The sequence below is a fragment of the Oncorhynchus mykiss genome, chromosome 12 (assembly GCF_013265735.2).
Source record: "Oncorhynchus mykiss isolate Arlee chromosome 12, USDA_OmykA_1.1, whole genome shotgun sequence".
NCBI lineage: Eukaryota > Metazoa > Chordata > Actinopteri > Salmoniformes > Salmonidae > Oncorhynchus > Oncorhynchus mykiss.
Genome location: NC_048576.1, coordinates 67,647,164 through 67,781,774, shown reverse-complemented (window position 1 = coordinate 67,781,774; position 134,611 = coordinate 67,647,164). Strand labels below are relative to the sequence as shown.

At 41.7% G+C, this 134,611-nt stretch overlaps 4 protein-coding genes across 7 annotated transcripts; 1 reads left to right on the top strand and 3 right to left on the bottom strand.

Moving 5' to 3' along the window:
* The first annotated feature begins 12,319 nt into the window (after positions 1 to 12,319).
* LOC110538102 (nuclear receptor subfamily 1 group D member 1) lies at positions 12,320 to 20,756 on the top strand. The gene is made up of 7 exons (XM_021624694.2): positions 12,320 to 12,900; positions 16,461 to 16,739; positions 16,851 to 17,084; positions 17,206 to 17,861; positions 17,983 to 18,168; positions 18,308 to 18,518; positions 19,785 to 20,756. The coding sequence occupies exons 1-7, from the start codon at positions 12,840 to 12,842 to the stop codon at positions 19,979 to 19,981; spliced, it is 1,824 nt and encodes a 607-aa protein (XP_021480369.2). The 5' UTR covers positions 12,320 to 12,839; the 3' UTR covers positions 19,982 to 20,756.
* Positions 20,757 to 23,976: 3,220 nt separating this feature from the next.
* LOC110538101 lies at positions 23,977 to 29,077 on the bottom strand. Of its 2 annotated transcripts, none has more exons than XM_021624693.2 (9): positions 28,934 to 29,077; positions 28,603 to 28,699; positions 28,341 to 28,464; positions 28,077 to 28,234; positions 27,720 to 27,862; positions 27,232 to 27,406; positions 26,647 to 26,786; positions 25,858 to 26,020; positions 23,977 to 25,569 (listed from the first exon to the last, which is right to left on the bottom strand). In XM_021624693.2, the coding sequence occupies exons 1-9, from the start codon at positions 28,954 to 28,956 to the stop codon at positions 25,504 to 25,506; spliced, it is 1,089 nt and encodes a 362-aa protein (XP_021480368.2). In that variant the 5' UTR covers positions 28,957 to 29,077; the 3' UTR covers positions 23,977 to 25,503. The 2 variants fall into 2 exon arrangements, with proteins under 2 accessions (XP_021480368.2, XP_021480367.2); XM_021624692.2 differs by having other exon boundaries at positions 28,835 to 28,954.
* A 3,979-nt stretch (positions 29,078 to 33,056) lies between these two features.
* LOC110538100 (insulin-like growth factor 2 mRNA-binding protein 1) lies at positions 33,057 to 92,791 on the bottom strand. Of its 3 annotated transcripts, none has more exons than XM_021624690.2 (15): positions 92,064 to 92,791; positions 90,761 to 90,821; positions 46,293 to 46,341; positions 45,240 to 45,291; positions 44,431 to 44,485; positions 43,006 to 43,293; positions 42,555 to 42,689; positions 42,225 to 42,347; positions 41,252 to 41,387; positions 40,917 to 41,033; positions 40,575 to 40,691; positions 39,903 to 39,977; positions 39,464 to 39,595; positions 39,145 to 39,258; positions 33,057 to 38,971 (listed from the first exon to the last, which is right to left on the bottom strand). In XM_021624690.2, the coding sequence occupies exons 1-15, from the start codon at positions 92,236 to 92,238 to the stop codon at positions 38,807 to 38,809; spliced, it is 1,794 nt and encodes a 597-aa protein (XP_021480365.2). In that variant the 5' UTR covers positions 92,239 to 92,791; the 3' UTR covers positions 33,057 to 38,806. The 3 variants fall into 3 exon arrangements, with proteins under 3 accessions (XP_021480365.2, XP_021480363.2, XP_021480364.2); XM_021624688.2 differs by having other exon boundaries at positions 44,431 to 44,494; positions 92,064 to 92,790; XM_021624689.2 differs by having other exon boundaries at positions 40,917 to 41,027; positions 44,431 to 44,494; positions 92,064 to 92,790.
* Positions 92,792 to 109,680: 16,889 nt separating this feature from the next.
* LOC110538099 (ubiquitin-conjugating enzyme E2 Z) lies at positions 109,681 to 133,822 on the bottom strand. Its single transcript, XM_021624687.2, has 7 exons — positions 133,021 to 133,822; positions 132,075 to 132,147; positions 131,316 to 131,503; positions 127,006 to 127,117; positions 126,517 to 126,629; positions 123,273 to 123,363; positions 109,681 to 113,397 (listed from the first exon to the last, which is right to left on the bottom strand). Exons 1-7 carry the CDS (start codon positions 133,455 to 133,457, stop codon positions 113,221 to 113,223), a joined length of 1,191 nt encoding a protein of 396 aa, XP_021480362.2. The 5' UTR covers positions 133,458 to 133,822; the 3' UTR covers positions 109,681 to 113,220.
* Positions 133,823 to 134,611: the final 789 nt, after the last annotated feature.

Below are 134,611 nucleotides of genomic sequence, written 5' to 3'. Positions count from 1 at the left end.
TGAAGTCGGGTGATTGTGGAGGCCAGGTCATCTGATGCAGCACTCCATCACTCTACTTCTTGGTCAAATAGTCCTTACACAGCCTTGAGGTGTGCTGTGTCATTGTCCTGTTGGAAAACAAATGATAGTCCCACTAAGCACAAACCAGATGGGATGGCCTATCGCTACAGAATGCTGTGGTAGCCATGCTGGTTAAGTGTGGTTTGAATTCTACATAAATCCTGACAGAGTCCCAAGCAAAGCACCCTCACACCACCTCACCTCCTCCTCCATGCTTCATGGTGGGAACCACACATGCAGAGATCATCCGTTTACCTACTCTGCGTCTCACAAAGGCACGGACTCATCAGACCAAAGGACAGATTTCCACCGGTCTAATGTATTTTGCTTGTGTTTCTTGGCCCAAGCAATCTCTTCTTATTATTAGTGTCCTTTACTAGTGGTTTCTTTGCAGCATTTCGACCATGAAGGCCTGATTCACGCAGTCTCCTCTGAACAGTTGATGTTGAGATCTGTCTGTTACTTGACCTCTGTGAAGCATTTATTTGGGCTGCAATTTCTGAGGCTGGTAACTAAGGAACTTATCCTCAGCAAAAGAGGTAACTCTGGGTCTTCGTTTCCTGTGGCGGTCCTCATGAGAGCCAGTTTCATCACAGCGCTTGATGGTTTTTGCGACTGCACTGACATTTTCTGGCTTGACTGACCTTCATGTCTTATAGTAATGATGGCTGTTGTTTCTCTTTGCTTACTTGAGCTGTTCTTGCCATAATATGGACTTGGTCTTTTACCAAATAGAACTATCTTCTGTGACCACCCGTACCTTGTCACAACACAACTGATTGGCTCAAACGCATTAAGAAGGAAAGAAATTCCACAAATGTACTTTTAACAAGGCACACATGTTAATTGAAATGCATTCCAGGTGACTACCTCATGAAGCTGGTTGAGAGAATGCCAAGAGCATGCAAAGCTGTCATTAAGGCAAAGGGTGGCTACTTTGAAGAATCTCAAATCTCAAATATATTTTGATTTATTTAACACTTTTTTGGTTACTACATGATTCCACATGTCTAATTTAATAATTTTGATGTCTTCACTATTATTCTAGTCAAAATAAATAGTCAAAATAAAGAAAAACCCTTGAATAAGTAGGTGTGTCCAAACTTTTGACTGGTACTGTATATAGCTACTCATGCGCAAACATTCATCTCTCATAAGTAGGTGTGGTTAGTTACAAGATATGGGCATATTGGCCCTCCTCATTCACAAGGTGTAGGCTGTATGCCAAGTCTCTCTCTCTCAAACCTACTGGAAGGTAGCTCTCCAGGAAGAGTGTCGGAACCATTCTATACATACATAAACCGACAGATAGACAAGACAGAGACAGGCAGACACAGTTGATACATCAAAAGAAATAGTCCATGCACTTGACCATGCATAAGCTATAACAACTTTTTTGTATAACTTGACCACTGACATATTTAGCATGGGAGGTCGATGTTAGGTCACTGTTACATTTTGTAGTTCTGCAACACAGCAACATAACACTACACTACAAAAAACAACAGCAATTGAATGGGCTACCGAAACAGTGGTTAGGTGTGTGACCTGAGAATTGAAAAGGTAAATTGGTAGCATGTTGAAAAGTATAGCCTGAATTATTAAAATAAAAATTAAATTAAAAAAATTAAGGTAGGCTGAATTCTCAACCTCATCAAGCTAAAAATTGACATTTTGAATGTGCAATTCCCAATACAGTGTCTAAATTAAGGCTGTCCAAAGTCATAATTTGAAGTGCCTCATAAAAGCCTGTATGGCAAGGTTCTCAAATGAATCAAATCGTGAAGAAACCTTTTTCATTTATGGTCTCAAAAGTCGCCATGGTGTGCTGACAGTGTTTTTTTTCTCAAATGTCATTCATTCAAGGCGAGCCGGTGATCAACAGAGACGGAAACACTGAACTGCTGCAGCATGCATGCGCGTGCATGGCACACAAGAATTTCTTCACAAGGATGGACACTGGCACCGCTGGTGGCACATCTGATTACCAGAGCATGGCTCGGGGATGGGTCGACACAAACAACTCTTGATTACTAAAGGCACGAGATATGATACGCTCTTTATTCGTTTGACCCTTGAGGTGATGCTCTGCCCTAGACTCAAAACAGATATGGCAACATCAATCAAATTGATTTATAAAGCCCTTCTTACATCAGCTGATGTCACAAAGTGCTGTATAGAAACCCAGCCTAAAAACCCAAACGGCAAGCAATTCAGGTGTAGAAGCACGGTGGCTAGGAAAAACTCCCTAGAAAGGCCAGAACCTAGGACAAAACCTAGAGAGGAACCAGGCTATGAGGGGTAGCCAGTCCTCTTCTGGCTGTGCCGGGTGGAGATTATAACAGAACATGGCCAAGATGTTCAAATGTTCATAGATGACCAGCAGGGTCAAATAATAATAATCACAGCGGTGATTTACTCCTCAGGAGTAAATGTCAGTTGGCTTTTCATAGGCGATCATTCAGAGTATCTCTACCCCTCCTGCTGTCTTTAGAGAGTTGAAAACAGCAGTATGCTGAACAAATAGAACAAGTAGCCAGTTAAAACCTATAAACCAATCCGTGTGATACTTGTGTGCCTTATAAAGGGAATAATAACCTATTAGTAGCTTATGATTCTTAAAATTATTTCACTTATAGCAATAGAACTTGGAGCACAAAACGTGCATCTCCGGATCATCCCCAAATATGGAGTTTGGCAACATGCACTGGGTTTCTTCATCTTATCTCTGGGACAGATCTTATGGAGCTGCTGGCTGTAGTACAGACCTTTACTGAACACCAAACTTTCCAACCCCAATAGATGAGATAGGCTTTTCAGGTCATGCTGTCTGGGAAACTAGCTGATGGTGACATTGGCTCTCCAGGCCAAGGTCACCCCTGCCCAAATAGGCAGACAGTGACAGGTAGTAAGAGATGGCTTAGATGATAAGGAGGTCACAATTAAAGAGACACATAGCATTACGAATATAGGCCACCTATCTCCCTGTGCTTATTTATGGTCACACATGTGCTCATTATGCACACGTAAAAGACATGACCAACATTCCTGTTTAGGTCTATTTTTGATAATGTGTGTTCTCTTATGTTAATCAATTTAGTCAATACATAACTAATGTTGGTTTGGGGTATTTATGGTGGATTGTGTTTTTTAAGCAAACCTTTTGTATTTGATTTCCAGTTGTTACACTCAAATGTTATACATTTATTTAAGTGATAATGCCCGAGAAACCGGTGTTTGGAGGATATATTTCTGCTTCGAGGGCATTATCAAATTATACAACGGGTTACCAACATATTCAAATGATGATTATTTTTATGAATTTATTCATACTATTTCATCCTTCCACAATATATAATCTTGACACAAATCTGGGGTTACTAAGCAAACCGGCTGGTCACGAGTCGTTCAGTCTTTTTGATTTGTGTCTATGGACACGACCCAGTCGTTCGTTCTAAATGTTCCAATTGCCATACTTGCTGGCAACATTCTTATCCCTTGCTTGCTAGCTAGCCAGATATGGCTAACTTACAGTCACGTCACAAAGTGCAGCAAGAATAACAGCAAAGTAGCCGCATTTGCATTTGTTTAAGCTGTTTTCTAGTGACACTTATTTGGATAGGTCCATAGCAATTAGCTAATGAATCGCGATTTCGCCTGGCATAGAAAATGTGGTCACTCATCAGGACACTGTCGTTCAGAGGAGCTAGCCAACAACACAGCTAACACAATCACTTCAAACTGAAGCTGGAAAAACTACAGTAGCTGCGATTCGTTTCGTTTTACAATTTTTCAATTGACATTTCTTTGTATATATCCATAAAAATTGTGCCACCTGATTCATGATTTAGACTGGCTGAGAAAAGCTGCCTGCCTCTCTGTCTCTTCCCAACTCGTTCATTACTATGGGACAGCTGGAGGTCGAATTTGAACATTGAAACAATGTTGCAAATGTCAGAAAGATAAATATCTGCTGTTGAAAACTAAATGTTAGTCTAAAAGTAATGTGAGCTAATGTCTTGATGCTTTTTATAGTGGAGATCAAGTTTATAAAATGCCTGGCTGGGCTGATGAGACAGTGGATTGTGCAGTCAGATGGAACAGAGTAAATAAACATTTTAACTTCATAGATTTAGCCGGTGGTAATTTGTGGAATAGACACCGGCTGGAATGCGGTTTTAACAAATCAGCATTCAGGATTAGACCCACTCTGTTGTATAATGAATCATAATGCACTGTCAAGACTTATGTAGGGCTTAATCGTGTGTCTGATATACAGTCTCCAAAGGGATCATCATCAATCTATAGAAAATAATTAATTTAAGGCCAATTATTTAGGCCTACCCTAATTTACAGAGTTGTGGACTCGAGTTACATGACATGGACTCAAGTCACAAATTTGATGATTTGAGAGTGGACTTGATAGAAAATAAAATAACTTGAGACTTGGAGACTCAAGATTCGGGAATCGACATTGACTTCAAACTGATGGCTTGAAATTATTTTGCCAGGTTTTGTAACATTTTGTCACTCATGTTGTTGCACAAAGTCTCCATGGATTACTCTCCACGCAGCATCATCCTTGTCCATCAACACAGGACAGGTGAGTTTGCGAGCAGATTGCTGATTTGTAAAGCCATAGGATCCGTTGCAGCACAAACGTCAAATTGTAGGGAGAGAGGATTGCCATAATAACTCACCAGAGAGCGTTTTGCTTGTTTAAAAGTTTGTGGTTGCTTTCACAAGTAAAATAAATGCATATGTGGTAAATCTATATTCCATCTAATCCTACAATAATTGTTAGCGTTTCATCATTCCATCCCGGTAACTTTTATTTCAACACGTTTCATGTTTGATTCCATACATGTTCATTTAGCCTACCGTTACTTACCCTCTGAGTGGGCGCGATGTTTATTGTGCACGTGAACATTAGCAAGACCCACGAGGTAGAAGTTCAGTTTATTTCAATTCAATGTATGGTTTCCTTTGTTCATATTTCATGGGCTATGCCAGAATTCCGTGTGTCTGTGTCCTACTTCTGTCATTCTGGTTGTGCGTAATAGGAGTATGTGGGCATAGAAATAGGCTACGTGGGCTGCACGCCATGCTTTGGAGTCAGTACGTTGAATTAGATAAAATCATTGTTCCATGCATGAATGGTGATGAAATATCATTAGTAATCATAATTATAATGTAACAATGGATGTGGAATATGCATTTTACATTGTAGAACTAGTGTATTGGGTAATTGTGTGGTCCTGGGAGGGGCCAAGTCCCTATACAGTGTATTCGGAAAGTATTCAGACCCCTTGACATTTTCCACATTTTGTTACGTTACAGACTTCTTTTAAAAAATCCCCTCATCTATCTACACACAATACCTCATAATGACAAAGTAAAAACAGGCTATTAGACGTTATTGAAAATGTATAAAAAATCAACTGAAATATCAAATTTACATAGGTATTCAGAACCTTTACTCAGTACTTTGTTGAAGCACCTTTGGCAGCAATTACAGCCTCGGGTTTTCTTGGGTATGACACTACAAGCTTTAATGAACTTCCACAATAATCACTAATATGATACATGAAGTCGAATGACTCACTTGGTTATATGGATGTTAAGGCTATGTCTCATGCCTCCACAGATGCAAAATGAACTAACATTTACATTTGACAATGAGTGACTGCTTTGTAAGTACGCCTACGCCTTAACAATTTACAGTTAGAAGTGAGCTCGACAGGTTTGCACGCACACATAATCAAGTTATTCCTCCCCTTGCTTGGTAATGCCTATTTCAAATCACATTTCTCTCGGACACGTGTACAGCGAAGTTAAAGCTGGAATCCTTATATAGTTGCTACATACATTTTTGGACTTATAAATGAATTATATATACCCATTATTTCTTGAAGAATTTAACTTATAAATGCATCATGAGCTTAGTTCAACTATCGTACCCAAAATACAAGCTTGTTTTAAATGTCAACAAAACATGGTTAAATACAGGTTAAATAAACATCACATGGTTAAATCTATAGGCTTGATTTTGGTATGTCCTTGCATCCATAGCTCTGTCTATGAATTTGAGAGTGGTTACATTTGTTCAGGCCCACGGCTAAGCTTTCTACCAAAACACATTGTTGTTGTTTCAATTAAGGATTCTAGCTTTGAAAATTAATGATAGTCTACTGAACATGAATAACCGCTTTCGGCTTATTTTCTCTCCTGCGCTATATGCAGCAGCAGCACAGCGGGTAGCCTAGGCCTCCTCCTTTTGGGTTTTAAATACTTTTATCACGGGGAGTGCATTTACTAGATGCGTGAAGGTAGCCTAACTGCAGGTGGCAACAGCCTGAGCAGTGCCCTTGATAAAGATTCCAGAACAGTCCCCAGCTAGTACATAACGTTCTGAGAACCATGTGTTTTTTTTTTAGCTTGGTGAGAGCTGGTTGTCCTATGGTTATTTTGCATACTACCTTCCCACAACTTTTGGGGAATGGTGCAAGACAGTTACTTAGCTTTAGCACATTCTCAGCCCATTTAAGGAACCTGATTTTTTTATTATTTGAATTTCATAACATTAGCAGAGCATGGCTTGACATTGGAAATGCTCTCAAATAGTTCAGACAACATTAAGAAACAACATTCTTCTGTGGAAATTTCAGTGCTTCAGCATAACGTTTTCTACAGGTATCCTTATGGTTCTATTTAAAGTCAAATATATTTCCATGTGTCCTATCTGTGCTTGGAGTATAACATTTTTTGATCCAAAACAAGCTATAGATGTGTTATAAATAGCTTAATGAAATATTGCATGAAACATTTAACCCTTTAAACCCCAATATAATTCTAGAACGCTGCTGTAGATTACTGAGAACTTTCAAGATAAATCAACATTTCTCACACATGTCAAACAAACAGATAGCTCAAAAACAAAGAACAAATGACAACTACAACTTAACTTACTTTTAAAGAGCACAACCTCTTCCTTAATATAACACCACATTCATGTCGATAGGAATAACACTCATTTTGTCTTCCATTGTTTAAAGACACTATCAAAAAAACAATTAACACTCAACACAACAAAGAACTAGAGTATTCAAATTATAATACATTTGACCTAATTACTCACTCAAAAATGTAGCAAGTATATTATACTGAACAAAAATATAAACGCAACATGTAAAGTGTTGGTCTCATGTTTCATGAGCTGAAATAAAAGATCCAATAAATTTTCCATATGCACATGAAGCTTATTTCTCTCAAAATTGTTTGCATTCCAGTTAGTGAGCATTTCTCCTTTGCCAAGATAATCCATCCACCTGACAGGTGTGGCATATCAAGAAGCTGATTAAACTGCATGATCATTACACCGGTGCTCCTTGTGCTGGGGACAATAAATGCGGTTTTGTCAGGCAACACAATGCCACAGATGTCTCAAATTTTGAGGGAGCGTGCTATTGGCATGCAGGAATGTCCACCAGAGCTGTTGCCAGATAATTTGATGTTAATGTCTCTACCATAAGCCACCTCCAGAGTCATTTTAGAGAATTTGGCAGTACATCCAACCTGCCTCACAACCGCAGATCACATGTAAATCAAATCAAATCAAATTTTATTTGTGACATACACATGGCTAGCAGATGTTAATGCGAGTGTAGCAAAATGCTTGTGCTTCTAGTTCCGACAATGCAGTAATAACCAACGAGTAATCTAACCTAACAATTTCACAACAGCTACCTTATACACACAAGTGTAAAGGGATGAAGAATATGTACATAAAGATATATGAATGAGTGATGGTACAGAACAGCATAGGCAAGATGCGGTAGATGGTATCGAGTACAGTATATACATATGAGATGAGTAATGTAGGGTATGTAAACATTATATTAAGTGGCATTGTTTAAAGTGGCTAGTGATACATGTTTTACATGTATGGCAGCAGCCACTCAATGTTAGTGGTGGCTGTTTAACAGTCTGATAGCCTTGAGATAGAAGCTGTTTTTCAGTCTCTCGGTCCCTGCTTTGATGCACCTGTACTGACCTCGCCTTCTGGATGATAGTGGGGGGAACAGGCAGTGGCTCGGGTGGTTGTTGTCCTTGATGATCTTTATGGCCTTCCTGTGACATCGGGTGGTGTAGGTGTCCTGGAGGGCAGGTAGTTTGCCCCCGGTGATGCGTTGTGCAGACCTCACTACCCTCTGGAGAGCCTTACGGTTGTGGGTGGAGAGGTTGCCGTACCAGGTGGTGATACAGCCCGACAGGATATATAGTAACCACGTCAGCCCAGGACCTCTACACCCTGCTTCTTTACCTGTGGGATTGTCTGAGGAGGGGGTACTGATTAGTATTTCTGTCTATAATCAAGCCCTTTTGTGGGGAAAAACGCATTCCGATTGGCTGGACCTGGCTCCCCAGTGCGCCCCTGCCCAGTCATGTTAAATCCATAGATTAGGTCCTGATTTATTTATTTCAGTTGACTGATTTCCTTCTATGAACTGTAACTAAGTCAAATCTTTGAAATTGTTGCATGCTGTGTTTATATTTTTTTTCAGTATATACTTAAATATTATTTACATATAAATACAAAAATATCCAAAATGTGACCAGAGGACAAAATTCAGAAAGTATTTCAAAACCCACACAAAGTAGGCTATTTGATTGACAAGGATTATTACTTCTGCAACAATGTAAAAATTCAAACAACCATTCAGGAACTATTTCAAAATGTAGGTAACCTGTCTCAATAAGATTTAGTACAGACCAGGCTTGACACAAAATGTAGAAATAGTAGCCTACTTCGACAACAATTCAGTGAATGCAACAAGTATTAGATAGAGATAAAGAGAGAATATACAAAACATAACTTTTCAGAGACAATCAAATATTTGTAGGACAAATTCAATTTTTACACTGTCACTTTAATGTTTGCATTTAGCCTACAACATATCATGGAACTTCTGGAAGCACGGCCCCATCCTGCAAAATGGCACAGAACATGTAGAGCACCCAAAGGAGGTTTCTACATATCTCTCACTCTTTGCCCTGCATCCACTCCAGATGCACACCCTCTCTTGCGCCCTTCAGACTTCCCCTGCTTTCAAATGAGTTACAACTCGGTCCACACTGCACTCTTGGCTCCCCTCCTGCTGCCACTGCAGCCATATCACAAAGTGAATGCACAAGCTGCTTTTTGAATGCCTTTAGGGACCAGCACCTGCGGTTTCTGGGAAGGGGCCTTTGCAGGGTCCCCCACATAATTATGATGGCAATGTTGAGCATCCCCCAAAGCACATACTTACACCATTTTCTGCCTGTGTGTCCAACATTGCAATAAGTCCTCAGTCAAGATGGTCAACCCCGCCCATTTTCTTGTTGTAATCCATTACAAGCTCTGGAAAATATATAAATTCCTACTACTTTTAAAAACAACTGTGTGGTACACATGTGAATGGTGGGAGTTGGGGTTGACACAATGCATGGAAACGTAGGCTCCACTCTCAGGTGTGCTCTCCCTCTTCCCCTCCCTCCTCCTCTCCCTCTGCTTTGTACTCTCCCTCTACTTCGTCCTCTCCCTCCTCCTCTCCTCTCCCTCCACTCTACTCTCCCTCCTTGCTCCACATCTCTATCCCTCCAATCATCTCTAACTCCTATTCCTCCCTGCCTTTTGCTGCTGAGCCCTGACTCTCCACATCACTTACCTCACTTTCACTGACCTAGAGGAACATGGGGTATTGTGTGGAGATTGATGAAGGAAAACACTATTTAATCAATTTTAGAAAAAGTCCGTAATGCAACAAAATGTGGAAAAGGTAACTTTATCTGCACCTAGCAAACATATAACCTAAGCCCAACAGATAAAAACAAATGACTCTATCCTTGATTTCAGCCTAGATGTTGGAACATTGCTTCGGGGACTTGCTTCCATTCAGCCACAAGAGCGTTAGTGAGGTTGGGGGCTGATGTTGAGCGATTAGGCCTGGCTCGCAGTCTGTGTTCCAATTCAACCCAAAGGTGTCCAATGGGGTTGAGGTCAGGGCTTTGTACAGGCCAATTAAGTTCTTCCACACCAATCTCGGCAAACCATTTCTATATGGACCTCACTTAGTGCACGGTATTGGCGCAGTGTAGGGGGCTCCTGATTGGCGCAGCGGTCTAAGGCACTGCATCTCAATGCTAGAGGCGTTACTACGGACCCTGGTTTGATTTCAGGCTGTATCACAACCGGCCGTGTTTGGGAGTCCCATAGGGCGGTGCACAATTGGCCCAGCATCATCTTGGTTGGGGTTTGATCGGGGTAGGCCATCATTATAAATAAAAATGTGTTCTTAACTGACTTCCCTAGTTAAATAAATAAGAAATTGGAATGCCATAACAGGACAGGGCTTTCCCCAAATTGTTGCCACAAAGTTGGAAGCACAGAATAGTCTAGAAAGTCATTGTATGTTGTAGAGTTAAAATGTCCACTGGAACGAAGGGGCCTAGCCTGAACCATGAAAAACAGCCCCAGACCATTATTCCTCCTCCACCAAACCTTACAGTTGGCACTATGCATTCGGGCAAGTAGCGTTCTCCTGGCATCCGCCAAACTCAGATTCGTCCATCAGACTTCCAGATGGTGAAGTGTGATGGCCAGAGAACGAGTTTCCACTGCTCCGGAGTCCAATGGTGGCGAGCTTTACACCACACCAGCCGAGGCTTGGCATTACGCATGGGGATCTTAGGCTTGTGTGCGCGGGTGCTCAGTCATGGAAACCCATTTCATGAAGTGCCTGATTTAAAAAAAAGTCACTGTGCTAATGTTGCTTCCAGAAGCAGCTTGCAACTCGGTAATGAGTGTTGCACCCGAGGACAGGCGATTTTTACGTGCTACGTGCTTCAGCACTCGGCGGTTCCATTCTGTGAGCTTGTGGGGCCTACCATTTTTTGGCTGAGCCGTTGTTGCTCCTAGACGTTTCCACTTCACAATAACAGCACTTACGGTTGACCGGGGCAGCTCTAGCAGTGCAGAAATTATACAAATTGACTTGTTGGAAAGGTGGCATCCTATGAGTCACTGAGCTCTTCAGTAAGGGCATTCTACTGCCAATGTTTGTCTATGAAGATTGCATGGCTGTGTGCTCGATTTTATACACCTGTCAGCAAAAGGTGCGGCTGAAATAGCCGAAACTACCAATTTGAAGGGGTGTTCGCATACTTTTGTATATATAGTGTATTATTGTTAGAAAAACAAGGGCATTCGCATCCGTTATAGTAATTTAAAGAAAGGCAGTTGACGGCTGCTATGGGTTCTAAAGAGTTTTAAGGAAGTTATTTAAAAAACTCTAAATAACCAATCATTTCCATTCTCAGATGTTAATAAAACCTCCCAGACAAACTTTCAAGAAACCAGAGCAAAACGTTCTCAGAACCTCCCTGCAACCTAAAAATAAGTTCACAGAATATGTCCTGAACATTCAATTTTACCAGGCAGGAAACGTATGGGTTCGTTCACAGAACCAATTGGAAACCACAAACATACGTTCTCACAACTTCCAATGAACCAAATGTGCTACTGTAGCTGCGTATAATGGGAAATAAATTAGATCTTCAGGGGAAGTCGCAGAATTGGGCTAGGTGATCTTTACATGTACCCACAGCAGCACAATGTGGGGGCATGAGGACAATGTACACAGAGTAGAATAGAGTGGGGCGCTGTAAACAGTCTGGTAGAAATGGTGCGCATTATATGCAGGCATATCATGTTCCTTTTGATCCTGCAGAGTTTTCCTATTACAAAAACACGGGTTATAAAATGGTAATAAGTAAGGTGTTATGATGCTGTCTGCAATTATTCTTGGACAGTTTTATTTTTGTATTCTATACCACCATCACCCCATTCCCATCGCGTGCAATGCTGACAGAAAAGCTGAATAAAAGCTAATCGTTGTTATTGATCATATTACGATGTTTGAAATGCAATGTTCCTCGCTTCACAAAAGGTTGCATTATTCTTTTCGTTGTATCAAGTGAATGTCTGTGGTCACGTCCACATTCCCACCAGACATGAAAAGGGGCGCCCTTTGTGAGCCAGTATGTAATGACACGTCCAATTAGATCCAAATTAGACGCTATTTGAATGATCGATGGAACTTGTGCCATGGCTTTGCGCATTTGGTTATATTAAATATTGTGCATATGTCTGTCCTATCCTCTTTAGTTAAAAATGGTAGCGTTAAAATATTATTTCCCCACATTTTTCGTAGCCATTTTAGTAGGAGTTACCATCTCCATGTGCGCAGGGGGTTTAAAAGAAAAGCTGATGTGTTCGGAGAAAAAGTGTGTCACTGGGACACGAGGCACTCCCCGGGGGTCACATGGTCCCGTTTTCAGCCCCGTGAGAGCAGGCATGCAGTGCGTCCTCGTTCCTTTCCTAAGGACGAGGGAAACTGAGAAAAATCAGACCGGCTTGGGAACTGCGGTCAGACCTACACGGATAAAGCCAGTGACAGCATAGACGCTTTTCGTAATTGTTTTCGCTGGCAGTGCTTACAGAGAAGTGTTTCACATTACGCGGGAACTTGCTCGATAGCAGCTGCATCCTTTGGTAGTTTATTAACCTTGGTTCTTAAGTATTGTAATGAGTATTCGAACTCAAATAGAGCTTTTATTATAAAGAGGAACATAATGACATCGTTATAACAGAGAAGAGGACCTTCTTTTTGCCAAGAACATAGCCAGAAGGGAATTTATCCTTTCCTAAACTGTTTTCTATTTTCACCGATATCTATATGAATGTTTTGGAGCTCAGGATGGCAACAACAGCAATGGACACAAATAACAACAATACAGGTAGATATTCAGGATTATCATGTTGTGCGTGTGTAATGGGGTTATGTGTTTTACGCATATTGTTTTGGCTACCTGGCTTGTTGGCAGTCTGTTGAAGCTCTTTACATTTAGTTGTTTATCAGTCCGTAATACTTAAATCAATGATGAGTTGAATTGTATTGATGTACACCTGTCGATTAAGTAGAGACACTTGTGTATATGGAACTTACGTGGCTGATGGAATCATCCTTGTGATGCAACACTAGATGGGGGAAAGTTCAATGGGTCTCTGTACAGTTCTCCTCATGCCAAACCTCAGTCCATGGCTGATGAGGCTTGAAGTAGGCCTATTCCTCATAGTGTTTATTTTTAATTCTCTGATGATTGTGTGTTATCATTACTGTAGCCTATATATTTTACCCCAACCGTTCTTCATAATTGTCATTGTCAAGGTCGAATTACTGTCCACAGTAAAAGCAAAATTAAGAAATGTTGTATCGTGGAGTTTGTAATAGCCTATAAGTTATCTGTACATTTCATTAAATAAATATTTAAAGTACTATACATTGTTTGATGGTGTACGTGTGGTAGGTAGAACATCATGGTTTGAGACACAGTGCTCTAAAATAGTTCGGGGGGAAGTAGGTCATGTAAGGTGGACGGACATCCCTTTGATGCAGACATCCGCGCCTGTTTTTTCCCAATTCACATGGCCCGCCAAGCTAGCCATGTGCGTTTTGTTTTCATTCACCGTTCTCCACCAATCTCCATCCGTATAGAGAGCAAGCTCATTGCATAATTTCTCGTCGGAGTCCCATGGGTGAAGCGGTCTTGGATGCCATGTGTGCACTGCTATTGGATAGCTGGCGGGTGTAATTATTGCGATTCGATCAGGACATCATTCAGTCACGTGTTAGATTGAAACGTGGGACACGAACATTTATGTAAGGCATCATATCACAACTTATTGTTGCTGACATAATTACACAGGCATAACCAAATACTTGCAGGGTGATTGGGACATTCCCTCTCGATATCTAAGATGTCCAAAATAATGAGCTTACCTTTATTATATTATTATTAGGGCAATGCGATAGTAGGTCTAATAAAGCATTTATAGGTTCATTCATTTGAATATAGGTTCAGAGAAAATACATTTTCAATACATACAATTATATTGTACAGCTACAACATAGCAAAGTGAAAACATAGATAGATGCCAAGCTTTTCAGCTATATTCAGCAAGTATGTTGTAAATTACATTAGATTATCTAAGGAGTATATTGTGGGAATTGACTGTCTATCAGGTACCATGGATAGCGCCAGGCGGGAGGGAACGTGAGGCTGTCCTAGAAACAGTTGGCGTGTTCCATGGGGGGTGTATTGCACAGCCAGCCAGTTTGCCAGCCTCGTTGAATAACCTGCTGTTGGAGGAGCGCACGTTGAGTAAGGGCGTGACTAGAATGTATTCCAGCCAGCCTACACTAGTGCTGCTCCTCAAGCAACGCAAGTCTGCAGTCCAACCCGTTTTCATTCCATGGCTATCCCATGCATAGCTTTCGATGAACTATTAAATTTCTTTCAAATACCTCACTCTGAATGTACGTTTACTCACTAAGACTAGTTCAATATTCAGAGCTATATCTATTGATGTGTTTTCTTCATTTCACGTTGACTTTACAAGTGTTGGTTTAACATGGCAAGTTATTGATTTTGATAGAAAAGCAATCTTATCTTCCACTCACTGATTGGTTATTGTGGGTAATACATTATTTGGGGATAGAAAGTCAGGAGGTGGAAGACAGAGCAAAGGGAGTGAAAACATGCAGTGGAGAGAGAGGGAGGAGCATTAATACTATAGCACCAGGCAGGACAAGGAAGTGCACGTGTTGTGGTGACACCTGACCCAGTGACCCTATAAGACCTTATGTTCCATTCCACAGTGAATTATGTTTCTCCTCCAGGGCTGCCTGGCTGGCTGGATTCTGAGATTGGAATGTCTCAAAAGGAACAGAACAGACAAACATTCTCTCACTGTTTGTTCAATCAGGATATTGGAATTCATCCAGTTTTAAATGTCAGGCTTGCAAAACAGAAGTATAGAGTTTGGTTTTGTTAAGCACAAAACAATGATCCCATCCTTCAATAGGCCACACCCAAACATAGAGTAGGTGGGCGGCTTGCCATCAATGCAGGGAAATTAAATCACAAAGATGGTTTAAGGGCATCATCAATTAAAGCCTCAACAACACAATAAAATGTCCTGCTAATGACTCCTTAAAACAACACATTATCTCCTCACAAAAACACATAATCTCCTAACAACAACACATTATCCCCTAACAACACAATACAGTTGATCTGGTATTAGAGCACAGGTTAATTGGAGTCAACAGGAAGTGCAGAAAGTCTTGGGCACATGCTTTGTAGGTTCAGGTTTCGGCAGGGACGCTGTGTGTGGAAAAGGGTGGGGCACACCATTTGGCATTTAAAAAGCGATTAGCCATTCCTGGTAGCCATGTGCATGGCACCCCCCGGCGACCGGGCACGAGTTGGTGTGTGGGTGGCCAGCTGTGGTGAAACGTGATCCTTGAACGGAACTTGTGAGAATTAGCCTTCACAGCTGGAGAAACTGAGACCGCTGGATTAGAACAAGCAGGAGGGAGAAAAATAATGAAAGAGGGAGAAGAGAAACAGAGTATGAGCAAAAAAGAGGGCAGGGGCTGTGGAGAGAGAAAAACAGAGTTTCAAGGAGAGTGTAAAGGGAGAGTTGGAGAGAAAGGGAAGTAGGGCAAGTAAAAGTTGTCAGGAGAGTTCCAACAAAGAGAGAGAGAGAGAGAGAGAGCAAGAGCGCAAGATAATCTAAATCCACTCGTGTGGGTGGCTATGTCTGGCCAATGAGACTGCACAACAGCAATAGCACTGACTGTGCAATTGGGCAGGATCCAAAAAGAACGTGATCATTCTCCATGCGGCAATGGCTTCTTCCATAATGTCAAGAATGTTCTGTAGGTGATGCTTGCTCACGTGGTACAACCCACACAGGAAAATCTTGCCCTTATGGCTTCCTGTAAAATGTACTCAAGGCCTCTGTTTTGGAAAGAGTGGTGACCACCTCTGAACTAGAAAAATAAACGGAAAGCCAGCCTTTCCTGCCAACATTTCCTGGAAAGCAGTGTTTTTTTCCCAGCCACTTGTCTTCTTGGACTCTCCGCAGTCACTCTGTTGCTATGGTTATCATAACACTGCCACGGTTTCCTTCCATAATTGTCCTGGGTAGCTAAGGGAACATTTGGAATGTATAGAATTATACAAAGTTGCAGCCGCTCCCACGTTTTTTGTCAATGAACATGAATGGGCGCAATATCAATGAACATGAGTGGGCGTCCTCTCTTGAACCCTCTTCCTCTTTACCTCCTCTGTTTTAGTTTCCATCGGTCCTCACTGGCAGTTGACTGATGTCCAATGGTTAGAGTGTCAAAGAACAGAGCACTAAATGTGACCAATGAAATTATCTCACTGTTTTTAAACCACGCATCCATTCTAACAAGCAGTCCTCTCGCTCTTTCTTTTGTCGCTAGGGGGCGTAATCTCCTACATCGGCTCCAGTGGCTGCTCACCGAACCGCACCAGCCCAGTGTCTATGTACAGCGAGAACTCCTTCGGAGCCTCCTTCCCTCCCTCCCCCAACGGCTCCCAGGGCTTCTCCAATGCCTACTCCAGCAGTGGCAGCTCCAGCTCCTCCAATGGTGATGATGGAAACTCCTCTTCCGGCTCCGGAGGGTCCCCAAGGCTTAGGGGTCGTAATGACAGCAGCATTTCTCGCTGCTCCCCCAGCAAGTCCGTGGCAAGCCTTACCAGTGAGTAGACCCCCATACCAGAACCCCAATACTTTATATGAATCCAGATTGTGCACCCCTATCTGTCATTCCTGGAACTACAGCCTTAAGTCCTCTTTATGCTTGTAACAGAACTGAATGGGATGGTGCTGCTGTGTAAAGTGTGTGGAGACGTCGCCTCAGGCTTCCACTATGGGGTCCATGCCTGTGAGGGCTGCAAGGGATTCTTCCGACGCAGTATCCAGCAGAACATCCAGTACAAAAAGTGCCTGAAGAACGAGACCTGCACCATCATGAGGATTAACCGCAACCGCTGCCAGCAGTGCCGCTTCAAAAAGTGTCTGTCCGTGGGCATGTCCCGCGATGGTACGTACAGCTTCATATGCTAAAACATGACACATGCAGCCACAAAAAGGTTTAATAGTTCTACTACACTCTCATCCCTGTTAGGGCTGTTGACTCAACATGTCTCTTTCTCTCTCCCCAGCTGTTCGCTTTGGCAGAATACCCAAGCGTGAGAAGCAGCGCATGCTGGCAGAGATGCAGAGCACCATGAACAGCATGAACAACATGCAAAACGAGTTCCAGCTGGCCAGCCTGACTCACAACTCTCCCCCTTCTCCCACTTCCTCTTCTCCCTGCCCGGGTCTGACTGTGGCACTCCAGCCCCAGGCCCTGCCTTTTGCCCCTTCCCCCTCTCCTCCAGTACAAGCCCCTGCTTCCCCTCTGCCCCCACCATCCAACCAAAGCCCGCCACTGTTGGCCAGCTCTCCACCCCTATGCCCCAGCCCTGGGGTGGACTGCACCATAACGGCCATTGCCCGGGCGCACCGTGAGACCTTTGTTTACGCCCACGACAAGCTGGGCAATTCTGTGAGATTGCATAACGGAGAGGTGGACAACTGGGGCTCAAATTATTGTCCTGCTGGCTACCACCAGAACAGCATCAACACAATCTACCACCACAACAACAACGTGGCCCTCCAGAACCATGGCTTCCTGGCCATGTCTGACAGACATCACCAGAACAACGGCAAGCAGTTCCACAACAGCAACCTGTTCAGGAGCCACCAAAGCATTGAGACTAGCAGCGTCCCCCAGGGCCAGAACTTCCCATGGAAAAACCACAAGGACATTGTGCTGGTGAGTCACTGAACAGAACAGCAACATAGAAAAGATCTTGATGTCAAAGATTGTCAATAATAGTGGCAAGTAGTCATAGCATATAGGAAAATGCTGATTACGGTTCTCCTCGGTCCTCCAGGCATGTCCAATGAACATGTTCCCCCAAGCCGAACCAAGCAAGACCCCCCAGGAGATCTGGGAGGACTTCTCGCTCAGCTTCACGCCGGCTGTGCGTGAGGTGGTGGAGTTCGCAAAGCACATTCCAGGGTTCAGTGCACTCTCCGAGAACGACCAAGTCACCCTGCTCAAGGCCGGCACCTTTGAGGTAGGCATCCGTGAAAAGTGTGCAAACAGATATGCAAAGAAACTTCATACAGTGATAACCAAAAATACTCACAGCTGTACTGTATTGAGAAGATACAATGACTCAACACCCACTCACTTTTCCCTTGCTTCTGTTACAGGTCTTGATGGTGCGCTTTGCCTCCCTCTTCAACGTGAAGGAGCAGACTGTCACCTTCATCTCGGGTACCACCTACAGCCTGGAGGCACTGAAGGGAATGGGCATGGGAGGCCTGCTAGACACCATGTTTGAATTCAGCGAGAAGCTCAACTCCCTAGAGCTCACGGCCGAGGAGCTGGGTCTCTTCACCGCTGTAGTGCTAGTGTCTGCAGGTAAGAACAATGAGAATTCTTATTATTTACTTTAACAACCTATTTAAGCAGTTAGAGCTCAAGTACTGTACTTGTCCTGCCAGTAAATCACCATGACCAATGTTCCCACGGGACTGCCGCACAGAAGAAATAACAGCCCGGGCAGAGAAGCGTGAGATTGAACTTCACTCAACTTTCTAGAGTTTCCCCCCTTAGTTAACACCATCAACGTTTCCATTTACTGTGGGAATTGTGATGGAATCAAAGAAATATTAGCCATTATAAATGCAACATACCGAAACTAAACAAACTATGCAAGACTTAGTATGCAAAATTAACTATGCAAGAGATTTTGTTGTAGGCAGAACGCATCGGAGTAGGATTCTATTGCATTGACATGCACAACTCAGCCCATACTCTACACAGACCGGTGTGGCATAACCAATCAGAAATGCAGTAGGCCTATATGCAAATAGACCATTGCCATATATGGATCTGTGCCATTCACTTTGAACTGGACTGTGTTAACAGCATGAGCGGTCAAGAGTAGATGCGCTTGTTTTGAGAGCTGCATGCAAGAGCAAGAGCTGCATGCAGCCACGTGTGTACATTTGTTCATATCCTTTGATAGTTTAGGAGTTATTAGCCCAGTTATAGATATGTATTCAGCAATGGGGGAGTGAATGCTTCCTACAAGAGCACAAACCATGTACATTTCTAGACATCTTTAAAGAGGGAGTTGGATAAATAACTTTTTTTTGTCTTAAAGGAGCAGTGTTGTATTTTGAGAGAGTCTTAAATAAGCTAAGTAGCCTATAGGCAGTAGCATCATTTGTCTGATTCTCTGTAATATTTTGGAAAGTGGTTTCATCAAACAACACCACAACATTTTCAGTTGGCCTACATTGAACACCACACATAGGCTGCTACTTTAGGCTGAATGATAGAACAGCCATTTCCATGTTAAAATGTTATGGAATGCATTTTTCCATTGTTTTTGATGGGAGGCCATTCTCGTAGGCCTACATTATGATCAAATAGCCATAGTAGCCTACTTGACCACTGTCTGACACTGTTACTTAAAGCGGATACAGCCTCAGTGTTCCCAGTAAATGCGAGCTGGAAGTTGCACAGAATTTTCACAATGTTGAAATTTGCTCAGCGCCGAGAAAAAGTATGGGGAACATTGAATCTTCAAAAATCACTCACTGTTATGGCATAGTAATGGTCTGTACTAAAGTGTAAAGTAGTCTAACGGTGCTCTCTTTCTTCTCTGTCCTCTTTCAGATCGCTCAGGCATCGAGAACCTCAACTCCGTGGAGCTGCTTCAGGAGTCTCTGATCAGAGTGCTGCGTACCCTGGTCAGCAAGAGCAACCCCTGCGATGCCTCTCGCTTCACCAAGCTGCTGCTCAAGATGTCCGACCTGCGCACACTCAACAACATGCACTCCGAGAAGCTGCTGTCCTTCCGCATCGACGTATAAGACCGTCACCACTGATGACAAGAAAACCCGTCTGGACTCGTCGCCCATCTCCACCTCACGGACAGTGGTGGTTGGGCGGCTAAGGGGCGGGGCAAGTTGGGGGAGGTGACAGGGGATCTGATTCCATCTGCTCGCTTGCTCCCTTCAGGGACACCCGCCTCCGAGTTGACTGATGTGCGCATCAGCCAATGACATGACCGAAAGACAGTGATTGACAACTGATAGGGGTAAGGCCAATAGACCCATGGAGATTAGGGAGACAAAGCCCTCTACATAAATTATTTTTGGAGGTTGGGGTGGTCACAGCTCAAAACTGCCCAGAACAAGTGCCCCCTCTACACCAGCCGGTCTGAGGGGGCCAGAGACAATTGGTCGGTTGAGCTGAACCAAAAATCAGCAATTGGGCTTTACTACTATGTCCAATTAGGCCTGGTTCCTTCCAAGAGTCTGTTAGATGCATTTTAAAGCCATCTGCTCTGTTTTATCATGGCTGTAAATGATTAGTTAAATATGTGCAGTGTTGTAAACTTAATCATATTCCAAACTGAGTTTGTACAAATTTGTATATATCTAGCTACAAACGTCAATAAGCTTACTTGAAATGTTTGAAAAATGTGTATAATATATATATTTTTTTGTTAAGATGAAATTCTCTAATGCTCATAGTTATAAATGTGTGGGTACAAATGTGTAAAATACAAATTGAGTGTATGCATACAAAAAATAATATCCAGAACTGTATTTCAAAAATGTTTTATGTAATGAAGGCATTATACAAAAAAAATACTTATTTGAATTCCTTTGTGTGATCTTTTTCTGTAGTACCGATTTTGTTATTCTACATCTGTCTGTGACTGGGTTGGAGAGACCTAGCTCACCTAGCTATTAGAGGGCTGTGCTATGTAATCAGTAAGCCACAGGTCACAACACTCACTGAGGATGCTGACACAACACTAAAGTGGGAATAACAGTTCGTACTGACCAATGACCAAGGCTGTACATTTGCTTGGATTAGGTCTTAATTATAGAATACATTTCAAATTTGAGTAACCCAGTGCACTTTGACCTTGAGATGAATTTATTTGAAACGACATGCTGACAGTCATTTTTTTTATTTCACCTTTATATAACCAGGTAGGCCAGTTGAGAACAAGTTCTCATGTACAACTGCGACCTGGCCAAGATAAAGCAGTAGCCCCATCAATAGTAACAGATTATTGCTGTACCTCAAGGTCTTGTCTATAAGTATTTCACAGAACACACTACAAGCAGGTGTAAATCTTCCACTCAAAACATTTCTCATGTTCCTGTTTTGTTTCCGCATCCCGTCATGACCACAACCACAAAGTAGTGTTCTGCATTGTAGCCAATATTCAAATATACTGTAGCTAACCAAAATGCAGAATTGTTGAGCACTATCTGCCCGGTAATTGTTACCAAGTAAAGGTATGACACTAGTGCTCGGATGAAAAATAATTTGGTTAGCAAAAGTCAATGAGCTACAGTCCTGCAGACAAATCGTAGGTTAGAAGCTGGATTATGTAATAATTATGTATGGGTAAGAACATTTCCATGGACAAGGTTCTCATTAATGAGAGCAATTAATGAGACCCCTTGACTTTTTCCACATTTTTTGTTACAGCCTTAATCAAAATCTACACACAATACCACAATGACAAAGCAAAAACAGGTTGAGATTTTTAGCAATATTTTTTATTTGTAAACCTGGAAATATCACATTTACATAAGAATTCAGACCCTTTACGCAGTACTTTCTTGAAGCACCTTTGGCAGCGATTACAGCCTCTTTGGTATGTTTCTACACGCTAAGCACACCTGTATTTGGGGAGATTCTCCCATTCTTCTCTGAAGATCCTATCAAGCTCTGTCATGTTGGATGGGGAGCAGCGCTGCACAGCTATTTTCAGGTCTCTCCAGAGATGTTAGACCAGGTTCAGGTTCAAGTCCGGGCTTTGACTGGGTCTCAAGGACATTGGGACTTGTTCCGAAGCCACTCCTGCGTTGTCTTGGCTGTGTGCTTACGTCGTTGTCCTGTTGGGAAGTGAACATTCGCCCTAGTCTGAGGTCCGGAGCGCTCTGGAGCAGGTTTTCATTCAAGGATCTCTGTACTTTGCTCTGTTCATCTTTACCTCAATTCTGACAAGTGTCCCAGACCCTGCAGCTGAAAAAGATCCCCACAGCATGATGCTGCCACCACCATGCTTCACCGTAGGGATGGTGGCACGTTTCCTCCAGACATGAAGCTTGGCATTCAGGCCAAAGAGTTCAATCTTGGTTTCATCAGACCAGAGTATATTTTTTCCATGGTCAGAGTCCTTTGGGTGCCTTTAGGCAAACTCCAAGTGGGCTGTCGTGTGCCTTGTACTGAGGATTGGTTTCCGTCTGGCCACTCTACCATGAAGGCCTCATTGGTGGAGTGCTGCAGAAATGGTTGTCCTTCTGGAAGGTTCTCCCATCTCCACAGAGGAACTCCGGAGGCCTGTCAGAGTGACCATCGGGTTCTTGGACACCTCCCTGACCAAGCCCCTTCTCCCCCGATTGCTCAGTTTGGCCGGGCGGCCAGTTCTAGGAAGTCTTTGTGGTTCCAAATTTCTTCCATTTAAGAATGATGTAGGCCACTGTGTTCTTTGGGACCTTCAATGCTGCAGACATTTTTCGGTTTTTGCTCTGACATGCACTGTCAACTGTGGGACCTTATATAGACAAGCATGTGCCTTTCCAAATCATGTCAAATCAACTGAATATACCAATGGTGGACTCCAATCAAGTTGTAGAAACATCAAGGATGATCAATGGAAACAGGATGCACCTGAGCTCAATTTTGAGTCTCATAGCAAAGGGTCTGAATACTAATGTAAGTAAGGTGTCGTTTTTTTTATTTTTTATACATTTGCAAAAATGTCTAAAGACCTGTTTTTCCTTTGTCATTAAGGGGTATTGTGTAGATTGATTAAGAACATGTTTGTTTATCCATTTTAGAATAAGGCTGTAACGTAACAATTTGGAAAAAGTCAAGGTCTGAATACTATCCGAATGCACTATAACTGTTAAACACCTCTATAACATAAACAAGTAATTTTCTGTTTAAAACTGCCCTAGGGAAAGCTAGAGAGCTCCCAGTGACTAGACACAGGTATTACTGGGGACAAAAACAAAGTACAACTGATGCTGATTGATGAGACTACTGTATCACATTGAAGACAGAAAAACAAGATCCCTTTCACTTGCGTCCACAGTGGAGTGGAATCTGATCTATGAAGAGGATTATCAAACCACCCAACCCCAAAGTGAGGAGAACGTAACCTAATAACTGCAGAAGCTGCTGCACACTTGGATCAGAAGTGGGTCAAACCGTTCACATAACCAACTATTCACAGCTGACATTGGCCCCACCTGCTGCATCCCAGGGAGCCAATTGATAGTCAGCAGGTGAGGAATGAGGAGCGAAGCATGAAGCAGGGAGGTTAACTCTGACAGTGTGAAAAACGAGGGAGAGCAGGCTCTCAAGTTGAAGTGCCAAGTAGCTCAGACAAACCACCAAAGGGCATGTCTTTTCAAGAATACGAGAGCAGGTTGTCAACAGCTTGTACGTTAAGTTACAAAGTCAGGTGGAAAGAAATAGAACATTGCTTGTGGAAGCCATTGAAGACCCATCTCAGATCTCAGGCCATTTCTCTTCAGGCTTTTGACAGCTTTCAGGGTTGACTTTATCCAGAGCCATAGGCTCTGTCTGTCAACCCATAGATTATCTAACCACATGCTGTCAGACTACGGGGAGCAAAATAATTCAGAGGCCCAGCCACAGGATCTATGCAGTGTACATAGTTACTTCTCTAGTAGTTATAGGGGTGCTGATGACTAGAAGAGCATCAACTTTGATAAAGAAATAAAAGTTGCACTCTTCATTCGTCACAATGTGATTGATTTATTTTTCACCTTTTCTTTAAGTCTAAATATGAAGAAAACCAAAAACATTTTCACCAAAATGGTATGTTATTTATTTACATGCGAGTCGTAATATTGTTACAACAATACATAGACAAGACAACAGATACAGCTAGAAGACAAAACAGAGCAACATTAGAGTCATGAGATATTTACTAGGGATGTGCAGCTCTCCCTTCATGAATGATTCGATACGCATCTAGATAGCTACATGGGCTATGATATGATACAGGAACGATATATTTAAGTCTTAAATGAATCGGTTTGATTAGGGGAATGAATTGATGCGATTTGTTTCTATTTAGTATTTTTTGTCGTTGCATGAACACATTAATTTTCAATTTTAAAATAATATCTGCTAATGATTAGAGCTCAGGAGCTGGGCCTATCTGAGCTGGATCTGTCTGAGATTACTTCTATAAGCTGAGAGTTCCTCTGTTAGTAATTGTGTGTCAATATCAATGATATAGGCACATGAGCTGAGCCATAGGGCCGACTGAGCATCTACCACCCCACTATCATCAGATTAGGGCAATTTATGCTTTTTGTCCCCCCAGTCTTTAAAAACAAATCTGCAATTACCATCACCCACTCATTAACTTGTCATTTTTGCAGATAAAACGTGTTGAGCTTGTACTATGTCAATATTTATCTTCACAAATTAGCATGGCATTTAATATAATGTAGCATTGGATTTTTAACAGTTTCAAAAGCAAATGGTTTAGACCGTTTGGAATTTTATGGAGCTTATCCTGCTCTGACCAATGTATGTGACCATGCGCAGCTCTCAAAAATGATTAAGGTCCTTTATGAAATTACCCCATTCATGTAGAAATGACCAAATATACTGACTGTTTAAAAAAAAAAAAAAACTACACAAACTATTATGGTGACCTGAACAATCTAAAAATCGGAATGATTGAAAACTCCAATCAGCAGTTCGATGCCAGGTGTCCAATCCGGTAGACTACACAACTCCAGTAAAAAAACTATTATACATAGCATTTGGTAACAATGTTCCAGCAAATTACATTGGTTGTCACTCAACTAATAAACCCTAGGATGACATTGTGAAAGCCATTTTCAAAGCATCTGAATGCTGAAGGTGCCGCGCTGATGTACGAACAGCCTATTAGAACAGGGATAGGCCTACCTCTAGTTGGCGCATGGAGCTGTCTCTACCTGCACTGTGCTCACAATTATCTGACAGTCATACGCAGTTAAATACATAAAAGTTCAATAGCCTACTGAACTAAAGGAGGACACATTAACTCAGTCATAACACATAAGAGGTATTTTTGGAATAAAACAATGAGTGAAAAACAGTGAACTGACGATTGTAACATTTGAATCAGTTCTGACCGACGCACACTTCATTTGGATTGGTTTGGGCTCCTGCAGACCCATGCACTAGTATCTTAAAACATTTGAACCAGGACCGATGTATCAGTAAATTGTTACATTCCTAATATTTACATATTACAGAGGCAAGAGCGCCATTTAGTGATCATGGAGAGAAACAGCCACTTCCTCTGTGTAGACTAGAGAGAGGATGGTCAGACGTTCGGACTGGAGGAGAGGAACTCCAGCCACTCTGTCAGAGAGAGGGTCTTCTGGGGAGGCTGCAAATTCAAACAACATGTCTCACATTGTAACGGAATGGAATGTAAAAATCAATATCACTTACATGGTTGTTTGTAGCTGTGGATTTCCAATTTTAAGGGGATCTCCAAAAAAATACTGACCCCAGAGGGTAAATAATAACTTCAAGAACAAAATAATTAATATTTAAGGGTAGATAACTAGAAGGGCAAGGACAGTGCTCCATCTTTGCTAAAAAGGTGTTTGCTAATACCATTTCAATGGGACTCAATACATCAATAAACAGGTAATGGCGATGGACGTTTTACCTGTAGGACAGCATTGTCGACCAGTTCTCCATCCCTGCGTACAGAGATTAGTGTAGCTGTGCCTCTGGAGGGGTAGCCCTCCTCCACCCTCAGATTACACACACTAGAGGCAGTCTTCAGGAACACGAGCAGTCTCTGGCCTGGACGCCAGTCTATAGCAAACCTACACACAGGAGAAATACTCACCATGTCAAACACAGGTGTTAAAGAATGAAAACATCATCATGTGTCATTGTGTTTGGAATATGAAAATGTCCACAGATACGAATAAGCTCTCACAGACTAATTCTTGCTTAGAAGCGTTGGAGTATAAGCAATATTATGAACATAAAGTGTTCTAGTGTGATTGAGAATGCATTGGAAAAGGTACTCAATACTGGCTGGCAACTTATACTCACCTTCAGTAGAACTGAGTAGTTCAGAATACTGAAGATATTCTGTCAGGGGTCATTAAAAACCATCTTTGTTGGGTTCGTAGCTGAGCAAGTTATGGTTGTTGAGTGCTACTCCACGTTTTAGTTTGCAGAAATTGCTAAGTTTGAGTGTGTTGATCTGATCGACTGTATACAACTGTTTTACATTGGTTTTTGTAAGTGTGTGTGTCTCAATGATCCCTCTCCAAGAGAGAGGCAGTGGGATATAGTCTAATGGCTGCTTTTAATGCTTCAGATAATGTGGTAATGCCATTCAAACAGCAACAGGATTCGATCTCAGAAAGAAACATCATTCCACATCAAGGGTCTCACTTCTATCATCACTGACTGATCTTTGTAGGCACTGTGTGCGTACCTGGAATGCAGGGCCTGAATCTCAGCCAGCATCTCTCCCTGGCTGGTGTAGCACTGCATGACCTCCAGCAAGGCAGCACTGAGATGAGAAAGGCAACCCTTCATTGACACCTCTAACAGCCCTGCAGTACCCTGATACACCTAGAGGGAGGGAGAGAGGGACAAAGTGGGGGTTGTGACTAATGGTGGCAAAAACATGTTATTTTCTCAATAGGTCCCAAAAACAGAGAAATAATGTAGACAGATATCTTACTTGACTAAATCTAACAATGATTCCCATCTAGAACACAAGGAATACAAAGGGGCTCAGGGGGAGCTAAGGAGAAGAGGTGTAGGAACTAGGATGGAACCGGACCAGGAGCTATGGAAAATATGTGTAAGGACCAGAAACCAAACCAGGAGTGTATTAATTTGTCGCACAGCGTAGCAAAATGTTTTGCAACGGAATCCAATTACTCGAAAATGAAAACTTTAAGCAACTAAAACAAGAGTTTGTATTGGACAAATTCAAGAAGGTCCCTCCCTATACATTTTGTTTGGTTCCTAATGAATACCACCCAGGTCGGAGGTCAGCTGTATTGTTTACCTGGAGGTGGAAGTGGTCATCAGGGCTCCAAGTGACAGTCAGTCTGAGGGGCTCCAGCTGGCCAGAGGTGGACCCACAGGAGCGGGGCCTCAGTTCCACACACAGCTCTGAGGACCCCACCGACAGCAGCCTACACTGCATCACTCCCTGCGTCTCCTCCACATAGCCCTGCAGGCTGGTTGACAGGAGACAGAGGTGAGTATGGACTGGAGCAGGGCAGTCAGGTGCCCACCCTCGTTTGGAATTACCAAGGGACTAGGTTAGGGTTTCTGGTTTGATTTTAGACTGGGGAAAATCTAAATGTTTGTCTTTCTCACATTCATTATGAAATGGGACATTGAATGAGAGTTCTAATACCGGAGTGAACAATATGGAAGTGTGTTAGCTCAAGACTAAAGTCAAAGCAAATTAGTGGAGGTGGGAGAGTAGAAATAGGACGTCTCTGCAAGGATGTATAATGATTGGTGGATAGCGTGGATGTCACTCACGCGTCTCTCAGGTGCTGCCAGTCAGCCGAGCGGTCCAGTGTGGCGTCGGTCTCCGCCCTCAGCTGGGCCAGCTGCCCCTCACACACACGCAAGGCATTGTAGGCTGTCTGGAGAGACTCCCCCATCTGCCGGCTGAGATCTTTCTATGGGAGAGATGTGGAAAGACATCACATATCCAAAACATGGCAAAGGACTGATACAAAGTAACCATACAAAAGACCATACAGAAGACCATGTCTGTCGAAAGTCTGCAAATTGTGATAGGACCGTTGCTCTCTTTTTAAAAATTGGAAGGTCGCCATACAGACTAAAGGGTGTGTGTGTGTCCGTGAGAACGCATCATTAGTGCACGTATACCTTATTTTCTAGTGCTGTGACCAGGTTTGTCAGTCGGTCCCGTTTGTGGTGCAGTTTGTCCATCATGTCCCGTAAGGTGCTAATGAGTGCCTCCACCTCCTGGACACCCTCTTTATATTCACTCTTCAGGACCTTCCAGCGGCTGTGAGCCTCATTGCCTGTACACAGAAGACCAGTCATTTCCAAAAGTACTACAAAAGGGGATCTCCCCGACCCCTCGGAATACTATTAAGTGGTACTAAGAGGTGTGTATCTATGTGTTACCGGGGTTTGGGGGGCATGGTTCATTAAACAGCTGGTCAGTTGTCTCCAGTCTCTCCAGAAGCTGCATCATGTCATCAAGCACAAACAACTGTCTGCCCAAAATCTTCTGTTTACTACGACTCTCCTGAACAACACAGACAGTACTTATAAATGTAATTAACGCAATGCATATATTTTTCTTTGACCAACTCCAACATTTTGACGAGTTGTTTGGCCAAGCATTTCAAAGTGTCTAAAGTAGGTGAGGTGTTAACCTACTCACAGATAGGTAGGGCACCATCAACTCCGCTTCCCCACCCTCCTGATGCTCTGCCCCATCGTACAAATCCAAATGTACATGGTCGCATCTTTCAAGCAACCTGAAAACGATGGTTCAGAGTCAAACTAAGAAAAGCTAGTTAACGTTAGCAGCTAGCTTGCTTGTCTAGATACTCACATATTGACAGATATTTTTAGGGATTTACAATTAACTAGGCTATTATAAGAAGCCTTACCGCGATTCATAATTTGACGAAAGGCACGATATTACGGAATAGGGTTGAAATACATCGCATAACATTATTCCATTTGAGAAAAATGCTTAAGGAACTTACGCTTGAACAGCCTCAGTAGCCATTCTGGTTTTCAAAATTCAGCGACGGCTGTTCAACGTGGAATGTGATTGGATAGATTATTGTCCAATTAGGTTGAAAGTATGTCTTGCGTCATGAAAAAGGGAGCGGCTTCTTTCATAGCCATAAAAGGCAACATTTATAAGAAAATCTATGTAAAAGCATAGAAATGGTCTGCTTTTTCATTGTCCTATATTTTTTTTCAAATGTATTTATTATCAGCACAGGCTCCTGACTACCGAACTCAACAGTACTTTAGACATAAATACACGCCACAGTGCTGGTCTTAAACAGGTGTGATTTGTGACATTTCAATCAGGACACTACCAAGCTAGCACATTTGGTTCCTTGGAAGTTGTGGGAATGGAAGTGTTTAGTTTCACATTGGTTCTGGGAACGAATTCATTCGTTTCCTGACCGGTAAAACTGAAAGGTTTTAAACGTTCTGAGAACAGAAGTGAACATTTAGCTTGTTCTGAGAACGTTCATTTTTAGGTTGCAGGCAGGTTCTGACAATGTTTTTCTATGGTTTCTGAAAGTTTTCCTGGGAAGATTTACTAACGTTCTGAGGCTGGAAATTATAGGTTATAGAATAACTTAACTTTCACTTGATATTTTAATAAGACTTCTAATAACACTCAGTTTGGGTTAACTGTTTTGAACTCCAAGCACAGATAGGTCACATGGAAATTATTTTGCTTAGGCATCAACCATGCAAAAACATATATTTTTTAAATTGTGGCATGGAGTCAGTGATGCTCAAACCTATGATATTCTGTTCTCTGTCCATCAAATTAGTCCACAGCGCCACCAGGATGGAGCTAGCATGGTGTGTGTATTTTAAGAGACCCCATTTAAAAGGAAACAAGCACTCATTAAGATCAGGTGTTGCCAATTAGTGTGCTCGGCTAACGCACAGAAACACACTTAGTAAGACAGATGATAGAGACTTTTGTTGGAACTGAGAACATAATGTACATGTTCTTAGAACGTTACCAATCTTTTCTTTTTTTTCTTTTTATATTTTTTTTCTTAATGTTCTGAGAACATTAACTTTAAATAGGACTATGAGTAAACGTGCAGAAAAAAGTTATGCTGAAGTACTGAAATTCTCACTTAAGAAACTTATGGTTCTCAGAATGTTATGTGGGTATCTTGTGCCCAGAAAATTGTGGGAAGGTTGTATGCAAAATAACCATAGAACAACCATGCTCTCACAAAGCTCTAAGAAACATGGTTCTCAGAATGTTATGTGCTAGTTATTCTTTTTAATAAGAGGAGGGGGTACTGCTAAATTCATAGACTGTAAAAAATACATTTCAGGACCTTGACCTAGCCAAGTGTGTACCCATGATATAATTATTCTATGTGTCAGAGGAACACATTGCCTCAGAAAGTAAAGCATTTTGGTAAACTCTGCTGAGAGTCTATAGGCCTAAATAAGTATTTGTTAATACCAGTGTTTTAGGTTGCTTCTAAGTTATTCCAGGAAAGTTCAATAGCATAGGGTTCCTAGACTCTTCATTGATATCTTTGATTGGAATTTCAAACTCTAGATCGAGACATGATACATGGTGCTCCATCAATGCTCCTTACAGGACACATCACTGCACTCTATACTCCTCTGTAAACTGGTAATCTCTGTATACCCGTCACAAGACCCACTGGTTGATGATTATTTATTAAACCCTCTTCGGCCTCACTTCCCCCTATCTGAGATACAGTTGAAGTCAGAAGTTTACATACACCTTAGCCAAATATATTTAAACTCAGTTTTTCACAATTCCTGACATTTAATCCTAGTAAAAATTCCCTGTCTTAGGTCAGTAAGGAACAGCCCTTTATTTTAAGAATGTGAAATGTCAGAATAATAGGAGAGAATGATTTATTTCAGCTTTTATTTCTTTCATCACATTCCCAGTGGGTCAGAAGTTTACATACACTCAATTAGTATTTGGTAGCATTGCCTTAAATTGTTTAACTTGGGTCAAACGTTTCAGGTAGCCTTCCACAAGCTTCCCACAATAAGTTGGGTGAATTTTGGCTCATTCCTCCTGACAGAGCTGGTGTAACTGAATCAGGTTTGTATGCCTCCTTGCGCACACACTTTTTCAGTTCTGCCCACAAATATTGAGGTCAGGCCTTGAGGTCAGGGCTTTGTGATGACCAATCCAATACCTTGACTTTGTTGTCCTTAAGACATTTTAGCACAACTTTGGAAGTATGCTTGGAGTCATTGTCCATTTGGAAGACCCATTTGCTACCAAGCTTTAACTTCTTGACTGATGTCTTGAGATGTTGCTTATATATATCCACATAATTTTCCTACCTCATGATGCCATCTATTTTGTGAAGTGCACCAGTCCCTCCTGCAGCAAAGCACCCCCACAACATGATGCTGCCACCCCCGTGCTTCACGGTTGAGATGGTGTTCTTCGGCTTGCAAGCCTCCCCCTTTTTCCTTCAAACATAACGATGGTCATTATGGCCAAACAGTTCTATTTTTGTTTCATCAGACCAGAGGGTATTTTCTCCAAAAAGTACGATCTTTGACCCCATGTGCAGTTGCCGTAGTCTGGCTTTTTTTATGGGGGTTTTGGAGCAGTGGCTTCTTCCTTGCTGAGCGACCTTTCAGGTTATGTCGATATAGGACTCTTTTTACTATGGATATAGATACTTTTGTACTGGTTTCCTTCAGCATCTTCACAAGGTCCTTTGCTGTTGTTCTGGGATTGACTTGAACTTTTCACACCAAAGTACGTTCATCTCTAGGAGGCATCTCCTTCCTGAGCGGTATGAGGACTGCGTGGTCCCATTCAGGCATTTGGAAATTGCTCCCAAGGATGAACCAGACTTGTGGAGGTCTACAATTTTTTTTGAGGTCTTGGCTGATTTCTTTTGATTTTCCAATGATGTCAAGCAAAGAGGCACTGAGTTTGAAGGTAGGCCTTGAAATACACCCACAGATACACCTCCAATTGACTCAAATGATGACCATTAGCCTATCAGAAGCTTCTAAAGCCATGACTTCATTTTCTGGAATTTTCCAAGCTGTTTAAAGGCACAGTCAACTTAGTGTATATAAACTTATAACCTACTGGAATTGTGATACAGTGAATTATAAGTGAATTCATCTGTCTGTAAACAATTGTTGGAAAAATGACTTGTGTCATGCACAAAGTAGATGTCCTAACCGACTTGCTAAAAACTATAGATTGTTAACAAGAAATGTGTGGTGTGGTTGAAAAACAAGTTTTAATGATTCCAACCTAAGTGTATGTAAACTTCCGACTTCAGCTGTATCTACTGCAGCCCTCATCCTCCACATACAACGCCTGTTCTGCAAGTCACATTCTGTTAAAGGTCCCCAAAGCACACACATCCCTGGGTCGCTCCTATTTTCAGTTTGCTGCAGCTAGCGACTGGAACGAGCTGTAACAAACACTCAAACTGGACAGTTTTATCTCAATCTCTTCATTCAAAGACTCAATCATGGACAATCTTACTGACAGTTGTGGCTGCTTTGTGTGATGTATTGTTGTCTCTACCTTTTTGCTCTTTGTGCTGTTGTCTGTGCCCAGTAATGCTTGTACCATGTTTTGTACTGCTACCATGTTGTGTTGCTACCATGTTCTTATGTTGTGTTGCTACCATGCTGTGTTGTCATGTGTTGCTGCCTTACTATGTTGTTGTCTTAGGTCTCTCTTTATGTAGTTGTGTTGGCCTGGGTTTAAAAATAAAACAAATACAATATAAATATAGGACAAAACACAAATCACAACGAGACAACACAACACATGATTTGTGTTTTGTCCTATATTTACATTGTATTAATTTTTTATTTTTAAACCCAGGCCCCGTCCCCGCAGGAGGCCTTTTGGCATTGTAAATGAGAATTTGTTCTAAACTGACTCGCCTAGTTAAATAAAGGTGAAATAAATAAAAAAAAACAGTGTTCCACTCATAGAAATATAATGAGTTATTCTAGTTCTGTGGTTAAATTGTATTTTTTCTGTAAAGACCACAGTGGGGGAAGAAGGCAGTGGTGGAGGTACTGTATAGATGAAAAAAAGACAACACAGCAAACACACAAGACAGAAGCGGGTTCCGGTTTTCTCATCTTTTAATAACACATTCATATCTATGCTCTGTTTTGTTTACAAGGAGTTTAAAACAAGTCTTGATGAGAACTAAAGAAATCAGGCGGGCAGAAGTTGAAAGGCCAAGGCCCCAGAGGTGGAGGAAGGCTGGCAGCAGAGCAGAGCCCGATAGATGGGCCTCTCTCTCTCCATGTCCTCCTCCTCCAGCTACTCCGGAGACTGACCAGCTAAACAGGTCCTTTCTTTTCAAATGAATCATTCAAAATAAAAATACAAAATCTAATTGTTTAGACATCATGCTGCTCTGAAAAGGTTTTACTGAGTGTTATTATGTTGCAGTTCACAGAGAGAGAATCCTAATGCATTCAAACACAAGAAATACAATCCTATGTCATTTGAAAAAGCAATCAGAAAATAAATCAAACAAAAAAAGAGAAAGAATGTTGAGGCTAAAACGCACATCTAATGAAGAACAAAAATGCAATTGGATAATTAAATCTTGTTTATCTTGTTTTTTGAGAAAAACAAATACTTAAGTTCAATTTTAAGTTCAACTTTCAAAACAGCTTCTAACAACAGAGAAAACAAAATCATCTTTGGAAGAAGTAAAAGTTTTTATTTTCCTTTAATAGACTATGAACTACAGTATATGGAGATGCAGCTACCCAGTTATTTATTCATTTACTTAATTTTTATTTGAGCATTTTCAAATGTTAAACTTTTTCGTGTCCTTTTTTAATTTGACCTTTTACCAATTTTTTTCCTAAGAGGTAGATCAACAAAGAATTTACATGGTTACAGGTATCGTTCCCCTTGATTGAGGAAGTGAAAACAAAGGGAGAGATGGAAGAGGGGCAGAGCTGGAGGAGGACTGTGGGAGGAGGAGGGTGGGACACTGGGCCTCAGGACCCCAAGGTGAGGGCCTATGGGAGAGCTGGTTATCTGAAGGGGTCAAGGAGAAATGTGGAACAGGCACAGAGTGTGGTGAATCTAATGAGGGATAGAAGCAATTTCAGGGCCCTTGGGCTCTCATTTAAGAGAGACCGAACAACCCTGCTACACCAAAAGAGCCACAAGGGTTTAGTTTCCCATGTATTCACTTTGTTCCAATCCTCAGTGCCCCCTTATCACTCAAACCAACATGTCCCAGGCCTACTAGAGGATGCCCATAATAAACCCAGTCACTCCCCACACATAGTCCTCTCCTGCCCTGCTCCTGCACCCCACTTCACTCTCTGTATCTATTGTTATTTTTACAGTCTCAACTCAAAGCTGTAGAGGTAAAAATTCAAATTAAAAAATAAATTAAAGTGAATGAAAGAAAATACTGTAACATGCACTGTTTGCTCTTGTCTGGTTGATAAAAAACAATCTTATGGCTAAGTCTTGAGGTAGCGTTCCCAGTTATGTGTGAGGTTTGTCTAATCTTTGTAGCACACATCTATGATGTTTCGTTTAAGTGAAGACCAGAGTCTACCAATGAGGAAAAAAACATTGTGGTGTGCATCTTTGTTTCAATAATCATAGCCGTCATTACGAAAGCTTGAATCTGTCGTCAATATGCGAAGCTACAAGCTTTGATGGGTAGTTTCAAAATAGTTTTGTCATATTGTTGTGGGTTTGTTTTATACGTGGATAATCAACTGTCCACATGCCAAATGTTGACCATGAATATAGCTTGTCGACATATCACTCAAATTGCATAAAAAAGGACTTCAGTTTAGAGATTTAGAAAATTTCGTTTGTGGACACAATAGTGAGCCATTCGCTTTGCCACAGACAACGAGCATGGATTTCATGTTATAGTGCTTCAAAGTGTGAGGGCTAAAGACTGAGCCACTCAGTGAACAGACCAGGTGTCATCCATTACAGATAAAACCAAATTCTTATTCTTTCTCTTTTTGAGTACTAAAACTTGTTTGGCACAGTTATTACTTACATCATGTAATGCGTTACATGTTAGTATTTTGTCTTTATTTAGTAGCTGTTTATGAGATCTGTGCATTAAAAACATGATCAGAAGAAAAAAAGGTAATCAACTATTTTTCCAAACTAAAGCAACGGAAACAAATTGAAAAAAGTATATGTAATAAAACTAGAAACATCTGAACAGAAGTGAGAAAACAAACACAATCGAGGCCAGCGTAAGAGAGGGTGGAGGACTCCGTAGTTCCCCTCAACTCCCAAATATGAAATTATTTTTTAAAAAAGGTCCTCCTAGTCCTGTGGAGTACAGAAAAGTACAAATAAAATCCTGGTAGTAAGAGAGTGTGAGTAGAAGGATCTTAAACCAGGGTGGTGAGATAGTGAAAGAAGACTAGAGGGGAGGAGGCTACGTGTGTGACGTTAAGTCCACTTTGACTGGACTATATGGTGTACAGTTGCATTTCCAGTGACCTAACATAAATAGGCAATTCTTGTACATCAAACAAGGGTACGCTATTTGTCTGTCAGTCTCTGACATAGTAGATAATAGTCCCTCCCCCGCTTTCCACAAACGATTGGCCCATCTCCCGTCACTCTTCTACACCTCCCTTACTAAATTGCATCAAGTTTAAAAAGTCCTGGAGGTTCTCGGTCATTTCAATATTTAGTTGTTTACGTTATTCAATTAGTGTAACAGTATTTAACCAGATGTCATGTCCAAATAAAGCTTGCTGTATACAAAAAATAAAATAAAAAACTAAAAATGGCTGCAGTCTGAATAATCCAAAATAGTGTGTCTTGGTGTTTGTGAACAGAGCTCTATGGGTCGGAAAGAGACGGAAACTTCTGAGGAGCATTTACCCCACATGATGATGGAGTCATATGCTCCTTTCATATGCTCATTGCCAAGGAGACCTCTAAACATGTCAAGTCAGCTCTTGCCATGGCGAAACAAGAAGTTGCCGTCTCTTGAAAAAAAAATGGAAGCATAAACAGTAGAATAGACTTTCACCTGTCAATGGTGAGAAAGTATGTTTCAAAGCCGCTGGCCAGTCTACTGGATGTGTTCAGTGAATAGCTCAGGCTGTGGAAATGATGCTATCTGGCAGTGTCAATCAGTGACCTGGCACGTTTTACTCTTCGACTTTTCCATCATTTCTCATCATTTTCCCCCCATAGTTATTTCAAAAATACAAAAGTCTGGTGATCGGTTTCCTTTTACATCTAATGAACAGGTTGAATCTATTTATTTGATGCATTTTTTTCAACTTCCTTGCTTTCTGCTCCCATTTTTAAAAGGTTTTTGAACACTCCTCTGTCTGTTGAAAGACAAACCGAGTCCATAGGTTCTCTTTCTACTTTTTTCTGCTTTTTTTTTACACCCCACCACTTCCCCCGCAAAAAAAAATGTAACACTTAAAACCAAGAAACAAAAAAAATCACTAACACACCCAAACCCACACGCGATCACACTCACAGATTGTGAGTGTGGGGAGGGCTGAGGCTTATTGGTCAGTGCACAGAGCTAATAAATATTCACATTCAGTGTTTTCAGAGCAAGGGGACAGATTGAATGCCCTTCAGTCTTCCATCAACATTTATCTGGCACAGCACTAAAGATGGACTGCAACATGTAAGTAAACATTCTGCGCATTAAGATGATGTCATCATGAAACAGACAAGAGGGCCTCGGATACACAGTGGTCAAAGTCATATCATGGGAATTCTGCCTCAAAAACCTATCCTGTCATGCTGTCAGTATTCTAGTTCAGCAGTATAACAAATTATAGCTTGTATGACAAACATATATAATCATAAATAACCGTTTGACCATGTCAAAAACATAATTACCGGGACCTGATCATAACCCACCCCCATGGTGTGGTATGGACCAACATGTGCCCAGAGACCCTCTTGACTAACAGCGCCATTCCCCATTGGCCAATACTCTGATTTTAAAGACCGAATGCTCCAATCATACTTCAGAAGAGCCAGAGGCTGCCCCCAAAGCAGGCATGACAACACATGACATGGTCCTCTATCACCTAGCCATTGTTGGCTAATTTCACTTTCTCTTCTGGGGCATCACCTCCGGGTCATTCTGATTTTCAAAATAAAAGTCACACAAAAAAAAACAGAAAAAAATAACCAAAGCAACAAGACAAAACCTAAAAAATGTATTTATTTTTTCTTAAAAAAATAAAAAATATTCAGGACTATCAGCTTTATATAAAACACCAGCAAGCAAAAAAAAAGTTAGGAATACTGAGGTAACAATACCCTGAGGTAGGTTTTTATTTTTAATTTCATTTTATCTAATCTTTTCTAGTAACGGTGAGAGCGCCCCATGCTTCTACCCCTCCTTCATTAGGTGGGGTCTGGAAGCGTCACCAGCAGGCCTTCAGCGGAGGGGGGAGAGAGAGAGAGGAAGCCATCCCCACTAACTGTTATTACCTTTCCATCTAAAGGCAAGGACTGTGGATCAACTCACCTGACCCATGCAGTCGTGGTCCTCAAAGACTGCTGTGTGTACTGTTTTTGATTCCATCTAGTCTCCTAACTCGTTTGTGACCTCAGTACGTGTGGGCCCAATCCTGCTTGGTATCAAATTAAACAATGGATTTCGTTTTTGATGTTTTCGTATATCCAATAAAACGAAATCCAGAACACACAGGGGTTTCCAAAGAACCGGATTGGGTCTAAATTGGGTCTGAGCATGAAAAAGGCAACGAGCAAAATCAAATAAGACCTCTTGCCTGTCAGTCATTGCAGGACTGCTACACAGTATTTCTCCTTGCCCTCAATTCATTCTCCCGAGGGACTTGGGTTAACTCACATATCATATATATATAATATATATAAAATATGCCGTTTAGGCGTGGGCCGCTCGCCAGCGAGCATGGCTAGCTAGTTTACGGTCGTTCTCGTTCCGCGTCTCGGAGCTAAGCCTCTGCAATAGAACTGCAGGACTAGCCGCGGCCTCCACGCTCTTACTGATCTCTCACTGCTCCGACCGCCAGACGCCTATCGGGACCTCAGGAACAAACCGTGTCTCGGAAACGAGGCAGACCTGAGTTTCGAGGCGACCCCAAAAGGCAAGGCGATTGAGCGCAGCATTTCATTACATTTCATGAAGATTCTATTTACAACCTCATATTTTATTTTGTTCTTCTTAGATTTCTATTAAGGAGTCAAAGAGCAGTGTTAACAACTGCGGCCCCTCTGCTGAACTTTCATTGGCTGACGAAGGGTCACTTAATCCATGACCCCGCCCCCACTGCAATGGCTTCCCCGCCCCCTCTCCCGGCTCCTGATCACTGCATTCTATTAATAATACCTCTGAATAAACATTTCTATACATATATCTTTATCTTTAAAAAAACCACCCTTAAAATATAGGACTGGCTGGAGATGGTTAAGAGCTCAGTATGGGTTTAGTATCAAGTAGGCTGGCCTATCCAAGTGTGATCAGGGAAAGTAGTCGCTCTCCATATGAGGAGAACCAAATGACCCCCATTGGTGTGTGAGAGAGACCCTCTCTGAAACACACAAGGACGCCTCTACCTACCACCTCCTCCAAACAACTCACCATTCCCAGTCAGTCGCTCTGGCCTGGCATCTGGTCTCTGTTTTCTCTAAGTTTACTTTGCCTCTCTTTTTTTCCTCTCTAAACTTTGTCCTCTCTCAGGTGTTTCCTCTCTCTGACTCAGTTTGACTCGCGTCTCTCCTGTCTATCGCTGGGTCCGTGTGTCGCTCTCTTTTATACGTCCATTCATCTATCCGCCGTTCGTTTTTCTGTCTGTCTGTCCGGTAAGGTCCCTCTGCCCCATCACTTTCTCTGGGGCCGGGGCTCCTGTGCCAGTCCCTGGGAGGGCCCCATCTCAGACAAGACCTGTGGGTGTGGCCCCTGGCGCTCCCCCTGGCGCTCCCCTATGCCTCCCTTCTGCTGCTGCCTGACCTGCGTAAGAATGTCCCTGATCTTCCTTTGGGCCAACTGCAGGAGAAAACAACATATGAGTGAGCACGTGAGAAGACTGAAAAGTACTGGAGAAACTGTTGACGGAAATGATGAGGAGAGGTTGGGGCCTCTTCAAATCTTGGTAGGTTCTATATAGCCAATTCCTATAGGCAGCTTATGAACGAGAATGAGGACTAGGAGATCCTCACCTGGCTTGCGTAGAAGTGGCCGATGATCTTGACAATAACCTGGTCATTCTCGTCTGGGGTCTGTTCGCGAGGGACCACCACCTCAGCTGCAGTGAGGTTCTGTAGCTCATTCACCTGAGGAATAAAGAAGGTTATGTTAGTGATTTGCACTTAGATAAAACTAACATGACTGTTTATCGTGATTAGTGGTCCTATGCTCGGTTATTCCAACTCAGGAGAGGATGGCCACAAAGGACATAGAGGAACAGAATTGATTGTAACACAAGGTACAAAAAGAGAAAGGGATGAAAAGGACCTAGAGAAGACCCTCTACACTCACCGTCTTTCCGCCTTTCCCGATGACTCGGCCGGCAGCGGCAGCAGCTACCTTGATGTGCGTCTCCAGCTTCACTTCCTCCTTTGGCCCAAAGAAGTTTTCCTCCTTCAGTTTGCCATAAATCCTGCCCTGAGCCTGAGGTGGCAACAAAGAGAGTTTGACATCAAAAAGTAACTATACCCATGGCTTGACGTGTGACTTCAACAGGGATTTGGAGGGAAAAAAGAGAGTACGAAGGAGAGGAAGAGTGTAAGGCTAAAAGTAGGGAAACACAGGTTGGAGGAGAGGAAACGGATGAAGGATGAGAAGGCAGGACAGGCAAGCAGAGACCACACACACAACAAAAGATGCAAACACCAAGAAGAGGGCTCCCAGTTCTGAACATGATGAAAAACAGAGGCTGAAAAAGAGATTGTCTTGTCATGCTCCCATTCTACTGTACCTTGAACTGGGCCTCAGGTGGGCCGGTTACAATGACCATTCGCATCTTGGAGTCTGGAGCCTCAGCTGGGGCAATCTGTCAGGGGAAAATATATGAAGGTCAACTTAAACCACATAGATAGAGGTCTGTAGCACATGGGAATATGCAAAACTGACTCCTCAGCCTGAAGTCTCCCCACTTGTGCCAGCGAATAGCGAGCTTTTCGCATGGCGCCGACTGGCAAGATGCTTCAGGAGGGCGGTCACGTGTGCTAGCAAGGCAGAGGTCCTGAGTTTGAGCCAGGTTTGGGCTGAATCAGAAGGAAGTGTTACCCGCTAAACAAGCAGTGTAACGTCCTTTATAGAGACATGATAAGTACAAGTATCGGTGTCTCAAAAAGTCATTGTTTTTTCAAATCAGTTTCAGAGCGGTGATGAAATGCAGCTTGGTGTATTATCTTTCCTCACTGACATTCACTCCTTGTGTGAGCACATTTTTTATTTTACCTTTATTTAAAGGGCAAGTCAGTTAAGAAAAAAATATTATTTTCAATGACGGCCTAGGAACAGGGGCAGAACGACAGATTTGTACCTTGTCAGCTCGGGGGTTTGAACTCGCAACCTTCCGGTTACTAGTCCAACGCTCTAACCACTAGGCTACCCTGCCACCTGTGTATCCTAGTAAATTTCTCACCTTGATTGATGCTCCAGCGAAACGGCTTAGCTGTTTTATATGCTGTCCCTTCTTGCCAATAATAGCTCCTACTGCCTGGGCCGGGATGTACACATGAACTGTCTCCTGCTCAGGGGCCTGTAGGGTGACATGAAACAGTTACAACTATATCACAACATGACCACAGCCCAACCAATATCTGACCCCGCTGATCTAGAGGTTATTACCACACCATAACCCAACCCTGAGACAGACAGAAGTAATGTTTGTGAGAGCTAGCATCAGCGTTTGCAAGCACAGCAAACTGAGCTAAAGCTCAATGACTGGAACCCAACTAGCTTAGATAGAAGCCTGTGAACTTACCCCAAAAGAGCCGTAGGGGGATGCAGAGTTGCCTGGTGGGGGAGGGGGCATGGAACCGGAAGGGGGGAAAAGTCCAAGCGCTCCAAGGTTTAATCCGGGAATCAGATGAGTCTGTTGCTGGAGACAAGAAGCAGGTAAGTGCCAAAGGAACTGAACTGAGAGTGCATGATAGTTTGAGTGCATGTGACAATGACTGTATGTGCATTTCTCGCTATTAAAGTCAACAAATACAGGTGGAAACCTAAAGTGCCAGGGCCAGGGGAAAGATCTATGTGAGAGACCATTGTGTTTTGAAGAGAATTGGAGGCCAGTAACTTTACTGAGCATTGACTCACATTCATGGCGGCCATGTCATTGTCATAGGCCTCACGCACTTTCTTCATGATCTCTGTCTCGGCCAGACAACAGGCCTCAATGGGTCCCTTCACTGTGATGGTCCTCTCTGGGTTGTACACGGTCAGGTCCTGGAGTCTGCACAGGTGCGGAGGGAAGGAAGAGAGGGTGGGAGAAGTGAAAGAGAAGGAAAAGAGGAAAGAGGGACAGGTCAGGTGGAAAAGGAGGAAGATAAGAAACAGGAAGAGTGGGTAGAATAAGAAAGAAGAAGGGGAGAGGAGCAGAGGGAGAAAAAGAACAAGGAACGCTGTTAATCAACCATAGGTGATCATTGGAGACTACACTAATGAAGAAACCACTCAGTACATATAGTTCTATTTTTTTTACCCCTTTTTTTCTCCTCAATTGGTAGTTACAGTCTAGTCCCATCACTGTAACTCCCATACAGACTCTGGGAGAGGCAACGGTCGAGAGCCATGCATCCTCCAACACACAACCCCACCAAGCTATTTTTGACACACTGCTCACTTAACTCGGGAAGCCAGCCGCAACAATGTGTCGGAAGAAACACTGTACACCTGGCGACCGTGTCAGCGCCCTGCACGCCACAGGAGTCACTAGAGCGTGATGGGACAAGGACATCCCTGCCAGCCAAACCCTCCCTTACCCCGGACGAGGCTGGGCCAATTGTGCACCGCTTCATGGGTCTCCCGGTCACGGCCGGCTGCGACACAGATTTGTAGTGACACAGCTAGCACTGTGGAGCAGTGCCTTAGACCGCTGCGCCACTCGGGAGGCCCGTACAACTGTACAATTAATCAGTCTCAGTCATTAGATATAGTCATAGGTTTCAATCACATGGTGCATGATCTTTCCTAATTGACCATGGCAGCTCTGCGTAAACATAACCAGGGACCTGTGTGTTTCATGATGTGTGTAGATGTGTGTGTATGTTTTTAGATGTGTGTGACTAACGGGGAGATGGTAATCTTGGTGTCGGTGTCCTGCTCCACTTTTTTCAGGTTGCGCCCCTCCTTGCCGATCAGTCGGCCTACAAAGTTATTGTGAGCCAGGATCTTCAGGGGTACTTCTTCAGCACTGAGAGGATGAGGAGAACACAGTATGAGATTAAACACAGGATAAAATCCAAATATACCGTTTCCTAACTGTATTTATAAACGTCCACCCCTAGCACAATCGGAGATACCGTTTTTTAATGGGAAAAGTTACAAAATAGCTGGAGGGTCACTTTAAAGTTGTCACACTGTGCAGGGTTGACAGCTGCTTCATGGACACTGCACTCACGTCTTGGTGTCCTTAGCCTCCTGTTGCATGATGTCCAGGATCATACGGCAGGCAGAGGAGCAGCCCTCAGGGGTGGAGTGGATGCTGATTGGCTTCTCAGCTGCGCCGGCATTCTCTTTGCGATGGACGTCAATTCTAGCAGGGACGGAAAACTCAGGAAAGTCAGTTTGGCCATACAGTATGGTGTCCACAAACAGGTGGGCGGGGCACTTTTGGTTTGTTTAAATTCAATCGAAAGCCCTTTGGGTTGTGCAACGCTCCCAGTACCTTTTCATACTCACTTTCAAAACATTAACAAAGCTGGGATGTAAAAGCCTCATATCAGTAATGGCTTTGCTCGGTCTATTCTAGCAACATGTTCTCTTTTAGAGGCCATACCGGTGACTTGCACTTACTTGATCTGGTTCTCTGGTACTCATCTGTTACTTGGTCAAGTCATATTGGTACTCACTTGCTCTGGGTTTGTTTGGTGATGTTGCGGATAGTGGCACCCTCCTTGCCGATGATGGCCCCCACGTATTGGGTGGGCACCAGGAGTCGGAGGGGGATGTCAGCGTGCTGGTGTTTCGAAGGCATGCCTGAGCCCGGGGAACCTCCACGGGGGCCGCGGGACCCGTAACCGGGGCGACGACTGTTGTCCTGGCCACGTTGGGAGTCGACATCGGACGTCTCATCTGGGATGTAGGAGACGCGCAAGGAATTGTTCTCAAACTCGTAGCCGTTCAGCTTCTGGATAGCCCTGGGAGAAAGAGGTGGATGTTACGTTTCACATTTAATCACACATCGACAATATCAAAAAAACTAGAAATGGTCGTTTATAAGGATGACAAAAGAGAAAGAAAGAATTCCTGTGGTTTGTGTCATTTATCCACAAGGTTTTCTGAAAACATTTTTATAATGAGTTTTATATGATTTTACTGAAAGAAAATGGACCTTGAAAGCCAAATGTCTCAAAACAATGCTTTTCTTAAGTGAAACCTTCTACTATGGCCAAATTCATCAGCTGCATGTGTGCCGTTCATCTTTAATATCTTTGATCATTTTTGTTGCAGCGCAGCGCAATCCCCAACTGCAGTCCTACTATCATACCACTAGAGGTCAAGCGAGTGATATATATTTATATATATATATTATATATTATATATATATATATATATATACATACACTAAATATACAAAAGTATGTGGATACCCGTTCAAATTAGTGGATTTCAGACACACCCGTTGCTGACAGGTGTATAAAATTGAGCACACAGCCATACAATCTCCATAGGCAAACATTGCCAGTAGAATGGCCTTACTGAAGAGCTCAGTGACTTTTAACATGGTACCATCATAGGATGCCACCTTTCCAACAAGTCAGTTGATCAAATGTCTTCCATGCTAGAGCGGCCTCAGTCAACTGTCATTTTTATTTTTTAAACGGGTAAGTTGACTGAAAACATATTCTTTACTTATCTATTGTTCACCTAATACCTATTTTTTACTTAAAAATTGCACTGTTGGTTAGGGCCTGTAAGTAAGCATTTCACTGCTGTGTTCGGCACACGTGACAAATAAACTTAGATTTGATTTGAGTGTTCAAATATTGAAAAAACATTTGGACATAATTTAGCCCTATACGCTTTGTTCGTCTGGTCCTCTGTAGCTCAGTTGGTAGAACATGGTGCTTGCAATGCCAGGATAGTGTGTTTGATTCCTGGGATGTCAAATGTATGCACTCATGACTGTAAGTCCCTTTGGATAAATGCGTCTGCTCAATGGCCTATATTATATGGACACAAAAACATTCAGATGAGCAAGGTGTGAAAGGATATGGAGTGGGTACATTTGTAAGTAGAGATATAGAAAATATAATGTACTATGGGAGACTTACTGTCTGGCATGTTCCCGAGTTCCATATGTGACGTTGACCACCGCAGTCTCACTGTCTGTGTTCACTAAGAAAAGCAGCCAGAGTGAGAGGAGAGGGGACGAGAGAGAGACACGCAAGGAGAGAGAGAGAGGAGAGAGAGGAGGGGAGATTGCATAAGTCAGAGGCTATAAACCCACCTCCTTTCCATTTCCTGAACAGTTGAGCACTGAGAGTTATTGATATTGATTGACCTATGACAGAGCATGGGATATCCCATTGATCAAACCTGATTCGCTGACAGAGAAGGACTGAGAAGCAGTGATTTACCACTGACATAAAGACTTCCCTCTCGCAGTGTTTCCGGTAGACTGGTATACTCAAGCTATTTCTTAATGAGCTGTATTCACAAAGAGAGGTGCTTGGACGACAGAAGGAATGTCAGAACTCTGATCATAAAGCGCCTCAGAGTAGGAGTGCCTCTTAGATCGTAATGACTAAGATTACCTGGACAGGTAGGACCTGATCCTAGATCAGCACTCCTATTCTGAGACGCTTTATGAATCTGCTTTTGTTTTGTAGCTCAGATGGATATGTAAGCAGATCCGGTCAGGTCTCAGGGATAGAAAACAGTGAGTGACATTTTTGCGGCGCAAAAGCATTGAGCAAAGTGCAAAGAGTTACTGTGAATCGCATTATAATCTCGCCCAGTGAGTGTGTACAGGAAGCCTTATCATTGGATTTGCAGGTGAGATGTTCAGAGCGGAGTCTGACTGGTTGTGAAAAGGACAGAATAACTCTATTTTTCCCCAGAGGTAACTTCAGTATCTTACCTTGTTCGCAGTTCTCAACGGTTCCATATTGGGCCAGCAGACCATCCAGCACCTAGCGAGGGGAGAACACAATTTCATTATAGTTATGTTAAGACATTTGCACCTAAACTGGGCTTCTCCAATGTTCTCTTATTTGTCTCACTTGCTACATCAGTGTGAAGCAGTTCCAGTCCTCAAGGGTCAAAGTGTCTGCATCATTTCAACCTGCCACTTAAGTGATTAGTGTTACTGACTGGAGAGAAATGCTTCCCTGGTCTAAATCAGACACTGATGTCCTGTGTAGCTCTGTTGGTAGAGCATGGTGCTTGCAATGCCAGGATAATGGGTTTGATTTCCGGGACCACCCATACGTATAATTGTGGCACCCACTACTGTATGTCGCTTGGATAAATGGCATATGCGGCCGTCCAGAAGCTTGGTTTGACTTCCCTGCTGTTTCTACCCCTGACATTGGGCCTCTTTTTTTTTTATTCCTTGCTGTACTGTGGCTCACGTGCAGGGCTATAACATGGCTGGAGAAACGATACCCTCGTGTGGCCAGCTAGGGAAGTTACACGCTGCGCGAGAGCGCCCGTCAGGACGGAGTGGAAAGAAAGAGAGGGAGGGAGAGAGAGAAAGAGAGGGAGAGAGAGAGAGAGAGAGAGAGAGAGATAGAGAGAGAGAGAAAGCGAAAGAGCCCCGCCTTAGCAGAGACATGTGGCCTGTCTTCGCCCAGCTGTCAGCGGCAGCGTGCGCCGCTCGAAGCCCACGCCAGCACACACTCACACAGACACACACAATAAAGACACAAATGCACATACGAACACACACGCTCATGCCCGCAGCCATAGTTCATCTAAATGCCTTTTACCCCCTTAACTCACTCACATCCCAGACGGCTACACAGAACATTCTGTTCGCAACATTTTTTCTGATTACTTACCTTTGTTGTAGCAGGGACTAATCTATGTTTTTCCGTCTCCAAGTAACACTAACTGGTTGAGAGACACTAACGGACCATTGATACATTTTGATATGGTGAAACTATGTCCTGGTCAAACCAGGGGCACTCACCTCCCACTGCAGGTGTGGAGGAATGTTTCTGATCTGGAGTTTCCTGGTCCTAGGAGAGAGTGAAAGAGAGAAAGAGAGAGTGAAAGAGAGAAAGAGAGAGAGCGAAAGAGAGAGAAATACTATTCGAAAATATTCAACTCAAACAATCCTGTAAAACATTTACATATTTTATGCAGTCAAATTGATTTGGTTAAACTATTACCTGTTGTGTGGTTATACTATATTATACAATGGGTGGTTATAATCCTGAATGCTGATTGGATGAAACCTCATTCCAGCCGGTGTTTATTCCACAAGTTACCACCGGCTAAATCTATGACATCAAAATGCCTATTTACTCAGTTCCATCTGACTGCGTAATCCACTGTCTCATCTCCCCAGCCAGGCAATTTATATACTCGATCTCCACTATAAAAAGCATCTAGACATTATCTTAGATTTCTTTTAGACTAACATTTAGTTTTCAACAGTGGAGATTTGTATGAACCTCGCTGTCTGTCTCTCCAACATTTGCAAAATTTTTCAATATTGAAATTCAATCTCCAGCTGTCCCATAATAATGAACGTGTCGGGAGTCGGGACAAGACAGACAAGCAGGCTGCGTTTCTCAGCCAGTCTAAATCATGAATCAGCTGGCATCATTTTTTATAGATATAAACAACTGTCAATTGAAAAAATGTCAAATGAAACGAAGTGCAGCTAGTTTGCAGTCTTTCCAGCTTCAGTTTGAAGTGATTGTGTTGTTGTCTAGCTCCTCTGAACAACAGCGTCCTGATGAGTGACCACCTTTTTTATGCCAGGCGAAATCGTGCCTCATTAGCTCATTGTTATGGATGTATCCAAATAACTGTCACTAGAATGCAAATGCAGTTACTTTGCTTTTATTCTGGCTGCATTTCTTGACATGACTGTAAGTTAGCCGTAGTTGGCTAGCTAGCAAGCAAGGGATAAGAACGTTGCCAGCCAGTGTGGCAATAGAACATTTAGAACGAACGACTGGGTTCTAAATATATCCTCCAAACACCAGTTTCTCGGGCATTATTACTCAATTAACCATCCAATTCGGAATATTTTTTATTGTAAACCTACAATTTACCAAACTGATCAAACGTCATTCTTTATTTCATTGAATCAGCAGCATGATTGGGTTCTCTGGTTCGCAGTTCAGCATCATAAAATACCAGTGTATCACAGTTTGCCTGCAGCAACTGTGAGAGGAAAGAGCATCGGTGTCACTACTCCATATATTTTATATATGTACAACTCCAATACTTTGAGCCTCTCAACTGAGAAGTCTGTGACCATAAAAAAAAAACGATGAGCTCCATTGTACTGACCGCCAATGCTCCATTGAAAGTTATGACAAGCTGTCAAGAAAGACAGACAGACACACACGGTTGGCAGTCTTGTGTTTCAGGCTTAAACATCCTGGTTCAGTACACATGAGCAACGCTGAAAGTGTGTGTGTGTGTGTGTGTGTGTTTCTCAGCTCATCAGCATCTGCCAGCTTGCATATCCCGCTGCCTGTTGCTGGCCTGGACTCAGAGAGAGAGCGAAAGAGAGAGAGAGAGAGAGAGGGAGAGAGAGAGTCAAACTATTACGGAGTATAGTAGAGGGAGAGAGTGTGTGAGGTTGGCATTAAGCGAGAGTGAGTTGACTGCAGGGGAACGCATGTGAGAAAGGGACAGAGTGTCACAAGGTGCAAATAGGAGTGAGAGAGAAAGAACTGGAGCAGGGGGAGAACAACTGCCATAACAACATCAAGGTTCCCCAAAATACAAGAATAAACAAACAAGCTGAATAACTTATATATTGAACCACTCAGTACCAAAGTAGTACTCACAGATGTATTCAAAGATTTGGCCGCAGAGAAGGCAAAGTGGAGGAGATCAGGGGAATATAGAAAGGAGAGAAAAGAGGACAGGGAGGGGTAGCAGGTAGGTATTAGTAGCCTATCCAATTTTCCTGATTTAACCCCTTAGGATCTCTGTCTGGGAGTAGGATGACGTCACTCCTAGATGTAAGGTCGCATCTACCACCAGATTTTAGAGGGTAAGCTGATGCTAGATCTGTGTGCCTAAGGGCAACTGAAACACAGAGCTGGGAATTGGTTGCCAGCGTCCTGATTGAAACTCTAGAGGGAGCTCTAATGATCTATGTGAGAGGTTGTGTATGTGTTTGGTGTGTGTGTAGAGGAGAGAACGGGCGCCAGGGGTCATACGGGAGGGGCAGCTCACTGCTCTGCTGGTTTGTAAAGGGTTAATATGTGGCAATCCCCTGGTGACCTCTGAACCCTAGTTTCCACACCCAGGAGAGACACAACCCAATAAAAATTCCCTGCCTCGCCTCTCGGGCTCTGCACGACAAAACACATGGAAGGGCAAATCTAAGCTCATGGGCCTCAGGTAAATGACATTCTACACATATATTACCATAAAGCCACCCAATACAAACACGGCACAGGTTGTTTTCAAGAGCAGCAACATTCCGAAAGGTTTCAGGGCATTTTGGGGATGAGGCTAAGATGTTCCTGTTTCCTGTGCAACACGGTTGGATGGTAGTTCAGCAATGGGTTGAATGTGCTGTAACCATTAAGGCACTAACGACTCTTTGGCCACATAGAATGGTTCAGTTACTCGAAGGCCACCACAAAGTCTCGAAAAGAAATAGTTTTGGCCATTTTGGGTAAACTTGTGAAAGCCACCAAATCAACAGCCAAGATCATGGCCGAGCTTCAGGCTTCACCACCCACGGTAGTCTATTTGTGAGGGGGGATGGGTGAGCCTTTGAATTGAGATTTAGGCCTGGTGTGATGGGGGCGGGCTGGTCTGGGGGGTTAGGGGAGAATGTGGGATGGTGCAGTGAGCAGAACTACCAAGGCCACCAAGCTCCTGGTACTTTTCCTCCTCGGCGAAAACCCTTTTTCATCCATCAAAGTCCCTGTCCCGCAAATCAATACATCAATAGACGTAACCATCCACCCAACCCCCACATCTACATACTCCCCCACCCAACACTTAACTCACATTTGCCCCTTCAACCCCCCTCAACTATCGGCCCCACACCCACACCAACTGTTAAATTAAATGAACCTAGACAACACTGACCGCCAACTCCCAGGCACCTCATTGGCTGACGCCATGACGACAGGGGAGGGGAGGGGAAGATGGGTGAGTGGCGAGGAGACAATATGGTTGCACCCATTCATCTGTTGTTGTTCTTCCCTTCAGGGGTGGTCTTCCCTCCACATGCTCCAGACCTCACATAGCAAATACTCCAAAAGGAACAAACATTTGAAATTCTTGAAAAACAAAGCTCAGCTGAAGCTTAAGGAATGTGTATGTCTGTGTTACTGACTTTGTCCTTGAGGTAGCATCTAACATATATAGCGTGTGGTGGTACCAACAGGACAATGGGAGAAAGATGAGGGGCCTGGACGCTTAGAAGCCTCAAGCTCACAGCTTTGCGCTTGTGGGGTCAAATGGGAAGGGCCTTTAAGACTGATCAGGAGACTCTATTGGTCTGAAGGTGTGGGGGGGGGGGGGGGGGGGGGGGGGGTGAGACCATAGCATTGTCTCATAGGAGGGGCAAGGAGGAGTTAGTTTACCATGTGAAAGAATAGAATGGTCAGGGAATATAGGGTGGGGTGGGAGAAGCACAGCAGGTGGGAAGAAGAGAGAGGGAATATATATATATATATATATAGAGAGAGAGAGAGAGAGAGAGAGAGAGAGAGAGAGAGAGAGAGAGAGAGAGAGAGCACACTCTATAAAGGACAGACATCCCAAACATTGAACATGAGGAAGAGTGAAAGTGCCAGGGAGCACGTTTGCTACAGACCTGTGACGAAGAGCGCAGGTGTGTTTGAATGTACGTAAGTGTGTACATGTTGTACAGACACTGTTTGGTTATGCAAGGGAAAATTGACTTGCGGGAGGTTTCGAAAGGTCCTAACTGAATAGCTTAACTCTCTGTCCTCCATTATACTCATGTCATCAATTTTGGTTCCTGTATATCTCCCCTTTTTAGATCTCTCCCGCAACATTTCATTCAAGGATAGGCCTCCACGGCAGGGGTCCCCAATCACATTCAGCCGTGGGCTGATTTCTCCTTGGTCGGGGTGCCGGGACATAGCTCTAAATAATTGATACACTGCAAATTGACCACAAGAATCCTTAACAGATACAGTATTTTACAAAAACACAATAATTTCATGCCTTGGTAACATCGAGGTATGATCACATATCCCTCTATTTACACATGGGAATACTTGGGAACAGATTTCAAAAATTATAATCACTTGGAGCTCACTACTGTAAGTCATTTTGGATAAGAGAGTGTGCTAAATTACTAAAATGTAAATGTACTTTCAATATAATTTCCTGGCATTTTATGTCCAATAATGAAAATTACATAGATGTTGGAACATTGCTGTGGGGACTTTCTTCCATTCAGCCACAAGAGCATTAGTGAGGTCGGGCTCTGATGTTGGGTGATTAGGCCTGGCTCGCAGTCAGCGTTCCAATTCATCCCAAAGGTGTTTGATGGGGTTGACTGGGCAGGCCAGGGGCCTAGCCTTAACTATGAAAAACAGCCCCAGACCATTATTCTTTACAGTTGGCACTATGCATTGGGGTAGGTAGCATTCTCCTTGCATCCGCCAAACCCAGATTAGTCCGTTGGACTGCCAGATTGTGAAGCGTGATTCATCACTCCAGAGAAGGCGTTTCCACTGCTCCAGAGTCACATGGTGGCGTGCTGTACACCACTTCAGCCTACGCTTGGCATTGCGCATGGTAATCTTAGGCTTGTGTGCGGCTGCTCGGCCATGGAAACCCATTTCATGAAGCTGAGGGTTGCAACTGAGGACAGCTGATTTTTACGCACTACGTGGCTCAGCACTCGGCGGTCCCATTCTGTGAGCTCGTGTGGCCTGCTACTTCACAGCTGAGCCATTATTGATCCTAGATGTTTCCACTTCACAATAACAGCAACGGGTGTGGCTGAAATAGCCGAATACACTAATATGAAGGGGTGTCTTTACTTTTTTTTTTTTTTTTTTTACTTTTTAAAAAACTTTTTCTGGATTGACTGACCTTCATGTCTTAAGTAATGATGGTCTGTAGTTTCTCTTTGCTTATTTGAGCGGTTCTTGCCATAATATGGACTTGGTCTTTTACCAAATCTTCTATATACCACCCCTACCTTGTCACAACACAACTGATTGGCAAAAAAACGCATTAAGAAGGAAATAAAGGACTTCCAGCGCCGACAGAGATGGCCGCCTCGCTTCGCGTTCCTAGGAAACTATGCAGTTTTTTTGATTTTTGGTTATTACTGCATTGTCGGAACTAGAAGCACAAGCATTTCGCTACACTCGCAGTAACATCTGCTAACCATGTGTATGTGACAAATAAATTTGATGTGATTTGATTTGAAATTCTACAACTCACTTTCACTTTTCACTTTTAACAAAGCACACCTGTTAATTGAAATGTATTCCAGGTGACTACCTCATGAAGCTGGTTGAGAGAATGCCAAGAGTGTGCAAAGCCCCCATCAAGGCAAAGGGTGGCTACTATGAAGAATCTCAAATCTCAAATATATTTTGATTTGTTTAACACGTTCTTGGTGACTACATGATTCCATATGTGTTATTTCATAGTTTTGATGTCTTCAGTATTATTCTACAATGTAGAAAATACTAAAAATAAAGAAAAACCCTTGAATGAGTATAGTGTGTTCATACTTTTTACTGGTAGTGTATATTTATTTATTCTCTTTTTTTATTTTGCTCAGAAACCTTGGGGGCAAAAAAAAGATCGCCGGCAGGCCGCCTATTGGAGAACTCTGCTCTACAGTATCACCTCACCATTTAATAAACAAACACAACTACAATATTCAAACCTTTACTTTCATACTGTAGACTTTACAAATAAGGAACCACAAATGTAGAAAAAAAAAAGAAAAAAGTTTGGGCTCAATTGCGTAACACACACACCCTCAGATAATTTTACATAGGGGTAAAATCTACACAACCATACACACATGCATACACAGAGGAGGTGCGATTTTCACAGAGAGCTGTTGCACAGGCAAGCATGTCGCCCTGGGTGGCTCGCCTCCCATTCCCATCAGGCCGTCTGTTTAGCATTGGAAAGGTCCCTAGAGCGCCCCCCCACCGGTGGCTCACCGATGCATGATGGGACAGTCTCAGCAGGGCTGGAGGACCCGGCCATCCTCCCGGTGGAAGGAAAAAACAGTGAGGAGCATTCCATAGCCCATAATCATAAACACACACCCAGACGCCCACACATAACACACCAAGTCACACACCTACCAAGCATATTAAAAACAAACACACCCACTCGTCCGCACATGTGCATATTTGCACATACATCCGAATTAGTATTGTAACAAAAGTCACTTAGGCTCCACACATTCACGTTTGAACACACACACACACACACACACACACACACACACACACACACACACACACTATGTGTACTGAAAACACAAACACACCCACACCACAAGCATCAAGTGCATACAGACTTTGTAGATGCCCCTTGATTTACAAGATTTACAAAAACCAACAAAGGCACGCCATAAATGTAGGTCTGAACACACTTGCTAAAATAAAAGGGCACATAGATAAAATACTCACGACTATACTAACATACTGTAAACACCTACCAACACAAATACACACATACAAACTGTGATTATGTGATTAACTTTTAAACTTAAGTCAGTGGGTGGTTGGCCTAAGTAACCCTTACAGTCCTTTTCATCTAAGAGTATAACTACAACAGACCATGGAGTTTTGAAAATGGAGGCCAAAATTTGTTTTAGGGAAGATGGCGTAGCCGAAGAATAGCGACAATTACACAACAGCAATACATATACAGTCTACCAAGCAAAGGGGCCCACGACAACTCAACCAACTCAGCGGAATGAAAGAAGTACACACACATGCTAACACACACACGTGCACCAGGGTAGCTGCAGACCTCCAAATCCCACCAAATTAACTATGTGGGGCCCATGGGCAAGGTGAAAGGTCAAGCAGGAAATGGAGCACACAGGAAGTCTCAGTCATGTAGCACCGCTTTGCCTTTTCTTTTTATCCAGAGCTACTTCCTGCCTAATTTCACCCTCTCGGTGGCTTGGCCAATCAGCAACCAAGCTCAGAGGATGATGGGGGAGTAGGGAATGAAATGCAGAGAGGGAGAGAGATAGAGAGAGCGAGCGAGAGAAAGAGAGAGAGAAGAAAAAAACAATAGGCTTCAAAGACAGCAGCTTGCATTCTCTCCCTCTCTCTCTCCGAGTACTGCGCCCCTCCCCCACATGCACACACCCCCACTCCCAGCTAACTTCCTCTCAATGCATGTGGAGAGCAGAGGAGAGGGGCGAGAGATGGAGGAAGGGAAAGGGGTGGGGCCCTCAAAAAGGTGCCTCTTAAAAAATCAAATAAAACAGGGCTACTGATTAACGGCTCCTATGTACACTATTTCTGGCTCCGGGCAGAACTCTTTTGGGTTCAATGTAGAACCCTCTGGGGAAAGGGTTCTACCTGGAACCAAAAAGGGTTCTTCAAAGGGTTCTCCTATCGGGACAGCCGGAGAACCCTTTTTGGTTCTAGATAGGACCTTTTTTTCTAAGAGTCTATAGAGCAGTAGGGTAATGAGATTAAGCAGCGAACTGCCAAAGCCGTGATATATGTTGGCTCTGTACTACTGCTATAAAGCCCTTCAGTCAAAATGCTCACGTCCTCTTCCTATAGCTGTGATTGACCTTATGCGTGTAGACAACATAATGTGTAGATTTTATCTGGTATTTACAACTTGATGCTTATTTCATTGCAACTACCCGGTGAATTTGACAATAAAACCTTATTGTTATTTTTTATTTTTTTAATGAATTCATGTTTTGATTTCACATTAAAAAAGACCAGTCTGTCAACATTGACGTTGAGAAATAATTTCAACACACAATTTTTAGGGCTACATCCACAACTGGCGTGTTCGAACTTTGTATTCCACAAACGGTGTATTCAGAATGCCTAAAGTTGCAACGTTCGTATCAAACGCTAAATTCAATACTGTTTTTGTTTTGAGCGATAATTCAACATTTCAGCTTAGCTGAATACACCTCACATCCCTACTAGCCCTTCTCTGCTGCCTACGCCCTTCAAAAGAGGTAGCAGTTTTTCTCAGGGACGCAATGGAACTCGAGCCTGAATCTCCACCATAAATGAAACCAAATCCACTCTCACCATACAAAGCTCAAAGGCTCCAGATAATAACTGTTACAACAAGGCCATACAATAGCAAGGGATGTAGCTTAGCAGCACCATAGCTTCTGCTCAGAGAGAACGATAGCGCTAAATGCGAACTGTAATCACTTAATTGAGAAGCTCATTCCAATAATTGGCTCATAAGTGTCTTGATAGGTTGCCATACAACGTACACCCTAAAGCCCCACACTCCTCCTTCAATTGTCCCAAACGATGGTTGGGAGACACTGTTGTTGCACCTTGATTTTATGATATGTTGTTAATAGTAATGAAATAGTAAGACAGATGCAGATATTGCTTACCATTCAATCATACATTGAGATTTGGTAGTATTGATAGTGATACAAACAAATATCTATTTAAAAAAATCCTTAATCTCTCATTTTAGCAATATTAACAAAGTTCAACATGTTAAAGGAATGTTTTTGGTTTCAAGCGGTTTCTCCAGGGCATAGTAAGTTCTCCTGCAATGCAGGACATTTTCAACTTAGAGTGCATTTGAGGTTATAAAAGTCTTCTGAAGTTTGTCATTTCCACTTTGAAATGTCAGCCTTGATTTTCCATTGAGAAAAATGCTTCAACCCCTACAAAAATGTCCATTAATTATAATCCACATAATTATTCACATTTCCTGTTGTGCAGGATCATTTTCCTGCTGTAGCAAACTGACAACAAAAAAATGAAGATCCTGTATGCACTATACTGTAATGTGTGGGTCAACAGCCTATACATCCGGGGAATGGTGGTCAAGAAAGCTGACTGTGTGTGTGTGCTGTCTTTATGGGGTGGGCTGGGAACCTGCAGGATAGCAGGCCCATGGTTGCAGTTCTAAGCTGATTATGCCAAATGTGTGTGTGTGTGTGTGTGTGTGTGTGTGTGTGTGTGTGTGTGTGTGTGTGTGTGTGTGTGTGTGTGTGTGTGTGTGTGGGTGAGAGAGAGAGAGAGAGAGAGAGAGAGAGAGAGAGAGAGAACATGCGGACTACTGAAGTAAATTAAAACCACTACACAAAGCCTAGTTCAGGAATTGGTGTTGGTGAAGATGGGGAAAAGAAGAGCAACACTACAAAAACAGCCACCTTTTCACACGCACGCGCACACGCACACACACGCAAATGGTGGGATAGGGCAGTGTGTGCAGTGCAATGGCGATTGCGACCTCCGTGGATCTGTTTGAGAGATATGCAAATTGTAGTGGGCCTTGGGTGTCGGGTAAGGTGGAAGTGATCTGCCTCTCAAAGTACTGCATGATGACAGAAGTGAGCGCTACGGGGCGATAGTCATTTAGTTCAGTTACCTTCGCTTTCTTGAGTACAGGAAGAATGGTGGACCTCTTGAAGCACATGTTGACAACACTCGAGCCAGCTGGTTTGCACCTGCTCTGAGATCGCGGCTTGGGATGCCGTCCGGGCCAGCAGTCTTGTGAGGGTTAACACGCTTAAATGACTTACCCACGTCGGCCACGGAGACAGAGAGTACACAGTCCTTGTGAAGCTGTATGTTTACGTCGTCGTGTTTAGCTCGTCTGGGAGTGAGGCGGCAGTGTCCGCGACGTGTCTGGCTTTCCTTTTATAATCCGTGACTGTCTGGAGTTCCTGCCACATACGTCTCATGTCTGAGCCGTTGAATTGTGACTCCCCTTTGTCCCTGTACTGTCGTTTTACCTTTTTGATTGCCTCACGGAGGTCGTGGATGGTCTGTTTGTGCAAGTCCATGTTCCCAGTCACCTTTCCATGGTTAACTGCGGTGGTTCGCACTTTCAGTTTTGCGTGAATGCTGTCACCTGTCCATTGTTTTTGGCTTGGATAAGTTCTAATTTTCACATTGGGAACGAGATCCTCTATGCACTTCCTGATGAACCCAGTCACCGAGTCAGTGTAGACGTTGATACCATTCTCAGAGTTGACCCGGAACATTTCCCAGTCTGCGTGATCGAAACAATCTTGAAGCATAGATTCCGATTGGGCAGACCAATGTTGATCAGTCCTTTTCATGGCAGCTTCCGGTTTAAGTTTATGCCTATAGGTGGGGAGGAGCAGAATGGAGGTGTGTTCTAAATTGCTGAAGGTGTCAAGCAAGGCTGTGGGTAACTGGTGAAAGGAGTTAGGCACAGGAGAGCTGAGATGCGTGGACAAGGTATTTAATACAAGAAAATACCAGTGTAAATACTATACTATGGAGCTGGAAAATTACCGGTACCACGAAATAAACGGCGTTAATAACATAACCCGGCAACAATATGCCAGCCGTCAGATACAGCCTTACAATAAAACAAACACGCACACAAACATGGGGGAAACCAGAGGGTTAAATAATTAACATGTAATGGGGAAATTGAAACCAGGTGTGTAGAAAACAAAAGACAAAACAAATGGAAAATGAAAACAAAAATGAACAAGGAGAGGCATCAACTTCGGCCGAAAGTCGTGACAGAAGGAAGGTCGGGGGAGGGCCTTGTAGCTGTCCCGGAAGGGAGAGTAGCAAAGCGCCAGGGTCCATGTTCAGGTTGTAGCAAAGGAGATGTGTTGATAGAATTTCGGTGGCGTTTTCCTCAGATGTCCATTATTAATGTCCCCAGCTGTAATAAATGTGGCCCCAGGATATGCGGTTTCCAGTTGGCATATAATCCAGTGTAGTTCCTTGAGAGCCGTCACGGTGTAGGCTTGGGGGGAATATACATAGCAGTGATGATGACTGAAGAAAATTATCTCGGGAGGTGATGCGGTCGGCATTTAATTGTGAAGGATTCCAGATCGAGAGAACAAAAGGACTTGAGTTCCTGTACATTACCACAATCACACCATGCGTTACAAGATACAATATACTTTATTGCCATACAACCAATGCGAAGGGAGTTCAACATTCTGACTGCTGCGGGGGAAAAGTTTTTTTTAAACACCAGAGGGTAGGGGCTGAAAGAGTTAATTGGCTGGAGGGATGTGTGGGGGGTTGTTGATGATTTATTTCCGCACATTTGGATGTGCGCTTGGTGTGCAGAGAGCTCACAGAGGGAAGGTCAAAGCCAGTGATCTTGAAGGCATTTGACACAACCCTCTGTAGTATCTTCTCAATGTGACTGTCCATGTTCCCATACCTAAATATAATGGATGATATGTATGTGATATGACTGTATGATGGCTGTGTAAAACTGAACCAGCAGCTGACCCTGTACGTTTTCAGTTGTCTTAGAAGGTAAAGACTCTGCTGGCCCTTCTTGATGATGTGGTTGGAGTTGGCGTCCCATTTCAATTATGTAAGTGCAAAGGAATTTGAAAGAATCTATCAAGGTTATTGATTGGTCAGTGATTATGACCTTGGGGTTCTTTCTTATCCTGTAGGCTATGGCTATCTCTGTGTTTTTTGAGGCATTGAGCATGAGGTCATTTTCCTTACACTACGTCATCGCCTGAGCCACTTTTTATTTAACCTTTATTTAACTAGGCAAGTCAGTTAATAACAAATTCTTATTTACAACGACGGCCTACCAAAAGGCGTCTGCAGGTGTTGCAATCTGTGGTGGAATGCCAGGTCGACAGCGTCTTCAATGGGCCTATTAGCTCTCTAGGCAAACTGGAGTGGATCCATCAATGGGGATGTGCATGATGTTAAGTAGGCTGGGACATGGCATTGAAACGCTTTTATGGCCACAGAAGTCAGGGCGATGGGGCTCAGATGTTTGAGGCAGGGTGTTTTGGGTGATTTGGGGACAGTGATGATGGTGGATACTGTGGTACTGTACAATGGAATAAGGAAAATGTTACAAAAGTCAGTGAACACTGGAGCCAGTTGTTCCACACAGTGGTGGAGCACAGCTGGGGCAAGTTGATCCGGCCCTTCGGCTTTCCTTATGTTCTGCTTTTTGAAAACAGTTCTCACCTCATCCTCCTGTATGGTGAATGGTGTCGGGAGGGGGGGGTACGTGAAGTGGGGGGGTTAAGTGTCTATGCACTTGTTTCCTCAAAACGCGCAGAAAACACATTGAGCTTGTCGGGGAGGTCAGGGTACTCATTTGAAGTGGGGAGGATCGTTTTTTTTTTGTAATTTGTCATCTCTTGTAAACGTTTCCTGACTGATCTGGAGTCATTGGCAGTTAATTGTGCTTTCAGGTGTTTCTTGTGGTTTGTTTTGGCCTTCCTTATTGCAGAGCAAAGTTCATATTTGGCTAGTTTGTATTTTGTTAATCATGAAACAAACCCCACCGCCTTTCTTTTTCCGGTATAGTTTTTTCTTCTTGTCCGCAAGATGGACGGAGACAATATATCTGGAGAGAGCCGTGATTCCATAAAACAGAGTATGTTACAGTCCCTGATGTCTCTCTGGAAGGAGATCCTTGCCCTGAGCTCATCCACTTTATTGTCCAAAGACTGAACGTTAGCGAGTAATATAAGCGGTGGATGGTATGCAAACAAATTTCTGCTAGAATTTCTGGTGAGTGACCACCGATCTAATGTCCAAAAGTTATTTCTGGCTGAAGGTAATAATACAAGAAAAGTTCTGAGAAAATAATGAAAGAAATAACATGAAAAAAAATGTACACAGCAAAGCTAGCAACAGGGAGACCGTGTCTGTCGGCGCCATCTTGACGGAGATTCCATGCAGTCCATACCAGGATGTTGGTGCCCATGACTCCAGGAAGGCATTTCACAAGACAGGAAAAATGAGAGCCAAGGAGCTAACTACTCAGAAACAAGTAGTGGATGTATGTTTATCACAATTCTTTGTGAAATAGCCTTACTACCACCCAAGAAGCTCTCAACAAAACATGGAGGCTTAAATGACTTCATCAACATACAGTGTAAGCAAGGAGCACTGACATGAGACAATATATAGGGAAGAGTGTGGTAATCTGAGCCATTTTTTACATTCAGCATCACTCCGTCAAGCGAAATATAGTATTCTTTCTAACAAATATATCTACATATATTTCAGTATGGTGGGTATCCCTGGAAATGATCCGAATTCATGTAAACCTTACAGTTTTTAAAACATAGCTTGTCCAAAAAAGTGGTCTCTTTGCACAACTTACCCCGGATATGGGGTAAATTGATCCGCAGGACAGAGTAAGTACACATTTCTGTACTGAATGAAATATTATCACTACCTTTTTAAAACCATAACAATCTTTATTTTCCAAACACAATTCAACACACTTTTTTGTCTTTCAATCATTTTAGGCATCTTTTAACACAGGCTTAACTCCTAACAAACATTTAGTACTTTATTTAACACTTTTAACATAGGCCAGGCCCTGTTGTTACCTCATATCCCAGCGATAATTCCTTGGATTACGCCTGGGAAGAAAACACTTCAATTTGGTCAACTTGCCATTGGCTCAACCAATGCCTCAACTTACCCCATGGTCATTGGCTCAACTTACCCCATGGTCATTGGCTCAACTTACCCCAAGGCAAACATGTTGACTATATTAGCCCACACATCTACAAGGATGCACTTTCATGCTAGGCTTAGGACCTCATATTGAAGCGTATAGAGATCCCAACTGAACAATCTTAAAATGATCTACGTTGGTTTAGATGCAAGCATCATGAAACCGCTAACACAATACATTCATTTGGCTTGGTAAAAAAAAAAAAAAATTGGGATCTAACTTGCTTACCACTTTTTCCATGTGGTTCCTTGCTTCATAGACTCCATGAGATTATGACCTCTTCTTAAATAATTGTTCAAATTATAAATTCGGGTGGCTCAATTTACCCCTTTGGCTCAACCTACCCCACTCTCCACTACACTGTATATTTACAACCCTTCCCCCACTTGACCCCCTCCCACTTAGAATACCTGATAGCTGCCCCCACCTTCACTCCCCCCCCCCCCCCCCCCCCCCCCCCCCTCCTCTCTCGGCTCCACACGCCCTGCCCTACAACGGGTGAAAGGTCACTCCACTAGCCAGGCAATCAGGAGGCACCGATGCAACATTAACCCTAAACACGCCATGGACACACACAAAGAGTTGGGCCTTTCTGCTGCTATAGCAGGCTGTCTATGTCACTGCCTATAGGGAGTAGAATCATATGGAAATGCCCAAAACAAGACATGCTAGCAAAAACAAACACAGGGAGATCTTGCATAGGGAGAGTCTAAATAGGTAGAGTCTGTTGCATGAAGAGAGAACAGAGAGCTGGTGGAAAGACTGCCGCTGTCTATACGATTACAATCTTCACCTGGTTCATTACACTTCAAAAACAGCGGTCAGAAAAAGAGGCTCCAAATTTGCCCGTGTGGAGAGAATTGCTGAACAACAAAAGGGTTGAGAGATAGCATGCATGAGTCTTATTTTCTCAGGGTGCTCTGAAGGTACATATATAGAACTACCTGAAAAAAACTACAGTGTAAAGACTTGGGGAAATAGTTATCATCCCAAATGCTACAACTGTGAACTGTAGTAGGCCTATATGAATAAAAGAGACAGTTCCCACTCGGCACAAATTGGTTGAATCAACGTTGTTTCAGCGTAATTTGTCAACGTATTGTGATGTGGAATCTACGTGGAAAATACATTGGATTTGCAAAAAGTCATCAAAAACGGTTGTTTTGCATGTGAAATTTAAACCACAGAACGATGTCATGATGGTAACCGATTTTCAACCTAGACAAACCTTTTATAAAATATGTTGAATTTCTATCGTTAAAAACAACATCAGATCTTCAACGTTATATCCACTAGAAGAAGAAAAATAACAAGTTGGGCAGCGCCTCCATTTGGTCTCCCATCTTTAACCAAGCCCTGCTTAACTTTGATTTCCATCACTAACTACTAACAATGTGCTATCATGAGAATGAATTATTGAGAGATCTCTTAATAACTAAATAGATTCACTGTTGCTATCGAAGTCATTCCAAAGAGAAGGTTTAACAGAGCAAATATAACACATATAACAACCATACTCTCTATAAGTCATACATCATCAACATTATACTACTTAGGCCTATATATACTGAAGCAAAATATAAATGCAACATGTAACAATTTCCAAGATTTCACTGAGTTACAGTTCATATAAGGAAATCAGTCAATTAGAATAAATTCATTACGCCCTAATCTATGGATTTCACATGACTGGAAATACAGATATGCATTTGTTGGTCACAAATACCTTTTAAAAAGGTAGGGGCGTGGATCAGAAAACCAGTAAGTATCTGGTCTGACTCATGCAGATCTCCTTCGCATAGAGTTGATCAGGCTGTTGATTGTGGCCTGTGGAGTGTTGTCCCACTCCTTTTCAATGGCTGTGCGAAGTTGCTGGATATTGGTGGCAACTGGAACAAGCTGTCGTACATGTCGATCCAGAGCATCCTGAACATGCTCAATGGGTGACATGTGAGTATGCAGGCCATGGGAGAACTGGGACATTTTCAGCTTCCAGGAATTGTGTACAGATGCTTGTGACATGGGACCGTGCATTATCAGACTGAAACATGAGGTAATGGCGGCGGATGAATGGCACGACAATGGGCCTCAGGATCTCATCATGGTATCTCTGTGCATTCAAATTGCCATAGATAAAATTCAATTGTGTTTGTTGTCCTTAGCTTATACCTGCCCATACCATAACCGTCTGTCACAACGTTGACATCTGTAAACCGCTCGCCCACACAACGCCATACACGTGGTCTGCGGTTGTGAGGCCGGTTGGACATACTGTCAAATGCTCTAAAACAACGTTGGAGGTGGCTTATGATAGAGAAATTACAATTCAATTCTCTGGCAACAGCTCTGGTGTACATTCCTACAGTCAGCATGCCAATTGCACGCTCCCTCAAAACTTGAGACATCTGTGGCATTGTGTTGTGTGACAAAACTGCACATTTTAAAGTGGCCTTTTATTGTTCCCAGCACAAGGTACACATGTGTAATAATCATGCTGTTTAATCAGCTTCTTGTTATGCCACACCTGTCAGGTGGATGGATTATCTTGGCAAAAGAGAAATGCTCACTAACAGAGATGTAAACACATTTGTGCACAACATTTCAGAGAAATACGCTTTTTGTGGGTATGGAAAATGTCTGGGATCTTTTATTTCAACACATAAAACATGGGACCAACACTACATGTTGCATTTATATTTTTGTTCAGTGTGGCATTTGCAAAGTCATCAACAGCTATTGTTTTAATTCAACCCAGGTTTCAACTAAACATAGACAATACATAAAGGCCTAGGATTTCAAGCTTTGGTTGATGTCAAATTTAATCTTCAAGTTAATAATAAATATGTGGGATTCTCGTCTCCATTTCATCCAAAGATCTAAGTTAATGAATAGGACTAAATCAAATCAAACTTTATTTTGTGTATTTAAAGTTTGATTTGATTTGATTTAGTCCTATTCTTTAACTTTGACTTTTGGTTGAGATTGGGGACATGAATCCAACATATCAATTATTAATTTGTAGACAAACTGGAATTAAGTCAGTGGCACAAAATATATATCTTCTTCAAATGTAAATATTTGGTTGCGTTTAAAACCAAACACATTTAAATATCAGTTCTGCTATACAGTAAATAGCCTATTAACTTGTAAATAGCCTATTAACTAGTAAATAGCCAATTCACTTATGTTCAAGTCTCCAACTAAACCAAAAATAATGTTAAAGAATAGGATTAAGCCAGTGGCTCAAATGGAACCATCCAAGCATTACATAAATCTCCTTTAAATGTTGAAATTTTGTTGCGTTGTCAACCTAACACAATTCAATATGACTTTTGTAAAACAGTAAAGTTAAGGCTATCTTTCAAACTAATTTGGCAGTTTTTATTCAACCTTAAATGAGTAACTCATCCACGGTCACATTTTAAGGTTACTGTGACTATAAAAGTCTTTATGTAATCACAGAAACTGTGCATGTTCAAGACAGCATGCAAAGGTCGCAGGATCTGTGGAGATCTTCACAATTGAAATATCTGTGTAGAATCTCAAACAGCATTGATCACTTGCACTATGTACTTTTAATGTAATCTCAACTACAATCCAGGTCATTTGGTTGTGCTATTAGATGAAGCGCAGTGATAACATATTAAGTTGTTATTAAAAATGTCTGACAGTGTATTCCTATTTCAATGTTGTTGTGCTTTTAAATGGTTGAAAGTGCCGTTAGATGACAACCAAAATCAGATGTTGTTTTTTTATTGGAATTTAGTTGTGCTTTTATATGGTTGAGAGCATAGTTATAACATACTGGGAATTTAGCAAACTCTGGCTGTCTTTTTGAGTGGGTGAATAAAGGTTGAAATATCATTGATTAATGTCTCAAACAAAAATGTCCCACATTTCCACGTTGACATGACATGGTGTGCCCAGTGGGTTTTGTCAGTTCAAAATCCCATTCTCTTCACACTATGCCCAAAATTGTCACGAATATTACCGAAGGTGACTCCCCTTCTTGTTCGGGTGGCGCTCGGCGGTCGTCGTCGCCGGTCTACTAGCTGCCACCGATCCTTTGTTCTGTGTTCGTTTGTTTTTGTCTAATTGGTTTCACCTGTTTCTTGTTTGGTTATTAGGGTGGGGTTATATAAGTTTGTTCAGCCAGCTTCTGTTTGTGCGGGCTTGTTCATCTGTATTTGTTAGAGTGGTTTGTGGTTTGCATTTTCGGGTTTTTTCGCTGTCCTTTATTTTCTTCACATGTGTTGTTTGCCTGATTTTTGTTTGTGTGATTTTCTGGACATTAAAGCGTGTTTTTCCTGTATCCTTTGCTCTCTGCGCCTGACTCCACACCTATTCACTCATTTACCGTTACAAAAATGAAGGATATGGGCACTTTCCAGGTACGAATCGAAGAAAATGTGGAGCCAAATCAAAAGTCGGAAGCAAAACTGGGAAACCCGAAAATCCTCCATCATGTCTAGGCACTCAAACACAATAAATGGTTGGCTTTTGTTGAAATCTGCACGTCCTCACCAGTCAGTTTCTATCTACAAGCCATCAGACTGCTGAACAGTCAAACTAGACTGACCACCTGCTCTGATTCTTTGCACCATAGTACACATGCGCTCACTCATGCACACACCCACACAGACATACACACACATACAGTACATATACATTCATGCTGCACACACACATCACAACTGCTGCTAGCATACTCTTGTTATACTGTGAAACGTATACACATGCACCCCTTCCCCAATACACGTGTAAATATTGGACTATAAATTGTGCCTTCCTGTATTATACTTATGCTAAAATGTTAATTATATTCTACTGTCATTGACTTTATGTTCCTATTCTTATCTTTTATTATTTCTTATTGTTGTTGCGTTGTCGAGAAGGAACCTGCAAGTAACCATTTCATTGGACGATTTATACCGTGCACTTCCTTACACAAAACTTGAAACTGAAACAGACTACTTGAAAGTCCAAATGAGGATGTAATCTCAAATTCAAACACTGTACAAAGCAAAACAATGACTAAGAGATGATTGGAGCTCTGTGCTCATCAGTGACAGATAGGCTATATGAATGTCAGACGAGCTGACAACTGTTTTGATAAATGATTGATAGAAACGCGTCACATTAATGCAATGCAGAATTATTTGCATGACAAACAAGGGATTGTACACACGCTAGATCACACTTCCAACATGGCAACTGCCTGACGTTGTTAACCGACTAAAAACTCAACTTTTATGGATTGGTCATGCTCGTTGAAAGGTTTCAATGTGCAAATCTTCACAATGTGCCATAAAAGCTTACCAAGATGTTAACTCACATTTTTCAAAGAGCAGAGAACAGAGTGAGGGAGGACAGGAAACAAAAAAGCAGCTTGCAAGTTGACATATTGATGAAAATGAAAGACCCACACTGCTATAGGAGCAGCTATTACGTAGGAGAGAGAAGTAGATAAGTAAATATTTTATGGGGACTATCTAGCGAGCATAAAATCAGAGATGAATATTTAATTGTTAATGGGAAGGTGCAAAGGCAACCAAATATCATAACACTGTACGATCTAGCTGCTAGAGCCTGAAGTGCCAATAATCCTCAGTGTGTCAATCAAAGACAGACATGAACCCTTCTGTGGATGTAATACTGTACTTCATGCTTTAAATAGCTAGAGTGTGCAAGAGAGGGAGGGAGAGAGGGAGGGGGTGGAGAGGAGCGCAAAGAAAGAGTGGTAGGGGAGAGGAAGTAGGAGGCACAAGCACTTGATGTGATTTCTTGAAGTCAACTGGCAGTATGCAGTCAACTGGCAGCATGCAGTCAACTGGCAGCCTGCAGTCAACTGGCAGCCTGCAGTCAACTGGCAGCATGCAGTCAACTGGCAGCATGCATGACATGTTCTTTAGACAGGCTGAGCTTCAGTGTGCTTGGGTATACCACTGCTTAGAATGAAATAGATGCCAGTACTCATTTGAGGTACTGGAGTCAGATTTTAGAGTCAATATTCTATAGAGTTTGAATCTAAATTCAAGGTCCTGGTACTCACTACAAGTGAGCACCTACCCAGCTCAAGCGCAAGTGGACATGTATTACGTAATGAAAAGACAAAGAATTTTTACCTTACAAAGACTACAGTACCAAGAATAGCCGGGAGAGTTCAAAGACTTGGACAACCTCGTTGGCCGAGAAAACCTGCTGAGAGGGAGGAATCTCTTCCAATCAAAAATGTATTGATATGTCACAATACATTTCCTCTGTGGTTGTACAGTACCGGTGGATGGAGGTGGTCAACGGGTTTGGGAGAGAGAGGGGCTTGCAGGGCTACCGTGAGGAGCAGTGGTTGAAAGTAGAGGAGTGATTCCCCTGGCACTGACCTGGTCCTGCTCCCTTCGCAATTAGTATTTTATGGTTCATGATTAAAGACAGACGAAGAACAAACAAGACAATGTACTAATAACTAACGCCATGTACAGTGCCTTGCAAAAGTATTTAGACCCCTTGGATTTCTTCACATTTTTGTGGTGTTAAAAAGTGGGATTAAAAACGGATTCAATTGTCATTTTTTTTTGTCAACAATCTACACAAAATACTCTGCCATGTCAAATTGGAAGAAATATTATTTTAAAATGTTTTATTGAAAATAAAAGTCATAACTAAGATATAGTCTTTGCATAAGTATTCAGCCCCTTTGTTTAGGCAAGCCTAAATTAGTTCAGGAGTAAACATTTTGCTCAACAAATCACATAATAAGTTACATGTTCTCACTCTGTGGGAAATAAAAGGGGTTGACATGATTTTTTAAAATGACAAACCCTTCCTCTGTCCCCTCTACAGAAAACATCTGTCAGGTCCCTCAGTCAAGTATTGTGTTTCAAACACAGATTCAACTACAAAGATAAGGGATCTTTTCGACAGCCTCAAAGAAGGGCAGTGATTGGTAGATGGGCAACAAAAACAAATCAGACACTGAACATCTCTTTAAGCATGGTCCAGTTAATAATTATGCTGTGGATTATATATTAAACAAGGCACTAAAGTAATACTGCAACAAAAAAAAACAGAAAAGTAATACACATTTTGGTCTGAATGCAAAGCCGTATGTTTGGGGCAAATCTATCACAACACATCACTGAGTACCTGCCTACTTATTTTCAAGTATGTTGTTGCTGCATCATGGTTTGGGTATGCTTGACATCAACAAATACTGGGGGAGGTTTTCAAGATAAAAAGTGTGATGTAGCTAAGCACAGGCAAAATCATAGAGGAAAATCTACTTTACACCAGAGACTGGGAAGGGAATTCACCTTTCAGCAGGACAATAACCTACAACAGAAGGCCAAATCTACACGGGAGTTGCTTACTAAGAAGAGAGTGAATGCTCCTGAGTGGCCAAGTTACAGTTTTGACTTAAATCTGCTTGAAAATCTATGGCAAGACTTGAAAATGCTGTCTAACCATGATCCCCAACATTTTGACAGAGCTTGAAGAATTGTGGAAAGAATAATGGGCAAATATTGCACAATCCAGGTGTGCAAAGTTCTTAGAGACTTACCCAAGAAGACTCACAGCTGTAACCGATGCCAAAGGTGATTCTAACATGTATTGACTCAGGGAGCTGAATACTTATGCGACTACTATATTTTACTTTTTAAATTTCTATTAAATCTTTTAAAAAATGTTCACATTTTTTCTTCCACTTTGACATTAGGCTACAGAGTATTGTGTGTAGATTGTTGACAAAATAATGACAATTACATACATTTTATTCCCACTTTGTAACAAAATAAAATGTAAAGAAATCCAAGGGGTTTGAATACTTCTGCAAGGCACTGTAGCTTCCTCTTCTCTGGAGATCCCAAATATGTCATGGCATGATAAGATTTGTTTCTCGTCCCAATTTTATCTAAACAAACCTCAATCAATTACAGAAAATGACCAAATCATAACTCAGGTAAAGGATGGTATTTTCTTTGCAATCAAGTGTCCATGGCATTCTAGTTTTTTATTCATTTTTTAAACGCGTTGATTTGAATTTGTCGATTTGCTCCGGTACAATACCCGACTTTCAATCGAATCAGTAACTTTGTCTTTGAGTCCCATATGTTTCAGAATCAGAAAAGCTCCTCTTCTTTGAAAAGGCATCCATATTAATCGAATATACGACGACCATATTTTTTTTGACAAAGCCATAAAAAAAACGAATTGACTAATAAAGCATTCATAACACATTCATAAGCACTAAAGGAACACGAGAGTTACAGGGTTACATTATAAACATATTATTACACAGATACAGCATGAATATACTATTAGGTATTAATAGCCTAACACTTCATGACATGGTCAATTATTAATGACCAATGGTAGGTTTAGAATGTTGCCTATACACTTTTACAATATGACATTACTGTTGAGGTAACGTATGTAATTGTTCACTTAACCATTAAGTAATATGCATCCTTAAATTAAACCGCAGCTGTTTCTCATAATATGTATTTACTGCTTATGAGTCAACTATGGATGTTTTCTAAAATAGTGTCAAAGTAAGGTGTTACTGACTATTATGCTGCTTTCAACTCTGCGGATGAGCATGTGAAACAAAAACACCTGGCCATCAAGGTGTGTGTATATCTCTGTGGTGTGTGTGTGTGTGTGTGTGTGTGTGTGTGTGTGTGTGTGTGTGTGTGTGTGTGTGTGTGTGTGTGTGTGTGTGTGTGCACGTAGAGTTTGAGGCCCCTGGGAGCCTCTGTGTTTATGGTGCCATCTCTCTCATGCATCACAGTGCTGCACCACACACGCACACAAACACCGATTGACTGAGGGGGAAAAATGCTCAGCTGAGGAATGTGGGGCTTCTGCCATGGCAACCAGCAGGGGAGGAAACACAGGTCCTCTCGTACATTATCACGTTACGAGCTCCCCCTTCTTCCCTCCTCCTTTCCTCCCTCTATCCCTCCTCTCACTCACTCACTCCGCCCTCTTCCAGGCTCCGAATTCCACAGTTCCAGAGCCTAAAACAAATCTGGTGAGGTTTTCGATCCTAACTCATTCCATCGCAGCAATGGCGGATTGACCCGAACCATACACCACAACCCTTGACCCCGGAGTGATTATGAAATGCTGTAGTTTAAGAGTTTAGAAAGGGCCAGAGGGCGTAGCACTAGCAGCAAACAATGTAACTGTTCAAAGGGGCCGCAGCTTCAGCTGAGGTGCAGCCGCCATAACGGGGGTTGGGCTTCCACTGATTTAAAATAGACTGTGCAGGGTATGTGGAACACAGTCAGCTAGCTACACACTACTGCTCATTTTTCACAGAGCTTCCTATGGCACTCCTATTGCATGACATCATACATGCTGATAGGCTACATAGGGATATCATATGTGAGGTTTTACGTAATTGCTTGAATCAAAATGCTACACAAAAACCGACACGTCAACCTACAACCGCCCGAAAGCGGGAGATTGATAGCATCTGATATGCAGACCTTTTGTTGCATTTTCAGAGCAGTTGAGTACAAAGATGTCGATTATTATAATCCTCATAATAATTAACATTTCCTGTTGCTGCTCATATTAAGATCCTACATCCGTAAATACACTGTGCACATGAATGAATGATGCGAATCGCAGCCAAGGACCCTCTCCTTCACTGTTGAAATGAGTCTACTCTACAGGTCTGACCTACACAGTAGAGAGCGCATTCGCGCCATTGCCTGGAAGAGGTGGGTGGGGTGGTCGTTGCGGTGGCTGGTATAGTGAGACGAAGCTGAACCTGCGAGAACAACTCTGGAGTTCATTTAGCAGTGGAGAAGGAGAGATGTGCCTTTAGTTTGGCTCAAAGTTAATGCTTATCTCCACAATGACCCGTTCGTCATGAGAAGATGGCAGCCGCAAGGTCTCCATTTTGTGTGGCACAGTAGCCTAACAGTACATTGTAGGTGAGATATTGATCTCCATCGAGTATATTTAGCCATTGTCACTTTATTCACACATAACTTAATATTTATATTTTTTGTTATACATTCGGATTCCTGAAAAACACATATATAGCCTATATTTCCATTCTGATAAGAGCAAGGTTTCGAGAATCTACCTATAAGCCTACGCATGCAGGACTATTGAGTGCATTTATTTGTTTCTAACATACGAAATGGAAAAATAAAGGCATATTTATGCATGACAGTTGTTAATGCACATTTTCTTTACTCTGTAGATGTGCTACTGGAGTCTGGTCACTTTATGCCATGTGAATATGGTCAGTCCCGTAGCCTTGCAGTAGGCTATATGTTGATGCTACCAGCGCCTCGTCGTCTTCCTCGAGCGTCATTTTGTGCGCAACAATGGCCTACAATTTATGCACTGCATGGGTTCGAGAGAAATATATGTCCACTTTACAGCATATAAAGTAAATCAATAACTTTGATTGACATTATTCCATATATTTATAATAGCTCAAGAATAGTCTAAAGGCTACTCGTTTAATTACTTACAGTTTGATCATTAGAAAAAGTTGTCGCTCAGATTTGGGTTGAAGTTACTGAGAAGAGGAGGGTCAAATGTAATAATTTTGGTAAGAGCAGTCTATCTAGGTGGATGATCTTGTATGTATTTCTCTTCCAAAACGATGATATTTCGTTGTCCCTTTCTCGGTAACCCACCCAATTTGACAGGCTCTGCCATATCACCTGAGGCCCTATGCCCACATAGACCTATTGATTTGATATGTGTATGCAATATTAATTCCCAAATGATTGTCAATTAATTTATATTGCTCTAAAAATCAACAATTAACAACGCTATACAGGTTTAAAAGTACTATTCTTTCACAGTTTATCCAATCAACTGATGGTCAAAAGACAAAAGTCTGTAGAAACCTGTATCCAGTTTTTGCATAGGCATAGAAATACTTATCGCCGTAAATTTCCCAAAAGGCAATAAAAGAGAAATGTAGGCTACTTGACTGAGACCATAGGCCTAAACATTCCTCATACATTAGGCTATATGGTCTATAACCTCATAATCAGAACCGAAGGCTATTTTCCTTACTTGTCTCTCTGTCCATATTCCATATTTCCCATGCAGAACCCAGCGGGTAAACATCTGAATCAGACAGATAAGAAAGCTATTCTTCAAATTAGAAGTAGTCCGGATTAGGATGAATGTGCGGTCTGTTGGTTAATGAGAATGCATATGTTCAGAATATAGACAAAAACAAAACACAGCATATAACTTGTTATGGTTGCAGTTTGAACACTTACAGGGCTCGTAGACACACACGTCTGTAAAGCCGTATTTTCTAGTTCACTGCGAATGACACCACCCTAGATAAGTCTGAACCATGTGAGCCAGCAAGTAGGTAGCCATCTTTATTGGACAACGCCCAATTACTACAATGAAATACAGTCACATGTGGCAGCGCAGAATATACCAGAACATTTAGGAACATCACTGAGAGCACTATTCATCTGGGCGTCACCTATTGAATAAATTGATATGGATGAGTGTCACAGTCAGTCACCACGTTGAGAATTCGTGGCTAGGTTCCTGTATGGGTAAAACAAACGCTTATAAAGATAATATACTATTAATAACTTGCACACAAAAACAAAAAAAACAGCTGCCATTTTATCACTATTGTTTAAAGGTTAAACAACCGGCGTTTTATAGGATATGCAGCCATAGTCGAAGACATGCACAATATTGTAAATCTACATATTATGAATGCACGTCTGGCTATATTTCGTTGGAAAGGAAAGACTGTTCATTGCATCCTATTGAGAAAGCAAACACTCTTGCTTCTCTCTGTCTGTCAGTGCGATGGCTACACACCTCCCCCATCGCTCAGCTGCTAGCGCTCGCTCTACAGCCTAGCGCTGCTGTTTGGAGGAAAACCTGCCTTCATTCATAAAGTCTGTAAACTACTCGAGAATACTACAGCATCGTGGAAGAGGCGGTTCTCCTAGTAGCTGCACCGCCCACCTAGAGAAGCGAAAGGGAGGGGAGGGGGAGAAGATAGAAGCAGTCATTGGATAGAAGAAAGGAGGGAGCGTGTGGCTACAATGTATGCCAGAGAGCACGCCTGACGCATACAGGGGGTATAGCAAGGGTTTGGTTATGCTGGTGATATCGAGCAGTGACACATTTCTGATACATATGCACTGTTTTCGAAGAGTGCCTTACTTCAGATGAATCATTGCTGAGGTTGACGTGGACGATTTGCTTCCCGGCGCTGCTCTGTCCAGGAGAAGTCATAGAACCACGTAGGCTACTTGCTATAACGTTTAAAATGACTCATGGAGCAGAAACTTAATAACCCCACATCCGTACATTCGCTTTTCATGTGATGTCGCCATGTCTACTGGATCTAATGAGACCGAGAATAAGGGAGTGTTTAAACGGTTAGCCTACATCTTATATGCATTATAGCCTATACATGAATTATCAAAGCCTCATGCGTCCTCATAAACGTGCAAAATGTATTTCTTAATTGCCCATAATACGTCCGAGAAAGCAAAGACAAATCCATTCGATCACACAACGTGTGTCAGTTTTCATCAAAGCATGGGAGAAGATAAACCACGTTTTATTCCAAATAGGCAAGAAGTGAGAGGCATGGCAAAACCCCACTAAACGTTCTACTTGAAATGGATGTAATAACCGAGTTATTTGTGTTGATAGCGAGAAGAGACACATACCAATTTAAGGATTAACACCCAACTACACTCTAGAGTGTAATGGCTATTGAAATATCATTATCAATCAATGAAAAACATCTTATTACGTTTCTTCGAAATCATAATGTAGCATAAAGATGACAACACTATGTTCCATCTGAATCCATGCTTTAGATCTATGTTGTCAAACGTTAGGGGAATCTCACTCATTGTGCATGCAAGCATCATGCCAATGATTGCAAACAAATAATTAAAACACTAAGGGAGAATGCCTACTAGTTGAACGAATTATAGTTAATGTAAGTATTATATAAACTCAAATAAAATGTAAAATTCTCAAGTTTATCTACATTGTTTTGCCAGAGTAACAACTTTAGTTTCGTCAACTCATTGCTGTCTAATCTACACTATGAACAGAACTTCGAAATCTTCCAATTCTAAAACGAGAAATGTACATTTTTCCAAACTACTTTCTTTAAGATAAATAATTCTTCCCCACAAATAATATATAAAGTATTACGCCAAAGAAACAATAAACAATTACATGAAACACACACTGGTGAACATTTGTGTATTTGCATATTTGCTCATTATCTTATTGCTAGCTCTACGCTCACTGTACCTAGTTGTATATAATAAATATAATGTATGTAAACTTTGTTTAAACTCTGTTTTCTGTATTCTGTTTCTAAATGCTGTCTATCACTAGCAGCACCATATCACCAAGTAACATTCCGAGTATGCTAAATGTACTTGGCGAATGAAGGTGATTCTGATTCTGAGAGAATTGATATAGGCCTAGATCTACTGCTATAAATCTGATATCAATCACTGATTATTGTTTGAATTTAAATGTAAAAAAAATACTTTGAAAACTGAATAACATTAAAGTTGGTGTAATGTCAAATGGTTATTTTTGTTGCTTTATTATATATCGAGATACATTACATTATAACTCCGATGTAAAACAACTATCAGAGTACCTTTAAGATGCACAGTGAATATACGCGAGAATTAGGGAGTGAGGGGAGACAAATACTCCTCCTAAATTAGAAAAACATGAACATCATATTAAGATAGTTGTCTTAAATCTGATAGGGTTAAAGCATTGTGCCTACACCCTAATGAAATCACAATGTTACCACTGCAAAGTTCTGAATTCAATACAACTAGTCTACAAGTCAATTAAGCGCAGAAACATTTACAATTAATTAACATAACATACTCAAAAAAGTGAACATATCTTTACACATAAATTAAAATAATTGAATAACAAATTAATATCCATAGAGTAATAACAGAAATTGTATTGTATTATACTCAATTATACAGTACTATTTCCAGTCCAACTTATAGGACCCTCTCCAAATGGTCAGCATTGGGGTAAAGCCTGTCTTTTGCCCGATTTTAATGTACAAAAATACAACCGTGGAAAGAATGTCATTTTCTATCAAGTACACTTTGTGTTAAGTGACATTCAATTGCTCAGAGTTTGGTTATCCAGCACTACAACATATACTGTTTGCTATTTTCAAAAAACATTATTTTTGTTTCTAAATTCTTCAACCACAACGTTCTATGCCATTAACACCACCATCTTTAGTTAACTAAAAACGTGGTCCAACCAGAAGCCTTCTGTGAGATCCACTTCAAAAGAATAGAGAAGTTATTCTCCCCATTTACATTCAAAAAGGTAAATAAGTATTTTGACTAAATAAGATGTTCCTACTTTTGAGAATTTAGAGTCCTTGAACAAATCGGAACACTTGAAAAGTAACAAAGTGTGAGGTAATCATTCACTACAATGCTCATGTATAGATCTCTGTTTCCCCAGTCACATAAACAGATTAACAAAAATAAACGCTTAAAACCTTCCTCTAAAAACATCTAACAAAATATCCATATGAATCAATATGACCACAAACAGTTTTCAAAACCTTGCTAAAAGTAACAAGCATTTCCAACATCAAAGTTCACTTTGAGAGAGAAAGAGCGAGAGAAAGAGAGCCACAATGTACTTGTGTTTCAAAAACAAGAGGGTGGTTTCTTCCTCGGAGAGTGTGACGTCAGCTCTGACTTTGTTTTGAATCAATGAACCCCAAGGACCTATACAACGTCCAGAATGTGGGGGGGCCAGTCCACTCTATATGCAACTGACTCCTAGGAACAGCCACGGCATCCCTCCCTTCCTCTGTTTTGTTCCCTTCTCATGTGTAACTTCCAACACACAGCACAACGCCATGGCTGCTGCCCCAAACATTGATTGAGGAACGTCGGGTAATGATCATTACTGATCAACATGGCAAAGATATTTGGGCTCTATATTCAAATAAAAAACTGTTTCAAGACACACGAGAGCGCAACTCTGTTAACCATGTGTTATGTTTGGTACAGTTCACATAGCCTTAGAGAGAAATAACAAGAGCTAAAACTAATGCAACTAAATTAGTTCTAAACTAGATGACAAATAACATTTCTGTCAAGCATTTTGCTCAATACTTGAACATTGAAGCAAGGACCCACTTCATCATAATTCCATTGCATGGTTTCAGGTAGATTGCAATATTTTTTTCACATTTTCTTGAGGTATCAGAAGTTATTCTAAGAAATTAGCAAACTGCAGGGGTTCTCTGTACATGTGTGTTTTATGAACATTCAACAAATCTATCAAATTCTCAGACTCAAAATATTAATATTCACACATTTTAGTCATTCAGCAGACGCTCTTATCCAGAACGACTTACATTTAGTGCCCTCGTCTTAAGATAGCTAGGTGAGACAACCACATATCACAGTCTAGTAAGTACATTTTCCCTCAATAAAGTAACTATTAGCAAAGTTGTAACATAAGTATTACTAGAGGTGAAGAGGAATTGATACACAACTCACTATGCAGAGATCAATCAACACCTTGGTTAACAAACAGGTAACTGCCAAAATAAAGGAAACACCAACATAAAGTGTCTTAATAGGGTGTTGGGCCACCACAACCCAGAACTAGCTTCAATGCTCCTTGGCATAGATTCTACAAGTGTCTGGAACTCTATTGGAGGGATGCGACACCATTCTTCCACAAGAAATTCCATCATTTGGTGTTTTGTTGATTGTGGTGGAAAACGCTGTCTCAGTTGCCGCTCCAGAATCTCCCATAAGTGTTCAATTGGGTTGAGATTTGGTGACTAAGGCGGCTATGGCATATGGTTTACATCGTTTCCATGCTTATCAAGCCATTCAGTGACCACTCGTGCCTTGTGGATGGGGGCATTGTCATCCTGGAAGAGGCCACTTCCATCAGGATAGAAGTGCTTCACCATAGGTTGAAGGTGATCACTCAGAATGGCTGTGTATTTAATTGGGGTTTACCTTTCCCTCTAAGGGGATGAGAGGACCTAAACCATGCCAGGAAAATGCACCCCACACCACAACAGAGCCGACAGAACCCTCATTTACTCAAGTGTTTCCATTATTTTGGCAGTTATCTGTATATGGATAATGAAGACAAGGATAACATTTTGACCCAATGGCATCCCAACATGCTAGTAATTTTAATTAGACCTGAACCATAACTAAAAACCACACAAAAACAAGTTTTATTCATAACATCGGTCAGAGTGTGTTCAACCTCATCCTTTTCGTATGAGACTGAAATGACACCTGTAACCACAACTGGGGAGGAAAAATACAGCTGTGCATTATCAAATAACCAAGCAACCATGCACGTTTGCTTTTGTATGTTTGCCGGACAAAAATAATATCAACACGAAACATATTTCAATAGATTTAGATCTCATCGCTCCTCGATCTATGTGCGCAGCAACTCAGCAAATGATCTTAATCCAGAAATCCAACACTCGCACTCACATCCATGTGAGCATGTGTCCTGGTGTGACATGGCACACACTCCCAGTGTGATGAAGTGACTAGTATGAGGGGGAGAGGTATGAGGTGGGGGAAGGGGGTTGAGTAAGGGTGTAGGTTTGTAAGCCGCCCTCGCTCCCTTTGCCTTGTAGTGTGTGTGTGTGTGTGTGTGTGTGTGTGTGTGTGTGTGAAAGGGGATAGCATGGCCATACCAGCACATGCCTGTTTGGCAGACATGTGACCTGGAGGCTCCATTTTAACTGATTCAGAGTCAGAGCTGTGAGACTGAGGGAAAGAGCGAGAAAGCGAAAGAGCGAGAAGGAGCGAGAAGGAGCGATAGAGGGTAGAAAAATGGAGGAGGGGAGAAAATGGGTCTTCACTTTGCTTTGTCAGGCCTCATAAGAGAACAATAATAATAAAATACTTACATATCATTTGACACACCCACTTCTTACCACCTTATATCAAGATGTGAATTGCAGCCGAGACATGTCAACACTTATCTTCCTACATCTAAAGTAATCATGCTCAATGATATTAGATGATTTCTATCTCTTTCCATTGATGTTGCCCTCTAATTCTACACATTTTAAAGCTTGACATAGGCACATTTTTTATATATATATTTGAGTATTTCCTTAATACTGCCGTGGGCTAAATCAGGGTCACACAGAGTGTTTCTTGGTAGCCTTAAACAAATCTACAAAAGTATACACCTCACACAAATGGTTATGGTCTTCAAAAATGGAAGACAACACCTACCTGTACAATTTCAGATATACAGTCTTGAAATGCATAACATTTTGAGTTTGCATCCCACTATTACACTTTATATACATCACAGAAGACTGAAATATAACAAAACCGTTTGACATAGAAACAACAGATTTTCTGAGGTTTCAAAAAAAAAGGTATGTTTATACATTCTGAAGTTATGAAAAACATGAATAACATTCCACCCATGAGGCAACTAGGTCGTTTGACTTTAGGAAAGGTTGGGAAACAAACCTCAAACTGTCCCCGAGCTCAACGGTAAGGGAAACCCCATTAACACATCACTGTTGACATCCTTTCATGCCATCCTTTCATGTGCCTCAGATACAACACAACCTTATTAACTGTATGGGAAGGTTTACACGAAGTAGTCCTTCAGTAACTATTTAGGAAAATGGTGATGACTTCTGGCCACCGTATAGAGCAATGGCACTACCAAGAGTGTTGACCCGTGAAGGACCGAGCTATTTGGTCACTAAGACATACTTTAAAAATACAGATAAATGACCTGTAAACCTACACTCTGTTCAGTCACAATTATTTTCATTGTCTCAATAATCGATTGGTCATTTTGGATGTCTAGAATAACACTGCTTTCTCACCTGTGATGCAACAAAAAAAGAATTTGTTTATAAACCATAGTTCATTAAGGTTCAGTAACACTTTTATGCGTGATGTCATATTACATACTTTAAAGACATGTTTTCTTTTCCAATTCAATACTATGAAAAATGTCATTCCGATTTAATTCAGTCATTTGAAGACAGTTTTCAAAAAGTCTTAATTTGTCCATTGAGGCTGAACATGTTAATAGCATTAGATCATTATTTATATGAAAACAATATTTCATAAATCAATAGTTATTCATTACAAAAAGGTAAACAGTCTGATTAGCATTCAAGAACCCCATTGTAAGTTAATATAAGAACATAATACAATTATGAATCTTTGGTCCACACAACTCCACAATCCTTAGATCATGCTGCTACTGCGACTACCACATGCGACTATCACATTCCCACTTCAAACTGTCTTTTCAGACAGAAACACTGCAGACAGTCTTTCAATAACTTCATTGAGCTATCTGAAATGTATTATGAAAATGGAACTAATGCTCAACAGTCCATTAACTTAGAAAAAAAAAAACATAGAAAGCAACTTGCCAAAGAGCATTCTGTCTACAACAGTTTTATCTTTCTCAGAGCTTTAATGACCTTGTACAGTACATACAATATGTGCACTAGAATTGCATCTACCCTTTCCACAACTGGGATCTGCACTCACATCTGGGTTACCACTCATGAAACAGGATTTGGATGTTGAAGACATGCAAACTATGATTCTTTTTTTTTGTTGTTGTTGAAAATGTATAGAAATTGGCAGACAATTTAGAGCTCCGCTACTTTGGAACCCCTGGACTAAATTACTGAGAAGTGGGCCAAGGATTTCTGAAGACGAGCAAGAAATATCCTCTCTCCCCATCGAGACCTTCCACATTCCGGCACTTTTGGGTGCCAAGCCCCACTGTGACACCCACAGAAAGGAGGTGGGAGCACAGTTGGAAAATCCACATGAGACACAACACCTCTTAAAGCAGAGCAGAACAGCAAAGGGGACTGACTGGGGAAGCTCCGCCCACTAGGCTCTCTGCTCATTGGTGTCCAAGTGAACAGGGAGCACTCTGGAACAAAATGGCTGCCCTGGGTGATCAAACAGGTGGATGATGAAGCACATTCATGACAAACATTTGGGTTCTTGATGAGAAGAGGTGATTAAATGCAACAGAGCTGGTGAAAAGTGACTTTTTTACTGCTGTGAACTAAATCTAAAGAGAGAAAGACATGTCACTACACAAATTGTCAACATCGTTGGCTATGAAATGAGTAATCAACATCTTGGCATTTAATATGTATCCATTCAAAATGTGCAAACACATTCAAACGTATTTGTGAACTAATGAATGTATACTCAAAAAATTACACAAATAGTCAATATCAGAATAGCTCAGTCACTTTGAATATAATAATAACAAGATGTTAGTTCCTCCCAATGAAAACATTACTTCAATATCCTTTGATTTAATAAATAGACAACAGAAATAAAGATAAACCAGTCACACCTTTATAAAAATTGATCCCTTGGAATTTTCACACGGGGAAATGAAACAAGACATTTAGCAGTGGGACGTGGCTTATGATTGTCTATCACCCATTTGTTCTAACACCCTTCAATTTTCAATGAATCAATATAGAGGGGATAGCAGTTGTCACCAGTCATTTACTGTGACACTCTGGTCTTGCCTACTGACCCACTGTGGATTGACTGTGGCTAAAGGTGCTGAGAGATGCAACAGGGAAGATGGTAAAAATTGATGGGAAGATGGACCATTCTGGAAGAAAACCTGATGGAGTCTGCAAAAGACCTGAGACTGGGACGGAGATTTGTCTTCCAACAAGACAATGATCCAAAACATAAAGCAAAATCTACAATGGAATGTTTCAAAAATGACCATATCCAGGTGTTAGAATGGCCAAGTCAAAGTCCAGACCTGAATCCAATCGAGAGTCTGTGGAAAGAACTGAAAACTGCTGTTCACAAATGCTCTCCATCCAACCTCACTGAGCTCGAGCTGTTTTGCAAGGAGGAATGGGAAAAAATGTCAGTCTCTCGATGTGCAAAACTGATAGAGACATACCCCAAGCGACTTACAGCTGTAATCGCAGCAAAAGGTGGCGCTACAAAGTATTAACTTAAGGGGGCTGAATAATTTTGCACGCCCAATTTTTCAGTTTTTGATTTGTTAAAAAGTTTGAAATATCCAATAAATGTTGTTCCACTTCATGATTGTGTCCCACTTGTTGTTGATGCTTCACAAAAAATACAGTTTTATATCTTTATGTTTGAAGCCTGAAATGTGGCAAAAGGTTGCAAAGTTCAAGGGGGCCGAATACTTTCGCAAGGCACTGTATCTTAGCTTCTTTTGGGTTTGCAGATGCAGAATACAGAGGCTCTGCCCTGTTCCCTCTGGCCTTGCTTTTCCATATCAACTCGGAAGGATACAAAGGAACAGGCGTGATAGACATAGCACTGATAGACAATTTCATAACAAGCCATAACAAGGCAACAAGAACAAGCTTGTCTACATTGAGTATGGAAATCCAACAAAGTCAAGGAGAAATCCAATAAGGACGTTTGACCTCTTGACGGATTCAATTTGATGAGTCAAACTCGCAAAAATGAAGAAGATCACACAAGATGCACACCTATGATGTTATTCATCTTTTAACTTTCTCCCACATTTAGAGGGAAGATGATGTTCAGTGTAAAAGGAGACTTTCTCCTTGAATAACTTTTTCCAGTTCGGCCATTTAGCAGACACCCTTATCCAGAGTGACTTACAGTCAGTGCATTCAACTAGGTAAGACAACCACATATGGGTCTTTCCACAGACCACAGCAAACGTACTGATAGTGTAATACATTTGAATACAAAGGTACTAAATACGAGGATGTCAGTCGGATCTAGCTATTACTGTGTCAGGTTAACTTATTTACAAAAAGCTGCATCATATTGGAGCAGAAGCTATATGTGACAACTTAAAGAGGGAACATATCCCAGCCTCAATAGTTTATATAATAGAAAGACTATTTCAGAAAAATGTGCCTTTGACATAATACCCATGGTACACATAGTTCCTGTGGAAAGCAGTCAACTTCAGGTTTGTAAAGGTCCACATGGATAGCAAGAGAGGGACTTTAATTACACAGAATAACTCTGCCACAAGAACCACTGACATACAAACACTATAGCTCCTTGATCTTAAATTTCTCTCATTGCAAAATATATGTTTAAGTATTTAGTTCTAAGAGGCACTGCCCCTTCATGCACACACACCCCTCCCATCCTCCGGTTTGCCCCAGGGGGAAACTTTGGGAGTGTTTACTGTGTTCCTCACCCAACCGAGCCTCCAGAGAGGACGGTTCACAAGGCACACAAAGAGAGGTCAGGGGTGAGGGGGCGGGAGGCCCCTAACACAGGGAAGTACTTTTTGGGGTGGGGGGGGGGTGAAGACGTTCTGCTAGACTGAGCGAGGCTGAAGACTTTGTATTCCAGGAAGAGTGAGGTAAGTAAGTAAACATCAGCTGACTGTGTGACCCAGAGTAAATAAAAGTGATAAATAAAAACAAATCAACAAACGCCCCTTAGTAGTGCAAGCTCTTCAGACAGGCCAGTCATCACAAAAGGGCCACATACGTTCAGTTCTACTCCATTCATAAATGTTCTAAATGGCATTTATTTAACCATACGTTGATGTTTTTATTCAAAACAAATTGAACAGTCTGTAAAATATCATAAAGGAGAGAAAAGTGTATGGGCACAACCTAAAGCATCTTGCTAGGACAAAACTGGTACCTGCTTCGTGCCGACCCGGTAGCAACAAACCGGACATTTCTACTTGTAGAATCGCAATGCTCATCAGTGGCCAACAACTTGACTTTGAGCCAATCAGAGAGCACAAACCCCCACGCGAGGAAGCCAACAGGAGTGACAACATAAAGGGAAAAAAGAGGGCAATTTACATCCATGGTTAAATGTAATGAGCAAGTCACACTTCATATGCAATGTAGGCTATGGGATGGAAACTAGCGAATTGCACAGATGCAATTCACACAAAACGAAATAATTCGTCCAAGCTAGATAACTAATATTGACACTATAATTAAATCACAATGGATTTGTTTACAAATCCTGCCTGTGTTAGCTGCCGAGATAGGGCAGACTCCTTACCTAGCAAAGCTAGCTAGCTATGCTGTGCTAGCTAGAGAATATGCTGACGTTAGCTTGCTAAATATTTGGCTATGAGCTGGCACTGGCAGTAGGGGATTATGGAGAGTTAATTAAATAGTTTCTTATTCTTCATGTTAGGTAGTTATCTAGCTGTGGCCATCTGGCCAGTATCAACTATGGCTTTCTACAAAATAGCAACATTAGCGCAGCTTGCTGTATAACTAGCTAACATTGGAATCTAGACCATAAAATAAGCTCCACACATGGACCTATATTGCCAAACAACGCTACTGTCACCTTCTGGTTTGGAGTATTTTAACAAGGCTGAGTTGCTGATGACTTCAAGGTCTTTGCTGGGTAAACACAAAAGTGACAATGTTCAGAGGTACTAAGTACTGTCGGAAGGCAAATATTTGACAAGCCTACCACAATGTCTGAGCTATAAGAAAGTGTTTCTCACACTTCAACTGTTCTTAGGAAACTATATTTAACTTTCATAATGAAGCTAGAGAAAGTTTGATAAAAAAGTATATCTAAGATCATTTTTAAACATTGTACCGTTCACATTTTACAATGCAAACAAATTCCACATTGGTTCATTATCATCTAATTGTTTAGATGGGACGGTGAGGCGAGCCTCTGTCTGTCCACACAGAGACAGCTCAACTCTACCCCGGGGCCTCCCTGCTGTGTGTGTGTGTGTGTCCTCACATGCTTCAAAATGGCCACCATTGTTCCTGTACCCAAGAATTCAAAGACAACGGAACTAAATTACTTTTGTCATCATGAAGTGCTTTGAGAGACTAGTCAAGGATCATATCACCTCTACCTTCCTGGCCACAATAGATCCACTTCAGTTTGCATACCGCCCCAACAGGTCTACAAACGATGCAATCGCCATCACACTGCGCACTGCCCTATCCCATCTGAACAAGAGGAATACCTATGTAAGAATGCTGTTCATTGACTACAGCTCAGCATTCAACACCATAATACCCTCAAAGCAATTGGGTCCTGGACTTTCTGACGGGCCGCCCCAGGTGGTGAAGTTAGAAAACAACATATCCACTTCGCTGACCCTCAACACTGGGGCCCCACAAGGGTGCGTGCTCAGCCCCCTCATGTACTCCCTGTTCACCCATGACTGCGTGGCCATGCACGCCTACAACTCAATCATCACGTTTGCAGATGACACAACAGTAGTGGGCTTGATTACCAACATCGACGAGACGGCCTACAGGGAGGAGGTGAGGGCACTCGGAGTGTGGTGTTAGGAAAAAAACCTCTCACTCAACGTCAACAAAACAAAGGAGATGATTGTGGACAGCAGAGGGAGCATCCCACTATCAACATCAAAGGGACAGCAGTGGAGAAGGTGGAAAGTTTTAAGTTTCTCGGCATACACATCACAGACAAACTGAAATAGTCCACCCACACATACAGTGTGGTGAAGATGGCGCAAGAGCGCCTCTTCAACCTCAGAAGGCTGAAGAAATGTGGCTTGTCAGTCAAAACCCTGACAAACTTTTACAGATGCACAATTGAAAGCATCCTGTTGGGCTGTATCACAGCCTGGTACGGCAACTGCACCCCCTCAACCGCAAGGCTCTCCAGAGGGTGGTGCGGTCTGCACAATGCATCACCGGGGGCAAACTACCTGCCCTCCAGGACACCTACAGCACCCGATGTCACAGGAAGGCCAAAAAGATCATCAAGGACAACAACCACCTGAGCCACTGCCTGTTCACACTGCTACCATCCAGAAGGCGAGGTCAGTACAGGTGCATCAAATCTGGAACCGAGAGACTGAAAAACAGCTTCTATCTCAAGGGCATCAGACTGCTAAACAGCGATCACTAACTCAGAGAGGCTTCTGCCTACATTGAGACCCAATCAGTGGCCACTTTAATAAATGGATCACTAGTCACTTTAAACAATGACACTTTAAATAATGCCACTTTAATAATGTTTACATATCTTACATTACTCATATCATATGTATATAGTGCATTTTATACCATCTATTGCACCTTGCCTATGCTGCTCGGCCATCACTAATCCATATATTTATATGTACATATTCTCAGTCACCCCTTTAGATTTGTGTGTATTAGGCAGTTGTTGGGGAATTGTTAGATTACTTGTTAGATATTACTGCACTGTCGGAACTAGAAGCACAAGCATTTTGCTGCACTCGCATTAACATCTGCTAACCATGTGTATGTGAACAATACATTTTGATTTGATTTGTGTAGGTGGGAAGGGTTGGTTTCCCTTGCATTTCAGTTGCAGCTTGGAAAATCCTGACTCTCGCACATATGGAGACAAATCCATTTGGCTGCACATTGATCCCAGCCGAGTGGATCGCTCTTTTCCCTGCTCCACCGCCATATAGGCTCTCCCATTCAACACAAAACCCAAAGATCTCCTCTTTTATTCTGTCTTTCCCCCTGCCTTTCTTTCTTTTCACCCTTGGCTTCTTCCAGGTCAACAGTTCACATTTTTACCTAAATTTATGAGACACGTTGCCAATCCCTCTGCGTTTTTCCCACACCAGCCATGGCTGGTTGATGTGTGTGTGTTGGGAGGGGGACAGGGTTGGGGTGGATTTAGAGGTTAGTGGTGTCCATGGCAAGTCCAAAGCTGTGAGAAGATCTGAAGGGAGTGGGACTCAGCCCCTTTAAAAACAGGACAGATGGTCCAAACCAGAGAGGGGGAAGAAGGCACATTAGCAAGGGGTTGGCAGTTTCTTAAAGAGACGGTGCACATTTCCCCCCAGCTAGCCCCCTCCAACAGATTCGCCTCCCTCTCTCCAATCCATACACACAGAAATGGACACGTCTCTTTCGCCATCTCCACAACCCACACAACCCCCCACTAGATTTTCTTTCCTTCTGAAAGCCCATAAGGAAGTCCTTCCATGCAGCGCCCCTGCCTCTCCTCCCTCCACTATATTCCGCAACTGAAGCCCCGGAAAGAGAGCGAGCAGCTAATCATATGACCCTGTAGAGGAGCGTGCGTGCATGTATGCGACAGCTCTCTTTCTTTCTCTCTTTTGGTCTCACTTTCTCTCATTCACTCCTCAGCCGCTCGCACTCACACTCTTTCTCTCATTCTGCCTGGCTGGCAAAAAGTTATGTATCAGGAATGTAATAGAGCGCAGAACATGCCTTTCTGCTGTGGGTGTGTGAGAGGTCGGGTGTGTGTGCCAGCTGTGAGTGGATGTGTGTGTGTGAGAAAGAGCGAGGGAGAAGGAGAGGGAGGGAGCGAGGGACTGCCTTTTTGTGTGCTGCAGCGTCAACGGCCTCTCGGTGCTGCACACAGGTGTTCCAGCCAGCTGATTGGTCGCACCCCCTCTCTCACAACGCCCCCTCCCTCGCATTGCCTTTGGTAGTACAACAATCATGAGAGGAAGAAACTGAGTTTGCTGGCTGCTAGCTTGAGACAGGCAATGGGAGCTATACTACAGCACTACTACGTGCTTGATTGATGCAGATGAAGGATTTTTCATATGTGCCACATATTTCAAGGAAGTTTGTTAGCAACGCGGGAAAGAAAAAAACCCAATAGGACCTGTTTTGCATACACATTTTGACTCATTCTTTCGATGTACATTTCAAAGTAATTTCAAGCATTTTCAATGAAACTTTGTGAAACATTATTTGAATAATCATATACTGGGCTTTTCCCTCATAATAAAATCATACCTGTAAACTTTCTTCCCTCATTTAACCGTACATTTTTTTTTAAGAGCACCAAAATACTTTAAAACAGTAAATATGCAAATGTGTTTATTGCAATCAGTAAGAGGACAAACAAACTAATACAATCAGTTCAAATTCTATAAAACCCTGAGGACAACATATGTTCTGCACATAAGCTCAACAGTAACAGAAAGTCATACTGGATGGATAGGAGACAAATGGGAGGATAATTACAAAGCAGTTAATATATATTTACAGTAATGAATGCAATCAGGAGTACAGAGGGCATGTTTTCTTTTCACTAAGCACTCCTGCAACTACCCTGCCCCCCAAATACAGATGTGCCCAAAGCATTCAATAGCCAATCCCTGCATCCCACTGGGCATAGACAAGTGGCCTGGAAGCCTGCAAACACTGGTCATGATGTCACAATAGGAAGCCAACCTTTCTTTTTTCATTTCAGGTTCTCTCAGGGTGGTGTTGGGTGATACTAGAGGAGGGGGGCGGGGGGTGATGTGGGGGTAGTAGTAGGCTATAGGAGATTTTTTTTTTTTTTTTTTTTACCAGCACCTGGCATTTAGGAGGGGGTCTGGAACTTCCCTTTGTTTCAACATCTCTCAGAAGTGTAGGCACATCAAAATAGGCCCGTTGCAAACGGCCATGCTCGAGCTAACGTAGCATTCCTCATTAAGCTTAAATCAGTGAAGCAGGGCCATGGGTTTGTGTGCAAGCGTGAGTGGAAGAGGTGTGGTACACACAAAAGCTGAACATACCCACACCAACACACATATATTAAAAGAGTAGTTCACTATTTTACAACTTGATGTTAGATGGTTCCTCACCCTGAAAGTAGGCTATGGGCCAAGAGAAAATGCAATCCGGGGTTCAGTTTTCTTTAAACAGCCACCCCAAACTTCAGCTACCCTTAGCCACCCGGGAACCGACCCTACTATCCTGGCATAGCAAAGAACAATGCTCTACCAACTGAGCAACAGAGGACCATGTGAGTATGTTTTTTAAAAGTATTTCCAAATCACCTGAAATCAGTTCAAATCAACTCAATTTTTGGTTTGATGTTCCTTAAAGGTGATTTGGTCATTTAGAAAATGCTCACATGCTCCCATCCCTTCCATTGATTATTAGCTTGTGGTGGCTAAAGTTAGCTGAAGTTTGTAGTGGCTCTTTAATAAAGAGAACTGAACCATGGATTACAGTTTCTCCTGGCCCATAGACTAATTTCAGGCCCTGGAAGCATCTGACATCAAGTTGTAAAAATAGTGAACTACTCTTTTAAATCTGAAAATTCACACAAAAAACATAATGTTCCAAAAGTACTTTTTAGAGTTGTGGCAAGCCATGCCAAAAATATATAACACTTAACGTTTTGTGTGACCTCACCAAATTCCCATAGAAATGTGAGTAACAGATTTTTCATTCTCATTGGAAGCAAGTCTAAGGAGTGGTAGATCTGTTCTATGTGCATTATTTCTATGCTTCCCGTTCTTAAGTTTAATTTTTGGGTCTTTTACTTTAGGTTTTGTACACCATCTTCAAACAGCTGAAAAAACAATATTTTTGGTTATTAAACATATATTTCATGGCGGTTTAGATGGTACAATGATTCTCTACACTTGCTTGTTTTGTCACATAAACTGAAATCAGGCTAACTATTAGAATTTTAGCAACCAGGAAATGGTGGAGCAATTTCTACATATTGCACCTTTAACTTTCTCATCTCAAACAAAGTCTCCCATTTTTTCTCAAGACTTCAGACACAAACTAGGAGTTGTCACAACAGCTTAATTCTAATAGTAAGTAAGCATTTCACTGTTAGTCTACACCTGATGTTTACGAAGCATGTGACAAATAACATTTTATTTGATTTTGTAGTACATTTCAATGCCCAGGGCCACATCAACAGATTACTTGCAGGGGAGGGGGTTCCCTCCCTGCATACATTTCTAATTTATAGTGTATGCACTTATGTCAGGAGGGACAGAGTTATGTCTGAAGATCCTTCCTACATCACCCCTCCCCCTCTCACCTTTCTCTCTCTCTCTGACACACAACCACAACTCTACATCGCACACTAGGTTCTACTTCACTCACAGGCTTAAGTCCACCTCAATACTGGACGCTGCAGAAAGGACATGGCTTGTGAAGATATATATTTGTGTTAATCAACAAGACTGGCAACATAAGCCAATACAAAGAAACAATTATAAATACACAATATAGTTTGAATATTTGGAGAGTTGCCTAATTTAAGCACTAGTGTGCAGAAAACAAACTAGATCAAGATAATATGCTGAAGTGATTTTAAATAGCCTATAGTGAGTGGCACGTAGAATAGATATTTGTCAAAATGAGGTATTTTACAGTGGGCGAAATAAAATGGAACAAAGGGTTGGTGTTGCACTCCAGTCACATGGTTTCTCAAGGAGAGGCATGAGCCAAAGGAGCAGAGTTTGAACCATTGTCTAATACCCCATAAAATGACCACTTTCTTCAAATGAACTTTTTTTTCTTCATTAAAGCCCCTATGTCTGGGCTTCTCATCAAAATCAAATGAGGCATTGCGAAGCATGTTCATTGGAAATTTAAAACAACACAACTCAGCACAGGCTCCCGTGGTAGCGTTTGCAGAATTCCCAAATAATTGATAGGACTACAATTTATATGTTCAGGTGACAATGACAGAACTATACAAATGTATTCACGTGAATTTATATTCCTAACGCTGGTTTTAAAGGAATTTGGCCACCCCTAGTTGAGTTGTTGCGGCCATTTTGAGTGTCAGCAAGATATTAGGCCTAGTCGAAACATTAATTTATAGCCTATGTTTAACTTCATGGTAAAGGCTATAAAGGCCTAAGATCAACAGAAAACAAAACTTAAACAGCTTTGCTACATTAATAGAGAGGAGTGCGTGCTTTGCAGCAGTGAATGACGGAAAGAAAGAACACCCTTTGCCATTCATGATGAGGATCGCCATTTTTCCCACTCAAGTGACGTTGGATGACTTCTCTCAGTGGGGGCGACCACGTGTTGTGTATCACCAAAGGTAGGCCACTCCAGTTCAAATCAAATCAAATCAAATTTTAATGGTCACATGCACATGGTTAGCAGATGATATTGGAAGTGTAGCGAAATGCTTATGATTCTAGATCCAACAGTGCAGCAGTAACTAACAGGTAATATCTAACAGTTGTGACATATAGGCTATTCCATGGGCGAAAACCTCAACACAGCTATATTCTAACAGTTGCACTGAAATGTAGGCTATTGCATGGGCGAAAAACTAAACTATATTTCTCTATGCCATTGAAGGTTGAACATACAGCCTCGTTCAAATTACCCATAGGCCTATGCCTATCCGTTAATTTGTTATACAGACAAAGGTTGTAAAAAGCCTATATGCATTCATTTAACGTTATAATTGTTGGTCCCATACAGGCATAGAATCCATCAATGAATGGCACTTGAATGGTAGGCTATAACACATATTTCTATTATTATTGCAATACAGCCACGACTTTTCATTGTCAGGGATACGGTCTATTACAGACTTGAATGTAGTCTATACGTTTACATCAGCCTCCATACATACCGCTTTTACAGATAGGGCATAACATATGTTTGAACATAGTAGTAAGTCAAAATAAATTGCCTTTGATTAAACGTTTTCTTGAAAAAAAAGGCTGGTAAAAAAAGAAGGTGTGGCTACACCTGAATTAAAAACTCTTAGCCTAACCTCAAACTGTTACACCCTAATCTCAAACCCGTACTTTAGTAGACGAATAATTTCAAATAACCTACATGTGTTAAAAGGTTAATGGTAATGAATATTTGTTTGAAACTATTTTTAACTACGCTGAAATGTAGTAATATTTTTAACTGGGTCAACTGTAATGGAGGGAGGGCTCAATGTCCCCATTTTGATATAGCATGTATAGACAGGATAAATAACCTAGGCTACTCAAATTATTTTTGACGAAATGTCCATTGACTTGATGTGAGTATTGCATTACATTTCAGCACAATATATGTTTACTGCCATACACACATACACGTCTGTTTAATGACAAAATATGAATTAGACCAGAGCAAGAATAGGCATAGCCTATGCATGCACATATAACCATTTATTTTCTACAGGCCTACCTCATGATTAATAACCAGAAACAGTATTTTTCACATTTCTAACCCAGAGACCAAATTTATTGGAGATTCAACATTATAAAACAACGCCCAGACAACAACAAAACAATGTTCGTGTGCAATTAAAGCAAAAACGCAATTAAAAGGCTTCGCTCTTCAAAACGAATAATCGCAATGCAACAAATTACTGAAGTTTCAGTAGTTGTCGTAAAGTGATTTAAACAAATTTAAATCCCACATATTGACATAGCAACTCAATTGTCACTAGGCTGTGCATGACAATATAGTGCCAACATACACAACGTAACCACGTACCCAATGCCACTAAAGTAGCTGTGAAAAGTAGCTATGGCCGACACATTTTTTATAAATAAATAATTCTGCACACAGGAAGGCCTAGGCCTATAACAAGGCCTTCCGGAGGTGAAAATGAACATGAGGTATTTAAGTGATGACGTTGCAACCGATATTACCTTCACAGTGTCAATTAAGTGTCCCAGTAATTAATGGACAGCCTTCATTTTCGTTTTAAGAGTAGCCTTTAGTGCATACGTAGACAAGACTCGCGACACCACATACTCCACACATGAGTAGGCCACACCGTTTACAGCAATGTAATTAAAGAGTAGCCTAAATACAAAAACTTCATAAAAATATTAGATTTGCGAGTCTTACTACTTCATCCACACACCAGGCATATAACTCGACATCTAATGCGTGCATTAACTTAAATAGCAACATGTCCCTTCTCCAGCTAAATCCATACATTAACAGATGCAACAACTGAAGTGTTATTGGGGGAGGGTGCTAAATACCTTTGCTTCTTAGGGACAGAGTGTTCGACCTCAATATGTTTCCCATGGAGCTCCACTTTACCTGTAAAATAAATGTTTATGTTGAAAAAAATGAGGGCATGTCCTCCATTCAGAGTGTAGACAGTGTATTGCATGTATTTGCCATATATAAATCATATTTACCATGTGACTGAGTTGTGTGTTGCTTAATTGTGTCTTATGTTGTCTAATATGCACTAATGCATGTTCAAGATAAGTTAGTGCTCAATAACGCAATAGGCCTGTCATTGAAATATGATGGGCAAGAAGTTACCCTCCTGGCTCAAATGGAAAGGCATTTAACAATTGCGTTGTGAATTAACTCATCAACTACTATTTCACTTCCACACATTGTTGATCTTTTACAACTCATTCTTCCCAGTCCCTCATGTCATATAGAGTACAACAGAACACTTATAGTCCATTTGAAAAGGACATTGTCAAACATTTATTAAAAGCTGAAGATGCACATCTGCGTGCCCTAGAGTTCTTAGTGATCTATTTCAGGCATAACACACGAGCAGCATGGCGACCTTCGTGCTATATAGAACACATCACATGCTACATATGTAGGAAATCATGAAGATACATGTAAGGAAATCAAGCCTGTTCGTGACTTGTGAGACGAATGGGAAAGTAATTTGGCAATGTAATGGTCAAGGCAATCAAAGCCATTAATCTATGAAAGAATAGTGTCGATGTATGCTTTTAAACTACACATATAACGCATTTATATCTTAGCTATAGTGGCCTTTTCGCCAAAAGGGGGAGGTGTAAGATTTGATTCTACAGCTCTACGGAGTACACAGAACCTAGTCATACAAGGAAGGCACCAGAGAGCAAGGCTTCGGTAAGTACAATAAAAGTATGTGGCCAAAAGGCTGAAATATAGGCATTTGGCTATCATATCCAGGACAAAACTGCGATTTAGTGTATGTAAATAGACCTAAAATAGAATACGATTCGAGAAATCTGGATATCTTGATGTTCTCATTCAAATAGGTAGGCCTATGTGATGGGCCCCCTCTCCCTGTAAAAGTTGAGTATCTTGTTGTTCGGCTTAGCACTTCATAAACCTCTTCTCGATTATTATAGGCCTATGCAACATATTTGCTACGAAGTATCTCTTAATTCTATCATATCTTCTACTGGACAATTAGGATTGGGACGCGTGAGGGGAGTGGGCAAACCCTTATATATTTGAGCCTAGGTGGTTTCCCCATTGAATTTAAATTACATAAAGGTACGACGCTATTGAAGTGATCATTTACGTTCAATTACTTACCGGAAAATGCTTCAATGGCTTTCATAGCCCATTGGTCGTCCGGACAATCAACAAACGCGTAGCCAGTTTTCATAAGAAACTGCCCAGAGTATGGAATCTTGTTGTCATCAAAGGTTTTAACCAAGTCCTCTGCAGTCACGTTTTCATTGAGATTTCCAATGTATAGCTTGTTCATGTTGAAAAATAGAGGTCCTCCAATTGAAATGAAAAAATCTGAGCAACAAAACTTTTTTTTCTTTGAAAACGCAACGAGATAGATCTACCCAGGATGATCACAGGTTGAAAACACTTGCAAATGTCCACAAGCAGTAAAAGAAAACGAAATACATTTATTTTCAAAGTAAATCTAAAAGAAAAAGAAAAAAAAGTTTAAAGTAATGGTAATGTTGTAGTCTGATTAAGTCCAATATTGAAGTGGAGAAACCTTGACTGCAGCAACCCAAGCGAATGAATCGCACAATGTAGAATGGATCAATTTGAATTAATTTGATGGTGGTTATGGTGGAATAGTGGTAGAAGTATGGCGGGATCGGGAGAAATGTTTTCCTCTCTCTGCCCCTCAACCTCGAGTTGTACCCTGCACTGTCACAGATCCTTCTGCCTGGCGATGGCACCGCCTCTAAACCGACTCGAATTCACATTTTTTTGTTTGCGAAGAGGAAACCACGTGGTATTGGAGTAGCTAGAGAAAGGGCCAGCCTCCTGGCGGCGTAGCTCACCAGATGAGTGTACGAAGCGAGCCTTCATGCTATGCCACCGTACTGTGTGCGTATAGGCTTTATGCATACGTAGCTCACACATGCGCGAGTGTGCTGGGCATGTCTGATGTCTGCTGAATATCAGTCACCGGGAGGGGATACTTCCTTCAAGATGCGGATGTGTGTTTTGTCCTTTAAAAATATATAAATCATTCGCAGATTTTGGATAGGAACATAATAGATGACTATTGTGTCGGACGTGTGCGAGTTGTGGTCTACTTAGTTTAAAATCAGCTCTTAGCTCATATACCATTTGGTCAAGACATTCTCTCTTCAGCCCAGCTCTTGAAGTCATCCCGCCTCTCCAATGAATATGCATTGTGATAAAGAATTTGGTCGCCAGGAGGATGTTACATGAATGTAAAATCATGAACTTCAAGTCATTTTCGAAAGTCTATAACAAAGGTTGTGACATGGGCAACGAGGCCAACAGCAGTCAAGCAAGATACATTGTAACAAACTGCCGAGCGTGGAAGGAAATTGTTACATTGTATCATTGTTTAGGTTCATTGTTTTCACTCGTAACATTGTTGCATTCGCCTGAAACTAGAAGGCCTCGCTGGAGCAACGATTCATTGGTTTAAGGTTATTCTTTGGCCATATAACCAGCCTTACAAGTTTTCCGTTTTCATCATATTTCTGTATAGGGCTTTTAGGAAACTGACAGCTCGCTTTACATGGTGTACACTACTCTACCAGGCAAAATACGCCCAATCCCCTGATTTAATTTTCAAAATGGAGGATCCAGTGGTGCAGGCCCCAAAAGCGCAAAGGGCAGCTTTTCATTGGAAGGGGAAATGGCAGAGCTTCTGCTGCAGTCAGTGTGCACAGTGTGCTCCACCGAAAGTCGTGTACTTCATCATGAACAGTCACGAACTTAGTGAGTTAAGTGTGTTTAATATAATAATTGAATTATCTCTGCAGACAGAACATAACTGTGAATAAATTATACGATAATGAATCTGCATTGAGGCATTTTGTTAACTACTGAGAGTGCAGCATATACTGTATTCAACGTGGCATATAGGCATACTGTATCGCTTTGTTGTAAAATGCCTTGCCTACAGACATTGGAGGGTTAAAAACTCAAAATCTTCCAAACAATTTCATTATGCATAACACATGGCAACAGCTCACGTTATAACACATGTGTTATGGAACGCTTGATTTGTGATGTATTAATTAAAATTAAAATGACAATAATATCACAATAATTAATGCTATACGAAGACGTGGGCTTGAGAACCAATCGCAAAATTATTTTTAGGCTAATTAAAAGTTTAAAAAAAAAATGAATTACACATTTTGACAAAACCATACAGTAGACTAAGTTTCGCTTAGATGCATCTACTCTATAATCTATTTAATATTAATAACAGAATCTTTAGCCTATACCTCTTCAGCGTCACACAGTTAGTGCAGATAGAACAATGGCCGAATTGTACTGAAAGGAAACTGACAAAGTTCTGTTTCAAATTAACCACTAGTAAGCCTAAAGAATAGGTACTGTGTACTTACATAGTTATTATACCAAGAACTTGAAATTCCATGTAACCACATGATATACAGTACCAGTCAAAAGTTTGGACACACCTACTCATTCAAGGTTTTTCTTTATTTTGACTATTGTCTACATTGTAGAATAATAGCGAAGGCATCACAACTATGAAAGAACACATATGGAATCATGTAGTAACCAAAAAAAGTGTTAAACAAATCGAAATATATTTCTTCAAAGTAGTTACCCTTTGCCTTGATGACAGCTTTGCATGCTCTCAATCAGCTTCATGAGGTAGTCACCTGGAATACAGGTGTGCCTTGTTAAAATGTGATTTGTGGAATTTCTTTCCTTTTTAATGTGTTTGAACCAATCAGGTGTGTTTGGAAAAGGTAGGGTTGGTATACAGAAGATAGCCTTATTTGGTAAAATACCAAGTCCATATTATGGCAAGAACAGCTCAAATAAGCAAAGACAAACTACAGTCCATCATTACTTTAAATCAAATCAAATGTATTTATATAGCCCTTCTTACATCAGCTGATATATCAAAGTGCTGTACAGAAACCCAGCCTAAAACCCCAAACTGCAATGCAGGTGTAGAAGCACGGTGGCTAGGAAAAACTCCATAGAAAGACCAAAACCTAGGAAGACACCTAGAGAGGAACCAGGCTATGAGGGGTGGCCAGTCCTCTTCTGGCTGTGCCGGGTGGAGATTATAAAAGAACATGGCTAAGATGTTCAAATGTTCATAAATGACCAGCATGGTCAAATAATAGTAATCACAGTGAACAGGTCAGGGTTCCATAGCCGCAGGCAGAACAGTTGAAACTGGAGCAGCAGCACGGCCAGGTGGACTGGGGACAAGAAGTAGTCATCATGCCAGGTAGTCCCTGAGGCATGGTCCTAGGGCTCAGGTCCTCTGAGAGAGAGAAAGAAAGAGAGAATTAAAGAGAGCATACTTAAATTCACACAGGACACCGGATAAGACAGGAGAAATACTCCAGATATAACAGACTGACCCTAGCCCCCCGACACATAAACTACTGCAGCATAAATACTGGAGGCTGAGATGGGAGGGGTCAGGAGACACTGTGGCCCCATCCACTTTAAGACATGATGGTCAGTCAATCCAGAAAATGTAAACAACTTTCTTCAAGTACAGTCGCGAAAACCATCAAGCGCTATGATGAAATTGGCTCTTGTGAGGACCGCCACAGGAAATACCCAGAGTTACCTCTGCTGCAAAGGATAAGTTCATTAGTGTTGCCAGCTTCAGAAATTGCAGCCCAAATAAATGTACAGACACATCTCAGCATCAACTGTTCAGAGGAGACTGTGTGAATCAGGCCTTCATGGTTGAATTGCTGCAAAGAAACCACTACTAAAGAACACCAATAAGAAGAAGATACTTGCTTGGGCCAAGAAACACAAGCAAACTGGTGGAAATCTGTCCTTTGGTCTGATGAATCCAAATTGTAGATTTTTTGTTCCAATCGCCATGAGTAGGTGAACGGATGATTTCTGCATGTGTGGTTCCCACCGTGAAGCATGAAGGAGGAGGTGTGATGGTGTGAGGGTGCTTTAATGGTGACACTGTCAGTGATTTATTTAGAATTCAAGGCACACTTAACCATCATGGCTACCACAGCATTCTGCAGCAATACGCCATACCATCTGGTTTGCGCTTAGTGGGACTATCATTTGTTTTTCAACAGGACAATGACCCAACACACCTCCAGGCTGTGTAAAGGCAATTTGACCAAGAAGGAGAGTGATGGAGTGGTGCATCAGATGACCTGGCCTCCACAATTACCCGACCTCAACCCAAATGAGATGGTTTAGGATGAGTTGGACCACATAGTGAAGGAAAAGCAGCCAACAAGTGCTCAGCATATGTGGGAACTCCTTCAAGACTGTTGGAAAAGATGGCCTCCCGGGTGGCGCAGTGGTTAAGGGCGCTGTACTGCAGCGCCAGCTGTGCCATCAGAGTCCCTGGATTCGCGCCCAGGCTCTGTCGTAACCGGCCGCGACCGGGAGGTCCGTGGGGCGACGCACAATTGGCCTAGTGTCGTCCGGGTTAGGGAGGGAGGGATCTCCTTGTCTCATCGCGCACCAGCGACTCCTGTGGCGGGCCGGGCGCAGTGCGAGCTAGCCAAGGTTGCCAGGTGCACGGTGTAGCCTCCGACACATTGGTGCGGCTGGCTACAGGTTGGATGCGCGCTGTGTTAAGAAGCAGTACGGCTGGTTGGGTTGTGTATCGGAGGACGCATGACATTCAGCCTTCGTCTCTCCCGAGCCCGTACGGGAGTTGTAGCAATGAGACAAGCTACTACAACAATTGGATACCACAAAAATTGGGGAGAAAAAGGGGTAAAATTATTATTATTTTAATAAAAAAGCATTCCAGGTGAAGCTGGTTGAGAGAATGCCAAGAGCCTTGAAGCTGTCTTCAAGGCTGTCTTCATGGCTACTTTGAAGAATCTAAAATCAAAAATATATTTTCATTTGTTTACCACTTTTTTGGTTACTACATGATTCCATGTGTGTTTCAACGTAAAAGAAAGAAAAACCCTTGAATGAGTAGGTGTCCAAACTTTTGATTGGTACTGTATCTTCACTATTTATCTTTTAAAAAACGTTTTACAAACACACAAATGCACATAATGAAAGTCAGTTTAAGATAAAAAAAACTGTAAAAGACAAAAGGAACATATATTTTGAAAGTGCATATGGCCAAAACATACCATAACATTAGAAAAACAACATAGGCAAACACTTACAATACATACAATAATGCACAAAACAATAGAATAATGAACACATTGGGATAATTGAGTTGATAATGAGGACTTCACACCAGATTAAAAAAGATTCACAAAGACTAATGTAAGGAGGAACTGCCACAGCCTAGTACATGCACTGTTTATGTTGAAAGCTATGAACAATGGCACCAGTCACTCAAACAAACAAATGATTGATGTCACTAAATATTGAGTCAACCCGTATGTTTGGTGTTGTATCATTGATGTAATTTGTAGGGTGCAAAAATAATTTAAATTCTAGAACAAACTGCCTGGTCAAAGCTTAATTGGTTCAGTGGTTCCTATACTCTTATAAACTCAGCGAAAAAAGAAACGTCCTTTTTTTCAGGACCCTGTCTTTCAAAGATTATTCGTAAAAATCCAAATAACTTCACATATCTTCATTGTAAAGGGTTTAAACACTGTTTCCCATGCTTGTTCAATGAACCATAAACAATTAATGAACATGCACCTGTGGAACGGTCATTAAGACACTAACAGCTTACAGATTGTAGGCAATTAAGGTTATGAAAACTTAGGACACTAAAGAGGCCTTTCTACTGACTCTGAAAAACACGTGGCAGACCACGTGTAACAACACCTGCTCAGGATCGGTACATCCGAACATCACACCTGCGGGACAGGTACAGGATGGCAACAACAACTGCCCGAGTTACACCAGGAATGCACAATCCCACCATCAGTGATCAGACTGTCCGCAATAGGCTGAGAGAGGCTGGACTGAGGGCTTTTAGACCTGTTGTAAGGCAAGTCCTCACCAGACATCACCGGCAACAATGTCGCCTATGGGCACAAACCCACCGCCGCTGGACCAGACAGGACTGGCAAAAAGTGCTCTTCACTGACGAGTCGCGGTTTTGTCTCACCAGAGCTGATTGTCAGATTTGCGTTTATCGTCAAAGGAAAGATCGTTACACCGAGGCCTGTACTCTGGAGCAGGATCGATTTGGAGGTGGAGGGTCCGTCATGGTCTGGGGCGGTGTGTCACAGCATCATCGGACTGAGCTTGTTGTCATTGCAGGCAATCTCAATGCTGTATGTTACTGGGAAGACATCCTCCTCCCTCATGAGGTACCCTTCCTGCAGGCTCATCCTGACAGGACCCTCCAGCATGACAATGCCACCAGCCATACTTCTCGTTCTGTGCGTGATTTCCTGCAAGACAGGAATGTCAGTGTTCTGCCATTGCCAGCGAAGAGCCCAGATCGCAATCCCAGAGCACATCTGGGACTTGTTGGATTGGAGGGTGAGGGCTAGGGCCATTCCCACCAGAATCGTCCGGGAACTTGCAGGTGCCTTGGTGGAAGAGTGGGGTAACATCTCACAGCAAGAACTGGCAAATCTGGTGCAGTCCATGAGGAGATGCACTTCAGTACTTAATGGAGCTGGTGGCCACACCAGATACTGACTGTTACTTTTGATTTTGACCCCCCCACCTTTGTTCAGGGACACATTATTCCATTTCTGTTAGTCACATGTCTGTGGAACTTGTTCAGTTTCTGTCTCAGTTGTTGAATCTTGTCATGTTCATACAAATATTTAATGTTAAGTTTGCTGAAAATAAATGCAGTTGACTGTGAGGGGCCGTGTCTTTTTTTTGCTGAGTTAACTTAATGTTAACGGGTTATTCAGTCTGGTATAATGTGGAAGTCTTAGTCACTAGGGAATTGAAGTTGTAACCCAGGAGGTTGCTACATTAGGTCAAATCACAAGATACTTAATATAAATTGCAGAAAAAACTCAGAGGACAACTAAATAAATAACTCAAACTACTTTTAATGGTCTAAATGGAAAGGTTGCAAAGTCATGTTTTTTTGCTTATGTCTTATGCACTCACTAAAACGATAAATGCAGGTATTATGGAGACCCACACACAACTGTGCGTGATAGGGAACTGGTATGTACAGATGTAGGATCTTAATTTGATCAATCTGTTGCAGGAAAACTTTCCTGCAATGCAGGCAATTTAAAATGTGTTGTGTATTTGAGGTTAAAAACGGCTTCTGAAGTCTAATTTCCTCTGAAATTTCAGACTTGATTTTCACTTAAGAAAAATGTATTAACCTCTATAAAAATTATAATCAACATAATAATTCACATTTCCTGTTGCTGCAGTATCATTTTTCTGATAGCTCTAATTAAGATGTATGGGATCACTGGTATGTAAAACACACACTGGTAATGGAATACATTGAAACCAGCTAAAAAGTTTGATAACTTAATGAAACAAATGAGGTTCTGATAACTTCATCATCAAATCAAATTTTATGTTTCACGTGTGCCAACATTACAGTGAAATGCTTACTTACGAGCGCTTTCCCAATGACGCAGAGTTAAAAAGTAATACAAAAAGAACAAGTTGCAAACAATAAAATAACAATAACGAGACTATATACAAGGAGTACCGAGTCAATTTGCAAGGGTAGGAGGTAGTTGAGGTAATTGAGGTAATATGTAGGGTAAACGTGGGATAACTACCCCCCCGGGGTAGAGGCCCCCAGCCCTATAATTCTCACAGAAACCACTTTGTTGTCTATTTTTCACTTTGCCTGGCTGCCACTACTGTTGCTTAACTAAAAATATTATCTGTTTCATCCCAAAAATGTAAGCCATTCTAACAAAACGATTCTGAGGAAAATGATTATAATAATTTTTTGTTGGGTCTGTTGGAAATTCGGAGGTAATTTGATCTAATATTCATCATTTAGAAAAAAGTTATATCTAAATTATGAATATTTTATATATATATATATATATATATATATATATATATATATATATATCTAATCTATACACTTTATATATATATACATAGAATTAGAAGCTTAAATATAAATAATCCACTTGTTTTGAGATAAAAATGGTAATTAGCTTTTAATAAACCAGTAATATTTAAGGCAAGTGTGTTGGGGCTAACATTGGATTGCCCCCCCCCCCCCCCCTTACATCAAAACCTCATCATAGTGAGGATATTAATAGTGAGATGTGCATTGGCATTTTGTTTCAATGTTTTGATTTTAGACGTTTAGCTTTTAAGAGTTAATTACTAAAAAATGTCAAAACAAAATGTATAAAATAGAGTTTAACACACTAATCTTTGGGGGGGGGCAATACCTGTTAATTAAATGGAAAACGTCAAATTAAATAACTACAAAATTGTATCCACTTAATTCCCTCCATAACTTGCTTGCCTTAGCATGACCATCATTCACATACCTCATGTTTACCAAACATTGCTTTTTTTTGGGGATGCCAAGCAGTTGCCATACCAAGCGGTGATGCAGCCATTCAAGACCCTTTGGATGGTGCAGCCAACATATTGCAAATCAAGATAATTTTATTGTCCATTGTCCACGAATGTTCAACAAAAAGATGTGTGTTCTACTTTATCCCAACCCCTCCGAAAGACACCTATAGCGTACACACACAGAGGGTGGCGAGGTTAAAGCAGAGGGTCAGCCATAGTACAACACCCCTGGAGTAGTTAAGGGAGTAAGTGCCGTGCTCAAGTGCACAACGGCAGGAGACGGCATCTAGGATACAGGAGTACCAGTGCTTTTGCTGTACAGAATCCCCTCTTTGTGCTTTTCAACCATCTCTCTGCTGCTATATGAGTGAGGGGGACACTGACGATAACTTTGTAATAGAGGTAACAACAGAGAATGCTGTTCAATCAGTGCTATGCACGGTCAATTACTAACTCTGGCACCCCAATGAAAAGTTTTTCTACATACAAAAACAGTTATGTCAGGTGATGCCTGATGGAACATCATAAGGGCATCCATTGTTCCAAAGCCTCATTCCTCTTCACTGCTATTTCACTGGTCTACCAGCAACATGACTGTCTGTGTAACAGCAGCAGGTAGCCTAGCAGTTAGAAGGTTGGGCCAGTAACCGAAAGGTAGCTGGTTCGAATACCCAAGCTGCACCTATGTAACAATGAAGCATAACTATTTTATATATATATATATATGGGGTTTAAAGGGTGTTGTGTGGGTTGCTGTTTACATTGTGGGTTAAAAGCTATGCAGATGGGAGAGTTATGGACGTGCTGTGCAAAACAAAAAACACCCACTTCCTACTTTGACTTTCACCAAATCAGCTCAACTCCCCTTCTTCACTGGTAGTGGTGGTTGTGTGTATGTATGTTTTGGGGGGAGGTGTAAAGTAGGAGGTCAAGAGGTTAGGATAAGCAGAGGTTAAATTGGGCGGGAATGCAGAACTAGAAGAATGGTGTCTCACCACTTTTTTGCATGATGGGAAAAACCTAGTAAACACTGGTGATGTAATACCAAACTGCATTTATAAATTGAGCCATTAGTTAGGTTGGCTGCTATACCGTCAAAATACCATGGAATGCTTAGGTGTACTATCCTAAAAATACCATGGAATGTTTAGGTGGAATACCCTCAAAATACCATGGAATGTTTAGGTGGAATACCCTCAAAATACCATGGAAATCCCTGTGACACAAACTTAATATTGTTGATTTAAAAAAGGGCGAGACTCCCATTTCCAAGTTACACTGCCTAACACACAACATATTTGTAAGTACTTTGTGGGTGGAAAGAACAGCTTGCAAAACATTGATGGACCAAAGGCGATGAAAGAAAGTTCAACTGTATAGATCTAACATGGTAGCTAGTTTCTTTTGAGTTTGAACTAACTGTATCCTTGTCACTCCATCTGTCTTGCAAAGCGATGTCCTCTCGACCACTTTCTATGGACCCTTTTCTGATTTCTCTGTATTCTCCATTTTATATCTGAGATAGACAGACATCTAAGTAGGAAACTAAAACCTAAGCTGCATGAAACATACGCAGTGGGTCAGCAACGAGAAAGGTTGTATGGAGTTCAGCAATCGTACAAGGTCTTACCGAGTTCCCACTCTTACACTGGTATAATGGCTGCATGGTACATGAGTAAGAATGTTTATTTTCAATTATGTTTCTATTCAATGATTCAATGATGTTGGTGATACTATATTTACCAAGATGTCCTCTCTTTTTCTTGTTACATTTAATAAAAATGTAGCTTCATAAGCTACAGCATAAACCTTTGGGCTCACATAACATAACATCAGTGGTGTAAAGTACTTAAGTAAAAATACTTTAAAGTACTACTTAAGTAGTTTTTTGGGGTATCTGTACTTTACTTTACTATTTATATTTTACTTGTACTCGACTACATTCCTAAAGAAAATATGTACTTTATACTCCCATACATATTCCCTGACACCCTAAAGTACTCATTACAAATGCTCTGGCAGGACAGCAATATGGTCCAATTGACACACCTATCAACATAACATGTCATTCCTACTGCCTCTGATCTGGCGGACTTACTGGACATGTCTGAGTGTTGGAATGTGTGTCCCTGGCTGTCCGTTAATAGAAAAAAAACAAGAACATTTTGCAATCTGGCTGGCTTAATATAAGCATTTACTTTTTACACCTTCTCAAGTATGACTATTGAGTACTTTTTCCACCACTGTACTTAAGTACATTTAAAACCCAGATTGTTTATACTTTTACTCAAGTACTATTTTACTGGGTGACTTTCACTTTTACTTGAGTCATTTTCTATCAAGATATCTTTACTAGTTAGTTAATGAAAATAAATGGAAAGAAGATGTGATGAAGATAGAATAGTTTAGTTAGAAGCAATTCCAGTAAAGTAATAGTAGTAATAACAATATCTGTCATGTATTTCCACAAAAAACAGCTGCAGTTGATGAACCGTCTACTGATCATTGATCAAATTAGTTGAGGAAAAAACCACAGCTCAAAGAGAATTCAAATGCAATTTTCTCAATGAAGATGAGACTGCATGCCAACAAGGAGGGTGGCACGAGGCTACGCTGCTGCTGCTCTACCTAAGAGGCAGTACCGGACGGCCGCCCAAAACGGTTTGTCAGTTTGTCTTTAGAGTGTGTTCTACACTACACTTGTTTTCGTGGCATAATCGTAACAAGAGATTGATACCTAGAAGAAGAGACATGTAGTAAACACAGTGAAGCGTTATTGTAAATAGCCAAGAGGGACACCATGTTGACATGCAAGACACAATCAAGAGCCGGAAGGGAAGTGACATACTGCAAACATGGTATTACATTTTAGAATGTAAAGTAATGTCTGCGATTTAGGCGGAACACCTGAGGGGAGAACATATTGGTTCAGCATCTATCCAATATTGTCACAGAACACATCATCTTGTATTTATCGTTTCCACCTTTGGAGAAGATACATGAAACATCCAATGAGAATGTGCCATATGTACCATCACAGTGATGGCTCTTTATGATACCAGTAGAGGTTGACTGACTGGAGAGGGAGTGTTTGCGTGCTAGCATAGCCTACACAGCCAAAATATCCTAAGATATAAAGAAAACTTAATTCATACTGTCTTACTGGCATTGTGACCCTGGATATTCATATACGCTGTCATCTACAACAGATACATACTACTATAGTATGTAAGGATTCCAAAGGTAGTTTAGACAATGCTTGACTATACACATCAGGTTTATGTCTGTGAATTGGTTCAATCTGCGTAAGGTAATGATGATGTTTATCATTCTCAGTGGGCGTCAGTCTTTGGCTATGTCCCAAATATTCCCACATAATGCACTATTTTTGACCAGAGCCATATGGGTCCTGGCCAAAAGTAGTGCACTATAAAGGGAATAAGGTGCCATTTGGTATGCATCTGCAGCTATATTACACCATCTGTTTGATTGAGGAACCCCATCCTATTCCAGATTGACTTATCTCAGGGAACAGTAGGACTCGTTAGTCCTAAAGTGTGCTACCTTTTCAGAGGCTTGTATAGGATATCAATGGGTCAGGGTGCTGTTTGTTAAGTGTTGTTTCTTGTTTGTGTTTTCCCTCTGGTTGTCAGTCACTCTTACCTCTGAGGTTGTGTGGTACTACACACTTCCTAATGTGAAGGTTGGCTACATGAATGTAATAAGAATACATGGTAGTGTGCTTTCGGCAAAAAAAATTGTGCAGTTTAAATTTCCATGGTGACTTATGTTTCTACCCATTTAGAGAATTACAGTGTTAAGTGAGAATGTGGCCAGATTTAGTACATGGCATTTTTTTCTCCAAATTGAATGTCAAATCAAACTGGAAGTGAGGATGCTTGTCTAAAAAGTATTAAAACATCAGATTTAAAGTCTGGAAGCAAACTTGTAATGTTACAGAGTAGTTATGGCTAAAAGGGTTTTACATTCCTGTTCTTCAATAAGCCTGAAACAGGCGTGGGTGTATAAACAACATTATTCAAAAGTGTGTCTTACTTGATACAGCATTTGTGGAACTAAAACATAAAAATATATATATTTTGCAAGGCACATATTTAGGAAAATAAGTCCAAGAAGTTTACAGTAAATTCAGACAGAAGTTGAACAACAGTAACAACAACAACATTATGAAGGTAAAGTTTCATGCTTTAAAAGATTTACAACTAAATATTTGTGAATAAGTTTAATTCAACCTCAATTTCATGACAGGAAAAACTGTTAAAACTCTATAACCATTTCAGTCATTTTGATCCATGTTTATAACAACGATACAGAAAAACAAAGACTTATGAATGATACTTCATAATTCTGTTCATTACAGAAACAAAGACAACTTTGGCAGATGAACAGTTACTACACACGTTTTTAGTAACATTAAGGGATGTATTTTGTAATCGAATTGTACTCAAAATAATCATGTTAGACTTATTACTATTCACCAAATATATTCTTACACAATTTATATATATCAAAACATAATTTGAGGTTATTGTATTCCCTATGAGAGATATTAGTCAGTGATCAAAACATTGTTATATGATATTTTAGGTAGAAGGACAAGGTAGAAATTACTAGGTTTGTTCATAATATGTCAAAGGCTTATGTCAAAACCGAAGTAAATAAAAACGTTAAAAAATATACTTATTGAAAATCTTAGTAATTCTTACCATTGACTTGTTCAGAAATGTTTCATGTGTCGTTCTCTGATACGATAGTTTCTGTTGTTTCAGTCAATGCTCAAAATGGAGCGAGAGAGAGAGAGAGAAAGAGGGAGAGCGAGGGAAAGGAGAGAAAGAAGAGGGCAAAGTTATTTCCGACGAGAAAAGCGCCAACAGGAACAAAAAAAAAAAACTGAAGAGGATACTGAGTTATTCCCTGAACGAATATGAAAATAAATAAACGGTGTTCAGTTATTTTTTTCAATATCTCCAAGTTTTCGGTAGTCTAATTGCAATCGCCACTTTCAATCAATTATGAACTTGCCTTGCTCAAAACACGAATGGCTTAAATATTTATTTGAAAATCACAAATAGTTTTGATTTGGAATTTTAGTGCATGTGATTTTGTTTGCTACTTCATTAACCCTTAATCTATTGCTTGTTTGTCATTGTCATCTAGCAATATCAGCAAATCTGCCCAATATTCCAATCATTAATCAATTGCTACAGAAGATCTTTAAGAACATAAACAGTTCTGTGTTCAGAAGAATGATCGATTAAGAGGTGGTCCTAGACGTGTCACCCACCAAGATTGTTCTGCTCGTAGCTACCCCCACCAAGTGGACACGCTGAGATAACGCATTGCATGTGCACATAAATGAACTAAAATGGTTAAAATGTATAATGTTTTTCCTCACCTCAAAACATAACCCACCATGAACATTATTTTTATGTTGTATTATCCTTCATTAAACAGTAATCCGTTAACAGGCCTGTAAGGGAAATTATCAAATCATCATAGAATACTGAACTTTATTTTCAAACGAAGATGTTTTTTTTATACTGAATGCAGGCTACTGCAGCGAAGTAAACATTTTAAATGCAATAGTCTAGCAAACAATATAAAATCAAACATATATAATACAAGCACATATAGGCTACATTGTTACATATGCTGGCTAAAGCCAAACTATGATTTCTTCAGCATATCGAAGTAGCCCATCTCTTATCAAACATGACAAGAGGCATGCCTGCTGACTGCAATTATGTTAGCTTACTTTCACGGCAAATTTAATAATTAACTGTTGTGAACTGGTTAAATCCCTTTGTATTTTAAATGTATTCAATTTATTAGAAGCTGTCACAGAAAATATTTTTTGAGTCATCGTTAATTATTGTGTTATAAAATTGTTAACTTGTGTTTTGGAACGATAGAACAATTCTTCAAATTTCTCATCAACAGTTCGATTGAAAGCACAAACGAAAAGCTATCGAAAAGGCATATAATTACAAATCAACGCTCACCTTAAACGAATCAGACCATCACAAGGGAAAACATGGCTTGAAATAGCATTCCAGGTGTAAGTGTGAACATGTCATTGAATACACCTTTGTTTTCTTTGATTTTCTATTGTATAAATCGTGTAGTAATTATAATGATAATAATATAAATAATAGGATACAAATAATATACTACAATAGACATCTGAAATGGTGTCAAGACTGCCTACTAACTTAACAATTAATGTTTGTAGAGTATATTCTGTTTGAAATTCAACACACATGCCATATGAATAATTACAAAACAAAACTCAAGAGACTTGATCAGTTACTACATCGAAAAAACAAGGAACAGTATGGCGCGACCTCGAAGTTATATTGAATCTTGTACAATTTTGAAATGACAAAAACATACCGGATCCCTGTATCAAAATGTACTCAATTATTTCAATATACTGTATTTCATACCAATTGTCTATGTTGTTGTCGGTTGGGATGCAGCTACCTGTTGAGCTGAAAAAAAGCGCCTCCCGCCCATCTCAATAATAGGCAGTGTGTGAGGGAGGGTCGATAGAATGAAAGTATTTGGTCCGTCAGATAGAAGGAGCGTTTACTAATCCAACATTATCACGATTGAAGATGAATACTGTATAAAACGTATGTCAAAAAGTCGTTTTAAAAATGTATAAATTAAATAGGCCTATAGAACAATAGCAACATGTTATTCATGGAGGAGACAACTGGAGAGAATGACTGTCTCACATTAAGCTGTCATCAACTAATGTACTAGTCTATCAATCACACGTTTCATCACGAAGTTGTGGATTTCTAAATGGTTTCATCAATAGTTAAGATCAATAGTCTTTTTTTTGGTCTGAATTCAATGTTTTAATCCTCTTTTAAACTGTTAATATAACTACAAATGAGAAAAGAAAAACATAATTAGAAATAATCAATAAACTCAATCAATAAAATCTGTGAAACTCTAACAGATGAAAGCCTTACTGCATGTGCCTGACAAGCACACAACATTGCCCAAAGTCTAAGAAAGAAAATAATGCATACATAAAACGTTATTTTACGTAGTCCAAAGCAGGCTACCCTCAGAATAGCCAACATTTCAACATTTCTCCAGTAGTCCCTTATCTCACATGATGGAATGCTCTCATTTTAGTCAAGTCTCACATGTAGCATAGATTAATGTAATTCCTGTGTATTGATATACAGAGTGAAGTTAAAGAGAGGCACAACTTTGGATTTAGAAGTTATTTTATCCAGTCTGATAAACACTGATAAACACTCCAAACTGCATACCCGACCGCTTGGAGGTATCTGCATGGTCCTAAAGCACACCGGAGCTCGTTTTGTATCTCATTCCAATCATAAAACTGGGGGGGGGGACAAAATGATTGGCACCCTTAATAAAGATTAACAAAAAAAGACTGCATAAAATAAATTATACAAATACTGAGCTACTGTATTTTGTATGCCCACATTTTTATTTTATACTAATAAAATTGCTCAGATAAAGAGATGATGTTTAACAAGTAATACTTTTTTCTCTCAAAAAGATAGGATCAAAATGATTGTCACCCATGTTTACAGTACCTTTCAATACCTCACCTTGCAAGGATGACGGCACTGAACCTTTAAAAAAAATGGAGAACACATTGGGACCATTCTTCCATACAGAATCGTTCCAGGTCATTGATATCCACTTATAGTCCATGTTCAGTTAAAACCACGAGTTTTCAATGGTGTTCAAATCCGGAGACTAAGATGGCCATTGCACAATTAAGATTTTGTGGTCAATTAACAATTTCTTTGTGGATTTTGTTGTGTCCTTGGGGTTATTGTGTTGCTGGAAGATCAAGTGTCAGCCTCCTGGCAGAGGCAACCAGGTTTTTAGCTAAAATGTCCTGGTACTGGGTAAAGTTCATGATGCCGTTGACCAAACATGGGCCCCAGGACCAGTGGAGACAAAATAGCCTCAAAACATCAAAGATCCACCACCATATTTTACAGCAGGTATTGGGTTCTTTTCTGCTTATGCACCCTAATTGACGCCAAGCTCAACACTGGTGTGCTGGCAGAGTGCGAACTATACCGTGACATTCAGGGGGCTCTCAATTTTCATCAAAGTACCTCCTACATTTGCAGGATACCTAGTCAGTTGCACAACTAAATGCATTCAACCGAAATGTGTCTTCCACATTTAACCCAATCCCTCTGAATCAGAGAGATGTGGGAGGGATTCCTTAATTGACATCCACGTCATCGGCGCCTGGGGAGAAATTATTGTTGGGAGTTAACTGCCTTGTCAAGGGCAGAACGGCAGATTCTTCCACCTTGCTGGCTCGGGGATTTGAACCAGCATCTTTGAATTTGGAGTGAACACAACCAATCTTACTGTCAAACAAAAAGTGTAATGACATTCAGCAATTGTCATTGGGTCTTCACTCTTGCACCCTGAATTAATTGATTTGTCTTGCTGACAGAAGGACCTTTTTTGTAAAAAGAAAAGTTGGGACACCAGAAAAGGGGCTGAGATACGGGACTGTCACGGGTGCAGCCACATAGGGAAAACATGGTTTAAACCATGACCGAGGTGGGGGTGTTCATTTAATTTGGAATAAGCATTTATTTTAATATTTACCACTGTCGCAGTACAAGTTACATTTTAACAAATAGGAGAATGGTTAAATTAGCATTCATTATTTAGAGACCCCCCCCAAAGTTTGACTTTGTTGCATTTAGGGGGACTCATGTCTCATTCAGGGGGTCTGAGTTTGCTAAATGGCATTGGCACTTGGATTGGAACCGATGAAAGGAAAAATAAGCTTTGACCACCGACACCAGTGGTGGGTTTGGTGACGAAATGCATAAGCAGAAAACAAACACATACCTACTGTAAAATATGGTGGTGGATCTTTGATGTTATGGGGCTATTTTGCTTTCACTGGTCCGACTGCATCGTGAACTTTACCCAGTACCAGGACATTTTAGCCAAAAACCTGGTTGCCTCTTGATTGACTTGGCCTCAAGTGGATCTTCCAGCAAAGACAATAACCCCAAGCACACATCAAAATCCACAAAGAAATTGTTAATTAACCACAAAAAGCAACATCATTTCAGAACTGACTACATATGGGACTTACGGGACTTGTAGTCCTCCTTGGTATTACCAACGCAACAGCGGCTGGGCTGAAGCCCTCAACTGAATGCCTATAAAATTCTCACTATTAATAATATAACACTTGCACTGAAACAGAATGCCACAGATCAAAATAGCCATTTGTATATTTTATTAGTATTTTTTTTTACATATACAATATAATGAAAACAGAAATTAAATCAGATGAAAATAGTTTTGCATAAACGTGGCAGTCAAAGTTTTGGGACTAATGCCTTGGCCTGGAACGTTGAGTCAAGGCCTAAAATGGGGCCCACATCTTGTCAACTCAAAAATGTAAACCATTCACTTACCATTGACTGAGACAGAATGAATGGCCATTAGAGTGTTGAACGCCCCTGTGGGAATGTACTGTAGAGCAGGATTTCCCAGACTCCGTCCTGGGGGCCACCCTCTGGGTGCACGTTTAGTTTTTTGCCATAGCAATAGACAGCTGATTCAAATAATCAAAGCTTGATGATGAGTTGGTTATTTGAATCAGCTGTGTAGTGCTGGGGCAAAAACCAAAATGTGCACCACAAGGGGGTGGGGGGGGGCGAGACAGAGTTTGGGGAAACCCTGTCGTAGAGCAGCAGCTCTGTGGCAGCTAGGTTTAGCAGCCCTGTACATTGCTGTTAGCCATCTAAGAAGCAATGTGGTCTACTCTACACCATCCCAAGTCCTAAATTCAATCTTGGGGAAAAGGTGCAGTATATTAGTGTCACACTCATCTCATAAGAAATTACATAGATTGAAGGTCGGACATACTATGAGACATCTAACGCAATGGGACTCAATACAAATGTTACTTATCTCATTGAGATGGCTGACAGATAAGGTATCCCCATTTGTAATTATTATATACTTTTACTATGTCATGGCCAACATTTATTCTAGAAGTTTACGCTTTACATAAGTCACTTCCTGAAAACATCTACATGGAAATCCATATCATTATGGATTGAAGATGCCTTAATAAAAGCGATTCAGTTTGAATCTCTGGGTTGGGGGCACAAACCCAAAATAAACCATCAGACAAGGGACACACTAGACGGGTCACATCAGAATGCTACAGGAATATACACACCAAACCATAACAAGGCTTCAAACTGACTGGTCGCTACACTGAGCATCTCACACCTAATCCTTTGCAGTGGAGCTGGCCAGTAGTATCTTTGCTTTAATATTTTCATTTGCAGTAGAGTCATACATTTGAAACATTTTTTTTCAAACTTTGCAAACAAAGTTAGCAGTACTCTCAAACATTAGATCTATTAAATCCAACATTTTTTCCTGTGAGAGGAAGTCCCAGTCCCTGTCGACTGAGAAGTGAGCAGAAATGCACCCAGATGGGAGGGAATAGAAAAACATGTCCATGAGAAGGAAAAGAAGGGTGTGGTCCAGTCCTGTTTGGGTGCCACTCTGCATTGGAGCTGGCCTCCTTAATTAGACAGTAGATTGTGGTCCAGACAGGCAATTACAATGCAAGAGGTTGTTGTATCCTGAGTGGGTAGTTCCAAAATGCAATAAAGACTGAAGACAGTATAATTATTTGTTGCATCTTGCTAGACAGGACTACAAACTAAAGTGACATGGTAGAGGTGTTTAGCCCCCTATCTGCTGAACAGCCGCTGAGGCCTCACTAGAGGTTATTGGTGAGCTGCCCAGGCTGATAGGCAATGTTTTGTGACACTTTGAAGGGGGACAATTCAGACTGAAAACAATTGTGGCTCGGGAAGAAGTCTCGATAAGGCTTAACGTCTTTCAAAGCGAGAATAAGAACTTCACATCAATATGAAAAAATAAGATTGACCCCTTACAGACAAGACCACTGTTTAGAACGGGTCATACGGTTTCTCATACTTTATCAAAAAAATCCTCAATCACTTGAAGTCCATTTGAAGTTTGTGTTGTCAGTGTTACTGCCAGGTTAGGTTTATATTGAACTTGTATCTTAAGACTGTTTCAACCTGTGGAACGCACTTCTGACACCATATATGTAAGCCAATGTAGAACATTTAGCGCTTAAAAACGGCCAAACCAACATAAAATCATTCTACAAACCAATCCACAGAAACCCATCGCAGGCGAAAACTCTCAATGAATGAAAGTTGTCACGGCATCGAAACAGGTGTCTGGTATTTATGTTACCATCATAAAACATTTCCCGTGGCTCGTTTGAAAATCCTGGTGGTGGCTTTCAGATGACTGAAAAGGTGACACCGTGGAGATCTAACAAACAGGTCTGTGCCTGTTTGGTACTGGCTGACTCCGCTATATAAAGCTGAAGAGGCACCAGTCCACTGCCTTCAATGAAAAATGCAATGTAAAACATGGCATTGGTTAAATGGGACAGGTCAAATGACAAATCCAGCTTTCTAAACGTTTTGTAGTGACCCCAAACCTAATGTCCATAGACTCCACCATTTAGCTTAAATGGAGATATTTGGATCCCTATTACTCTACCAGCATTTTAGCATCAGAGAAGAAAAACATCTCTTGAAGGTGAAATCCACAACACTACATACAGCTCAATGATAATCATGAACATCAAAGATTGAAATTTGTTTTCATGCAGAGAGAGAAAAAAAATAAAACTTTCCATGCAGGCTTTAGCAGTCAGTCAATGGAACATTTGAAGAAACTCCCCATAGACCACAATAAACTCTCTCGCTGTGCATATATACATTAGATATATTGGCACCCTCGAACGATTCACTATTTCTTCACAAATAAGTAGAGAGAAAAAAAAAACTTCACACGTAATTGTATCTGCAAAGGACCTAGAAATGTTATGAAACTGAAATTGATTTTTTTTAAAGTCAAAATATGGCCTGGACTGCATTATTGAAAATTCAAAAAACAATTTGGTTAGAGGCAAGTGATTGTGTAATTTATCCTCACTTGTCATAAGTTGCAAGTGCCTACAGGGTAAAAATGGCTATCCAACCAGTTCTGAAAATAAGAAATATTACAGTCTGTTCCACTGTAAAGTGCAAAGGTGCCAATATATGTGGCCGCAACTGTACATATTTTGTACTAGGCATTACTGGAGGTGTTTTTTATTTTTACTAATGCAATTCATTATGAATTCATAATGTAATTATGACTTGGTTCATAATTTTATTAAGTACTGTTCAGATTAAGGAAAGAACATGAGACAATGGGACTTTAGAAGTGGATAGTCTGAGGTGTGTGTACCAATGTATGAATGAATAGAAGTTTGGTGATTTGATTAAGACGACTGATGTGGTTGTACAGACTGTGAATATTGAGAATGGTCAATCTCAGATTCCACCGCTTCTTCCTAATCCAATCGGGCATGGGAAAACAAAGACAAAAAGGCAGAATCTATGACAAATTGCTTTCAAAGAAACAGTGTCCATTTCTACAAGCCAAACTCTCAACACCATCTAAGTGTAGACTGGCATTGTTAACTTACAACAGCTGGGGGAAACAAATTAAAAGGCAGTCATTGGGGGGGGGAGAAGGAAAAAGAACCAATCAAAACAGACATTAAGCTATCCCCTGCCTTTGTATCATAAGTGCTTCCTGAAATCAGGCCTTTCCCCTCAACATCTCACTTGAGCCAAAACCATCTTGCAAAAACAGAAAGGGGGAGACTGAAAAAGAAAGGTAGTGTGGCGCCATCTGGTGACTAAGGCTGGGAGCTGCCCTGGCTATCTGGGTCCGTGCCTGAGGAGCTGGTGTCAGAGTCTGAGTGGTCATCGTTGTCCTCCGGTGGGCACTTCTCCCGAATGCGCCTCTGGGTGGTGCTCAGGCGTGCCAATAGGCCCTGGTAGTCGAAGCGACCCCTCTTCTCCCCAAAAGGGTCCTGGAGGTGTGTAAGGAGAGAAAGAGTGTGTGGGATGTGCATCTCATATTTCAAATCTGAAATGTTCCACTGTTGTGGTGCAGGTTTATAGCATGTGGGAGCAGTGTATACTGTTATTTATCTAAAAAAATAAATGTATACATACATGCATAGAGATAATTTCTTTATATATGTTTGGACAACCTTCTGTAAACGGCGACAAATTATTTTGGCAATGAAGAGTCAGATGAACGTGGACAGTGGCATGTATTCATGGATGCCAAGGGAAGTCAGGCTTCCCAAAACATTCCAAGAAAAAAAATCCAACAGGTGTAGACCTTACAGTTAAATGCTTACTTACTTACTTACTTACAAGCCCTTAACCAACAATGCAGTTAAGAAAAATAGAGTTAACAACATATTTACTAACTAAAGTAAAATTAAAAAAAACAAAAACAATAATGAGGCTATATACAGGAACCACCGGTACCGGGTCAATGTGCGGAGGTACAGGTTAGTCGAAGTAAATTTGCACATGTAGGTAGGGGTCAAGTGACTACGCAGCAGTGTAGAAACTATTAAGGAGCCTTTTGGATCTAGACTTGGCACTCCGGTACTGCTTGCCGTGCTGTAGCAGAGAGAACAGTCTATGACTTGGGTGACTGGGGTCTGACAATTTTTTGGGCCTTCCTTTGACACAGCATAGTATATACAGTTGAAGTCAGAAGTTTACATACAAGTTTAAATGACTCCAACCTAAGTGTTTTTCAACCACTCCAAATTTCTTGTTAACAAACTATAGTTTTGGCAAGTCGGTTCGGTCATCTACTTTGTGCATGACAAGTCATTTTTCCAACAACTGTTTACAGAGATTATTTCACTATCACAATTCCAGTGGGTCAGAAGTGTACATACACTAAAGTTGACTGTGCCTTTAAACAGCTTGGAAAATTCCAGAAAATGAAGTCATGGCTTTAGAAGCTTCTGATAGGCTAATTGACATCATTTGAGTCAATTGGAGGTGTACCTGTGGATGACTTTCAAGGTCTACCTTCAAACTCAGTGCCTCTTTGCTTGACATCATGGGGAAATCAAAAGAAATCAGCCAAGACCTCAGAAAAACAATTGTAGACCTCCACAAGTCTGGTTTATCCTTGGGAGCAATTTCCAAACGCCTGAAGGTACCACGTTCATCTTTACAAACAATAGTACGCAAGTATAATCACCATGGGACCACGCAGCCGTCATACCGCTCAGGAAGGAGACACGTTCTGTCTCCTAGAGATGAACGTACTTTGGTGCGAAAAGTGCAAATCAATCCCAGAACAGCAGCAAAAGATCTTGAAGATGCTGGAGGAAACATGTAAAAAGTATGTATATCCACAGTAAAACAAGTCCTATATCGACATAACCTGAAAGGCTGCTCAGCAAGGAAGAAGCCACTGCTCCAAAACCGCCATAAAAACGCCAGACTACAGTTTGCAAATGCACATGGGGACAAAGATTGTACTTTTTGAAGAAATGTCCTCTGGTCTGATGAAACAAAAATAGAACTGATTGGCCATAATGACCATCGTTATGTTGGGAGGGAAAAGGGGATGCTTGCAAGCAGAAGAACACCATCCCAACCGTGAAGCACGGGGGTGGCAGCATCATGTTGTCAGGGTGCTTTGCTGCAGGAGGGACTGGTGCACTTCAAAATAGATGGCTTCATGAGGCAGGACAATTGTGGATATATTGAAGCAACATCTCAAGACATCAGTCAGGAAGTTAAAGCTTGGTTGCAAATGGGTCTTCCAAATGGACAATGACCCCAAACATACTTCCGAAGTTGTGGCAAAATGGCTTAAGGACAACAAAGTCAAGGTATTGGAGTGGCCATCACAAAGCCCTGACCTCAATCCTATAGAATATTTTTGGGCAGAACTGAAAAAGCTTGTGCGAGCAAGGAGGCCTACAAACCTGACTCAGTTACAACAGCTCTGTCAGGAGGAATGGGCCAAAATTCACCCAACTTATTGTGGGAAGCTTGTGGAAGGCTACCTGAAACGTTTGACCCAAGTTAAACAATTGAAAGGCAATGCTACCAAATACTAATTGAGTGCATGTAAACTTCTGACCCACTGGGAATGTGATTAAATAAATACAAGCTGAAATAAACCACTACTAATAATTTTGACATTTCACATTCTTAAAATAAAGTGGTGATCCTAACTGACCTAAAACAGGGAATTTTTACTAGGATTAAATGTCAGGAATTGTGAAAAACTGAGTATAAATGTATTTGGCTAAGGTGTATGTAAACCTCCGACTTCAACTGTACCTGGACGTGGATTATAACCTAAATGAGTTGGCAGTTAAAAATAAATGTTGACTTTAACTTATAGAAGACTGCATTAGTTTAACTCAGGGTTATAAAACATCCTGGGTGTTTTAGAACATCCTGTAGTTTAAATGTATTTGGCTTAGGTGTATGTACACTTATGACTTCAGCCAGTGAAATGTATTTTTTATTTTTACTAGATGAAAAATGGGACAGTAGTTGGGTCATTCAAATGTGCGAAACTCCGGCACTTCAATCATTCTTCTATTGGTATTATTATAATTTTTCAGAGGTTGTTCCCAGTATTAACTTTTTTATTTATGTTGCCTGTTTTTATTATTTTAATGATTTAAAAGGCTATATACAATAAAAATAAAAAAAACTGAAAAAGTTGGATGCATCAGTCCTTCTGGGAGATAGGTAGGTAGAGGAAGGAAGAGAGGATTCCTGTGATGGGGGTCTGTTCTAGGGGTGAACAGGCTGGGAGAAGGGCCCTGTCCAGAAGAACATCCTTGCACCTACACCTTAGACCAGGGGTGTCAAACTCAAATACCCAGTGGGCCAAAATGTAAAACCTGAACAAAGTCACGGGCCAACATTGAACAAATTAACCTTTTAATATGGACCCAAACAAGTTTTGCTTTAACATTGAATATGGAACAAGCATCGCTTATTACCATACAATATATAATTTAAGTGGAGACATGCAAAATCGAATTTCAAATGAAAAAACACAATGGCATTAATTTATTAAATAAATACAATTTAAATAAAAATTGTATGCCTCTTTTCTATTTGCAGCCTTCTGATTTAAATACCAAAATAAACTTTTTCCACTGGCTAATAATTTGACAAATAAAATGATAATAAATCAACCATTCAAGCCCATGCCTTGTAGCAAGAAAAGGTGCATAAAGAAAACGTTAATTATTGCACACTGGTCTAATCTGATGTGCCCAAGCCAGATACCTGGCATCTCTTCTTGGATGCTAGTTCATCAATGTCTGGGCTCAAGCTCTGAGCTGAAGAAATCCTCAGTATCGAGCGAAGATGTTCATCAGTCAGACGTCTCCTGTGAGTTGTTTTGGTCATCTTCATCGAGGAGAAAAGTTGCTCGCATAGATAAGTGCTGCCGAACATGGAGAGCATCTGAGCAGCTTGGGTGCGGAGCTGAGGCATTGTGTCAGGGATGAACCGTGGAAACTGTGCGGCGCCCACAGCATCATACTTTGACTTCAGCGTGTCGTTGCACTGGAGTTCAATCAGCTCCATTTGGATGTTGGTTGGTGCATTTTCCACATCAACTGCGAAGGGATTACTAAGCAGTTCAAACTTGCATTTCTGGGCATCGAAGTCGGCAAATCGCCGGCTAAACTCAGCGGCGAGAACACTGAGTTTTTCAGCAAACTGTGCGCATGGGAACACGGCGGTAGAGATCTGCGCTTTTATGGATTGGCAGCAGGGAAAATGGCAAGGGTTTCCTTGCAGCATCTGATTCTCCCACAGGCACAGTTTAGTTTTGAAGGCCCTCACTGCAGCGTACATGTCTGTGATGATGCGCCCCCGCCCCTGAAGCTGCAGGTTCAGCGCGTCGAGATGGCTCGAGATGTCACAGAGAAAGGCCAGCTCACACAGGAACTTTTGCTCCCGGAGCTCTGCTGTATCCTTCCCTTTGGTTTCCAGGAATTGACATATTTCCTCACGCAGCTCAAAACATCTGTTCAGTACTTTTCCTCTGCTTAGCCATCTCACCTCTGTGTGATACACAGATACACTGCGTATTCCGAACCACACTCCTCCAGAAAATATTTAAACTGGCGGTGATTTAGACCTTTGGCTCTTATAAAGTTAACTACCTGTGTTACTGTGGTCATAACATGTTCCATCTTTAGGGCTTTGGCACACAGTGCTTCCTGATGTATGATGCAGTGGTAAACAGTTAGCTCACCTGCACAGTTCTCTTCCCGCATCTTCTCCCGAACCATGCCCACCAGTCCACTCTTTTTACCGCACATCGCTGGCGCACCATCTGTCGTTAATCGAACGAGTTTATCCCACGGCAGCTTTATTTCAGTTACACATTTGGAAACCTCCTCAAAGACTTCCTTTCCTGTGGTTGTGCCATGCATTGATTTGAATCTTAATAGCTCCTCCGTAACACACAGATTTGAGTCCACTCCACGGATGAAGACTGACAGCTGAGCAGTATCAGATGCGTCGCAGCTCTCATCCACAGCGAGGGAGAACGCAACAAAATATTTTCCCTTTTCCATCAGCTGGTCATACAGATTGGTGGCAAGATCACATGTGCGATCAGCTACTGTGTTCCTGCTCAGGCTCACATTTGAAAATGCTTGTTTTTTCTCTGGGCATACGAGGTCACAAACCATCATGCACTTTTTCATGAACTCTCCCTCATTAAAGGGCCGGGCTGATTTTGCGATCTCTGCTGCCACTATATAACTAGCCTTTACAGCAGCCTCGCTTTGTGATGTGGCTTTTTTAAACATATTCTGTTGTGAAACCAAACTTATTTTCATCTCCTCTACTTTCTGGCTCCTTTGAGTCATGTCCAGGTCCTTGTATTTGTCATGGTGTTTCGTTTCAGTGTCGTCTAATGTTGTACTCCTTACTTACAGCCACGTTGACTCCACAAACAAGACAAACAGGTTTGTCTTTTACATACAGTGCCTTGCGAAAGTATTCGTCCCCCTTGAACTTTGCGACCTTTTGCCACATTTCAGGCTTCAAACATCAAGATATAAAACTGTATTTTTTTGTGAAGAATCAACAAGTGGGACACAATCATGAAGTGGAACGACATTTATTGGATATTTCAAACTTTTTTAACAAATCAAAAACTGAAAAATTGGGCGTGCAAAATTATTCAGCCCCCTTAAGTTAATACTTTGTAGCGCCACCTTTTGCTGCGATTACAGCTGTAAGTCGCTTGGGGTATGTCTCTATCAGTTTTGCACATCGAGAGACTGACATTTTATCCCATTCCTCCTTGCAAAACAGCTCGAGCTCAGTGAGGTTGGATGGAGAGCATTTGTGAACAGCAGTTTTCAGTTCTTTCCACAGATTCTCGATTGGATTCAGGTCTGGACTTTGACTTGGCCATTCTAACACCTGGATATGTTTATTTTTTAACCATTCCATTGTAGAGTTTGCTTTATGTTTTGAATCATTGTCTTGTTGGAAGACAAATCTCCGTCCCAGTCTCAGGTCTTTTGCAGACTCCATCAGGTTTTCTTCCAGAATGGTCCTGTATTTGGCTCCATCCATCTTCCCATCAATTTTAACCATCTTCCCTGTCCCTGCTGAAGAAAAGCAGGCCCAAACCATGATGCTGCCACCACCATGTTTGACAGTGGGGATGGTGTGTTCAGCTGTGTTGCTTTTACGCCTAACATAACGTTTTGCATTGTTGCCAAAAAGTTCAATTTTGGTTTCATCTGACCAGAGCACCTTCTTCCACATGTTTGGTGTGTCTCCCAGGTGGCTTGTGGCAAACTTTAAACAACACTTTTTATGGATATCTTTAAGAAATGGCTTTCTTCTTGCCACTCTTCCATAAAGGCCAGATTTGTGCAATATACGACTGATTGTTGTCCTATGGACAGAGTCTCCCACCTCAGCTGTAGATCTCTGCAGTTCATCCAGAGTGATCATGGGCCTCTTGGCTGCATCTCTGATCAGTCTTCTCCTTGTATGAGCTGAAAGTTTAGAGGGACGGCCAGGTCTTGGTAGATTTGCAGTGGTCTGATACTCCTTCCATTTCAATATTATCGCTTGCACAGTGCTCCTTGGGATGTTTAAAGCTTGGGAAATCTTTTTGTATCCGAATCCGGCTTTAAACTTCTTCACAAGAGTATCTCGGACCTGCCTGGTGTGTTCCTTGTTCTTCATGATGCTCTCTGCGCTTTTAACGGACCTCTGAGACTATCACAGTGCAGGTGCATTTATACGGAGACTTGATTACACACAGGTGGATTGTATTTATCATCATTAGTCATTTAGGTCAACATTGGATCATTCAGAGATCCTCACTGAACTTCTGGAGAGAGTTTGCTGCACTGAAAGTAAAGGGGCTGAATAATTTTGCACGCCCAATTTTTCAGTTTTTGATTTGTTAAAAAAGTTTGAAATATCCAATAAATGTCGTTCCACTTCATGATTGTGTCCCACTTCTTGTTGATTCTTCACAAAAAAATACAGTTTTATATCTTTATGTTTGAAGCCTGAAATGTGGCAAAAGGTCGCAAAGTTCAAGGGGGCCGAATACTTTCGCAAGGCACTGTATGTAAACAGATATTCTGCCTCCCACTTGTCCAGAAAGCTCCTGTTTTCTGCCTTTCTTTTTGCCATTTTTGGGAAGGGTTAGCTCGCTGACAGTTGTAGCTTCTATGTTGCTATGACTACTGTCACAGAGGAGAGAGCGTTTCTGGGTCCTGTCCTGATTGGCGCGCGAAAACAGCAGAGCATTATGGGATTCGTAGTATTAGTGGTGAATGCGCTGTATAATACCGGCGGGCCAGCTCTAGTAGTAATTTGGTATTGTCTCGCGGGCCAAATATAATTACCCCGCGGGCCAAATTTGGCCCACGGGCCAGAGTTTGACACCCATGCCTTAGACCCTTGTCTGAGAGGATTCCTGTGATGGTGTCTGTTCTAGGGGTTAACCAAAAGTAAAATATTCAGCGCTGTGGTACAGGATGCATTACAAAAGTGTATATAACTCATTCACTCTTCCTTGTAGGTCCTGGATGGCAGGAAGCTTGGCCCCAGTGATGTACTGGGCTGTACACTACCCTCTGTTGCACCTTACGGTCGGAGACCAAGCAGTTGCCATACCAGGCGGTGATGCAACAGGTCAGGATGCTCTCGATGGTGCAGCTGAAGAACTTTGAGGATCTGGGGACCGATGCCAAATCTTTTCAGTCTCCTGAGGGTGAAAATGTGTTGTCGTTCCCTCTTCACGACTGTCTTGGTGTGCTTGGACCATGATAGTTTGTTGGTGATGTGGACACCAAGGAACTTGAAGCTCTCAACTTGCTCCACTACAGCCCCGTCGATGTGAATGGGGTCGTGTTCGGCCCCCCTTATCCTGTAGTCCACGATCATCTCTTTTGTCTTACTCACATTGAGGGAGAGGTTGTTGCCAGGTCTCCGACCTCCTCCCTATATGCTGTCTCTTCGTTGGTGATCAGGCCTACCACCGTTATGTTATCAGCAAACTTGGTGTTGGAGTCGTGGGTGAACAGGGAGTACAGGAGGGAACTAAGCACGCACCCCATCAGGAAGTCTAGGATCCAGTTGCAGAGGGAGGTGTTTAGTCCCAGGGTTCTTAGCTTAATAATGAGCTTCGTGAGCACTATGGTGTTGAACGTGAGCTGTAGTCAACAAATAGCATTCCCACCTAGGTGTTCCTTTTGTCCAGGTAGGAAAGGGCAGTGTGGAGTGCGATTGTGTCATCAGCAAAATTTGCAAGAGACCGAATGTACCTCACCGGAGAAAGCATCTGAGAGCAAAACAGCACCCCTCTGTCTCCATGTGTAGGTCATCTATCTGATGCCGTCTGATCCAAAATATTATGACATTGTTGCCACCCATAGCATGGAATGCAAGGGAAGCCAGTGAGCATTTGGCCTCCCTTGATAAAAAAAAAAAAAGGTATAAAATAATAGCCAATCAGCGTTGAGCTAAACTGAGTGCACTCAACTGTGACAGGTCCTGGCACACCAATAATGACAAAAAGTGTCATGGGAAGTTGGCGTCACTTCTATCAAATTGCATGAAAAGCATACATCAACTTGAATTGTTGCATTTGGTTGTGGTCCTCTGCAGGCTAGCTAAAATGGTGTTTTTCCTAAATTAGTCATGGATGGTTTGACTTCATTCTCCTTACTGGCCAATGATTATGACAGCAATTATGATCCATTGTTTTATTTTACCCTTATTTAACGCGGCAAGTCAGTTAAGAACAAATTCTTGTTTTCAATGACGGCCTAGGAACTGTGGGTTAACTGCCTGTTCAGGGGCAGAACGACAGATTTGTACCTTGTCAGCTGGGGGGTTTAAACTTGCAACCTTCCGGTTACTAGTCCAACGCTCTAACCACTAGGCTACCCTGCCGCCCCAGGCCTGAGGGTTCAATACATAGAAGGCTAATGTTAACTAACTAAAGTTGCTCACAAAAGAAAGTTAAGCTAGCAAGTAAGCATTTTAACCAGGTAGCCTCGGACAAAACACACAAAAAAAACTGTACTGTATGACAGAGTTATAGACCGTTTTCGTCAACATGAATGAGATGGCATTGGCGTTTCTCTACAAGTTGGGTGAGTCAACATGTTATTTGTCTTTTTTACTTGCATGAACGCTCACACACACAGACGCACATACATCAGAACCATGGACAGCCACATTATTTTTCGACTAATGTGTTTTTGGTAGCTTTTAGTTGTCACTGTATTAGACTAAGCATGGGTGATTTGATGATGTTGAAATGGTGCTAGAATAGTGGAGGCAGCTCCTGTTTACTTTGCGACTTCAGTTAACTGTGGTTCTAAAATCAGTTGTTTAGTAGTCTGAAAATGGTGGAAACATTAACTTACATGACCTACAGCATGGTCATGCAACTGTTTGTTACATGCAATATGCCTTGTGGACTCCAACAGACAGAGTTTGCTCTCTGGTTTTGTGATGAAACAGACGGCGTGTTTAAATTTATTCTGCCACTGTCTTCTTATTGTCTCAGCCTTAGGCCTATCTATCACTGTCGCAAGGCATATGAACTAACAGGTTATAGAGCAAACAACGCAATTATCACAACACATTATAATCTTTCCCCCTCTGGCTTCCCCAGTGATTTTACCCACACAATGCTACTGCTTGTGGATGTCATTATTAAGTTTCTGTGTAAAGTTTGAAGGAAATTGCTAACTAGTGTTAGCACAGTTGCTAACCAGCATTAGCACAATGACTGGGTGTCTATGGTAATAGCTAGCATGCTAGCTGTTACCATAGACATCCAGTCATTGCTAGCTGTTACCACAGACGCCCAGTCATTGTGCTAATGTTAGTCTACATTGGCTCGCGAAACTACCTCCAACTTCCTTCATAATGAAAGCAGAAACATAGAAATGGTATCCACAAGTTCATCTGAGTCCAGGGAAGAAGATACAAGGTTTGACTGCCAAATCCTGAAGTATCCATTTAAACGTTTGGGCATGTACATCCCTCAGTCCTCTAACCCAGGGTTTCAAACGGTCATCAGGACCCAAATGGGTGCACATTTTGGTTTATGCCCTAACACTACACAGCTGATTAAAATTAAGGCTGGATGAATAGTTGATTATTTGAATCAGCTGTATAGTGCTAGGGAAAAAAACGTGTACCCCTTGAGGTCCCGAGAACCCAGTTTAGGAAACCCTGCTAGAACCCCAGGGAAGGTGCAGTGCATTAGTTATCAGGATGTGTGATGCATTATAACCTGTGTGTTCTGCTTCTCCAAGGTGCATAAAGAAACGTGTGTGTGTACACACACAGTGAATGAGGTCTCTGGCAATACCTGCATGTTCTGTCCCTGTTGGTGTAGTCTCTCTTTGCAGACCCCCTCGTAGAAGTCATAGTACTCCAGGAATGATTTCTCCATCACACTCCTGCAACACAGGAACAGGTTATTAACTACCCACAAAAACAAATGCTAAACAGCTACAATTGAAATGACTCACAATTGAAATGTGTGTGGGTTGTGGGTCAGTGGCTTTGAACATGTCTCTTGCAATCCCTTAAGGTTCAACTATATGCCTCATATACAATAAGGACATTAGACGTGGCCTGTAGCCTTCATTTGGAGTTCAGGCATATACAGTCCCTTCAGAAAGTATTCACACCCCTTGACTTTTTCCACATTTTGTTGCGTTACAAGTGGGGTTAAAATGGATTTACATTTATTTTTGACAATGATCTACACAATACTACATTTTATTATTGATGGAAAATAAAATAATATATTTTGATTAGATAAGTATTCAATCCCCTGAGTCAACACATTAGTCACATTTGGCAGCAAATACAGCTGTGAGTCTTTCTGGGTAAGTCTCTAAGAGCTTGGAAAACCTGGATTGTACAATATTTCCCATTATTTGTTTAAATTCTTCTTTGCAAGGCATTGGAAAACATCTCTGGTGTTTGTCGTTGAATCTATGCTTGAAATACACTGCTCGACTGAGACCGTACAGATAATTGTATGTATAGGTTACAGAGATGAGGTAGTCATTCAAAACTCATCTTAAATTATTCAAATCAAATTTGATTTGTCACATGCGCCAAATACAACAGGTGCAGACCTCCCAGTGAAATGCTTACTTACAAGCCCTTAACTCTTATTTTCTTAACTGCATTGTTGGATAAGAAAGTATTATATACATATAAAATAATAATAACATTAAAATAGAAAAACAAAATAACAGTAGAGAGGCGATATACAGGGGGTACCGGTACAGAGTCAATGTGCGGGGACACAGTTCAGTTGAGGTAATATGTAGGTAGAGGTAAAGTGACTATGCATGGATAATAGAGTAGCAGTAGCGTAAAAATGGTGGGGGACAATGCAAATAGTCCGGGTAGCTGTTCAGGAGTTATGGCTTGGGGGTAGAAGCTGTTAAGAAGCCTTTTGGACCTAGACTTGGCACTCCGGTACCGCTTTCCGAGAGAGAACAGTCTGACTAGGGTGGCTGGAATCTGACAATTTTTAGGGCCTTCCACCGACACTGCCTGGTATAGAGGTCCTGGGTGGCAGGAAGCTTGGCGCCAGTGATGTACGTACGCACAACGCTCTGTAGTGCCTTGTGGTCGGAGGCCAAGCAGTTGCCATACCAGGCAATGATGCAACCAGCCCAGATACTCTCGATGGTGCAGCTGTAGAACCTTTTGAGGATCTGAGCACCCATGCCAAATCTTTTCAGTCTCCTGAGGGAGAATAGGTTTTGTTGTGCCCTCTTCACAGCTGTCTTGGTGTGCTTGGACCATATTAGTTTGTTGGGGATGTGGACACCAAGGTACAAAGCTCTTAACCTGCCCCACTACAGCCCCATCGATGAGAATGGGGGCATGCTCAGTCCTTTTCCTGTAGTCCACAATCATCTCCTTTGTCTTGATCACGTTGAGGGAGAGGTTGTTATCCTGGCACTACAATGCCAGGTCTCTGACCTCCTCCCTATAGGCTGTCTCATCATTGTCGGTGATCAGGCCTACCACGGTTGTGTCGTCTGCAAACTTAATGATGGTGTTGCAGTCATGGGTGAATAGGGAGTACAGGAGGGGACTGAGCATGCACCCATGAGGAGAACCCGTATTGAGGATCAGCATGGCGGATGTGTTGTTACCTACCCTTACCACCTGGGGGCGGCCCACCAGGAAGTCCAGGATCCAGTTGCAGAGGGAGGTGTTTAGTCCCAGGGTCCTTAGCTTAGTGATGAGTTGAGGGCACTATGGTGTTGAACGCTGAGCTGTAGTCAATAAATAGCATTCTCACATAGGTGTTGCTTTTGTCCAGGTGGGAAAGAGCAGTGTGGAGTGCAACAGAGATTGCATCATCTGTTGATCTGTTGTGGCGGTATGCAAATTGGAGTGGGTCTAGGGTTTCTGGGATAAAGGTGATGTGAGCCATGACCAGCATTTCAAAGCACTTCATGGCTACAGATGTGAGTGCTACGGGTCGGTTGTCATTTAGGCAGGTCACCTTGGTGTTCTTGAGCACAGGGACAATGGTGGTCTGCTTGTTGGTATTACAGACTGTCAGGGACAGGTTGAAAATATCAGTGAAGACACTTGCCAGTTGGTCAGCGCATGCTCAGAGTACATGACCTGGTAATCCGTCTGGCCCTGTGGTCTTGTGAATGTTGACCTGTTTAAAGGTCTTGCGCACATCGGCTACGGAGAGCGTGATCACACAGAAGTTATTTAGCTCGTCTGGTAGGCTAGTGTCACTGGGCAGCTGGCGGCTGTGCTTCTCTTTGTAGTCTGTATTAGTTTGCAAGCCCTGCCACATCCAACGAGCGTCAGAGCCGGTGTAGTACGATTCAATCTTAGTCCTGTATTGGCGCTTTGCCTGTTTGATGGTTTGTCAAAGGATTTCTTATAAGCAGAATTTCTTATAAGCGTCCGGGTTAGAGTCCCGCTCCTTGAAAGCGGCAGCTCTACCCTTTAGCTCAGTGAGGATGTTGCCTGTAATCCATGGCTTCTGGTTGGGGTACATACTTATGTCACTGTGGGGACGACGTCATCGATGCACTTATTGATGAAGCCAGTGATGTGGTGTACTACTTAAATGCCATCGTAAGAATCCCGGAAGAAATTCCAGTCTGTGCTAGCAAAACAGTTCTGTAGCTTAGCATCTGATTCATCAATCATGCCAAACAATTATTACACACAGTAAGTCCATTCAACTTATTAAACAAATTACTCCTGAAGTTTAGGCTTGCCATAACAATGGGGTTGAACACTTATTGACTCAAGACATTTCAGCTTTTCATTTGTTTTTAATTTCTAAAAACATAATTCCACTGACATTATGGGTGGGGTAGTGTGTGTAGATCAGTGACACAAAATCAAAATGTAATCCATTTTAAACTCAGGCTGTAACAACAAAATGTAGAAAGCTTCAAGGTGTTTGAATACTTTCTGAAGAATTGTAGCTGGATCTAGACAATAGATGCCGTGGAACATTGATTCATCTCAACATCAGTCCACGTTTGAGATTTCAAGTCTCAAACTTTTATTTTGGAGTCAACAATCCAAGATTAACTCACCACAGGGCTTCTGGACAGGGCACCTTCCCATCCAGCATGTCACATACAGCCACGCGCATGGTCTCATGGCGGATGCACTCATTGTAGTTCTTGCTGTCCCCCGGATGTCTCTCCTGGCAAAGGGAGTGTCAGAGGGAGCAGATGTAAGGGGGACATTCAAGACACAAAAAGTGACACATCCCACACCGATTAGGTCAGTCTGTTGCTTTTCACAAACACGTTTACACAAACGTCTACAAATGGGGAAGAAATAGCAAACAACTAAATAGAAACATAGAACAGCTGAAGTCTTCTGTAAGTCAGACAACAGTCATATTATATCACAATATCATATGCCAAAAACACAGTAGCTTTGTTGATCAAAATGGCAGCATTTCTTCAGGGAACCAGATTCCCCATAAGGCAGTGGGATTTAACTGTATTCTGGGGATTATGGTTTGGCTTGCCAGCTAAATTAGAGGCCAACTTGCAAGTGTGCTATAGGCTTACCTGTTCAAAGCCTGGCTCGTTGTGGTAGGGGTTCTCAGTCATCAGGGACTGGATGGAGATCAGAACGGAGGAGATGCTTTGGGCTGGGCTCCATGCTGGCCCTGTCCAAGTCCTAGACAACAACCCAGAACAAAGAGGTTAAAGCACAAAAAATACAGGTCAGGAGCCCGCACACAAAGCAAAATATAAAGTTTAAGTTGTATATGAGCTACGGTGCTTCCCCCAAAGAAGTATTGTAGACTTAATAGTAGATCAACTTTGCACTCCCTGTAGGTTCCCGAGACTGACCAACACTACTATAAAGGGAAAGAGAGGAAGAATTTCAAAGCTGTTTCAAGGAGCCATAGGTGCAAAATAGAATTGTTCCTGTTCCCATGAAAGCTAAGGTAACTGAGCTAAACGACTACCGCCCAGCCCCGTAGCACTCACTTCCATCATCATGAAGTGCTTTGAGAGACTAGTCAGGGACCATATCACCTCCACCCTACCTGACAACCTAGACCCATTCCAATTTGCTTACCACCCCAATAGGTCCACAGACAACGCAATCGCAACCACACTACTCTAACCCATCTGGACAAGAAGAATACCTATGAGAATGCTGTTCATCGACAACAGCTCAGCATTTAACACCATAGTACCCTCCAAATTCGTCATCAAGCTCGAGACCCTGGGTCTCGACCCCACCCTGTGCAACTGGGTACTGGACTTCCTGACGGGTCGCCCCCAGGTGGTGAGGGTAGGTAACAACATCTCCACCCCGCTGATCCTCAACACTGGGGCCCCACAAGGGTGCGTTCTGAGCCCTCTCCTGTACTCCCTGTTCACCCACGACTGCTTGGCCACGCACGCCTCCAACTCAATCATCAAGTTTGCGGACAACACTACAGTGGTAGGCTTGATTACCAACAACAATGAGACGGCCTAGATTGAGGAGGTGAGTGCCCTCAGAGTATGGTGTCTGGAAAGGTTATTTCCCAGACACCATCAACGTCAACAAAACAAAGGAGATGATTGTGGACTTCAGGAAACAGCAGAGGGAGCACCCCCCTATCCACATCGACGGGACAATAGTGGAGAGGGTAGTAAGTTAAGTTCCTCGCCGTACACATCACAGACAAACTGAATTGGACCACCCACACGGACAGTGTGGTGAAGGCGCAGCAGCGCCTCTTCAAACTCAGGAGGCTGAAGAAATTCGGCTTGTCACCAAAAGCACACAAACTTCTACAGATATGCACAATCGAGAGCATCCTGTCGGGCTGTGTCACCGCCTGGTACGGCAACTGCTCCGCCCACAACCGTAAGGCTCTCCAGAGAGTAGTGAGGTCTGCACAACGCATCACCGGGGGCAAACTACCTGCCCTCCAGGACACCTACACCACCCGACGTCACAGGAAGGCCATAAAGATCATCAAGGACAACCACCCAAGGACAACCACCCAACCACCCGAGCCACTGACTGTTCACCCCGCTATCATCCAGAAGGCGAGGCCAGTACAGGTGCATCAAAGCAGGGACCGAGAGACTGAAAAACAGCTTCATCTCAAGGCCACCAGACTGTTAAACAGCCACCACTAACATTGAGTGGCTCCTGCCAACATACGACTCAACTAATAATGGAAATGTATGTAAAAATGTATCCCTAGCCACTTTAAACAATGCCACTTAATATAATGTTTACATACCCTACATTACTCATCTCATATGTATACTGTGGGGCAAAAAAATATTTAGTCAGCCACCAATTGTGCAAGTTCTCCCACTTAAAAATATGAGAGGCCTGTAATTTTCATCATAGGTACACTTCAACTATGACAGACAAAATTAGGAAAAAAAATCCAGAAAATCACATTGTAGGATTTTTAATGAATTTATTTGCAAATTACGGTGGAAAATAAGTATTTGGTCACCTTCAAACAAGCAAGATTTTTTGAACTTGTTATCAGTATAAAAGACACCTGTCCACAACCTCAAACAGTCACACTCCAAACACCACTATGGCCAAGACCAAAGAGCTGTCAAAGGACCCCAATAACAAAATTGTAGACCTGCACCAGGCTGGGAAGACTGAATCTGCAATAGGTAAGCAGCTTGGTTTGAAGAAATCAACTGTGGGAGCAATTATTAGGAAATGGAAGACATACAAGACCACTGATAATCTCCCTCGATCTGGGGTTCCACGCAAGATCTCACCCCGTGGGGTCAAAATGATCACAAGAACGGTGAGCAAAAATCCCAGAACCACACAGGGGGACCGAGTGAATGACCTGCAGAGAGCTGGGACCAAAGTAACAATGCCTACCATCAGTAACACACTACGCCGCCAGGGACTCAAATCATGCAGTGCCAGACGTGTCCCCCTGCTTAAGCCAGTACATGTTCAGGCCCGTCTGAAGTTTGCTAGAGAGCACTTGGATGATCCAGAAGAAGATTGGGAGAATTTCATCTGACCATATGACACCAAAATATAACTTTTTGGTAAAAACTCAACTTGTCGTGTTTGGAGCACAAAGAATGCTGAGTTGTATCCAAAGAACACCATAGCTACTGTGAAGCATGGGGGTGAAAACATGCTTTAGGGCTGTTTTTCTGCAATGGGACCAGGACGACTGATCCGTGTAAAGGAAAGAATGAATGGGCCCATGTATCATGAGATTTTGAGTGAAGACCTCCTTCCATCAGCAAGGGCATTGAAGATGAAACGTGGCTGGGTCTTTCAGCATGAAAATGATCCCAAACACACCGCCCGGGCGACGAAGGAGTGGCTTCGTAAGAAGCATTTTAAGGTCCTGGAGCGGCCTAGCCAGTCTCCAGATCTCAACCCCATAGAAAATCTTTGGAGGGAGTTGAAAGTCCGTGTTGCCCAGCAACAGCCCCAAAACATCACTGCTCTAGAGGAGATCTGCATGGAGGAATGGGCCAAAATACCAGCAACAGAGTGTGAAAACCTTGTGAAGACTAAAAGAAAACGTTTGACCTCTGTCATTGCCAACAATGGATATATAAAGTATTGAGATAAACTTTTGTTATTGACCAAATACTTATTTTCCACCATAATTTGCAAATAAATTCATTAAAAATCCTACAAAGTGATTTTCTGGATTTTTCCCCCTCATTTTGTCTGTCATAGTTGAAGTGTACCTATGATGAAAATTACAAGCCTCTCATCTTTTTAAGTGGGGGAATTTGCACAATTGGTGGCTGACTAAATACTTTTTTGCCCCACTGTATGTATATACTGTACTCATTTAAACTGCTGCATCTACTGCATCTTGCCATCTTTATGTAATACATGCATCACTAGCCACTTTAAACCAAGCCACTTTATGTTTATATACCCTACATTACTCATCTCATATGTATATTCTGTACTCAATGCCATCTACTGCATCTTGCCTATGCCGTTCTGTACCATCACTCATATCTTTATGTACATATTCTTTATCCCTTTACACTTGTGTGTATAAGGTAGTAGTTGTGGAATTGTTAGGTTAGATTACTCGTTGGTTATTACTGCATTGTCGGAACTAGAAGCACAAGCATTTCGCTACACTCGCATTAACATCTGCTAACCATGTGTATGTCACAAATAAAATTTGATTTGAATTACGATACATGGGCACATTATTCCAATATATTTTTTTGTTGTGTACTATTGAAAGCAGGAGAATGATGGCATCGCATCTTCTGGGACAAAGTCACACACATCGACAGTGAGGGGCCCCCTGGGAGGATGTGCTGAAATGCAAGAAATGATCTGCGTCTCTATATAGAGAGCTGCCATAAATAGCCATGTTCTGCCAAAGAATGACCCCTTACAGTTGTGGTCAGACCAGGTAGGCTTGAGTAATACAGAAGCACTTGCAACTATTGGGCAGTACTGTCTGCTGTTTTTCATTCTCTGTGTTTAATTGCAGGTCTCATTTTAAATCTATTTAACTAGGCAAGTCAGTTAAGAACAAATTCTTATTTACAATGACAGCCTAGGAACAATGGGTTAACTGCCTTGTTCAGGGGCAGAAGGACAGATTTTTACCTAGTCAGCTCGGGGATTCAATCTAGCAACCCTTCGGTTACTGGCCCAATGCTCTAACCACTAGGCTACCTTCCGCCCCACATCCCACTATGTATATAGTTTGTAAGAGCTACTATTCTATGGGTCTGGGTTTAAAAGGTTGACTGCTGAATGCCTTGTCCCATTTCAACCCCTAGTCACCCCCTCCCCTAGTTAGAAAGGGAAATGGGCATAGATGTATGGGTTGCTCAGGTGCAGCAGGTTTCCCCTGAGCTGCAGGGCCCTGGCTTACCCGAGGATGCTGAGGCATACTTTGCCATTACGGTAAAAGTTGGGGTTGAAGCGCACAGTGTTTTGGCCGGTGGTGATGAGCTTGACCCGTGGGGGGTGGATGGGGTAGTCCGGGGGGCAGCGGAACAGGAAGAGGAAGAAGCCTCCCTCGTAGGGCGTGTCGAAGGGTCCTGTGATGAGGGCATGGATCTGAGGAGGGAAGACTAGAGTCAGGACTAATATTTAGTGAGGGTGTTGATGCGATGAATTTCTCCATTATCCTCATAATAGTTGTGCAGAACACTAATTCCAAGATGGCTGCTGTTCCTCTTGCCACAGCAAAAGTTCTTCAATGGCTGTATTGTTTGTTTAGTATGTCCAATTTCATGGATTTTGGGGGATTTAGTACAAACATATAGTCTGTGGGTTATAAAGTAAATTGGGGCCTGACAAAAGAAAATGAACAATTGATTTAAAGAAGGATCCCCCCACACAACTTGAGCCTGGGATAGGAGTTGCTTTAACTGTAACTCTGCATCAACATTTGAAGGACAGCCCCTGTATTAAAAGTCCCATATTGTATTGTTTGTTACACCAGTCAAACACTTCACAGTCTGGCTAGCTAAACGTAGCACAGTAAGGTCAAAGGCTCATATTTCAACATCATAGCCAAATGACAATGGCCATTGATGAAACTCGCATTGCTGTCTGACTTTGTACAGTTGTACCAGAACAGACCCGGTGGACCTAGGGAGTGGTGGTGGAAGTCCGTGAGCTTTACCTTAGTCATGTCGTGAGGGTCAGGAACCACAAACATACCCGGGGGAGGCTCCTTATAGATGGACATTATATCCCTGAGGAGAGAGTAAGGCGGCAAACTTAAGAAAAGATGCTAATACACAATGATAGCAGCCTGGTCCCAGATCTGTTAGTGCTCTTGCCTACTTGGCATGATTAGCACAAGCAGACTGGCACTAGGGGCAAAACATTTTAAGAGACAAGTGGCACCTTTTATGTCAACAATGTAATGTTGACAATGTTGTGTTAATACTTTTCATAATATAAGGTCAATATATTAATTACAGAGTCACATCATAGTAAGCAAATGGATTGACACGTTATGACATCAGTAAGTCTGACCAATCAATACTAACTATTGGCCTAACTAGTAGCGTAAGTAACCATTTTCTTACAGGATTTACCCCAGTGTTTCACCCAAAAGGCTGACTTTTCTGTTTCCATCTATACGGGCCATCTATAAGGTGCCAAAACCGTACTGCAAGCAACACGTTAAAGTTCAGACAGTGTCGAGGCTCTTATCAAAACTCCCCGATACAGTAGACGCCTTCCAATGACTCATGTGTAATGTCATGGAACTGAGTCATGATCATAGACTTTTTTTAAATAAACCAGGCAAGTCAGTTAGGAACAAATTCCTATTTACAATGACGCCTACCGGGGTTACAGTGGGTTAACTGCCTTGTTCAAGGGTAGAACTACAGATTTGTACCTTGTCAGATCAGGTATTCGATCCAGCAACCTTTCAGTTACTTACCCAACGCTCTACCACTAGGCCGTATGCAACACTGGTGTTAGCAAAAAGTAACATTTATAGTCACAAAAACACGTGTGATATGGTTCTTTCGTTTTCAGACAGCATGGAACCACATTCAATATGTTGTAACAGGCAAGCCCACCAGTGTATATCTGGATACTCAGATGTTTACCTTTTGATTCGGAGAATGCATTGCTGGGACGTCTTCTCGTTGTCCCAGTCGGTACTTAGTGTTGGGTCCCAGGACGTTGCATGAATTTGGGACAAGAGGCCTGCTCCGGCCACCCCCAAACCGATACCGCCTGGCAGAGCATTGGTGGCCGAGTAGAGGGGTATTGGAATGGCAGAGCCCACTACAGCGCTAAGAACACCTGCACCTCCAAACCCGCTCCCAGTCACCACGGTTGAGGTGGTTGTGGCTCCAGGGGACATGACAGCTAGGCCAGTCTCTGCGGCCGCTGCAGGAGGTGGTGAGGCCAGGTTAGCTCCACTCGTCGAGTGGCCCGGCAGAGAATTACCCAAACTAGGTAACAACGGAGCTCCATTTCCCTGACTACCAACACCTAACCCAATTTCACCATTAGCAACCTCTCCTACGCTATCCGCCATTGTAAATTAACACTTGTTCAGGTTACAGCTAGCTAGCTTGCTAGCTACAGTTATTGACAGTTGTCGATACAGCAGTTTCTTGTTTGAGTCCGTCCTCACGCAGTCGGTAAATGAGGAAGACGAGCAAGGAGAGGCGAAGATGAGAAAAAGCGCTCCCACGGCATTGTATGCCTTTCTTCTCGCGTCCAAAAGTAGCTAATCGCGTTTAGCTATGTCATATAAAACTACAAACAGTCAGTCGAAAAGTTAACGCTATAATATATTACCCGTCACAAATTCTCAGTTTGCCAGTCATCAACGCAGTTTGCGGATTCAGCCTGTTTATCGGTTAGCTTTTTCTTCTGTTTTCCATAACCACTTCCTCCCCACAGCACAGAATACCTTTACTGCCACCTGGCGGCGATCATCGGAATTGTAGTTGGACTCTACGTCCATGTAATGAGGCTGTCAGGGTTAGTAGCAACATAAAGCGGTAGGTCTACAACAGTGGAGGCTGTTGAGGGGAGAACAGCTCATAATAATGGCTCGAATGGAGTCAATGGAATGGTAACAAACACAAAGAAAGTACATCTTTGATGTGTTTGATGCCATTTCATGGACTCCATTCCAGCCCTTGCTATGAGCCGTCCTCCCCTCAGCAGCCTCCACTGGCCTACAGTCAGTATTTTACAGTTTCTTTACAACACCATACAATGGAAGTCGGATGTTTACATACACTTAGGTTGGAGTAATTAAAACTCGTTTTTCAACCACTCCACAAATTTCTTGTTAACAAACTATAGTTTTGGCAAGTCGGTTAGGACATCTACTTTGGGCATGACAAGTCATTTTTCCAACAATTATTTACAGACAGATTATTTCCCAAAATTCACTGTATTCACAGCTTGGAAAATTGCAGAAAACTATGTCATGGCTTTTGAAGCGTATGATAGTCTAATTGACATCATCTGAGTCAATTGAAGGTGTATCTGTGGATGTATTTCAAGGCCTACCTTCAAACTCAGTGCCTCTTTGCTTGACATCATGGGAAAATCAAAAGAAATCAGTCAAGACCTCAGAAAACAAAATTGACCTCCACAAGTCTGGTTCATACTTAGGAGCAATTTCCACTCGCCTGAAGGTTCCACATTCATCTATACAAACAATAGTACGCA

Excerpts from the sequence above, each read along its gene's own strand:
- LOC110538100 (XM_021624688.2), bottom strand. The coding sequence starts at position 92,238 with ATGAACAAGCTATACATTGGAAATCTCAATGAAAACGTGACTGCAGAG. Across the intron at positions 90,822-92,063 it reads AGCCATTGAAGCATTTTCCG|GTAAAGTGGAGCTCCATGGG; the intron begins GTAAGTAATTGA and ends TTTATTTTACAG. Across the intron at positions 42,348-42,554 it reads GAGGCTAAGGACACCAAGAC|TGCTGAAGAAGTACCCCTGA; the intron begins GTGAGTGCAGTG and ends TCATCCTCTCAG.
- LOC110538099 (XM_021624687.2), bottom strand. The coding sequence starts at position 133,457 with ATGGCGGATAGCGTAGGAGAGGTTGCTAATGGTGAAATTGGGTTAGGT. Across the intron at positions 131,504-132,074 it reads ACCCTCACGACATGACTAAG|ATCCATGCCCTCATCACAGG; the intron begins GTAAAGCTCACG and ends TTCCCTCCTCAG. Across the intron at positions 123,364-126,516 it reads CCCTGTCCAGAAGCCCTGTG|GAGTGTGATGGAGAAATCAT; the intron begins GTGAGTTAATCT and ends CCTGTGTTGCAG.
- LOC110538102 (XM_021624694.2), top strand. The coding sequence starts at position 12,840 with ATGAATGTTTTGGAGCTCAGGATGGCAACAACAGCAATGGACACAAAT. Across the intron at positions 17,085-17,205 it reads CGTGGGCATGTCCCGCGATG|CTGTTCGCTTTGGCAGAATA; the intron begins GTACGTACAGCT and ends CTCTCTCCCCAG. Across the intron at positions 18,169-18,307 it reads TCAAGGCCGGCACCTTTGAG|GTCTTGATGGTGCGCTTTGC; the intron begins GTAGGCATCCGT and ends CTTCTGTTACAG.
- LOC110538101 (XM_021624692.2), bottom strand. The coding sequence starts at position 28,899 with ATGTTATGCGATGTATTTCAACCCTATTCCGTAATATCGTGCCTTTCG. Across the intron at positions 27,863-28,076 it reads TCACAGCACTAGAAAATAAG|AAAGATCTCAGCCGGCAGAT; the intron begins GTATACGTGCAC and ends TCTCTCCCATAG. Across the intron at positions 27,407-27,719 it reads TGGCAGCACCTGAGAGACGC|CCTGCAGGGCTATGTGGAGG; the intron begins GTGAGTGACATC and ends CCTGTCAACCAG.